The following is a 144,179-nucleotide window of genomic DNA, read 5'->3' on the forward strand; positions in this document are numbered from 1 at the left end:
TTAACCTGATATAAGTATGGTACACATAAGATATAAAATGACACGTACACTCAAAATATAATTAGCGAGATTATCCATCAGCAATTAATGATAAACAATGAATGCAGAACAATACACTTAGCTAACATAAGTAAATGTAACACACATGTTTATGCCTGAATCTGATATTTAATTGGAAAATGTATAAAAATCTAAAAAAGTCAATATTGTGAATCCCGTGCTGGCCATAGAGTGTATTTAATATATGTTTTCAGCATTATTCTATAATATCTGAGCATGTGTCTATATTTACTCTGGACTAGTTTGTTATAATGCTGCTATATTCAGTTTTCTGTCCAGTGATCTGCTGCTCCGGCTGTGTTAATGTGGGTCAGTAGAGTAGTAAATGTAAATAACAGTAGTAAATACAGTGACATCAGACCCAATCTGAGAAGAGTCAGAACAGGAAAATTATACATATATCACACATATAAATTCTATGGCTTTTACTGCTGAAAAAAGCTTTTTGACGACACAAATCTCCAAATCTGACTTCTTTCTTTACACCATGTGTTGTTCTGATAGAAGCAGCAGAAGATATTTTCCTATAACTCACTGTTCAGTGAAAGCATGTGTGGTGCATGTGTGTTACCTGCAGTGTATCACAAATATAACTAAATCTCTAAAGGTAGAAACAAATCTGCTATAACTGTTATTGTAGAAGCCATGCAGAATTAAATGGAGATCAAATTAAGAATACAGTAGGAGTTCATTTTCCTTATCCAGACACACTTACAGAAGTGCTGCTGCTTCTACAGGTTTCAGTTAATCTATCTCAGAATGTGTTGTTTCTTTGTGTGTGTGTGTGTGTGTGTGTGTGTGTGTGTGTGTGTGTGTGTGTGTGTATGTGTAGTACCTTCACATCTTCATGCAAAAAACTGTGTAATAAAATACATCCAAAAATGTTAATAAATGTAATAATGCAGATGTTTTTTTCACTGCTGATGAAAAGTTTTGGCACCTAACGGAGGCTGCTGTGTGTTTGCTGTTTATCTTGTTCCGGTGTTGTTGAGGATGATGCAGGTGGAGAGTTTGTTGTTTTACTCTGAGGCGGTTCTGATGAAGGTGTTGTGTCTGTTTTCCTCGAGTGTGTTGAAGTTTCTCTTCTTCCTACTGAAAAGACAAAACTTATTAAAACTAATTACTTTTTTTTGGATCAAAGGTTTATTCAAGACTGCAAACAGTGTTAATGTACAAAGATACAATGTTATAAAATAAAAATAAAAAGATAAAATAAAAATTGTGAGCTTATGATATGAATTGTGACTTACCAATTTTAAGTTCATTCCCACACAAGGCGATCATGTAATCTCCCCCTTTCCCCCTCCCTCTCCCCTTACAACACGTTAAGGTGAAGTTATTGACAATATATAAAATAAAATAAAATCACAACCCTTCAAAAAGATGGCAATTTGAGGGGAAACAAAAAAAATGTTTAAAAAACAAGTACACCCCATGGAAGCCCCATTTGAAACAATGTCTATTAATACAGTTGATATACTTGAACAAAACCACAAGGAATATGAGCGTTTTCATTTATTCAACAGAAATATCAAAATATGTGATTCTTCTGTGGGAAAAGTAAGTACCTCCTTGACATCAGCTTGCTGAAATTTGTGACCACTCTTCCATGCATTATTCTTTCAGTTGCAAGATGTTTGAGGGTTTTCTTGCATGTACTACTCATATCAAATCCCCCACAATATTTCAATGAGATTCAAATCCAGAATGACTAGGTCATTCCATAACCCTCCATTTCCTCTTTTTGAGCCATTCTTTGGTGGAATTTATAGTGTACTTAGGCTCATTATCCTGTTGAATGGTCCACTTTCGGTTTTACTTCAACTTTCAGAGAGATGGCCTCACATTATCTTCAGGCACCCTTTGATATGATGAGGAATTCATAGGTTAATCAATGAATGGAAGCTGTCCAGTTCCTGAAGCAATAATGCAACCCCAAACCATAACATTTCCACCACCATGCTTCACAGTCTTTATGAGGTGCTTCTACTGAAAAGCTGTCTTTGGTCTGCTGTTACTGTAGCCAAACAACTCTATCTTTGATTCGTTTGTCCAGAGCACATTATTCCAAAAGGCCTGGTCTGTGCCTAGATGCTCCGTGGTAAACTGTAGTCTTGCAAAGGCTTTTTCCTGGCACACCTCCCATGCAGGTGTCAGGAATCGTGACGGAGCAGAGATAGGACGGATGCAAGTGCAGTATGAACAGTTGTTTATTTAAAAGAGAAACAGGCAGACAAATCCAAAACGTGATCCAAAACGTAATCCACAAACATGCAAGAGGTCAGGCGATTGGCAAACAGGCATACACGGGGCAAGGCTGGAATCTAGGTCGTGGTCACGGAAAACAGGGTCGATAAACAAAACGAGAAACGAACTATGACGAGGGACTGGAAGCGGATAATCCAGCGCGAACTAACTCTAAACATGGAACGTGACTATGACTTCTATACGAACTAAACTAATTCTAAACATGGAACGTGACTATGACTACTATACGAACTAAACTAACTCTAAACATGGAACGTGACTATGACTACTATACGAACTAAACTAATTCTAAACATGGAACGTGACTATGACTACTATACGAACTAAACTAATTCTAAACATGGACCGTGACTATGACTACTATATGAACTAAACTAACTCTATGATAATCTTCCGCGTTGTGTGCTGGGAGGCGCGCGGTATATATGCGGACATGATCAGCGTCTAAACCGCTAGCAGCTGAGAGCAATACAGACCCACGTGAAATCCCAGCCAATGACAGAACAGGGAGGAGACATGACAGAAACATAAACAAAACACACGTGTCCAGATGTCACTACGGTCAACAACGGAAAAGCAGGTGCTCGCGCATTCGCGCTTAGATCACGCTGCTTCAAGGGGGAATCATGACAGCAGGTCAAATTTGTGGAATCTCTTTCAGATTGTAAAAGCATGTACTTTGGCAACAACTGTTGTGACACTTAGTAGCAGACCCTGTGATTAAATTTTGGGGTTCTTGGAGACTTCTTTTTGCATCAGATGGTCTGCTCTTGGGCTGAATTTGCTGGGACGTCCAGTCCTGGACAAATGGGCAGTGGTTTCAAATCTGCGCCATTTGTAGATTATTTTCCTTACACTGGAATGATGTATTTCCATTCCAAACAGATGACTAATCTGTTTTTTGTTCATTTAAATTCTGAAAATTACTACAAAATGTCAGTTTCATGTGTTATTTGATAGAGTGTATCACCTTTATTAATAGGCACTGTTTCAAAGAGGATCAAATGTTTGCTTGTCCAAACAATTTCCATGGGGTGTACTTATTTTTTCACATGACTGTATGCTTTTATGAATGACACTCTACCATCCTCACAGCTATACCTTTACAAGATGTTAAAAGAAAGCCTTTGTTTCCATTCGACAATTGAACCCCGAGATTTATTGTCTAATGAGGTTGATGCAACAACATAATAAAATTTATTAGAGAAGCTCTGGACGTCTGATTTCCTCAAGTGCAACTCTTGATTAAGTACCACGTCAACGTGCTGTCTATGCAAATAATAAATGAGCATGTGTTACATTATTGCGTGACTAATAACTAAAGTAACGAATTACACTACATTTGTATTTAAAGCAGCGCATCAGTTACATATGCAATAAAAAGTGCTGTTTTCTCACGTCACCTGCCTCAGCACACGCGCGTTCTCTCTATCTCTCTGTCTCTGTTACACACGCACACACACACATAAATACACACACATACACGTACTCAGGTCCTTACCGTGGAGATATAAACAAACCGTCGTCACATTTCTTACTGAAATACTTCATATTTGTTTGAATGCAAACAAACATTTTTTTCTAGCAGAAAACTATGCTATAAATATAGCCTGTTATATGTTATTTATCTTAAGATATCTTATATTCTTGTTGAAACATGTCAGTAATAAATATAACGGGAGAGTAAGAACTGAACTGTCACTTCATTTATCAAAGTTCTTCCACCACAAAATAAAATGGGCTGGTTTTGGGAATTAAACTCCCAAGCTGAAAATGGGTCCCACTCCGGCCCTGCCCATGGTGGAGGTAGTGTTAGTGAGCTGTGACCATCGCAGGTTGCCATCATACCAGCGGGTCTGACCACAAAGCAGATTACTCTCGCTGTGTTCAAGCTGGCATCCTGCGCCAAGTACAGTGCAGTGGGGGAAACTTTCGGGGTCAGTAAAAACGACCGTCCATGGATGTGTATATGGTGTATGCACAGCTATTAAAGAATAATGAATGCGGTGTTATATCAGACTGCTGAATGTAGCAGAGGACAATGAAACTGCATATCGTAATCCCTTGCCGCATCTTGTGTCACAGGTTTGCAGTGCACTGGATGTCACACACATCCCTTATTCTTCCCCCGACTGATGGATAAATTCTGTCATGTGACACTTTTGTTTTGCGCAAATGCCATTTTTCTCTACAAAAACTGTTTCCAGACTATTTTTTCGCAACATTTAAAGTATCGATATAGAGTTTATGTGCTAAAGTTAAATGAACAACGATTATGTTGACACTTGTTAAATTTTATCAATAATTTGCATTTCCAACAGCTATATCAGTAAACATTTTAATGCACTAAGGCTTTCATAAATGTTTATGTAGGCTTATGTCAGTTGTAATGAAGGAATTATACAGGTGTAATGTAGCTCTATATACATTACAGTGCTACCAAAATAAATCATAGATTAGACTGAGAAATATGTCAAATCCAAACTGATACCAGTCCAAAGTTTCAGGCCAGTCTGATATCCATAATCAGTATTTACTGTCATTTATAACTTGATATTAATGTGTCACAAAATGACTCGTAGTGTAAAACCCTCAGTTATGGTAAATGGAGAAGACATTTTGTTACATATGTAACTATAATTCATTTGAACACTGATCAAGTCTGTTTTCACTGAATATCAATTTTTATTGTGTATTTAAATACTTTACCTTTAACATAAAGCCTGATGTCTCTGTGTTCCTTCTCAGTGCTGCACCAGTAGTCTGTCGCATCCTCTTCTCTCAGGTCAGATATGAGCAGAGACAGATTAGCAGGAGAACTGTGATTAAACAGCTGAAGTCTGCCACGGTACTGTTCATCATTTAACACTTTTGTCGCAGGTCCTGTTCTGTAAGTCCACCAGGTGAATTTCTGAGGTTTGTTGTGCAGGTCAGAGCAGGAGCAGGGGAACAGCACTGAACCACCTTTGTGTCCTGTGATATCTACCTGTTTATCACCAGAGAGAGCACAGCCTACAGAAAAAAACATACGAAAACTCCCAATCTACTGAATACAATATGAAGTACAACATTTCAAAATTACATTTTATGAAAACACTTATACTTCAGTACATTTAATCCCTAATCTCTAGTTTCTCAGCCCAGTATCCTAACTACTGTGTGTGTTACACTATCTTGTGGTCATGTGTGTATTTTATCTTTTAAGTCCCAGAGAGCTACTTGTAGTTAAACAGCTGTGGTTAGACACCATGTTACAACTACATCTGAAAATAAAGACCACTAGGAGATAGTAATACTACACAATGTACAGATTTCTTTAAACTGATCAGTTTCCAGTTTTTACAATTACTTACACACATTTCTCAATACTATGTTCACTTTATCAAAACTCTTCACACAGTTGGCTTTACCAGCGTGCAGCTCAGTACAGCAGATAACCTCACATCCATAATGTACTATAACTATCGCAACACTTCATACACACCTCAAAACCACAAGAACACAAGCAAAGTCTCTCTGAACAAGAACGCTTTATCACTCACAACACAATGACTTTTAGCAGGGAGAAAATCCAAAGTACAGAAAAATTTAACCGTAGAAATTCCAAGAAAATAACAAAAAAATATAAATTTGCCACACACACACACACACACACACACACACACACACAAACACACACACACACACACACGTCAGATATCACATATCTCCAGGTTCTAAAAATATCATTTTTATATATAAAACAATTTTAAAAATCATGCACTGAGTCGATTCAGACGAGTTCATCATTCAGACATGAACAGGAAATGCACAGTGGTAGTGATAGCTCAGTGGTTAAGGCACATTGGGCTATCTGGAGAATATCCTGGAAACACTGGGTGTGAGGCGGAAATACACCCTGGCTTGTATGCTAGTCAATTGCAGGAAACCACACACACACACACACACACACACACACACACACACACAGACACACACACAATCATAAGCTGGTTATCTTAGGCACCTACCGCCATGTTTTAGGATTTAGCAATCTAATTCATTTGTTAATCTAATCTAATTAGTTAAAAAATATATTTTTAAAAGTAACACTTTGTTTCTTTAATGTTTGGTTAAAATGAAATTCCTTAGTTTTGAAAACAGTATGTAGATGTGAAAAATAGATACACAGTTTTATTGGAGTTGGAGTTTGAGTGAGAAAAGAATTCATGAATTTTGAAAGCTGAAGTTATTCAATCCTTTTTGTGTCAAAGTAATGAAAAGTGATACACAGTTCAGTCACATAGACCGCTGATGTGAGTTTCAAAATTGTGAACACAGGATTGATAAATACATGTTACTAAATATCGTGTAATGCAGGAAGTGAAGATGGTCACTGACAGAGGGACAGCAGAAAAAGGTGTGAAATTCACACGCATCGATTTACAGCTAAGACCAGAATGAAGAAGTGACAGTTACAAGTTACAGGAAAAGAACTTTTCTATTACACTTTATATGAGTTATTATAGATACATTCACTAAGACAGAGATTGTGAGAGATGTAATTCAGTAAATGTGTAAAAACATACACTGTAAGTATTATAGGGATGTAAAATAATCTCACTGTAGATTCCTCCTTATTCATTCGCCCACCTCTCTTCATCAGTACATTTTAGACTGAAGTTAATCAGGAAGAAAAAATCCACATGATCAAAGCTGAACAGGTCTAAATAAGGAGATTATAACACAAGGCATGACGTGTATGTTTACCTTGTGTATAAAGATTACTGCTGTCTTTGGACAATTTGGTTGTTCAGGAACAGGGCTGAACTACGGCCTACTGTAAACCCAGTCTGGACAGAAACCTCATGAACTAAACACAAAGCAGCTGAACTAAGAACTGGCTAATATTCTCTCTCCTTTCTGTAATAGAAAATAGAAAATAACTTCACTCACCTGCAGCGACGTGAAACACAGCAGACAAAAGATACAAGCACTTCATTACTGATTCTTCTGCACACACACCAGTCCCTCAAAGTGAAACACACACACACACACACACTGTCACACTGCCTGAGTGTCTCTCTGTTATATAGTGTGATTATCAGGAAACCACAACCACCGCTGTCTCATTTCTCATTTTTTCAAAATCTCTTTCATCACTCTTTCCATGACTCAATTTACATTTTATATGCAGTATTAATATTTATTTATATTTTATCTCTTGTGGTGGTTTTATCTTACTTTATAGTATCATCACAACCCCCCCCCCCCCCCCCAAAAAAAAAAAAAAAGCTGGACATGAACATTAATTTAATAAACATTAACTTCACTAAATTCAACACATGACTTCTAGTGTTTAGTACAAAGCTGTAATGTTAATTAGTATATTCACCAGCAAGTGTGTTTAACTAGACTTACAGGAAGTAATAAAGACACATTTACCATGTGTGAGCTGAGTAGCACTTAGAGGCTGGTCATGAGTGATGATCATGAAAAGTAATAATAATCATGAGAGTATAATTGTAATCAATAACAATTTATTAGAGTTTAAATAGCTTAAAATAGTTTATTTAATTTTTTAGTTTAATTATTTATTTATTCTTCCTAGGTCTTTGATTATAGAGCTACGGCTAAGCGACTAAGTAGCGACATCTTGTGCCATAAAGCTGCTACTACAGCTGGTCTACAGATAATTGCTCATTAGAGATCTAAATCTACATCCAGATTTCTGCCTAGCGACAAATCTAGCGACTTTTTTTGGACAAATCTTAGCGACTTTCCAAATGTCACCAGTTCTGTCCTGTAAGCGCGAGGTGTTACTTTCCCGCTGCACTCTCACCTCTCTCTGCGTCTGCTCTGTTCAGTGAGAGTCTGAGAGCCGGAGATTTAACAATGTCTTGGATAACGAGACGCGCCCTTCATCCCAATTTATAGGCCTATAATTCATATGTGAATGTTTTTAGAATGCAAGATGAAAGTAATGCAACATATTTTACATGTGAAATAGTCCACGTTACTACAGCTTAGTTCTCTTGTTCAAAGTAGTTATAGTGTTCAGAAACATTTTATATCATTCATGTTCCATACCAAACTAATTTAAAAAGTAAAAAAACAAAAAAAAATCTATACATCTATCAAAACAGATGATAGATTAGGTGTATATATTGATATATTTTATATAGAATAAATAATCATTATACATGTTCTCCTCCAATATGGAGGGCGTGCCACATGATGGGGGAGGCTGGGGCTCTAGTTACAAATGGTTGAGAACCTCTGCTGTAAAGCAAAGATGCCTTCAAAAATAATTAAATTAAATGTTTCTCCATTTAGAAAAAATACTATGAAGAGCGATACACAGTAATAAATGACACAAAGGCAATATTTGGTGTGATGACCCTTTGCTTTAAAAAACAAAACAAAAGTAGTCTCAGATAGAACCAGTGCAGTTTTATAAGGAAATGAGCTGTAAGTGTTATTGAGCATCTTGCAGAACCAGACACGGTTCTTCTGGAGACTTTGACGGTCACACTTGCTTCTTATTTTTGCAGCAAAATCCAGCAGCCATCATTATGGTTTTTTGTCTGAAAAGTGTCTCTTACTGCTTAATATGCTGTTGTTTTTACTGACATACAAACATTTTTTTCTGTAACATTTAATTTTGTGCTGGAAAACTAGTGTTTGGGAATCTGAAATGTTTTTATACTGACTCGATAATGTACAAGTCTATTAATTAATGTAGAGTTTGTACTTATAGAGATATACATAGAGATATGTAAAGTTTGTACTTAAAAAAATAGGGTGCATAAGACATGACATTTTGTACAGTACTGTGTGTGTATATATACATATATGTGTGTGTGTGTGTGTGTGTGTATGTATTCTGTTTAGTTTTTGCGTAACATCTAGCCTATAGACAATTCTATTCCAGGACACCCGACTTCTAATCGTCTTCTTAGTTTGTGTGTTAGCTATCTGTTTGTTTGCTATAAAGTGCAAAGCTTTACAGTTTGCACCATCAAGTTCTACAGTTTTTTGAGCCGTTGATTCTGGATATCGCATATCTTAATGTCTAGCAGCCATTTTAAAAGTGTGGTGGGGTGTGTTGGTGGTGAGACCCTCACACACCCTGAGGAGACACACCTCTCTAACATCCTACAAATCTCAAACAATCCATAACTCAATTCCTTACATGTGAGAACATACAGGTACAAAACTAAACCCTAACACTGATTTTACTTGACTTCTCTCCTTTGAACATCCTGAATTGTCAATTACTTTATCTTTTTCTGCTAGTGCTGCCACTGCTGTCCTCTCCTACACCAGAACAACAGATCAACAACAAAGCAGGAAAGTACAAAAAGACTTAGCCTACAAAAGACACAAGAAAGTAATTATTTATTGCTTATAAGTGAAGCTAGGTTTGTGTGACGTTTCTATACTAGTAGGAAAACCAGAAACTATACAGAAAATAAAATTAGTTTCTAAATTATTAATTTTTTTGTATTCGTTATTACTATTCTTGAATATATTTCATCTATTCTGCAATTTTACACTGTGACCAGCAGATACCGGATGAGTGCACTGATTAGTGATATTAGGCCTATTACTGTATTTAGCAGCAGACAGATGACTTTTTCAGCCGTGGATCACAAGCCTTACAAACAGATTGTTATTAGCCAAAACAAATTGAATAAATCCACTAATAGATCTCCATTTACTTTGCATGTTTGTGTGGCAATATTCAATGTGAAGGGAGACGTTTATCCTGCCAACTACACCAGAAATGTGGCATTCCCAAGTGGAGGGAAAACGTTTATCCCAAATGCAGTAAATCCAACTACACCACCCTGGGGGAGAACCAGGGAATTACTAACAAACAAAAGGCACACAAGTTTCACCAATCGGGGCAAGGAACATGAGAGTGAGACATGAGTACGAATATAAAAATTTGTATTTTATTATGACACTTAAGCATCATTTAAAACTTGACATGGAAATAAATCACTTTCGCCTGAAGCACAATAAATATTTTAAAAACAAAGAACTTCTCCAGGCCCAGGCTTGGCAGGGACAAGGCAGGCCAGCTACAGCTCGGGAGGTCATCCAAACCCACTGCAAGTCACACCAAAATCACACACTACCTACACCATAAGGAAGTTGTTGTGTTGACACACTGAGCACACTGTGAAACACACCACTGAATAAATGCAGCTAGCCTCCCCTGTCCCACCAAGACTCACTGGCTCCTGGAGAGAAAGAAGACACCAGTTAACCCAAAGTTACACAAACACTAAACAACAAGACACAGAAAGACAAATATTACGGACACTGTGGTATGGTAGCTATAACACCCAGGCCCACTGACACCACCACAAGAAATGGAGGCAGTGGACAGCACCCAAGCAGAACCAGAATTATGGTTTAAAAAAAAGAAGAAGAAAAAAAGGGACAAAGGACAATTATGGCCACTATAGCATGGAGACAGCAAGGCTTAACATACACCCTCTCAGTAGTAAAGTGGTTATGTAGATCAACAAACCTGAAACAGATCTGAGGCTAGGAAACACTAATTTTACCACTCTCAGACTGCTCACTCTCTTACTATATGTGCTTGCAAAACGAACCAGACATACATCCAAAACTAAAGTAAAACAAAATACATAAAACCATGAAGCAAAACAGTACATAAAGCAAAACAGTACATAAAGCAAAACAATTGTTGATGCACGAAAGCAAAACAATTGTTGATGCACGAAAGCAAAACAATTGTTGATGCACTAAAGCAAAACAGCAGCGTCACATGTAGCGTCTTCGGCTAGGGGTTTGTCTTAGAGAAGACAGCTCAACTCCCCACTCTCACCATTAGATTGAACAAAACACCAGACGCGAAGTTGTATGATTAATCACAGGTACCGCGGCTCGACACACATATCACATCACATCACATCACATCACATCACATCACATCACATCACATCACATCACATCACATCACATCACATCACATCACATCACTCAGCCACTGGCTAAATGTTGCGATCACTTTACGTGATCTCCGGCGCCAATTCGCCTCAATGCACGCGCCACCAGCGCCGCTCTAACACTATAAAAACAACAAATTAGCCTTGAGGTGTTCACCTCATTACGCCGTGACAAAGCCTGAACGTACCGAATGGAAGTGGAAACCGGAAATGCCTTCTTCTTCTTCTTCTTCTTGTTTTTAATGGCGGTTATCAAACCACTAAAGGTGCATTACCGCCACCTACTGGACTGGAGTGTGGGCAGTAGCTTGGAAGGAAAAAATAAATAAATAAAATTAATAGTAAATAATAATAATAATAATAATAATAATAATAATAATTAGTGATAATAATAATAATACTAAAATTAAATAGAAAAGAAAAGACTAATAATAATAATACCAAAACGATACTGCATACATAAAAGAAAATAAAGAGATAAATAGCTATATACTAGTTATTCGTACTATAGATTACTAAATTAACTCACTTATACCAGTACTTTTTAAATAGTTCATTAAGGGGCGGTGCATTTCCCCAGATGTTTTCCCCAGCAAGTTCTCTAGTGTCATGTTTTGTTTTCCAATCTGCATCTCTAGCTCAGCTCTTTCCTCCTCATACCTTTTGCAGTCTAACAGAATGTGTTTCACTGTCTCTTGTGTACTGCAGTGTGTGCAGAGTCCAGTGGGGTGTTTTCCTATTCTGTTTAATGCTAGATTTAAGCCAGCATGATCTATTCTAAGATGCGTAATTATAAATGCTCTAGTACAGATCCGAAGTGCTTGTGCCTGTTCCACATCAAGCTTTTTAAGATTTGATTGTGATGCCGACATATATGCTAGGCAGCCATAATCAAAGGCAGCCCTCATAAGAGCCTGATATATATTTATGAGCGATGCCCTACTTGCTCCCCAGTCTCGCCCTGACAGACATCTCAGAACATTACTAATCTTTTTACATTTGTTTTTAATTTTATCAATATGCAGACCCCAGGTCAGCTTCTCATCAAACAACATTCCTAAAAATCTCACAGCCTTCACCTGTTCAAGATCTAGCCCATATAATTTAAATGGTACTGTTTTATGACGTTTAGAGAAACCTATACCTTGTGATTTTGAAATTGATAGTTAAATCCCCATTCATTAGTCCACTGTTCTACTTTCCCTATTGCATATTGCATTTTCTTTCTTAAATATTCTATATTCCGACCCCTAACCCAGAGTGCCCCATCATCCACATAAAGTGACTTTCCTATATTTCCTCCGACCTGATCAAATATGTCATTAATCATAATATTAAACAGTATTGGGCTACATACACTGCCTTGTGGGGTAGCATTTTCCACTGCATACCTATTTGAGTACTCTGCACCTACTCTAACTTCTATTGCTCTTCTGTTCAGGAAGTCTAATACCCAATTATACATCTTACCATTTATTCCTAATTTGTCAAGTTTAATTAGAAGTCCATCCTTCCAAAGCATATCATACGCTTTTTCAACATCGTAAAATACAGCAATTACACTTTCTTTGTTAGTCTGAGCTTTCCTAATTTCTGACTCTAGGCATAATATAGAATCCATTGTCCCCGTCCCTTTACGAAATCCTGACTGATACGGTGAAAGAAGCCCTTTACTTTCTATATAGTGATCTAGTCTATCTGTTACCATCCTCTCCATAGTTTTGCCTAACTGTGACGTTAATGCTATGGGTCTATAGCTTGCTGGATCTGACGGGTCTTTTCCAGGTTTGAGTATTGGAAGTATAACTGCCTGTTTCCATGATAGTGGGATTTTTCCTGTATTCCATACCATATTGAACAGTTTTAATACTATATCAAGTGTGGTGTCTCTCATGTGATCTAACATGCTATAGCATATACCATCTTTCCCTGGTGTCGTTTGCCGTGCATTTGATATGGCCCTTTTTAAATCAAATAGAGTAAATGGTAAGTCCAACTCTCCCCCTGATGTAATCCTTCTTTCCACTATCCCTGGATTTTGGGCAAGTGTCTGATCTCTACACTGCTTAGCTGTTGAGGATAGGTTTTCAGTACTGTGGATCTTCACAAAAGTTTTTACCAAAAGTTCTGCTTTTTCTGCATTGCTAATCGCATTTATATTATTGCTACTTAACACTGGTATTTCTACACTGTTTCTTATTCCGCTCATTTTCCTAATTGTTTTCCATATGTCTGATAGATGGGTTTCACTTCCAATTTTATTGCAGAATTGTCTCCAATACCCACGTTTGGCTGATCTATTTGTTTTCCTAACTACTGCTTGTGCCCTTTTATAGTTAATCAAAGTTACCAGTGTATGGTGAGCTTTGAGTTGCCTAAAAGCTGTATTTCTCTTTTTAATTACTATACCACTGCTCTCAGTCCACCATGGCATGTTCTTTCTTCGTTCACATCTTGTCTTTTTAGGAATTGTTTCTTCAGCTGTTTGTATAATTGCCGTAGTCACTTTCCTGTTCATTTCTTCTACATCTGTAATATCCTTATTCATTAATTCCATACATTTTATTTCAGTCAGCTTTATCTAACCTCCACCTTGGTATTCTAACTTCGCTATCCTGGTGTATCTCTACTCCTATCCTGGTTATTATTGGATAGTGATCACTACCTACTGTCGACTGGTCTAAAACCTCCCATGTGCTGATTCCTGCCATTTCAGTTGACATTATAGTCAGATCAGTAGCACTTTCTGTGTTATGTAAGCTACTATACCGTGTGCCCTTCCCATCATTAACACATACCAGGTTTTTATCATCTATAAATTCCTCTATTACTGACCCATTTACATCTGTGTTCTTACTCCCCCATATTGTGCTGTGTGCATTAAAATCCCCACACCATACTATTTTCCCTTGTGTCAACCCACATACTGCATTCAGTATATCAGTGCTCAGTCTATTACAGGGATTATAAAAAAAGTTGACTATCCTTATACTGTCTTTTCCTGTCCATATTCTGACTACCACAGATTCCTGTTCTTTCCCTTTATTGACTAGGTTATATTTCACATCATTTCTTACAAAAGTTGCTACCCCTCCACCTTTACCCGTTTCCCTATCGTTTCTGATTGTAGTATATCCATAAATCACAAAGTCTAACTGTGGTTTTAATCACGTCTCTTACACACATATTACCTGAGGTTTATCTAACAGATCAGTCACAAACTTTTTGAATTCTTGTCCATTAGCTATAAGACTCTTGGCATTCCACTGCAATATAACTAGGATCATGAAGAGCCACCAGCCCATGACTGAGAGTTAGAGATTCCTGCAGTTAACATTTCCTCCACTCCTTCACTGCCGAGTCCTTTAATATCAAGGTATTTTTCAGCTGATTTAATTATTATTTTTATCTTTTCAGACTTTCTCTCGGTCTGTGCTGAGCAATTTATAACCTCAACCATAAACAACACAAATTCTTTCTTGCTCATAATTAGCATATCTTTCCTTACTGCAATCTTTTCACAGCCCCTGCAAGGTCTATCTTTATTTTCTGGTTTATAGTCCTTCCTTTCACCAGACACTTTATTTACTGCTTCCACTTACGTTATTCCTTGCAATGTCTTCACTCATTGCACCTCCACTGCCTTCTTGCTGGCTTCACAGCCCCAGTAAGCTGAGCTGTGCTCTCCTCCACAGTTGCAGCATTTGAGCTTTACACCTTCTCCACACTTCCCGTACTCATGTTCACCTACCACATCTCTGTTTGCCCTTACATATTGATGCTACATGGCCATATTTTTGGCATTTAAAGCACATCACATCACCAACTTCTTCAAACCCCATCTCACTTCCTGATTCGTCACTTCCTTCTGCCATCTCCTGCCAACGAGGGACTCGGAATCACCAAGACACCTATCTGCTTACCAAAATAAGGGTCCTTAAATAATCGGGTAGCTCTCATCCTATTGGTCTGCCGAAACCATATCCCAAGCAGAACCAATAGGACAGCCAAATCACTTACCCTGCCACATTTGGAAGAAAGAGGTAATCATGTTTGTTGTTTGTCGTTGCTGCCATCTACACCTGTAGGTTCATTATCATCCTTCACTAACACTAGTTGTTTTTTTTTTTTGGTTGGAGTTTCATAAGGTGGTTAAATTAGTAACACTAACTAGTAACACTAACTAGTGCAGTTAGTTGTATTCTACACTGAACACTTCCATAAGTAATGTAATTTTTATAACATAATTGAAATGTTCATACCTTCTTATCAAGTTCAATCTGCACAGTAATTGTTTTTAATTGTGTTTGCTCAGTGTTTTTTGGTATCTGAGCTAGAACTTTTTAACCCTGATTTTGTATAAATAATCCTCATGTATATGGAGTCCTATAACCTTCCTGAGAGCCCATTGTTACATATTGAACCAATATTCAGCAGTTTTGTAAATATCAAGTAAACATGAAGAAAAAGTGCTGTAGATGTACTGAGTTTTGCTGGAGGTCGAGTTTGAGAGAAAACAGAATTCATGAAGTTTGAATAAAGCTATTTATATTATATACTGTATATTCATATCATTATATTCAGTGCCACAAGTTTGTGTAAGTGTAATGAAAACTGATCCACGGCTACATCCACTCAGACTGCTAACTGTGTGAGTCCTGAAAAAGTGAATTCAGTAATGATAAATGCATGTAACAAATTGTAAGGAGTGTTAGGAAACATTCACAAAAGCTAGGTTAGAAATACACATTCATTCCAGTCGGATTCATCGATTCTCATTTTTTTATTTTTACCCGAACTCAGCAAACTATAAAAGTCACAAACAAGAACAGATATAGGAGTCTTCTTACACAAAACAGGATGATGATAAAAGCCTTCTACATTCATTTCTTATTCTGATATAAGAATGATACACATAAGATATAAGATGATGCGTACGCTCTGAATAATTCTGCAAGATTATCCATCAGCAATTTTTAATGATTAACACACAAAGTAAATGAGGAACAATACCCTTAGCTAAAATAAGTAAATGTAATGCAATACTCTGGAAACCCCGCCCCCTTTCCCCCATACATGCATATATCTGAATCTGCTATTTACATGAAAAAACATGAAAAACAACAATTTGGGGAAAAACATGCTTACCATGGTGTGTATTTAATAAATGTTTTCATTATTATTATTATATAATATCTGAGAGTGTATCTATGTATATTTACTGTGGATTAGTTTGTTATAATGCTGGCATATTCAGTTTTGTCTCCAGCGTTGATCTGGACCCGTGCTGCTCCGGCTGTGTTCACGTGGCTTACAGTAGAGTAAGTAACATCAGGTTCAGTCTGTGGAAAGACAGAACAAGAAAATTATACATATAACACACACGCACACCAATTTCTAGTGCTTTTACTGTTGACTCCGAGAAGCAAGTAAAATCATGTAAAGAAACAAATCTCCAAATCTGACTTCTTTCTTTACACCATGTGTTGTTCTGATAGAAGCAGCAGAAGATATTTTCCTATAACTCACTGTTCAATGAAAGCATATGTGTTTCATGTGTGTTACCTGCAGTGTATCACAAATACAACTAAACCTCTAACGGTAGAAACAAATCTGCTATAACTGTTACTGTAGAAGCCATGTAGAATTGACTGGAGATAAAATTAGAAAAACAATTCAGCTGAGCTCAGGCCTGCATGTACACTAACCTGATCCTTCTGCTGTACTTCACAGTCCGGACGTCCTTCAGTAATCACGTTCTCTCCACATCTTCCCCCTAAAGAGAAAAGACCTCAGAAATCACACCTCTAGTGGAAACTACACAATTTCACTATTTGAAGTAATCAGGTAAAGTGTGGAGGAATCTGTTCTGCTTCAACTCACATACATTAACACTGAGTGATGGAAAGAACCACATTTGAAACTTTATGTTGCAGTGAAAGTATCTTACTGAAGTACTGACTAACTTGCCTTGATCTGACTCCCAAAAGGAAATATGTGGAAATTGTACTGGGGGAAAAAACCTCCACAAAATCACAAATCAGTTATTAGTTAATCAATCTGTGTGTGTGTGTGTGTGTGTGTGTGTGTGTGTGTGTGTGTGTGTGTGTGTGTGTGTGTGTGTTTTGGTGTGTTTTGTACCTTTACGTCTCCAACAAATTAATGCCACTACACCGAGTATCACCAACAATAAAACGGCCAGAATGCCGAAAACTGTGTAATAAAACACACCAAAATATTAATAAATGTAATAATACAGATTTGTATTTTTATTGCTGATAAAAAGTTTTGGCACCTAGAGGGAGGCTGCTGTGTGGAGATGCAGGTGGAGAATTTGTTGTTTTACTCTGAGGCGGTTCTGATGAAGTTTCTCTTCTTCCTACTGAAAAGACAAAACTTATTGAAACTAATGACTGTTTTTATCACTGTTAGTAATATGGCACATGACACTGGAGTAAAGCATGCTCACAGTCATTAATGAAAACATGTACCTTTAACAGATAATCTGACATCTCTGCTATCGGCCTGTACAGAACATCTGTAGACTCCCAGGTCCTCTTCAGTCAGGTCTGATATGAGTAGAGAGAGGTTTCCTGGAGCGTTGTTACTGACCAGTTTGACTCTGTTTCTGTGACGTCCAGTCTGTTCAGGGTAAATTTCCTGAAAGTGACTGATTCCAGTTGCTGGTATTGAAAACTGCCATTTTACAGACTTTGGTTTGTCCTGTAGGTCAGTGCAGATGCAGGGCAGAACTACAGACTCTCCTGTGAACACAGTCACACGCTCTACCCCTGTCTTCACCAGCTCACAGCCTGTAAACATAACATTTACAGTTAATAATAGAAGTACTGCAATTATTAATATTCCCTGCTTGTAAATCACAATATTTTCTGCTGCAAACCAAAAGAAATTTTTAAAGGATGAGCCAATCACCTGTTTAAATTCTCTACATGAATCCAATATCAGGACTCTGATACCCAACACTGAACCTATACTGGCTTATTTTTACTTTAATTACTGATAAATCTTTAATAATCTTTAATGATTTCATTTCAGATAATGATGCTCTTTTAATTGGAAATAATAATCCCAATTAAGATATATACCTTACATAAAAACAAAAAATAGTTATTAACATGCATGTTTATGGCATGTGGCATGTACCTTATCTTATAAATAAAGTTAAGACATTACTTAAGAGACATCTTCATAGGGCTACATGACACCTACATAAATCCTTCATAACAACTGACATGAACCTAAATAAATATTTATAAAGACATGTATTTAAAAGACTTCCTAAAGCGTCAGCTGATGTACAGACTGTGTTTATCAATGTTAATGTTAAGTTGATATAACACCTAGTCTAGTGACAGATTTCTGTAGACATTAAATGGTGTTATGACGTTTTCCAGGTTGACTTTCTTTACATTATTATGTAAAGTGTGTTATGTAGAATTTCTCTGACTGTAAATTACAGTGAGTTTGTTTTTAATGATTTATGTCATATTAACATTAATTCTGATGTATCAGATATTAACCTAACATAAAAACTGAAAAAACAAGGTGACTTTGATACTTACTGAAGCCTTATGTCAGTTGTAATACACATACAATAATACACATCTTGTAATACACATACAATAATACACAAGTTGTAATACACATCTTTGCTCATATTTACCAATATTAGTGGAGGGTACTGTATGCAACTATTATTCATTTGAAGACTTCTGAATTCTTCCAACTTTTATTGTGTATTTAAATACTTTACCTTTAACATTAAGCCTGATGTCTCTGTATTCTTTCTCAGTGCTGCACCTGTAGACTCCATGATCCTCTTCTCTCAGGTCAGATATGAACAGAGACAGATTAGCAGGAGAACTGTGATTAAACAGCTGAAGTCTGCCACGGTAGTGTTCATCATTTAACACTTCTGTCAGAAGTCCTGTTCTGTCGCTCATCCAGGTGAATTTCTGAGGTTTGGTGTGCAGGTCAGAGCAGGAGCAGGGGAACAGCACTGAACCACCTGTGTGTCGTGTGATTTCTGTCGGATTATCAGCAGAGAGAGAACAGCCTACAGAAACAAACATACAAAAACTCACAATCTACTGAATACAATATGAATTCGAAATGAAATTTAATGAAAATACTTCAGTACATTTAATTCCAAAATCATGAAATGTGTCTGTTTTATTACTACTGACTGTAAAAATTATTGGAAAATATAGTTTGGAATAATTTGAGAATTGGTACATGCAGCAAGCAGATCATTATGTTTGTTTGTTTATATTTAGTTTAGTTAGGATTGTACCATATTTTAGTGTTGGTTTGATTAGGAAAGGTTCACGTCTGTTAATATAAAGCTCACAGCTGATGTTAAGAGAAAAAAACAAGTCATGAGGTTGAAGGAATTGTCCAGTTTGTCATTAAGAGTTTTATTTAAACACACAGGGTCAGTAGTGGAACATCATCAGCTGGACTCAAACTGTGTGTGTTACACTATCTTGTGCTCATGTGTGTATTTTATCTTTTAAATCCCAGAGAGCCACTTGTAGTTAGACAGCTGTGATTAGACACCATGTTACAACTACATCTGAAAATAAAGACCACTTGGAGAGAGTAACACTACACAATGTACAGATTTCTTTAAACTGACCAGTTTCCAGTTTTTACAATTACTTACACACATTTCTCAATACTATGTTCACTTTATCAAAACTCTTCACACAGTTGGCTTTACCAGCGTGCAGCTCAGTACAGCAGATAACTTCACATCCATAATGTACTATAACTATCGCAACACTTCATACACGCCACAAAACCACAAGAACACAAGCAAAGTCTCTCTGAACAAGAACGCTTTATCACTCACAACACAATGACTTTTAGCAGGGAGAAAATCCAAAGTACAGAAAAATTTAACTGTAGAAATTCCAAGAAAATAACAAAAAAATATAAATTTGCCACACACACACACACACACACACACGTCAGATATCACATATCTCCAGGTTCTAAAAATATAATTTTTATATATAAAACAATTTTAAAAATCATGCACTGAGTCGATTCAGACGAGTTCATCATTCAGACATGAACAGGAAATGCACAGTGGTAGTGGTAGCTCAGTGGTTAAGGCACATTGGGCTATCGGGAGAATATCCTGGAAACACTGGGTGTGAGGCGGAAATGCAACCTGGCTTGTATGCTAGTCAATTGCAGGAAACCACACACACACACACACACACACACACACACACAATCAGCAGGTTATCTTAGGCAGTCCACCTACTGGCATGTTTTTAGGATTTAGCAATCTAATTAATTAGTTAATCTAATCTAATTAGTTTAAAAAATATATTTTTAAAAGTAACTCTTTGTTTCTTTAATGTTTGGTTAAAATGAAATTCCTTAGTTTTGAAAACAGTATGTAAACGTGAAAAATAGATACACAGAGTTTTGTTGGAGTTTGAGTTAGAAAAGAATTCATGAATTTTGAAAGCTGAAGTTATTCAATCCTTTTTGTGTCAAAGTAATGAAAAGTGATACACAGTTCAGTCACATAGACGCTGATGTGAGTTTCAAAAATGTGAACACAGGATTGATAAATACATGTTACTAAATAAGGTGTAATGCAGGAAGTGAAGATGGTCACTGAGGAGAGAGACAGCAGAAACAGTTGTGAAATTCATACGCATCTATTTACAGCTAAGACCAGAATGAAGAAGTGACAGTTACAAGTTACAGGAAAAGAACTTTTCTTTTACACTTTATATGAGTTATTACAGATACATTCACTAAGACAGAGATTGTGAGAGATGTAATTCAGTAAATGTGTAAAAACATACACTGTAAGCATTATAGGGATGTAAAATAATCTCACTGTAGATTCCTCCTTATTCATTCACCCACCTCTCTTCATCAGTACATTTTAGACTGAAGTTAATCAGGAAGAAAAAATCCACATGATCAAAGCTGAACAGGTCTAAATAAGGAGATTATAACACAAGGCATGACGTGTATGTTTACCTTGTGTATAAAGATTACTGCTGTCTTTGGACAATTTGGTTGTTCATGAACAGGGCTGAACTACAGCCTACTGTAAACCCAGTCTGGACAGAAGAGTCTGACCACATGAACTAAACACAAAGCAGCTGAACTACGAACTGGATAATATTCTCTCTCCTTTCTGTAATAGAAAATAGAAAATAACTTCACTCACCTGCAGCGACGTGAAACACAGCAGACAAAAGATACAAGCATTTCATCATTACTGATTCTTCTGCACACACACACACCTGTCCCTCAAAATGAAACACACACACACACACACACACACACACACACACACTGTCACACTACCTGAGTGTCTATCTTTTATATACTCTGGTTTTCAGGAAACCACAACAACTGCTGTGTCATTTCTCTTTTTTGAAAATCTCTTTCATCACTCTTTCCATGACTCAATTTACATTTAATTGCAGTATTAATATTTATTCATATATTTTTTTCATTTTTTCATCATATTCATAGTATCATTATCTGTCTTAGGTGCCACTTCCTCAGATGCTCAAGTGAAGTTTGTTAGATGACCCCTAGGAATCCTGAGGGACCGAGTCAACACAACAGAAGACTTCAGGAGCCAAACTTGTTCTGAAGTATTACAACGTGACAAAACTTCCTTTTCAATTCAATTTAAAAAATGAGAGACAACACTTTTATGAATCTACTACTACTACTATTACTACTACTATTATTATCACACCTCTGCAAAAACAGATACTTTTATCTTGTTAGAAGTCTTTTGCTTGTGAGTTATACACAGAAATAAAGTGTTTTATTCCTTTTATGTCACAGCAATTTGTAGTAGTATTTTTTTTTGTCTCTTGAAATTAAGATGTAAAAAATCCAGCTGGTCATGTTACAGAGAAACCACAAAGTCATCCAACCTTAAGACTTCCTGTGTCAGAAATTTCAGTTTAAAATGAAGTATTTATTTGACCTCTGATTGTTATAAAGCCCTGACACTGGAGACTCCTTAAAAAACAAAAACAAAAAAAAAACTAAAACTGAATAAACGTTTCCTCACAGTAAACTTATACCCACACCATAACAACAACTCCACAACTCCATGGATGTAGAACATCTGCAATATAAGTCTAGGTGTAAAGTTGTTACTATAGAAACAATAACATTAAAAAATGAGCACGTTGATAAAAAAAAAAAAAAAACACCTTGCAACCAAATTTACTATCAGCTGCTGTTATAGAAAATTAATCAATATTTTCAGAACAATTGATTTGAGAATTCAACAGAGCTGTGGTTTATATCTGGCACAGTATATTTAAGATTGTGACCCTGAATCAGCTGAAGGTGGGTTTGGGTAAGAGAGACATGAAACCGGTTTTGAAATTCACATGAAATTTCACCCAGACCAGGAAAGAAAACAGAAGTAGGCCAGAAATAATCAGAATCAGAAATGGTGTAAATTCTGCAAATAGACAGAGAAACATCTGACCTTCTAATGATCCAGATCCACACAGCAACAGAGATCATGTGACTTTAGTGAGTATGTTAAGATGCAACATTAAGTTCACTGCTTTCAACACACATGAACTGTAGTGTTTCAAGCTGTAATGTCCATCATTATATTCACCAACAAGTGTGTTTCCCTAAACTTACAGGATTTAATAAAGACACATTTACCATGTGTGAGCTGAGGAACACTAGTTGGTATTTAAAAACATAAATAATAGCAAATACATTAATTATTATTACAATCGTTATTGTAAATATAAAAATTTTAGTTTATTTAATTATTTATTTATTCTTTGTAGGCCTTTGATTATAGAGCCATAGCAAAGCGGCTAAATGGCGACATCAGCTGCCATAAAGCTGCTACGACAGCTGGTGTCAAAGTGTTTTATTCCTCTTGTACCTCATCAACAACTAGAATTTCTATTTGTGATGGGATGACACAGTGTACTTTTATCAGTTTATAGTTGCATTTAATGTTGTGGAATGTCCGGGAAACAAGTTAGTTCCTCTATCTCTTGAGATTAACACAGTTTATCATGTCAATCGTGACAAAGGAGGCTCCATCCCAAAACACTAACATCTCCTCACTGAAAATTTATCAATCCTATTAACAATCACACATGTTTTAAATCCAGTCTTGAAGAGCATTCGCCATACAAGTCCCCGTGGAAGTTGCTACTATAGAAACAATAACATATCAAAACAAGGCATTGACATAAACCTGTGATTTTATTTACAGCTGGTTATTTACAGCTTCCTCTGTGTCAGAACATTAGCAGGCCCTGGCGTTCCACAGGGCCTGACGATCCTTCAGTCTCTGCACGCATCTCTGCTTGCCTGTCAGACATCTCGGTCTGGATGAGGGAACACCACCTTAAGCTCAACCTGGCAAAATCTGAGCTTCTCGTCATCCCAGCCTGTCCCTCAATCAACCACAACCTCACCATACAGCTCGGCTCAACCACACTCAAGCCAACCAGGACGGCCAGGAACCTTGGGGTGATTCTTGATGACAGCTTGACCTTTACAGACCACATCTCAACAACTGCACGGTCCTGTAGGTTCATCCTGTACAACATCAAGAAAATCAGATCTTACCTCACCAAACAGGCTACACAGATACTAGTCCAGGCTCTTGTTATCTCAAAACTGGACTACTGCAACGCACTACTCTCAGGCCTCCCAGCCAGCTCCATCAAACCCCTTCAGATGACTCAGAATGCAGCAGCATGACTCATATTCAACCAGCCCAAGAGAACCCATGTCACACCCCTCTTCATCTCCCTCCACTGGCTTCCTGTAGCCGCCCGCATCAAATTCAAGACCTTGTCTGGAACAGCACCCTCCTACCTCAACTCTCTCCTGAAGGCTTACGTTCGCTCACGCAATCTGCGAGCGATTAGCGACCGACGCTGAGTAGGTACTACTAAGGTCCCTTTCAAGAACATTCAAACTAACTGTTCCTCAGTGGTGGAATGAACTTCCAACCTAAATCCAGACAGCAGTATCTGTCACCATCTTCAAAAAACAGCTAAAGACCCACCTCTTCCGTGAACACCTAACCAACCCATAAAAAAATAAACAAATAAATACATTTAAAAAAGGAAATTTTTTTTTGCACTTTCACCTCTACTCTGCGCACTTTGCTTCTTCTGGAACTCAATTACTGATCTTGTATGGAAGCACTACTTGTATTGTTCTCTGCTTGATATATCACTTTGCTTTTGTTTCTCATTTGTAAGTCGCTTTGGATAAAAGCGTTTGCTAAATTAATAAATGTAAATGTAAATGTGGTAGACTTATAGAAAACAAAAATGTTCTGACCAGAGAATTTAACACATAACAGTAACAACACAAAAAAAAATTATGTATTCAACATTTTACTGATTATAACTAAATTTGGTCTATGTAAAAACTTCACGTTCAAGCGTGACCACTAGGTCCCGCCATAACGCCTCTAATGATAATGTGCCTCACTAACAAGCGTTTTCTGGTCCTTTGCACTCTGGTTAATTCTGTAATGGATAATAGATAAAATAGTTCACGATATTAAAGTCTTATTACTAATTGTTTTACTGACAAAATGTATATTTGCATAGGATGCTTCAAAGTCACAATTTAAGATGGAATAATTACTCACTTATTAGTCAGCTAAATTTAAAAACAGAGTAATAATAGTTATCATAACACTTGGTCAATTATCAGTTAAGCATTAATGTTTAATCTACAATAATACTTTATATATATATATATATATATATATAAATCTTTAGTAATGAAACCTTGTTTGTGCAGCCCTTTAGTTCAGATCTCATGTACATGTGAGACTGCAGATGTTTCCTCATTCTCACTTGTATTCTGCCTCTGTGTCAGAACATTAAGTCTTAATTTTCCCTCTACACTTCTACAAGCTAAAGACACCAGCTGTTCCACTGTCCATCCCACTTCCACCCAAGCATCCACACACACTTGTCTTACTGTCCTTGTAAGGACCTTGCATTAACATGGATGCTAAATACATCTCACCCTAACCTTAACTTCAGTAACCAAAAAATATATATAATCTTTAATGGTTGTTTTTGTTTGTTTGTTTTTTTACAGAATGTCTCCACATGTTCAAATCTATCAGACTTTCTTTCCCTTGTAGGATCATTTGTGTTCCCTTCAGGAGGTGGAATGCTGCTCAACTGTGTTATGGTCTGGTGATTGACTTGAGCAGTCTAAAACCTTCCACTTTCCCCCTGATAAAGTCCTTTGTTGAGTTGGCAGAGTGATTTGGATCATTGTCTTGCTGCATGATAAAGTTCCTCCAGATTAATTTCTCTGTAAATTGGCAGACAAAATGTTTCTGTAAAACTTCTGAATTCATACTGCTGCTACCATCATGAGTTCTATCATCAATAAAGATGATGCAAGTTGGGCTTCTCCTCACACTTTTGTCTGATTCTATAGGTTGGATGTTACAGAGCTATCACTGTCTTATCCATCCTGAGCGTGTTTAAAAAAAATAAATAAATAAAAAGCAACAACAACAACAAAAAAAAACACAACTCTCGCAGACAAGGTGTTTACCCCCCACAAATGTTCCTGCTTTATTCATGGAATAGTTGAGGTTATTGTGTTTGTTCCATACATCACTAAGTTGGTTGGCATGCCTGCTTCAGACCGCATATCTCCAATATGGGAGTTGTCTATATTCCATAAGGAGATACCGAATAAACTTTTGAAAGAGACATCTTTACACACAGCACGAAATCGATGAGTTTTCCTGCTCTCATGTGATTGACAGAATATGATCGGTCCTGATCATCGGATGTTTTTAAACAATCGGCCGATAGTCGATAACGGGAAAAATAGCCTTTGTGTGTTATTGGTGCTTCCAGGACCGGTCACGCCCACGGTGATTCCCATAGAGAGATACTAAACGAACATTTGAAAGAGAACATTTGTCAGTCATATATTTCAATAATTTGCTCGCCTACAAACTGGGTGCTCTGATACACATCTACATATAAATACCAGGAAACAAAAGCTGAAATTTGAAACTCTCTTCTCATATTTATCTTTTGATCTCAAGCCCAAATGTTTTCAGTCTACAGCAAAAACAAATTAATTGGTCTTTCCGTTCCAATAGTTTCGGAGGGGACTGTAGATATAAAACACATACAGTGCAACCGGAAAGTATTCACGGCGCTTCACTTTTTCCACATTTTGTTATGTTACAGCCTTATTCCAAAATGGATTAAATTCATTATCGTCCTCAAAAGTCTCCAGACAATACCCCATAATGACAACATGAAAGAAGTCTGTTTGAAATCTTTGCAAATTTATTAAAAATAAAAAACAAAAACAAAAAACCCCCACATGTACATAAGTATTCACAGCCTCTACCACGACACTCAAAATTGAGCTCAGGTGCATCCTGTTTCCTCTGATCAGCCTTGAGATGTTTCTACAACTTGATTGGAGTCCACCTGTGGTAAATTCAGTTGATTGGACATGACTTGGAAAGGCACACACCTGTCTATATAAGGTCCCACAGTTAACAATGCATGTCAGAGCACAAACCAAGCCATGATGTCCATGTCCAAGGAACTGTCTGTAGACCTCCGAGACAGGATTGTATCGAGGCACAGATCTGGGGAAGGATACAGAAACATTTCTGCAGCATTGAAGGTCCCAATGAGCACAGTGGCCTCAATCATCTGTAAATGGAAGAAGTTTGGAACCACCAGGACTCTTCCTAGAGCTGGCCGCCCGGCCAAACTGAGCGATGGGTAGAAGGGCCTTAATCAGGGAGGTGACTAAAAACCCAATGGTCACTCTGACAGATCTCCAGTGTGTCTCTGTGGAGAGAGGAGAACAACCATCTCTGCAGCACTCCATCAATCAGGCCTGAATGGTAGAGTGGCCAGACGGAAGCCACTCCTCAGTAAAAGGCACATGACAGCCCGCCTGGAGTTTGCCAAAAGGCACCTGAAGGATTCTCAGATCATGAGAAACCAAAGACTGAACTCTTTGGCCTGAATGGCAAGTGTCATATCTGGAGAAAACCAGGCACCAGTCATCACCTGGCCAATACCATCCGTACAGTGAAGCATGATGGTGGCATCATCATGCTGTGGGGCTGTTTTTCAGTGGCAGGAACTGGGAGACTAGTCAGGATCGAGGGAAAGATGAATGCAGCAATGTACAGAGACATCCTTGATGAAAACCTGCTCCAGAGCGCTGTGGACCTCAGACTGGGGCAAAGGTTCATCTTCCAACAGGACAACAACCCTAAGCACACAGCCAAGATAACAAAGGAGTGGCTACAGAACAACTCTGTGAATGTCCTTGAGTGGCCCAGCCAGAGCCCAGACTTGAACCCGATTGAACATCTCTGGAGAGATCTGAAAATGGCTGTGCACCGATGCTCCCCATCCAACCTGATGGAGCCTGAGAGGTCCTGCAAAGAAGAATGGGGGAAACTGCCCAAAAATAGGCATGCCAAGGTGTAGCATCATTCTCAAAAAGACTTGAGGCTGTAATTGGTGCCCAAGGTGCTTCAACAAAGTATTGAGCAAAGGATGTGAATACTTATGTACATGTGCTTTTTTATTTTTAATACATTTGCAAAGATTTCAAACAAACTTCTTACATGTTGTCATTATGGGATATTGTTTGCAGAATTTTGAGGAAAATAATGAATTTAATCCATTTTGGAATAAAGCTGTAACATAATAAAATGTGGGAAAAGTGAAGCGCTGTGAATTCTTTCCGGATGCACCGTACATGTAGAAAATGGAGGCTGTCTCATATACAGTATATTTAGATGAGCTACAGAACTTTCAGCAGGGTGTAGTGAAGCATGCGTTGGTAAAGTCCAGCCCAGGATAAACAAATTTATGTACAATAGTAACACATGTTCATAACACTATGTACCACTCAGTGCAGGTTATATATTTCCTAATCTTCATAAACCTTAACTTCTGGTGTAAATGAGTAACAAGAGAAATCAGCAGAGTACAGGATCATTTGGAAATCAAAATCTTTTATTACAGTTAAGCACATTACAAAAATGACTATTTCGTCCAATGATTTAGTACTGAATATGAGGAGATCAACTTCACCACTAGCAGACATACGTACAGTCGAGCATGTACTAAACCCAGGAACAAAAAAATAATGCAAAGACAGTAGGTGTTCAAGTCAGGTTTAGTACTGTGTCTCTATAACAAGGCATGAAAATCATTTGGTCTAGCACAATGAGGAAATGGCTAGACAGCTATATAGATTTAAAAAAAAAACAAAAGAAAAGAACAAAAGGGTGTATGAATGAAGAAATCAAGATGATATGGAGTGAACTAGTGTGTCAGCTTCTGCCTGAATCTCAGTTGTTTTCTTTTTGCCTTGATTTTGTGCAAAATATGGACAGGATGATCTCGGGTGAACTCGACAACACAGAACAGGCACTTGAGCTTCCTGTAAGAGTGTACCCAAAATAAAAATATTTTTTTTTAAAACAGACACTATACACCAGCTAGTTAGCTAATTGAGGTCCTCCTACACCAGCACACACTTGTAAACAGTGTTTTTCAATCACTGTAACTTCTAACCAGAATCAATAAGATCTACAGTTCTCAATCCAACACTGGATCAGGTAGAAATGTGTCCAGAAACTAGGGAAGGGACAAATTCTAACTGCATATGGGTTTGGTCACGAGAATAAGACGTCTTGATTTGGATCATGACATGAATGTTAAAAAAAAAAAAGACAAACAGTAAATGTCAATGAGTCATCTGGAAAAAGAACATCATCAGCTAATTCTGGGGTTCAAGTGAGTCTTTAAGTACATCAGTCATTATTTATTATAGAAGGTTCACGTGCAGAAGGGTATGTTTAGAGGGAAAAAAACCAAGACAAGTCATGCTTGTGCATGCCAGGGATGACAAAAGACACAGCTTAGAACCTGTAATAACAGTAATAAGCCATGGATTTGTGGTATAATCTTTGTGTTTCGTAACGTCCTCACGATCAGTCAATCAAACACCTCACGCGAGTTACACAACAGCTCTAAGATTACACCACAAACTTATGGAGGCGTTTAAAATGACCTGCTTGACTGAAATGGTCATTAGAGACGAAACTGTGAGGCAAACACGACCAAAATGAAGAACACTGAAGTGACCTCACTGGGACGCTGGACTCGAGGCCTCTGAGCCATCAAGCAGCGCTCATTTGATGCAACCTTGATCAAAAAGGTCAATCCGTCCTCTGTTGGGCGTAGTGCAATAGACTAAAATTAGCTGTAAATCGGGAATACACACACACACGTACAACACAAGACAACACAAGAGTAAAAGTATAAGTGGGCTTCAGTGATCCATCACTCAGCTGTCAGTCGTACTCTCATATAAAAAAATAAAAATAAAAAAAAACACAAAGGGAGCCAGCAGCTATCATACTTTAATACATAGAAATATAATTAGTACAATTTGAGTTAAACGTCTACGCCACCACCGTTCAGATGCTTTCTATGGAGTGTATTTTCTTTTTTTTTTAAATATCAAAAAAAGTTATATCAGAAGCATTAACCGTACTACGTCTAAACCCCGTTACTGAATAAAATCTACAGCAGATTCACTACATCCCCACTCCTTACTCAATACTGGGTCATGTTCACTACGATTCATTGTGCATGAGCCATCGCAACGTCGACGCTTGCAAATCCATTCAAACACCTGGGTTTTTGCTCATGAATTCACGAACCCATCCATACATGTAATCTCAATTCCTTTGTGTGTGTTTATATGCACTGGATTGAATTTGAATATTGTTTTTTTTTTTTTTTTTTAATCAGTAGTAAATTAAAGGTCAACTCTATCTTCAGGATGATCAACAGTAGTTTAACTGGGCAGTGACCAACATCCATTCTGTTGAAGCAATGCGTAATCTACGACTCCATCTATCGGTGACCAAGCGACGCAAATCAGCAACACATCAGGGGCAGCCAATCATAGTTCACATTAAATCATCCATCATTACCCTACAACCAAAACTACCATTTTTTTTTGTTTGTTTTAAATGAGTATAATAAAATTAATATTTTCCAGCTTTGCTCAGTTCATTCATAGATAAGCTCTGTTTGCTTATATACAATAAAGTGATGCCGTACAAGGCACGCATTTAAAATCGTTCGGAAATATAGGAACATAAATTAACGGATTATCACATGACGAGCTCCGAGTCAAGTGAGCGTTCTCTCATGCTGTCTGTTTTATACATGTGCTTGAGATATGTGCGCTTTTTTTTTTTTTTTTGTAAAACTGCAAGTGTGTGTTCTGCTCCAAGAGACTGTGACAGCCTCATGGCATCCAGGATGTGTTTAAAAAAAAAAAATTGGGTTTATTTGTGCTTAGATCCACCCTCGTGTATACACTGCTGATCCTCACTCGTTCCGTCAGTCATTGCCAGGAGCTTTCCAGGCAACTGCAGCTGCTAACCTCATCACAGCTTGGCGTAATTTTTCTTGATAGCAAGCATGTGTTTGAGTCAGATGCTGTCGACGAAGCTGCCGGGAAAGAGGCCCGTTCGGCCGTTCCTCTGGAGCGTGCCTTTGAACCAGCCGTCCTCGCGCTTCTTGTGCACAAACACGATGTCGCCTTCCTTCAGCTCCAGCTCAGCCTCGCTCTGTGGAGGGTAAGACACCACCACGCGGTACCTGCACAGGAACAGCATGCGGGTTAATCACCGCGTGGAACAGGGTTAAGGCATTTGGGTGACCGTAAGCAGTGCACACTCAGAGACTCTGTGAATGGAGGAACAGGAGTGTGGTGCCTAATAAACTGACTTTCAGTGTAAGTGACTGCATAAGTCATATGTTTCCCTTAAAAAAAAATCCACTTATAAAAATAAAAAAAGCCACAAAAAGTGAGCGGCAGGGTGCGACCAGAAGTCACCTGCAATGTTCTAAAAATCATGTGGTTCTGCACGCATATGGCAAAATATAATATAATCGTATATGAAACGATAATATAATCATATAATCGAGATCAAACAATATAAAGCCTTTTGAGTTTTATCATTCATTATGTTTATCATAAGTGTACTTCAAGGCGCCATCTACAGGTACGAGAATGTAACTACAAGGTAGAATCATCCATCCATTTTCCATACCACTTTAAACCGGAGTACCCGGAGGAAACCCCTAAATCACGGGGAGAACATGCAAACGTGCTAACCACTAAGACACCGTGCCCCCTTTAAGGTATTGTACTACAAGTCATTAGAGTTTCTGTCTTGAAAAGCTGTTTCTGTTGCATCTAAACACACGAGTGGAGTTCATCAGCGTGAAAGAAACATGCAGGTCCGTATGCAACAATTACATCGTACCCTGACCTCCAAGTGTATGCGTTCCAGAGTAGTACAGATAAGTATTTAATTAAATTAATGAAATTAATAATTAAGCATTAAATTTACTTCAATGAAAAATAAGTAGTTTGGGAAGGAAATGGAAGGAAAATTGTAGTAAAATGTAATGGAGATCAAGTCGTTCCTTTGATTTTTCCGACATGGCAAAGTCTTAAATATGGAGAGGTCTGAGCTTCGCACCGTCAGTAACATGGTGAGAGAACGACTGTGTAACTGTTACAATGTTAAAGAATAACAGGAACTGACGGTTCAAAATCGAACATGACTATAAACGGATAAGGGTTATGACGCATCGTTCTTTAACAAAGCAAACATTGCTGAGGTATAAGAGGAATAAAACATGTTATGATAGGAAAATCAACTTCTGGGTAGCTATCAAACTACTCCGCCATTGATTGTTGTCTTAAAACAGCATGTTGAATTTGATCAAACTCAAACAGAACCGCTAAAGTAAAGGCCTTTTTAACCGAACGTACTGTTGTTCAGTTGTTTTTAACCGTATAAACTTGCACTGGATCAGCATTGTGACCTCCTGTGTGCAGAATAAACATTGAGAGGGAAAAAAAGAAGAAGAAGAAAAAGAAAAAAGGTGACAGACCTAAAAATGCGACTACAGATTCAATACTCTCTTCTATTTCCTGCCCTGCATTTCAAATGTTCTTTAAACAAACGAAATGTGATTACAATTTCACTGCCAGATCTCCCCATTTGCCTGAGCTGCAACGCTCAGTAATCTATTATAATCACTTTTTTTTGGCTTTCATCTAAAAAAAAAAAAAAAAAAAAAAAAATTCACGATGTTTCTGTACCTCTCGCACACTATTGGCCGTCCATCATGCTGCATGGACAGGAGAGAGGAGCACGGTTGCCGTGGTGGCGGTGCAATGGGGGCGGAGTTTTCCTGACAGCCACTCCTGCGTGCAGCATCAACATTTGATGATGATGATGATGATGATGATGAAGGTGCAGGTGTCTCAGCTTCCAAAGGACAAGCCCCGGTCCGACAGTGGTTTCCACTGGCCACCGCTGTTGGGTTGGGCACGGGCATTTCAGGTGCCATGGCTCCTTGCGGCATGTCTGCCGTGGCAACGGCTTGCTCCGCCTCCAGAGTCGGGGAAGATGGGGGAGAAAGGCGGAGTTTCTTTTTATTTGACAACAGCTTCAACAGGCCTTTCTTCTCTCTCTAAAGTAACAAGAGAGTACAGGAATTTAACATAAACACACAGAACAAGGCTGATAGGAAGCTGAAATGCTCTCATACAGGTTTTTAGGGGGGGGAATCACCACATTCTCTCGCATGCTTTTATCATTGTTTCAGGATCCACATATTTCTCTTTGTGTCTTTTAAACCAAGGTCACCTTTACTCATCAGCGAATTTAAATTAGCATCGGAAGCCAAGAATGGGGCAGTTCTCTGATTGGCTGTTCAGCCAAGTGAGCTACTTGAGTTAAACCGGGACATCACATTGCTATAGGTCAATGTCTGAAGTTATTTTTAGCTGCATTGTTCGTTACGCTGGAATTTCTGATTCAAACATGTCAAAAATCCTATTATACTGTACATGCTCACTAACAAGACTGATTTCTCTACTGGCGTGTTATCCTCCATTTTCTTTTCTCACTGAGTTGCAATCCAACTGGTCAGTAGATGAAAAAGCTGAAAAAAGCTGGAGCTTTTTTTTTTTTTAAAATTTTGAACTTTTTTTTTTATTTATTTAAAAAAAAACTTTTGGAGGCAAAACTGACGACCATTATGACGATTTAAAAAAAAAAAAAAAAAAAAAAAACCAACCATTTACCACAGGAGTTAACACGTGCACTGGAGTTTGAGGGAAAAAACAGCAAGTGGGATCCTAAGAAAGTATCTTGATCTGCTGCAGATACATTTGTGCAGCTAAAAGGCACAAAAATGTACAGTCCCCTGTCGCAGACTCACAATGTTTCAGGCATAAACTGATGTTTTCCTTGGCCGACCTGCTCCATCTCCGATTGCTAGTACACCAGTAGTTTATTTCTTTTTCAAGACAGTCCAAATTGTTGTATTGGCTATGCCCAATGCTTGTGCAATGGCTCGGACTGATATTCCCTCTTTTCTCAGGCTTGCCTTTCTCCCACACACAGCTATTTGGTCTTCCTGTTGGTTTATCTGTTTTAACAACAAACACAATCTTCATGCAAAACTTAGGGCTCAAACCAACAGTAGACATTCAGAGCTATTAACTGTTTAAGCAATCAACCTAACAAGGCACACCTGTCAGTCGCATGTTCCAATATTTTTGATCACTTGAAAAATGGGTGGGTTCAAATGAAAGGTGCCATGTTCCAAGTTGTTTAACATATCAGATCATAGATTTGAATATCTGGAAATGAAACCTGAAATTCTGATCCATCATCTCATGGGTCTCATAGTATTCATCTTTTGATCTCAAACCCAAATATCTTCAGTGTATAGCAAAAAACCAAATGTATTGGCCTTGCCGTTCCAATACTTTCCGAGAGGACTGCAAGCCTGGCTAATTACCTGGACACGTCCCAAAACTACTCACCAGCACGCTACACAGTAATTACTACTGATACTGTTCCTATACGTAATGTGATGCGTATGCAACGTGGAATGTTTTCTGCGATACCATATCTTTCAACATTCCCCTTTTCATTACTGATACATAAAACAGCTACTATTTAATTTCTCACACAGTGAGACTGGAATCCTTGAGGTGTCCTCGAGTGCAGCTTTTCATAGAACAGCCGCCACTCAGACAGTCTCAGTTCTTCAAAACCACCTTGAAGTGTCACGGCTTTAAGGGTATCAACTTGCGTTTCTTGTGAGGTAGAGGCTGATGAAAAATGTGAGCTGTGCCAACATCCCTGATCCCAGCAAAAATAAAAAGGGCAACATCTATCTGAATTAGACTGATGATATGAGAGGTACCAGTCCGGGAAATCACGTACGTGGAGGAGGCTCCTGGCTGAAGGAGACAAAACCTTCGAGCAGTGAGTGTGAAGTATTTAATATTTATACCACGGCAAGGTTGAATTCTGAACAGATTGGCCAGAAGGTGTTGATTCACTTTCTATAACTGAAGCTCTGACTGTTCCGGCTACAGGTCAAATCCCAGGTTTATATAAATGCGCTCGTTCTAATACATGATCATTTCTATAGTAAGAGTAGTAACCTAGACAGGAACTTGTATGCACACGAACATCTCCTTTTCAGAAAGCTTCACCATGTCTGTTCATTCAGCATTTAAGAAAGGAGTCATTAGGCTGCCATTAGCTGGTGTTCTTCCACTGCACTGCACAACATCTCTCTCCGATTCAAGCTATTAAAGACTACTTAATTAGCTAATTAGAGGAAGTAAGCGAGCACATGCATACAAAATTCCCCCAAGTGTGATTATACGATTCTCAACTTTTCCTCAGCTATCATTCTCATCAGCAAATTGAACCTCTCGGATGGAACTGCAGTGCCTCACCTTGCAGTCCTTGTCTAGTTTACAAGCAGGAGCCTGATTCGCTGCGGTTGCACCGAGAGGCTTGGCGTTACCAGGAGCGACCGGGAGCGACACCATGGCGACGGGTCTCATGCCATCGACCTCCAAAGAAGCAGCACTGATGTTGGGTGGGGTAAGTGAGGCGGCGGCGCAGCCCATAGACACTCCCATTCTGCTTGACGTAGGGTTCGAGGAGGAGACGCTGCCAGGTGATGGCTGCGGACAGACAGCCAGGTGAGGCAGGAAAGCCATGGCATTCTGGGATTGGATGGGCGTTACGGCTGCAGTGGGGCGGTCCTGATTGTGGCACACCGCTAAACATCGTGCCAAAAGAAAAGGACGGACTGCGTTAGTCGGTGAACAAAAATGTCATCTCTTTACAGTATTTCCTGCAACACGAGAAAAACTAGTGGAACTTCAGACTTCCATATGGAAATTAGATTGGATTAAATTGGAGGTGTGTATTAAGAAACTGCCTTTAAATAACGCATTAGCGTGAGAGAGATATAGTGATATCTTACCGGTCCTCACAGCGTTACGTGCCTGGTTCACCATCATCTGTGACGTCACATGCATGAGCACTTTGGGATGTTGACCAGGAGGCATGTGAGCTGCTGTCACTACAGCTGCCGGAATGGGGCTTGAAGGGGCTGGACCTGTGCAAATAGGAAGGGGCTTGTTGGGGTCAACGCCACCCAGGGCAGCTCCGATCGGAGAGGACGAGGAGCTAACTATGGTGACGCCGCGTCCAGCCTGCGAGCACATTCCTAACGGCACTTTGGGCTGACTGTTACTCGCCACCGTTCTGAAAAACAACAACAACAAAAATATATATATTTTGAATAACATCTAAACATATGAATACGGTTTATTAATGAAGGAAATTCCGACTAACATTGAAAACATGTTTTGTAAAAGATGGTAAGTAGAAAGCAAATAAAAATGCAATTAATACATGAAAACTGCTGGACTAGTCGGCTTTCAATATCAACCAATGACCAGTGTGTGTATGTATGCATGTATGTATGTATACGTATTTATATATGGTACCTGCTGACAGGACTCATGTAGTTGCCGGGAAAAACTCCGATCTTGCCAGTGTGCATGGACGTTCCTTTAAACCAGCCGTCCTGACAGCGCTCCAGCACCAGGAACATCTCGCCCTTTCTCAGCTCCAGCTCATCCTCCTTACGCGGTGTATATGGGAACATCGCAACGTACCTGAGAGTCAACACACACAAATCATTTAATTACCACTCGCACTGCAAGTATATAATCTAATGCATGAGCTCAAGCTAAAACACCGCCACAATTCACTCAAAGACATAGTTCACAGTGTGAGGTCACAAAAAAGTGCACAATTATTTAATCAATTAATTATTCTTTTTTTGTAAATACACTCAGCGACATACAGATTAGTCACGCATGATTCATGGAAGTGAGAGTGATGCTGATGCAAGAGGTGAAAAGTCAGGAGACAAACTCAGAGTCAGACCCTGGAATGATACCCAAGAGACTGTGATTGCAACGCTACCCCCCCCACCACCCCATGCAGTGCTGACCTCTGAACTCTCACCTGCGCTCGGGCACGCTCAGCTGCCATTCAAGTAAGAGCAGCGAGGTCAACCGGAGGCAAAAATCTCACGTGCGTAGAAAATGAAAAACACGCACGGCCGTATATTTTCTGCAAGCGTGCGTGTTGTTTTAACACTTACACAGTCGGTCTCTGGCGTCCGCTCTGGTCGCTTGCAGTCGGGGACGGCCTCTGCCCTGCGGCCAACGATGACGCAGCGCCCATAGAAGAAGATTGTGGGGGAGGAGGTGGAGGAGGAGGCAACGTGTCCTGAAATAAACAAGCAAACAACACCGATAAATTCTCACGCATCATCATGTTACGCTCTTAAGTATCAATTTCTTGGGGAAAAAAAAAAATGCACATAGTAACACAACAGAGCGTGAAAACATCATAAAGATACACTATGATTCCGACACCACGCTTTATTCATAGCACGGCAGAACGCGATCACAACGCTGTGTGGAAATGTCAAGAGGAGGAACTACCCCATGTAACACATGATGAAACATCTCGAACCTAAAACCTGTAATTTGGGCTTTCTTTGCTGAAGGCTCCATTGTGAGCAAGGTTTACAAAACGGATTACATGCTGGAAACGAACCGAATTTTAACCCAATCTTGCGCTGAAAGAGAATTACTCACAGTCTACGGATTTTTCCGTACGCGTCCATTTCCAAAGCCAAACACGAAGCACATCTACTCTCGGATTCGTTATCTTTAGCGGTAACCGCTTGTTTCTCGGTGTGTTGGCTAGAAAACTCCGAAGCTATTAAAGCGAGGGGTCTAAAACAAATTACTCTAAGCCATGTCGTGTAGTTTCCCCAACAACTCAACGCACTGAAAATGAAGAGATATGGACAGCAGAGGACACACAGAAGACACACTCACACAGGCATTCGCAGGCACATCAATCACTCACAGACATGAGTGTGTGGTCTAAGGCCAAGAGAGCACCGGGGTGTCTTAGTATCAGATGGCACACTGTTCTTGTCCTCCTTTCCAATTTCAGCTGGTGTATGTGTGTGTGTGTGTGTGTGTGTGTGTGTGTGTGTGAGAGAGACAGTTCAGTTGGGTTTACAGCTGATGCTTGAACCGAGACTATTAGTTCAAGCATCTGTACTCACACGCGCACTCGCTCACACTCTCACACCCCCCAATATTCATTAAGCATGGAAGATTAAAACCAAAACAATGCATTATCCAGGTTTTGGTAAGTCCAACGCTCGATCAGTGATCTTGCTCGGAGCAGCACAGACAGGCAGTGTTTCTGATGCACGTGTTTGAAATATAAATTACACACCAGCTTTTTTTTTTTTTTTTTAACTACAAATTTGTATTTTGTACAGTTTACATGCTTCAAAATAAAGTAAATAGGCATCGTGTGGCTTCATCTTGTAAAGTTAGTCATGTGACTGGTGCTGTAGAGAATTATGAGGACCTGCACCAAAGACTTCTCAAACACCGGTTATCTTCGCAACACCTGACTGACAGCAATGTACTGAATCTCTGAACCTCTTTCAGATCCACAGCAGGGGAAAGTGAATACAAAGAGTGCTGGAACTGACCACTGGGATGGAGGCATAGCTGGTCTCCGGAGGAAAAGTGAAGACCGTCGCCGTTGTTACAGGACTGCTCGGAGGTGGAGTGACGATGAGGCCGGTTGTGCAAATGTGAACCTATGTGAAAAAGGGACGCAAAGACAGGCGTGTTAACTGGCCAGCATCAACCTGCAGAAATATGGAGACTAAAGACACAAACATTCTCTTAAAGAGAAAGAAAAAAAAAAAGGCAGGGGAATGTCTCAGATCCTCATAAATCAGACAGGACAAGCCTGAGCGTGATGGCTGTTAAAAAAAAAAAAAAAAAAGCAGCTCAATCCTGAAGAGACGCATCTGTCTTCACGTTTTTCCTTTTCCTCTGCCTATAAGCCTGGCTAGGCAAACACGACTTGCTCTCATGAAGAACACGCCACCTCAACTTAACCCAGCCTACAGAGCTGACCTGAAACTGTCAGAACCAATGAGAACATATCTTTGGCAGTAGGAGAAGCGTATGACACGGCAGCCCCTCTGGAGTTGTTCGAGAGATCTAGCGGAGCTAATTACTGTCTAGAGGAGGCTATGCAAAAGGTGAGCCCCGTGTGAAGCAACTCGAGGTATAAAAGAGCGAGAACAGGACATCAGATTAGACATGAAATCCTGACCTCGGCACACAGATGTTAACAAACGCTTCCAGATGTTCTCAGTACAGACAAATACAGGCGTTGGCAAATCATACATTCATTAGCAAGCCCAGTGGGCAAGAGAAAACACCAAATTTCCATGATTTAGATGTCCAGAAGTCGGATGAATTAGGCTCTAAATTGGCAAGTAATATAATTAAGCACTAATACAGATTATGCAGTACCTGAAGCTACACTATATATGACACTACATAGCCATAGACTTTATCCTCTGCTGATGTTTGTCTCAAGAAAAAGGCAGAAAAGCTTTGGCTATGAGCTGTGGCGTTCTCTCAGTACGCAAAAGGACGGAATTTATTTGAGCTTGCATCTTCACTTTCTCTTAACGAAGCATTTAAATGCAAGGCGGAAAAGTGTTGCGCTACCGTTAGAGTTATATAACTTAGGTTTTCTTTTTCTTTTTTTTTTGTGCTGCACTTCACTCTAGTCACTTTTGTCCTTTCATATTCTGGAAATATTGTCCATTAGTGCGGAAGGTGTCGGGATTTCTGAGAAGCGTAATGTGCGGCAGAGCATCAAGGAGAAATTCATGAACCGTGCTACATTTAAATAAACATATCAAACGAAAAGCTTTCTTCTTTGAAAGTCTAAAGAAAGGAAAGTTTTTCTTTCTCCGGTTGTTGGATGTGTGAAGTAAAATAAACCGCTGGTGACCGTTATATCAACAGCGTTCTGAACCTGCTGGTCCGCCAGGCCACTGTGCCTGAAAACTCAAAGTCTGGATACGTAATTTGCTTATCCTGGGCTAGACATTTGGTTATGAAGTTATTATGGTGACTACTAGGCCGGCGTGCTAGCACATGCTCCAACAATAGCGTTCAGCTGTGTCTCCTTTTGTTCTTCCTTAACCGTCCGGCAAATTATGCATTTAACAGCTCTGTGCTTGGATTGGATAACGACTCGCTTGTGAGATGTTTTACATTCTAAAATGATTCAAAAGTTCAAAATGTATAAAATGTTAATGTGTGGCATTACATCAGCTCATTCTGACCAATGAGGCAATGAGGACCAATAAGTCCCCCCTGCCACCCCCCCAAAATGTATTAAAGCCATTACCATCATAGACGACGACTTCTCTGCACATTATTCCCTTGTTCGAACCCTTATTCTTAAATGCTGCCCTCCGTTTAATATTAAATGCTTAAATTACCTCTCTTAACATCTGCAGTTTGTGTCCCCCCCCCACACTCATTCACACAGACGCTGGTGTCTACCGAAGTTGAAATGAATACATCAACGAACGCTCTGACCATCGTCACTGAGAAAACAACATCCTTAAAGGATAGTTAAAGCTTCATGCATTTTTGAATAGTTCTTAAAGAGCTCCTCAAGTCCCCATTCATCAGCAGAGTTGCATAACAAGCGCTTTCTTATTTAACTTCTACATCTAGTGAAAGTAAATGGTATAAGACGTACGTGACGAGTAGGACGCGTCACATTTTGGGTATAAATGAATTAGATTGTCCAGGACACATTTATAAACACCCAAAATTATTTTCCCTATAACCACCCAAAGTGTTTAATCACTCTTATATCAGAGCAATTTAGCAAACAATTAGCATTTGTTTTTTTTATTTATTAAGGAAGGTACCTTTTTAATCAACTGAAAGTTACATTTAGTGTTTATTATTTGTTCAGCCTCAAAGTCAAGAAAGAAGAACCACAAAACGGGGGGGGGGGGGGGGGGGGTAAGTCTCCTTATAGAACTTCTTTTAATCTGTCCACCCTACAAGTCTGTAAATGAGCTGTTACTATAGAAACTATAAAAATATCTCAACAAGTGCTTTAATATTCCTTTAGTATAGCTGTGATTTGCTTTGCAGTCAGAATACGACTGACACTACATTACAAGGTTAATCCGAAACCAAATGGAGAATGGCAGTTTCACCAGGGGGGGGGGGATTGGATGGGGGGTTGGGTATTGGTTTGTCCCATTCTTTTCAGTTGAGTTGTTTAAGCTTTCCTAATAAAAAAAAAAAAAAAAAAAAAAAAAGAAAGGTCCTCTGTCAAGGCCTGTCCTTACAGCAACACGGCTTTTTATGTCAACATCATAAATCCATGTCTTCATCAAAAGAGGGATGAACAGTATCCATAAAAAAAAATTCCTCCTCATCTATTCAGTGTATTTCTAAATCCCCCTTTTGAACCTTCTTTATTTCTTTTCAGTAAGTGCTTCCCTTATGCGCATTAAGCAGGTAAAAATCAGCTCCTTGCTATTGAACCACAAGAGAATAAGAATGTTTCTCGAACGTGTTATACGTGACCGACATCTCATGGCCAATTAAAAACAGAACAATTAGCCATATAAAAACACAACACTGGTAACCAATGGCACTAAACAAAGCTTACAAAAATAGCAACAGTAAACAAAACAAAAAACGATCAAAATAAAACCTTTGGTACCTGCATCATCGAGTTACGTACGCATCAAGCTGAAAAGTGGACGAGAAATTCCACACCAGTTACAGGCAGTAACACAAACAAAATGGCTCAAAGTGAGAGTGCTGAAAATCTGAGGTGGCCTGAAGAGAACAGTAAAGGAAAGGAAGCTCCAGTAAGTCTCACTTGGAACGTAAAGCAAGTTTCAATGCAGATTCACACTAGGGCCAAAAATAGGAGTCAACAGGGACACGAGTGAAGTAATAATTCTACAGCAAGGATATCATCCTACAGTCCCTTTTAAATCTGATTCAATTTCCTGCTCTCGCTCTCACGGTGCACAGGAAGTCTTTCTGCAATGATTCTGCATATTGTATAGCTGCCTAGAGGACACATCAATCATGGACACCTTTATCTTTTTTTTTTATTATTATTATTATTATTTCTTCACTCCCTTGGTTCAGAATTATCCCCAGCCTGCCAACTGCATGACCTGAAAGTACCTCTTTCTTGCTTGTATGTTCCAGAACACGAAGCGCTGAAAGTTATCACGTATAATGAATTGTGCGCGACCATGATGAGGCCAAGTTAAAGCCTCCAGATCAGTCGTTAACCCGCAGTTCCGTGTGCGTGTCCTGATTTTAAAATCAGCCTGCTGAGATTTGTGTTTTTATACTTCTTTCTGCACATGCTCCCGGCACTACGGCGCGCCTGGAAGGTGGCTAAGCACAGTAGGAAATTCACTCTCTGAAACCAAAGCATCCAAACTGCCCACTCACTTCCTCTGTGACTGAACAGTAGAGAAATAAAGGAATACACGAGTGGGCGGAAAATGGTAGGAGCTTTGTACATTTTCTCCTAATGTTTTAGTCATTGCTATTTCCCAACCAATAGTTCGTTCTCCACTATTAACCAGGGAGGGTGAAAGATAACTCATGCTTCCTAACCGATATGTGAAGCAAACCATTGCAACTTTTCAAACTGCTGATCTGAGCAGCATAACACGGTCTGAGCAAAGCGCTATCTGCCCTCTTCCACATACATGCACTCACAGATGTCCACGATTGGCTAGTGTCAATGTGATTGACAGGGGAGAGAGAGTTACATCATTTCTTTTCCTCCCACCCAGAGCAGGCCAATTACATTCTCTTGGACTCCCAGAGATAAAGCGTATGTTGCATAACTTATGTATAGATACAATTCAATACAATAGTAGTTGAACTATTTCTCTTCCTCAAGCTGGTTGGCTGGAGAAGCACTCAATCAACTGAGCAATTTTGACAAAATGGAATCAGTGTTTGTAGATCAAGCTCTAACGACAATTTAAATTAGCTTGCACACTCAAGTGTAAATCATAATATTGCACAAGTATAAGCTTATATGCTGTCATATGATAGGAGTAGGAAGGCTCCATAGAACATGTAACAGAAATGAGCTTACTTGCTGTCCAGTCTGGCCTGCATAGTTAGAGAGTTAATCGATGGCTAAATTTAAGCTACAGTTAAATTTTTCACTCCACTAAACGTAATGATAAATAATAATCTCCCCACAAAAATATGATCAGATGATGGATTTTAAAGCAGTAAAGGTTGTCTGCACATGCACGTGTTTGTGAATGTGAAGCAAAGAACTGGTCGTACTTCAACTCGAGGAAGAGGCCAAACGGTTGGCTTCGAATCACACTTCATCTGCCAAAAAGCAATTCCTAGAGGAGTTAAAATTCAGACCAATGCATATTAGAAATATCAGATGTGCTGTTAGAGTCACTCCTCCTCTTTCACTCCCTCATCTTCTCATAACCCTGGGTCTCTCCTTCCCTCAGACGCAGCCTCTTCTCTCCTTTAACTACCCTTCCGAGTCCCATTTCCTCATATCTTTTCACACAGGGTGTGATTTCTGCTCCTTAAAGCCATTCTTTAAAAAGTAAAAGAGAAAGGAGTAAGAACACGGAGAAAACCCGGACCGATCGACGGGTCACGTTCGGTGGGCCGCGTGATGTAATTCCATAACTTGGGGAAACCTGGAAAGCATAACGCGGTCTCGTGAAGTATTAGAAGTGCGACGTGGGTCTCGTGTTACAAGCATGAACGCATTTTTGTGGTATTTGGATCATGTAGTTAATTATTAGCATCGAAACAACCAGACATGGAATGCTTAAAAAGACTTGATTATAGCCCTTTAAAATGAAAGGGAGTGTGACGGAGAGAAGGATTGCGTGACTGAAGGCTTCTACTGCTTTATGACTTCTTCATTCAGGAATAAAAAGGAGACGCGCAGCATTGCAGAGACCGTTTGCTGATTTCAGGGTGTATCACGACTGGCACCAGCTGTCTGTAAGACGACGTAAAGCAGCAGCACGGACTAAATTGAATTGATTACAGCGAAGCCCAGGGAACGAGTCAGCTGTCAGTAAAGGATAAAGAAAGATGCATACACGGGGGAAGGAAAAATACATTAGATAGCAGGATGTGAAACAGATAGAGTGGGGAGGGGGCAAAAGAGAGAAATGGAAGTATAAAATCAAAGAGAGCGGGAGAGAGAGAGAGGAAGGGAGGGAGATCAGAGCAGAGGGCTTCAGGCTAGTGAGTCGTGCTGAATGTGTTTACTGCGGGATCATGAACAGACAAACAACAAAACACCACTGGTATAAATAAAAAAAAAAGGAGTCTAATTATAGACACAAAACACAAAGGAAATGGAGCTAGCGTGTCATCGGGCTCTTCAAACCGGGCGGAGTTTATATGAAACACGTTGTAAAAAGCTACATGTCTATAAAGCAGCAGTTTAAAGCACAGACGCACGATCACGAATTTAAATGGAGTGTAACCATACACAAAAATACTAATTATAGCAGAGAATAAGTATTGCCTTCATGCGCGTTACCGTTACCAGCCTGAACTTATTAATTTCTAATAACGGCACATCTCGAAGCATTCTACTCATCCGATACAACAGCAACGCGCCAACAATCACAATTCTTTAAAACCGATTAAACAAGTCGAACTCGACATCGACGGCGTTGACAGGGAAGCCTCCAGGACCAACAAACTGACCCTTTCTTCTTACTAATTTGTACGGCAGAAATATCCTTAATATATACACAGTTGTGCTCATAAATTTACAGACCCCTTGCAGAATCTGGAATTAAAAAGAAAGAAAAAAAGAAAGAAAGAAATAAGCAGGATTATTAAAATTTCATTTTGTTTGTTTTTTTATTTAGTAATGCCCTGAACAAGCCGTTTCACATATTTACATATAGTCCACAAGACACAATAATAACTGAATTTACACAAATGTTATATATTTATTTATTGTAAACCACCACATCATTCCTGCCTACACCTAACATAATCCTAACCTTGCTAAGGAAACTTAAAGAAAGTCTACAACATAATTACAGGATTGCTTAAATGTCCCCACGGCATCAGATTTCCCAGGTCTCCCATAAACGTGGACACACTTAGTCTCTACAAATGAAGCAAAAAAAGAGTACACAAGACACTTCCGCATTCCACTGCCACGGACGGCATTCAGAGAGCTGAATAAGGATCAGTGTTCTCTCAGCTCCGTCTCGGCCTTTCCTACCGCCAACAGCTTTCAGATCAGACAGAAACCTGAGAGACTCCAAATCCGTCTTAGTAGAGGTGACCTACTGTATCGGTTCTTCTCAGAGCTTAGGAAAGCCAAAAGGAAATCACACACGACAGACTGCGATCTTATCTTATCGTTCCTCTTTAACACATCCTGAAGTGTTTAATTCCTATTATACCACAGTGATTTGCCAAGGATGACCAGTTTTCATTTATTGATGAATGATGGAGAGCAAAAACCTACATCCTGAGGACTTTCATGTGGTGGAAAACCCACTGACTGACAATGGAAACTCCTATAAACTACTATAAATAACAAATAAATATATATAATTTTGTATTATTTGTAGGGCATCTCCCATTCAATGAAAGAATAACATTTTATACAAAAATCATCTATGTTGCAGACGGAACCACAGTCAGAGCTGTGCCGTTACAGAAAATTAATCAGCACCTTCTGATATCAGAACTGTTGTTGCAATCTATCTAGAAGCTTCCTGAAGCGAGGTTACGTGAGGTCACCACGCCTGTCTCTCAGATATCAGCGGGAATGTGGAGGCTGACTGTCATTCTGTCATTACTCCTGTAACCTCGCAAACTGATTTATTATTTTTTTTTCCAGGCACTGAGGTTGACAGCCGTCATCCATCCATGATTTCCGGAGACTCGAAAAGTGACATAGTGCAGACAGAAGGTGCGGTTAGACACATCTGAACTGGGGATTGAGCTGTTTGCATTATATTCCTTCTCTTTCACTCATGATCCTCTGAGGCTACGCAGACACACACACACCCCTTCCAACTTTATAGAGGGATTTCTATACTGCACAGAAATGCATTTCAAATCAAATATCATGTGCTGTATCCATCATGAGGTAGCATCCATGATGACCACACTGGGATCGTAACCTTCGAATTTATGGTTTTGTCTGCTGTACAGTTTATACGACTAATATCAGCACTGACCTGCTACTCCTCCTGACATGCGCATGAATACTATTCTGTATCACACACAGTCACATACTACCCAAATAATACAACAGAATAAAAACGAGAAGAGGGCAATCTGGAAATCGTATTATTTATGGTATACAGCATTTATTTATTTATTTATTTATTTTTAATACAGTCTATAGACAGTAAAAAGTTCCTTACTCAGAAAATCATGTCTATTTTAAAACACACTGCTGTAGGGAGTCATGAATATTTATATTCAATAGTCATGAATATTCATAAGAAGACTCCCCAAATACCCTTTAAAATTACAGCTGTGGCAAGATCATGAACCTTTATGAGGTAAAGTCGAAGAGCTAATTTTATCAGCATCATACTCAAGTACAGGACCTCAGGGTAAAGAGATCATACTCCACCTTAATGTTATCTTGATCCAGTTTGTGAACCGTTTAGAGTTTTCTATATATCTATCTGCATCAATATGACCTAAAACATCATCAATGTCGATCATAGTGACACTAGAAAATTGTTGCTGTCTGTGAGCTCGTGTATGAGGAAGAGGACAGATAGCACATGTGAAGTGTGTTACACTGGCCTACGAGCAGCGGTTTGAAAAGATTCAGCTGGCTTGTGACTTGGAGGAAGAACACGACAGGCTTCACCCTCCCCAGATGATATAGCACATATGATAGAACAGAGCTGGCTGATGGGTGTGAACTGGTAGGTGAAATATGGCAACAGTTCATTTATCTACAATTTTTTGATAGGCAATAATACAAAACTACAATTTTCATATGTAACTTTAAAAGGGGGCTTTAACTTTGACATAACCAGGAAGTGCTGTTTGCACTTCCTTTTCTGCAGTCACATGGCATGGTGAAGGTCATCTTCGGAGGGCTCCAAAATATGATACTTTTTTCAATATTTAGAAGAAAAATGTAAACAGTATTTGAGATAAGTTAACATTTATTTTTTGTCATTTAAACACGTTTATATATTTTGAGTACTCTGTTAAATGGTAAAATGTAATTGTCGTCATATGGCAACTAAATGCAATAACTGAACTGCGGTATGTACGATCAGGATTTGAAAATTTTACACCAAAAGTAAGAAAAACGGTTGTAATTTTTAAACATTTTGCATTTGCAACTTATTTTCTAAATTTGATGTTTTATGTACGAGAAAGAATTAAGAATTCAAGAGAAAGAATTAAAACATGTTTGGATCTAATTCTCAGAGTAACACTATGCTCCAGCGTTTGTGAACTCTTTCAGTGTCATTGTACGTGCTCTTCTTACATGAGGACACCATGCAAGTCATCCATCTCTGTCTTTGTCTTTCTCTCACCTGGGAGGGGGCGCTGGAGGACAAACCCCCGCTGAGCTCTCCGATGCGTGCGGCCGCTGTAGGGTTCGAGGAGCTGATGAGCACGGGCCCGCTGATCTCCATGGAGTGGCGCTGCGGCGGCGGGGCTAGGCACGGTTTATGGGACATGGTCAGTGAGGTGAACGAGTGGCGCTTCTTGCTGTTCTTTTTCTCCCCTGTCGCTTTTTGTGAGCCGTTGGCTTGGGGGCCTGAGGAGGAGGAGGAAGAGGAAGAGGAGGAGGAAGTACCCTCGGCAGAGTCGTCTGGCACCTTGTCGAGCTCGATGAGCTGCCGTGCAGCCGAGTTAAACTGGGTGACAGAGCAAAGACAGATATTCAGAAAGTTAGAGAGCAATTTACACAAGTATTACTTTGTGTGAAGCCTATTGTCGTGATGAAGATGATAGCAGATAAAAAGGACGACAGGATCAGAAGACGAAGAAAAAGCAGGGGAGTGGGTGGAAAAAGAGACTCAGCCACATATTACTGTCACTCAGGAGCGGCTCCGCTCGACGCACACGAAGAGATGAGATCGTAGGCAGCATGGGAAAAGGGAATCAAAGGAAAGCATAAAAAAGCCTTAGCTTGTGACAGAACCTTGTTACTACCGCTCACACACACAAAAAAACCCAACACTGGAGTGGCAAACTCGACACCGCCGCATAAAAGCAGCCAATCAGAAGTGGAACTGTGCACCTATATTGAGTTCACCTGCATGTCCTGGAGCACATACATACTCATTACGCTAACTGAGTCAAGCTTATACATGTACAGACACTACAAGTCAAAGTTGACGTTTGCCACAGACTATTTTCTCCTCACCAAATACCCATGTATAACCCTGTAATATAATATAAGTTTAAAGGGTGGAAATCAGCCAAGGCCTATTGATATACAAAAGTGGATTAGAAATTGGTTATATTAGATAGAATTTTCTATACATCTGCATAAATATGGCCTAAAACATAATTAGATTTTCACAGAAGTCCTAAAAGATGATAAAGAGAACCCAGTTAAAACAAATGCAACAAAAATTTTATACTTGGTCATGTATTTATTGATGAAAATAACCCAATATTAAATATCTGTGAGTGGCAAAAGTATGTGAACCTCTAGGATTAGCAGTTAGTTTGAAGGTGTAATTAGAGACAGGTGATTTCAATCAATGGGATGACAATCAGGTGTGAGGTACCCCGTTTTCTTAAAGGAACAGGGATTTATCAGAGTCTGATCTTCACAACGCATATTTGAGAGAGTGTATCGTGGCAAATTCAAGACCATTGTTACCGTCCCCAGGAGTGATCAACCAACAAAAATCACTCCAAGAGCAAGACATGTAATAGTCCACAAGGTCACAAAGGAGCCAGGGTAACATCTAAGCAACTAAAGGCCTCTGTCACATTGGCTAATGTTAATGTTAATGAGAAGAACACTGAACAACAATGGTGTTCTCCAAAAAGAACATTGCTGCCCATCTGAAGTTTACTAAAAGATCATGTGGACAAGTCAGAAGGCTGTTGGAAAAATGTTTTGTGGATAGATGAGACCAAAATAGAATTTTTGGGTTAAATGAGAAGCGTTATGTTTGGAGAAAGGAAAACACTGCATTCCAGCATAAGAACCTTTTCCCATCTGTGAAACATGGTGGTGGTAGTATCATGGTTTGGGGCTGTTTTGCTGCATCTTGAGCAGGACGACTTCATCATTGATGGAACAATGAATTCTAAATTATACCAGCGAATTCTACAGGTAAATATCAGGACATCTGCCTGTGACCAGAATCTCAAGAGAAAGTGGGTCATGCAGCAAGAAAACGGCCCTAAACACACAAGTCATTCTACCAAAGAATGGTTAAAGAAGAATAAAGTTAATGTTTTGGAATGGCCAAGTCAATGTCCTGACTTAATCCAATAGAGATGTTGTGGAAGAACCTGAAGCAAGCAGTTCATGTGAGGAAACCCACCAACATCCCAGAGTTGAAGCTGTTCTGTACTGAGGAACGGGCTAAAATTCCTCCAAGCCGATGTGCAGGACTGATCAACAGTTACTGCAAACGTTTATCTGCAGTTATTGATGCACAAGGGGGTCACACCACATACTGAAAGCAAAGGTTCACATACTGTTGCCACTCACAGATATGTAATATTGGATCATTTTCCTCAATAAATAAACGACCAAGTATAATATTTTTATCTCATTTGTTTAATTGGGTTCTCTTCATCTACGTTTAGGACTACGTGTGAAAATCTGATGTTTTAGGTCATATTTATGCAGATTATATAGAAAATTCTAAAGGGTTCACAAACTTTCAAGCACCACTGCACAACCCCTGGCAAAAATAATGGAATCACTACACTCGGGGGATGCTCACCCAGCTTTTTTTTTTTTTTTTTTAACTTCGTAGAAAATACACAAAATTACAGATATGACAAACAATATTTGTGTAATAGCTGAATATTCTGGCTTTCTGAAACATACCTCAAACAAATTAAATTAAATTGTTTTAATTAAGGACATATTTTTTTTTCCAGAATATGGAAAAATATGGTATCACTCAATGTTGAGGAAACAATTATGGAATAAATCAACAAAAAACCAACAACAATTAGTACTTTGTTGTTCCTCCTCTGGCTTTTATGACGGCCTGGATCCTTTGATTCTTCTTGTTTTTCATCACTAATGACAAACAATATTCTCCATCAAGCCGGTTCCAACGTTCTCGAAAACAGCTGACAGATCAGCGTTGCAGGATCGTGCCTCGTCATGGACCAATTTTTTTAATTTCCACCATAAATTTTCAGTCAGATTGAGATCCAGACTGTTTGCTGGCCAGGTCATTGAGTAAATATGCCTTTCTTGAAGAAAAGCTTTAACACTCTCTGCTCTGTGGAAAGATGCATTATCAACCTGAAAAATGACCTCATCACCATCAAACCTATATTCTATCAATGAAATGAGAAGTGTCCAAAACGTAAGTGTACACCTGTGTAATGATTGTTGAGGTCCCCCCTAGTCCTTTAACTGACATGAAACCCCAGATCATAAATGAGTGGGGAAATGTGATAGTTTTCTTCAGGCAGTCGTCTATATGTTTCATTAGAACAGCACCGGACCGGACAAAAGTTCCAGCATCATCATTGTGGCCAATGCAGATTTGTGATTCATCACTGAATATCACTTTCATCCACACTCCATGATTGCTTCTCTTCAGCCCACTGTAACCTTGTTTTCTTCTGTTTAGGTGTTTGTGCTGGTTTTCATTTGGGTCTTCTGTATGTAAATCCAATTTCATTCAGCCGATGTCTTCCAGTTCTGTCACAAACACTGACTCCTGTTTCCACACTTTTGTTTTTCCATTTGTTTTGTTGTGCGTCTTCTATTTTCAAGGCGTACCGCTTTGACATCTTCCTTGGTCGACCCGTATGTTTTCCTTTTTATAACTTTCCCATTTTGTTTATACTAAATTTTAGACACAGCTGACTAGGAACAACCGACATCTTTTGCCTTTCCATTGTTTCAATTGAGTACTCTCTTGTTAGGCTTATATTTCCTTTCAAAAAGTCCAAGGTTAAGGTCTGTAAGCACTCTCTTTTAACTGCAGACTAATTTGCATTTTTAGATTTGTGCTGGTATTTGTTTTAGAAATGCAAATTACAAAATGATTCCATATTTTTTTCCTCTACTTGATGTGGAAAAAAATATGCCATTAATTAAAATCATTTCATTTAATTTTGTTTGAAGTACGTTTCACGAGGCCAGAATGTGCAGCAATTAAACAAAAATTGTTTTGTGTCAGATCTATTTGTTTATTTGTTACGAAATAAAAAGAAAGCCAGTGAAACGAGTGTGGTGATTTCATAATTTATAAAGATATAGAGAACAGATAATTGTAGCGGACCACAGGAACAGCACGAGTGCCAGGAACAGCATGAGTGCCAACCCCCACCCCCGCCCCTTTTGTCACTCTCTTTCATACAGCTGTGTGCGTGTCTCTTCTCTCGTCAGCCGAGTCTGATATTACACGCACAAAGGCGCTCACTTGTTTTTGGAAACAAGCCGGCATAGTGAAAATAGCTACGGCTTTTGTAATCCTTGTCCCCCCGCCCCCTCTCTTCCCCCACTCCCTTTATTTCTCCATTTGCATGCGAGTGGCACTGCTGAAGACCTGCGTGTGTGACAGCAGCTATTTTGGACTGTTTTGAAGCTTATTTTAGGGCCCAGGTTAGTGACGGAGACACACACACTAGACAGAATGAAGTTGTGAGTGTTGGGAGAAGAGAGTAACTACGCTGTTGAAAGAGTGAGTGAACAAGTGAGTGAATGAAGGACTGGTCAAGTGGTTGAATGAGTGCACAAGTGACTGAGGGACTGCTTGAGTAACTGACTGCCCGACTAACTAAACACCTGACAGTGAGTGTGAGTGAATTAATGGGTGAGTAACTGACTGCCTGGGTAACTGACTGCCTTACTGAGCGAGTAACTGACTGAATGCCTAACTGCCTGTCTGAATGACTGAGTGCTTGAGTGAGAGTGTAACTGACTGCCCAAGTGAGTGAGTGAGCAACTAAGTGACTGCCTGAGTGACTGATGCATTGACTGAGTGCTTGGCTGAGTCACTGACTGCGTGACTGACTGAGCACAATCTTCCATGCACGGAAGGATAACTGGTAAGACGGAAGGGCAACTGGTAAGATGTACATATCAGAACATCAAGCAATGATGTTTTGAGGGTAGGAGCGTAGCGTGTGTAGGATGTGAATGTGTGTGAAGAACAGAGTGACGATATGAAAGACTGTCTGCGCACGTGAGGAATGGGGAGCGGTGAGGTTACGCCTCGACTCCCCCAACAGCCTCACCAGCTGTTCTGTTCAAACCCATGAGGCTACATCGTGTCAGTTATTAGCAAAGTGACTGCTGTTTTGCCACAGAAGGTTGTCACGCAACTCTATTCAATTTAGAGCTGTGCCATTCAGGAGCTTCACTGACAGCATGTCAGACAGTTTAAAAAAAAAAAAAAGAGCGCTGAGTAATTGAGCATGCTGGCTGTTATTGAAGCTGATGGAGATGTGCTTCTCAATGCTTGGTGGTTTTTCAATGAGTCAGCTATACCGTCATGGATGTGTCTACTGAAACCGCAAATGAAAGATGATTATAGCAGCATGTCCAAGAAACAAGTGCTCAATTTTCTTGTACATTTTTTATTACAAGTCAATACCAAACCACACTAGTTTCCCCAATCACGTATGCTACTGTATGTTAGGTCATAGGTTGGGGGTCGCACAAGACCCCATTTACCATCCATTTCTTGCAGTTCTATTCAGATAAACCTTATTTATGGATTATTTTTAAATAATAATGAAAACCAAACAAAAGGGAAACCCTCTACTGTAAGGGTGCCTCAAAAGGGACACGTCTACGATGTGAACATGACGTGTATAAATTGACAAATCTGGCAATGCTTTCTTAACTGAAACATGGCAATCCACCAGAATGTACCTTACCTCAACGTAGGATATGGGGAAGATGCCGATTTTATCTCCCAGCATTCCCTCAGCCCAGTTCTGGTCCACTCGTCGAATAACTGTCAGAATGTCGTCCTGCAAAGCAGATAAATGAGACACATTACACACAGAAACCATCAGTTATACCACTAGTGCCAGCAAAAAACAGCACTTAACTCTCAAAGAGTGTATTAATTCAAGTTAATTTAAATAGGTTAACTGTATTGGCCATCACACAAACCAATCAGTGTTTACTCTTGACCAGTGGTCACCAACCCTGATCCTGGAGATCTACCTTCCTGCAGGTTTCATCTCCAACCCAAATCTCAGTCAGACACCCATTTTAGTTGATCAAGAACTTGTTAAGGCAATCGTTAGAGGGTCAGGTGGGCACGAATATGGTTGCAGCTAAAGTATTCAGGAAGGTAGATCTCCAGGAACAGGGTTGGTGACCACTGCTCTAGACTCTATGTAATTTGTCGGATTCCTGTCATTTAGTGAGAAAAGCTAAGATAGCCAACATAAACGCAACTAATTCTTTGCAGACTAAAGACCACATACCTGCAGACCACCTACAGCAGACATAGATTAGGACTGACCAATATCAGCTGCCATGTGAACGTCGACACCGCATGTTCTGTACGTGTAATGGTTGTATAGCAATGCTGTAGTCAAGTTGGTCAGTAATGTTATGCTAGAACGTTTTCCTGTATTGTAGGACATAAAATCTAGCATCATCAAGAGTATGCTAAAAGAGAAAGTATGTAAGGATCCACGTAAAACTTTAGTTTAACTGAACTTCATCCAATTTAATGAGCTTATGATTACTGTCTGATGTATGCAAACTATTGAAGGATGTGTACTTGTTAGCTAGTTCTTTAAATCTTACTGTAAAAGTTTTCTTTCAAGAGTTTCAAGTGAATGTAAGAAGGCATGGTATTGGCATGTGCTGCCTGGGAAGAAATTTAAAATCAGCATCGTATCACCCATTGGTCCGATTTGCTCAAGCCACTGAAAAACCCATATCAGTCCATACAGGATTTCGCTGGGGATTTTTGTGATCTTTGCAGCCAAAAATGCTCGATTTTGTTGCGGCTTTTTTCAGAATGTGCAATGAATCGGCAAAAATGCGACTGCACGGTCTTTCATAGTGATGTTTGTTGGTAAATGAGACCTTTAAGCTGTTCTCATGTTCGACGCACGTGAATCGAAGAGGGCTTTGGCTGAATGCACATTGTGATGACGTCACATGATGTGTCTTGACCCAAATCTGTAGAAAATCTGCAGTTTTTGTTTTGTTTTTTTTTTTAATCGTAAGCTCCTCCAAATATTGCAGAGTTTGCTCAATTCTGCGATCGCAAACTTGCGAAATCCTGGAGGGACTGCCATACCGGTCGACCACAAATCAAACTTCCACTTCCTCCATACTGACAAATATCACATCATTACGAGAAAACAATTCACTTCTGAATTTATGAATATCAAAAAAAAATTTTAAAATTGTAAAAAAGACCGTTTATGTTAAATCTTTGCAAAACCTGTGTAACTACGATGTAGCGCAAGTTCCTCACCTTTGAGAAGGGAAGGCAGTCCTTGTCAGCCTCCTTGTCCTTCAGCTCAAAGTCGTACAGGGCCTTGCACTGTGGCGGCGGCTGTGGGAGTGGCTTGATCACCTGCACGAAGCTGGCCGGGAAGAAGCCGTGCACGCCGCCCACTTCGCCGTGGTACCAGTTCTCGTCCACCTGCCGGCGCAGGATGATGATGTCGCCCTTGCTGAACTTGAGGTCGCCGGGTTCCTTGCCATCGTAGTTGTACAAGGCCTTGGCACAGGGAAGCTGGGGGACTCCCTGCAACGGGAAGGAGTCTGGATTTAGTCCAATTTGTCCAGAATTTTAAACAGTACTCAAAGGCGCATTTATTCCTAAAATGTGCTGAATGGGGAAAAACAGGGAGGAGATGTAGGAGTGCGTCTGTGTAAAACACTGACGGCTTCTATGCTCCTATTATACACTCTTTACTGAAGGTTTCTTAAACGCTAACAAAGGACCATTAACTGCAATCTATACAGGCAATGACTCTCAGGATTCACGCAAATAGCAGTGGGATAAATCTCTGCCTTGCTCCAAAAGACACACACACACACACACACGATGCCAGTGCTGATTTGTCTGACTGACTGCTTGCATTGCCTTGCATTTCAGCCCCATCTGTGTTGCTTCACTCACTGACAAGCCCCTTGTCCAACAGTCCCAGAATGCTCCGGGGTTCGCCCAAGGATCCACAATACCGCGAGCCGAGCCCCATTTATCAGTGTGTGAAGAGCTTTGTGGTGCTGGCCCAGTCATCTGGAACCAGTCAAAGCTCCATTCAGTAGTGACAATGATCCACAGGCAGGGGGAAGGGAGCTCGAGTGCTTCCCCCACCACAAACTTCCTCTACTCGGCTTCAAACACGGGGCAGAATCCTAAACAACACAGCACACAGTCTCTATGCTTAAAAAAAAATAAAGTGAGTGGGGGTTGGCACGACTGTACTGTTTACAACTAATGACCCCCAGAAGTGCACACGGGAGAATCAGCACACCCTCGCTGCCATTAACGTTGTACACAACAGAGAAAAAGGACAAGCATTCACTCGAATGTTCTGCAAATTTTAAACAGATTTCCCTGAATGTTGGCAAACGCAAAATGTTTCACGATCATCCCAGCAGTCTGATCTCAAACTAGCCAGGGAGAAACAGATGATGTGTCCGGGCTGTCAATTTTTTTTTCCATTTTTTCCCCCATTTAGTATCGCCTTGAGTGCAAGACTCAGCTGCTGATATGCCAATCATTAGCATTTTCCCTCATATCCATCAAACCGGTGGGGGGGGGTTAATATAATTTATAACCCATATAAATTATATTAATGCCAGTCTGTATTAATCAACTCCTTATACATTCGGGTTCAGTTACACGAGTTACAATTCTGAGCTATTTAACAATCTTAGCTATGTTGACTTATGCGTGGTATTAAATACAGGGTTTCCAGACATCCAAAACTTATGACTGGATGTGCACACTGGAGCATTCACTTGCCTGCTGAGCCAGCTAATAAATATAAATAGATTTTGAAAACCATGTCTGTCCAGGATTTATCAAGCATTGGAGTCAGCTCATGTACGAGGAAGAGGATGTACATCACTTGCCTCCGCGTGTGTTCCATAGCCCTGTGATGCAGCATGAGCAGCAGTTTGAGAGGATGTACTTGGCTGGCTTCACGTGTTTCAGAGGAAGATATTAACTTTTTTTTCAATTTTATTTTACATTGATGGCACTTGGCAGATCCCCTTTTCCAAAGCAGCTTACATTTATCTTATTTATACAACTGAGCAGTTGAGGGTTAAGGGCCTTGCTTCAGGTTAATAAATATACCCAATATCCACCTGAGATTTAATACACATTCCAATTGTGTGCGCACAGCATTGTTGTTTTTTTGGGGGAATTTACAGCCACAGTGGTACAAGATCTTTGATAACAAACCCAAAGCTCACGGTCCAGTGATCATGTTAACTCCCTCTGTACTTCTGGTCCCCCCCCCCTCCCCCTCTATGTTCCTCGTTCTTTTCCTTCCCCACTATGGGCCTCTCACAGAACCAGCTGTCAGCACATTTACAGACCAAGCCACTTCTGCCAGGAAGAAGGAAGACGGGGAACCATCTAATGAAAGAATGAAGCCGGGGTGGTCTTTCTGTGCATGGGTTGTTTTTTTTTGTTTTTTTTGGTTTGAGTGTCAGGTGTACCATAGTAGGGGAATACTAGCACAGGAAGAGCATAAAAGGATACCTTTCTGTGAGCACACGTTTCTTGAATCCTTTAATTCCAGCGTCAGAAATCACGCGTGATTCTTATGCGTTTCTGATCTTTACGTACCGTATGAACTCGAGATGCGTTCCGTATACTCCGGTTATGAACTCAACCAACTCACTGACCCATACTCAGTCACTTAACCATAATGGACACTGTGTGTTATTGTAAGCAAATCCTGCCTTGCATCATGCATTTTAAAAAAAAATAAAATAAAATTTGAAAAAATGTAAATAAAAAGGCGATGCGCAACTCCATTTTCTGCTCCCAAAACACGAACAGTTCTGTCTGAGCTCGGGCGTTTCTGTCTGCTCTCCGTCTTTCAGCACCTGTCCTTGTCTGGGCTGTGGCTGTAAAATACAAAAAAGTAAAAAAAAAAAAACAAACACGAGAGAACAGATAAGGCGCTCGAACTGGCACGGACTTTTGTCTTACTAACCGCACATTAATCCTGATCTCTGCTGAATTCTCGAATCTGATTGGTCAGGTGTTGGTTCATTTTCTATTACAGCACTGCTGTGGAATAAAACACTTCTGGACATGTGATTACAGGAAAATAATCAACTTGAGGTCTGATTCTCATCACCTGCGCTCAGTGTTGAGTACTTTCCTACAACAGCACTACTTCTTTGTAGTCTCATTCTTTGCGAAACAAGAGCCTGTATTAGGCTGCAGATCACGGCATCAAGTTCCTCGCTCGTCCTACGTCAAGTTGTGCGTTCCATCGCGGTCCTGAGAGACTCTGGTGCCATTTTGCGGTCGCCTCGGGCCACTACATACTCGCAGGGTGCTGGCTAATCCGTCAGCTCGAATCTGTCTTGATGGCTAATGCAATTAGTGCTTGGAGCTGTCTAAGGTGTGGCAGGAAGCACAGAGCATAACACGTGTCAACATGATGTCAACAGCCAGCGAGAGAGAGCAGACAGACTCACTCACTCACTCAGACACTGAGGACTACTAAATCCTGAGAAGCTCATTCGCAATTTCTATTTCAGCTCACAGCACCAGCCGAAAATAAACTCCGCATATTAACTGACGACGTTCGGACAGTTGATTTGTTACAGCTTGTCCAACGTACATCTGGCGCAGATCTTTCTTCTGCACGTATACTTCCGCTTAGTCTGAGCTGATGATAGTTATCATATGTTATTCCGAATATGGAGCGGAAACCGTTTATTCCAGAGGCAGTACAAATCCGTTCTGTGACATGTTTGTCTATAATGATACGTTTCCCAGACCGACGCCTGGAACTCGTTATAATCCCATCAAGTTCTTCCAACAGGTATATAATCTCCAGCTTTTGTAACACGAACGCAGCTGAGCACCTTCTGGACTTGTTGCATCACCAGACTTGTAATGGGATTTATCTTCACAGCAAATGTCAAGCTTTGTTTTTTGTTTTCTAAAAATGTTCTCCACAGGATGCACTTCTGCTTCTACTTCTTTTCTCACAAGCACATGCCTAAAACACACATCCACACGTCACACTGCGCTCGGTCGGCACGAGAGTCTGAACTGCTGAAGGGTGCAAGTCATGTGACCATGATGAGTAGGCGTGAGCATTACTGATTTATTCCCCTGCTGATGATTTTCCAATTCAAAAGATACAAATAAAATCAATAATCGTGACACGATAGCATAACTACCACTTCAGTTAAAAAAAAAAAACCCCAAACATTTCATTTCTAACCATCATAACCATTAATATTAATTGCAAAGTGTTAGATTTTGCCTGTTTAATCTTTATTTAACCATTAAAACCATTACCGGTCCTTAATGATATCCACTAGACATAACAGAAGGCAACAAATTACCAGGAGAGACCTACAGGTACTGTTACAATTCCCATTACAAATTCTAGAAGGGTTTCTATTGGGGTTTCCAACGAAAGCAATGACGCTCGTTCTTCTCATTAACTAGTCTGTATTAATCCATTTAACAAACGGCTGATCCTATATTATTATATTACGTTAGGTACCACTTTTCAGCATCTTCAATTAGTTTCTGGATAAAAAGAAACCATGGGACTGGACTAATCCAGCTAATACGTTCGTGATGTGTCCACCCGAGCATCTAACTTTTGACCATCTTCAATCACGTTATTACACCTCAAAAGAAGTACAACGTGACGATTCATCACGTGAATGATCGAGCCATCATCTAGATCACTATATTCCCAGGTCCTAATAAAAGGTCACGTGATCACGGAACGTTTTGTCAGCAGGTAAATGCTGCACACTGGGGTTTGTTTTCACAGGCAGTAAAGAGTAGCAGTGTTTTCACAGGCAACCCTTTGTTCGAAATCTCTGCAGTCCATCGGTGTTTATTAGGTGCCGTTATTGAGGGTGTGGAGAGGAAACTAGACAGGGGATTGTCTTAATCCTTCACTCTTCCAGCCCTCAAGGGTTTCCAGTCAGAGATTACCACTGTGCATGCACACACACACACACACACACACACACACACACACAGCGAAGAACTGTGTGTGGAGGAGGCAATTCTCCCAAACACATTTCACAAACACACGACGTTTTGTTTACTGATCCCTGCCCCAAGCTGGGGGGTTGCCTGCTCATGACACAGCACTATGTTGAGCAGGAGGTTCGAGGGTGGCCATCTTGTTCTGATTACGACCCTATTAGCTGAAATGGGCTCCTAATGGGCTTGCTTGCAGCTGGTGGGGAGTACAGCCGTCCCATATCTCACACCTCAGTCCCATCTGGTCATGCACCACCTCCTCCACACTGCCACCTTTTCCCCCGGAGCAATTAGTCTGAAATGGGCCCCTCTACACATGCGCTGCCTTGCTTTATCGGTTCCCATAAGCACTCTTGTGAGATGCAGTTGACTAACCGGTATGAAATATAGGCTATTAGACAGGCTGGTCGTAAAGTCGAGAGCTGGCCGCGTCCTCGGTGATGCAGCAAGGTCACAAAGTAGGTGGCTGAACAGAAGTCCGTGTAGAAGCGGATATATATCTCGGCTAAACAATGCGCCTCCTGGCCTTTCAGCCTGTTGATTCAAGCAGAACTCCTATCCTGATCCCTCACCCCTGGGGCTTTTACATCGTGTCCACCTTTTGTAACCAGACAAGCCTACCTCTTGATGGATCTTCATAAAAATAAACCTTCTGCCTTCTGGTTTTTTTGCTAGTACGTTCAATACAAAATACATACGTCTCAATTATTATTACTCCAGGTAGCAAAAAGGTCATTCATTAAAATGACCAAAGTGATATTAGCTCAAAGATTGGCATCTCCTCATAGCTTACAGTGGTGCTCGAAAGTTTGTGAACCCTTTAAAATTTTCTACACATCTGCATAAATACGACCTAAAACATCATCAGATTTTCCCACGAGTCCGAAAAGTAGATAAAGAGAACCCAATTAAACAAATGAGACAAAAAATTATACACTGGGTCATTTATTTATTGAGTAGCAAAAGGATGTGAACCTCTAGGATTAGCAGTTAATCTGAAGGTGTTTTCAATCACTAGGATGACAATCAGATGTGAGGGAGCGTCTTGTTTTATTTCTAGAACAGGGATCTATCAGAGTCTGATCTTGCTTGTGGAAGTGCATCATGGCATGAACAAAGGACATTTCTCAGAAAAAATGAGTTGATGCTCATCAGGCTTGAAAAGGTTCACATACTTTTGCCACTCAGAGATATGTAATATTTGAACATTTTCCTCAATAAATAAATGACCAAGTATAATATTTTTGTCTCATTTGTTTAATTGGGTTCTCTTTGTCTACTTTTAGGACTTGTGTGAAAATCTGATGAGGTTTTAAGTCATATTTATGTTGCAACGTAGAAAATTCTAAAGGGTTCACAAACTTTCAAGCACCCCTGTATGTAGAGAATAAAGCACAATACGGTGTGCTGTTACAGGAAAACAACAAGAAGTTGATTTCAGTGCGTTAGTGATAGTGTCCTGAAGTGTTTTGTTCCTCTTTCTGTTCATTAACTAAGGCAGACACGAAAAACTTTTTATCCATTTATAGTTGCATTATGTTTTATGGCGCATGTGCAAAAACAAACAGAAATTTCTGCTGACTTAAGCTATAGCGACTTTCAGGCAGCTAAAAAAAAAAAAAAATGGCAAAGTCTTCCATCATGAAGACTTTCCTCTGGAGGAAAACCGTACTGAGGGTTATAAAATGCTGACACTGGAGACTCCTTCCATAAATGTTAAACATCTCCTACATACTTCACCAAATCAGAGCCAGAGTCAAAGTCAGAAAGTGAGCAAAACAAAATCCAAGGAAAGGGAGACGGAGTAAAATAAGAACAAGAAAACACACACACACACACACACACACACACACACACACACACACACACCGGGCCAGTTTGTCTGGACAACAGATGTGAGTCTGGACCGAGATCACACACCAACCCGATCCTTCCAGTTCACTTGACTTCTACCTCTCCTTTCCCTCAAACCTCCACCCCCCAGTCACAGTTCTAGTCAACCTCTATAATGCAAATCAGTTATAGATGATGTTAAACACACACACACAACTATGGTATTTATTAATACAGCACCCACCCTCTGCACAGTCCTCATTACGACACACCTGCTCCACAGTCGTCGGCCACTGACCTCCATAAATTCCCTTCTCTCCATGTGCTCAGCCTTTGCGCATTAAGCTGTAATTTTGGGACTCGTGGGAATCGTAGCCATTTAGCCTGATCGAGACAAGCTGCCTGGCAGCGGCCCGCGTGGGGCTCGTGGGAGCCGGAGTCCTTGCGTGTGATCAAAGCTGCCCAGGCCTGAAAGTGCGGACAGATGAACCATGAGGCAGCCATGTGTAGACCTCGGAAAAGTCGAGGACGAGACTGAAGTTCAGGCTTGACGGAGAGGGCAGCTCTTCACCGAGCGAAACGTTAACCACGTGGAAGTGTAAAGGCAGGGGCGTTCTGTAAGCTACATATTAGTCATCAAAAAGTGTGTTTTAGCAAGGAGGGGGTCTGGAGTTTACGGGAGAATTATGGAATGGAGCAAGGAAGCATGTGGTATTCATAAAAGAGACTCTGAAATGTGTGTGTGGTTTGTTTTGAGCACAGTATCTGGAAAGGCTGAGAATAGAGAGAAGAAAAAAAAATATTGCACCCAGCCTTAGAAATGTAAAGTGAATGTGCCTCAGGAGCTGGGGTGTGTGTGTGTGTGTGTGTGTGTGTGTGTGTGTGTGTGTGTGTGTGTGTGTACGTACACGTGTGTTTCACTCACTATTTCTCTCTCTCCCTCTCGGTGTATCTCCCTGTCTTTCTCTCAGTCAGTCTCTGTTTCTCTTTCTACTGGTTTCTTTGTGCATGTCTTTTGCACTGGGTCTCTCTCTCTCTCTCTCTCTCTCTCTCTCTCTCTCTCTCTGTGTGTGTGTGTGTGTGTGAGACTACTCATCTTTTTTTCCTCAGTGCGAGTGTCTCTTTCTTTCTCCCGGTCTCTGTGAGAGTCTCTCTCTCAATCACTGGCTGTTTCTCTGTGCATGCCTCTCTCTCGCTCACTCTCTCACGTGCGTGCTCTCTCACTCACTCTCTCACGTGCGTACTCACTCACTCACTCACTCACTCGCACTCTCTCTCTCTCTCACGGTTTCTCTGTGCATGTCTCTCTGTCTCTGTGGCTTGGGTTCTCTCAGCTGGTCTCTCTCTGCCTCTCGCGCTCTCTCTCTCTCACTCACTTGCTCACTCACTCACGCTCTCTCTCTCTCTCTCTCACTCACTCGCTCGCGCTCTCTCTCTCGCTCTCACTCACACTCTCTCTCTCTCACGGTTTCTCTGTGCATGTCTCTCTGTCTCTGTGGCTTGGGTTCTCTCAGCTGGTCTCTCTCTCTCTCTCTCGCAAACTAGCTTTATTAGCATGTATTTGCCAAAAGCATTGGCCATGAAACAAGCAAATAAATAAATGCACATAAATAAACAAATAGACAAAATCAAGAATTGAGTTTTATGAATGTAAACAACAAGGATCGTGTTAAGATGAGTTTAAACATTTGTACACCCACTCAAACGCTTCCACAGTGTAAAAATGTGACCGACTGATCTCTCTCTCTCTCTCTCTCTCTCTCTCTCTCTCTCTCTCTCGCCTGGTCTCTGTGTGCATGCTCTCTCTTTCTGTCGGTGTCTCACGAACACCCTGCCCCACCCAAATCATGAACAAATCATGTCCACGTGTGTTCGAAAAGCAAAAAGACAAATGAACAGCAAAGAAGGATCCCTCTTTAGGATTTTAAAGCTGTATGATTAAAACATTTCTCCGCCTGCTTTCTCCTTCGAAGACATGACTCATCAGCAGCTGCATCCACAGCAGGCTCTAATTTCATTTCTGCGTCCCAGCTTCTCCCGTCTCTCTGCGTCTCCAGGCCTCTTTATCCATTCTCTCTACTTCCACTCTCCTGTTTTTAAAACTTCATACATGTCATTTTCCTCTGCCTTATCACCCCATCCTTCATACACAGAACCTCGCAGAGAGAGAGAGAGAGAGAGAGAGAGAGAGAGAGAGAGAGAGATCGGTGCAATCACACTGATTAAAACATTTGGGCATACTAGCTAAGTGTATCTGAGCTGATCAGTACTGCATTTTAAATTAGGAAGAAAAAGAAAAAAACATGTTTGTGATTAAACAAAACGCGTCCACGAAAATGGAAGCATGCATGAAACAATTTCATTCATAACGAAGCAAAGAAAAACTACCGCTGGTCAAAAATATTACGAACTTTATCCAGGATAGAAAAAGAATCGAATCATTCGAGATGACTCTCGAATCCCACCCCCCCACCCCATTTGAGATGATTCACCAAAAGAGTCGTAAAAGTGAAGTTCATGGACATTACAACACAACTAACGATCACTAGACAAGCTGAGCTAAATCCGCAACAGACACAACGGCATTTATTTTGCAGTCTAACTGAGCTTATATTCCGCAAGTATTATAATATCATCTCCGTAATATATCTCTCATAACACGTTTTAACAACAAGCACAAACTAATTAGAATAAACGAACTGATTACATTTATTGTTGTATTGTTAGCCAGAAGATAAATATATATCAGAAATGAGTTCAAAACAATATTAGACACATTTCAAAACCATAATAGGTGCGCTTTGTAAGAGTGTTCTTTGAAATGGAGCTGTTCTTCAAACTAGTAGTGGGCAATATGACAAATTTATAGTGTATCACGGTATTTAGAGGTCTCATACGATAGATTTACATGCATCCGAGGTCAAGAAACACTTTAACATGCTCATAATTTAAACTGCAGCAATGCCTTTTTTCCCCCCCAGCGTCACAAACGACTCGTTCAATGATCCGTTCTAAAGGATTCAATCTAAACTCCTCCTTTCAGAGAGCATACTCTGCTCTGATTGGTCAGATGTCCCAATCTGTTGTGATTGGTCTACCGGTATCAGCGAGCAGCCGATGAAGACCAGAGGCAGGGCTTTTTGTTACAAACCTACGTAGGTTTGTACAGGAAGTAAAGTCTGGAATTACGAACGACTCGTTTCAGCTGTTCAGAATCGCTTCCTTCTTTCGGGAGTCAATAAATCCGTTTGTCACGGGCTTTGATTTTTTTTAAACTTTGCAGACTTTTTACATTCACAAACAGCTAAATATATATAACACACTACATGAATGGTAACATCTGAAAAACCATAATAGGTGCACTTTAAATCATATGCTAAAAAGTGTGAAAGAAAAGCCTGTTTACTGTTTACCTGAAGTGCCCAAGTGCAATTATTCAGTTCCCAGGTTTCAATGTTGAAAGAAAATAACTAATTGTGGAGCCCTGAGATAAATTTGTACTCTTTCAGGCTGACGTCTGGCTTGAACCGGTGTGTAAGGCTAATGTATAAGGTGCTATTTCTAGACCAACCTGGGATTAAATGCTGCTTTGGCAGGAGTACAGGCTGTACTTCCTGCCTCTACACTAGAGTAGAGACACAAAATCGGAACGGCCATGCGGACGGACGAGCGCCTGCATTTCTCGGGGTGCGCAGGAATACGTTTCGCAGCTGATGCTTAGGGAACGAGACCGAGTGAAATCTCACACCTAGTCGTCGAGACTTCCAGTCTCCAGCTGGTCATCGAGTACACACAAGACCCAGAATGCACTGCTTCTGTTCTCGTGGAGCAAATGGGGAAAATTAATAATAAACTGCATTCGACTTAGCACAAAGCATAAAAATACACACAACAAATGCATTTATAGCATTCTACATGTACATTCTAATACCTTATTGTTTCTATAGTAACAACTTACATGGGGACTTCTGAGGGTATCGAGGACAATCCATATAAACGGTGTGTAACTGTTGATATGGTGACGTTTGCTGTAGTTTATTTCACTTTATGAAAGGAGTCTCCAGTGTCAGCTGTTTCACAACTTGAAACGGCGGGGGGATAAATCAATCAATCAATCAATCAATCAATCAATCACTGATAAACTGCTATCGGAGCTGCGGTTATAGAAAACTCAATCAACGCCTACGGCGGGAAAAATCAGAGCGCGTCAGCGACGACTGCCGTTTCTGGACGTGCTTCAGCTTGTTGGTATCTTTAGACTCGGCATAAGGATGTTTTCCAAGCAGACATTGCCTCTTACGTTTCTGTCAGAGTGTCTGCCAAATGCTGTAAATGTCAACGAGAACACCATGTGTGACCAAGATGATTCACTGTGGAGAACCTAACTGCACGATTTACTCGAATTTCAAATGCAATGAGAGACAATATGGTGGCGTCTCGATACGACACATTTTCAATACAGCAAAACAAACGCTGCCTGAATATGCGTCGTCTTATAAAAATACAATAACTGAAGTGCAATAATTACACAATCAGTACGTTTACCTCGACAACATTAATCCGATATTAACCCGATACTCTGATTAAGAAACTAGCATGTAAACAGCGATTATTGATGACCTTAATCCGACTAAAGTCGTACTCGAAGTAAACACAAATGGAATTAAGACGTGTGGAGTGTTCCTGTTTTAGTCGCATTATCGACGTGTATTACAGACGTGTACACACCTTAATCACACTATTAACGTCGTGTGGGAGTTTTGCCCCTTCAGGAAGCCACTTCTGCAGGCTTGGTTCAGTTTCATTATCATGAGGGATGAGCGATTTATCCTTAAAACTATATCATGTTTCATGGTATTTTTTTTTGTAGTAACGATATAAATGATGCAGTGGTGGCTCAGTGGTTAAAGGCTCTGGGTTACTGATCAGAAGGTCAGGAGTTCATATCCCAGCCCTGCCAAGCTACCACTGTTTACCCTTGACCCTCAATTGCTCAGTTGTATAAAGGAGATAAATGTAAGTCGCTCTGGATAAGGGCGTCTGCCAAAATGCAGTAAATGTCATGTAAAACGGCGAGATGAAAATAGTAAACATTCAACACTATCTTCTGGCTTGTCTCATTTTCTGGTCGGTGTTTTTTGTTTTTGTTTTTTATTGCTTGAACTGGTGGAACAAATCTGATGCGTTTCCACCGTTTGTGGATCGCAGACGTTTGCTTCACATCTGAACTTCTGTATCTGAACCACTTCCTTATTACGGAGGAAGCTCCTTTTCGGGGGATTAATTCTTCTTCCTCATCTGTACGCCTCTGCTGTTGCTCATTAACTTACTATTTCCCTAGCCTTATTACTCATTGACACTGGTCAAATATGAAAGCTGAACCGGTATCAGGGTTTTAAAACGATACACTCTAGCAACATGCTTCCACTTAAGCAGGCTCGGTCGACCCTCTCAGTACACGCTCGGCCCACGCTACCGATAGCCTGAAGTGCTCATTCGAATACGGCGCGCTAATTATTAATAGAAACTTGCACAAAAGACTAATAAAAAACACGTAGCTAAATGCAATGCAGCTCATCAGTGGTAATTAATTACTGAGGCAGAAATCACAGCGTTCAGATAAATAGCACACCATAACATTCCCTGATCCTAAATTAGGTGTTGGCGTCAGTGCTCAGCTCTCCAAAACAACCCCTTTCAAGGTTTCTACGGCAACAGGTAGTCAGCAGTGATGTTATTATGGGGTGGAGAGCAAGGAAAGCCGTGTTTGGTTGCAGGGTGGAGACGGGCGATGACGGCCTAATGAGGTTAAAAAGGTTAGCTGTACAAACTTTATCAGAAAGCACACACACACACACACACACACACACGTGTGCACACGCGCACACACACACACTTATTGTTTTGAAATGTTAGAGCAGGCCGTTATCTCTCTGTGGATCGATTAGAGGCCGTGTATTTGTTTTTATGCCACTCTAATCTGTCACGGGAAGTCTGCTGAAAAGGACACATCAAGAGGCAGTGACCCCCCCCCCCCCCCCCAAAACACACACACAGTTGATTAGTGGTGTTTCAGCACTGACTGCTGAAGTCCTAGGCCACACACAGTGCTGGATCACTGACAGTTCAGAACATTTCAGTTACACAGCATAATAATGCATAATCACGCGAGAGAGAGAGAGAGAAAGAGAGAGAGACAGAAGGAAATGAACTGATTTTGCAAGCGAGACCAACAAAGAAAGAAGGAGCAAGACAGATAGAAAGCAAGTGGGAGACGGGGGGGGGGGGGGTCGGGCAGAGACACAAAAGGGAGAACATCAGAAAAGAGAGAGACAAATGGCCAGAACGACAGAGGGTGAACGTCAGAAAACAAAAAATGAAATGCATGAGAGTGAGAGAGAGAGAGAGAGAGCGCACGCGAGACAGACTGAAAGAAATTAATTGAATTCAAAGAGAGAGAGACAGAAAAATAAAGGCAAAATGAAATACGAGAGAGAGAGAGAGAGAGAGAGAATTGAATGGAAGCACAGTGAGTGTATTGAGTGAGACGTGTTAAATCCTGCTCAGTGTTTAGAAGTTACTGATGCACTGCTGTGTCACTTCTAATGTGAAAACGACTTTCTGATATGTGTAAGTTACACTGCTGCGAGTCAGGAGTTTCCCACTCTGCTGATAGCAGTTTAACACACACACACACACACACACGTTTGTGTGTGTGTGTGTGTGTGAAAAATGTAATATGAACTTTAATTATTCTGTTTCCCTATCTCTTATGTTCAGACACACACACCCACCCCATCCCCGGGGCACAATATTATGAAATAAAGAACTGGTAGTCATGGCTACAGTGGTATCACCTCATTGATGTCTCCCCTCTTGTGAAATGTAACCACTGGGTAAAGATGCATGCATGCAAACACACACACACGGGATGTAAATTTTTCTAAGAGTACAGTCAGTGTTTTATCTGCACACTTAACTCGTTTTGTGTAGCATTAAATAAAACCCTAGTGCTGCTGTTTTCCTGTCACTTTACAAGCAAGACTCCATATTGTGATGTCGAATATCCCGGAAGTGTCTTCTGGCACGGATAATTTTACAATCTCACCCGCCGCTGATAGAAACTTCAAAAGGCATTTAAGGAAAGGACAAACTGAGGGTGTTGGAAGATCAATTATCCTAAGAAAAAAAAAAAAAAAAAAAAAAAAAAAAAAACTTCATACGGTGAGTAATGGGGCTGACCCGCACATCCTCACTCACACACACATCTTTGGGAAATCATCCTTTTTGTTCCGCATGACTTCCTGTGAGCAGCTGAAAGGGGGGTGGGGGGTGGGGGGGGAAATGATGAAAGACTGAGCACAATGAAGTGAAAAGAAAAAAACCCCCAATAAAACAAGTGCTGCAAGGACAAAGGTGATTAAAAATAAGAAGTCAAAAATGAGTGGATGACTGTGTCAGAAACAGCAAGAAGGTCCAAGAGCGAGGAACAGCTTGATCCTATGTTTGTGTGTGTGTGTGCGTGTGTGTGTGTGTGTGTTAAGTGTAGGCTTGCTTGCAGGGCTTTGGCCTTAACAAGGGGCTGCCATGACACAGGCTCGGGTCAGCCAGGGGTTCTTGCGGCATGAATGATGTCATCACAAAGGGCCAGTGTGAGTCAACGCGGCTTGGCCGGTCACGGGAGCCAGCGTGGGAGGCGTTTATACACACTGGGGCACAATAAACAGCGGCCTGACTGAGTGTATTAAAAGCCTGACCAGCTAACGCCACAGAAGTGCGCGCGCGCGCACACACACACGCACACTAATATATATATATATATATATATATATATATATATATATATATATATATATATATATATACACACATACATACATTATATATATATATATATTATATATATACACATACATATACATATATATATATATATATATATATATATATATATATATATATATATATATATATATATATACATACACACACACACACACACACACACACACACACACACACACACACTTCCAACCAGACTCCGGAAAGAGGAGTCAGAATCAGAGAAGAAAGACTTCACACATCAAAGAGAGGAACTGCAGGATTTAGCCGAGAGCTCCTGGAGAAGCTCGTCTCCTGACACTGAACAAAACACAGCCACCGATGGACATTTCAGGAATCTTTCTAGCTCTGTCTCTGTGTGTGTGTGTGTGTGTGTGTGTGTGTGTGTGTGTGAGAGAGAGAGAGAGAGAGTGAGAAAGGTTATAAGAGTATGCGTGCTGGGGTGGAGGAGCAGGACAGCGGGAATGAGTGACAAAAGCAGAAATAAAAATCTGAACAAATAAATATATTACATACACGTTATATATATATATATATATATATATATATATATATATATATATATATATATATAAAACGTGTATGTAATATATTTATTTGTTCAGAGATATATATATATAATGTGTGTGTGTGTGTGTGTGTGTGTGTGCACAAATGGATTTAACTATTAACTCCCCAGTTTCAGATGTCCTCAATATACCTTTAACTTACAGTATGGTAACTCCGCCTTCTTTTCAGTCAGACACCTTAAACCAATCACAGTGACTGTGTGAGCATCGAAAAAAAAAACATCCTATTTACTAAACAGTGAGTTGGTTAAGAATTGTACTCTCTCACGACTGGCTTCAAGCCTGTTATATCACAATGCTACTGAATTCTTGATTCTGATTGGTTAGAAGGTGCTGTAGTAGAAGTAGTACTGCTGTATAATCACAGGTTTATATTTATCCTATTATGCGATCTTTCTATAGTAATGGCTCATTTCACAAAATGTACACTTTTCTGGTCACCAGCTTCAGAATCTTGATGGCTGGAATCTGATTGCCAGTCCACCTTTATATGTGCAGATTTCCATCAGAATGTATAATAAATAAATAAATAAATAAATAAAATTAAACCCTTTGTACAGTTAACTTTGTTTGAGAAAGAAACAACTGTTAATAGTTGCTACAACTTAAATGACCTGGAACTAACTTCTTTCTTTAATTAATAAAATTGATTAAAATTTTTTTTTAAAAAGACACTTTGGCAAATTACTGTCGTATAAGAAGGATTAGAAGTCTTCGGGACATACTGTTACAGTAAAATGGTCTTTAGGGTGCGGATGGCATTACACCGCTCCTAAACACCCCATATTACTTTTTTTGTTTGTTTGTTTATACTCTTATTCATAATCTAAACTTTTAATATGGTAAAAAAAAAATTCCTCGTTGAATAAAATGGTGTAGCAGATGTTGAGTTAGTAGGCTGTGATTATGGATACACAGGACGTGCGCATCCGCATTTGCAATACTGGTATCAGTGCTGCTAGAATCTTCAACCATCGCCAAGTTCAAAAAGGGAAAATCAAAAAAAGTAAAAAAAAAAAAAAAAAAAAAAAAAAAAAAAAAAGGGGGGGGGGGGTTATCAATTCCTATTGATATTTAAATTATTTTGTACACCTTGGTGACTAGGAACAGGAAATTCTTCAACCATGCCTTCCTGTTTCACAGGGGTATAAATATGAGGTTACACACAGGTAAAATTCCCTTAGTCATTCATAACAATGGGTAAGCCCAAGGAATATAGCTGTGACGTGCAGCAAAAGGTTGTTGAGCTTCACAAAATGGGAAGTGGCTATATAAAGATAAAAGAAAATAGCACAAGCATTGAAAATGCCCGTTTCCACCATAAGGGCAATAATTAAGAAGTTCCAATCAACTGGAAATGTTATGAATCAACCTGGAAGAGGACATGTGTCTATATCGTCTCAACGCACTGTGAAAAGAGGATGGTTCGAGTGGCCCAAAAATCTCCGGGGGGGTGTCAAAGAGTAGATTTCTCTCTCCCACACATGACTCCTGACCCCACACACTTATGACCTTTCACCCGACTTTTGACCCCCAGCTGCGATTTCTTTGTGGGGTTCATCTGGGGCGCCTCGGCTGAGAGGGTCCAAAATGTCTTGTTTTAGCAATCAATAAGAAGATTACAGCAGATTATATCATCAGCATTTAACAAACGCACTTCGTTATACTTTACGCCTATCCACATGTGACAACAGTTAGATTCTTCAGATTAGACTGAAAGATTTGCAGTTAGAGAAATATTCCAGTGTTTTTTTTTTCCAACCTCATCTTTGTATGTAGTGTGATCGGTTATAAAGGATGTACTGTATAAGGGAAGTCACTGCATGCAATAAGTGTTTAAAATGCACAATTATATAGTCAGCTTCGGAATTTATCTTACTCTAGAGCTGTCTACCGGATCTCCCTGAACAAGACGAAAATGCATGCGTTGTTACTCTACACCTATGCGTATGTAGATGTGTACTTTTCTGGCCACAAGCTTCAGAATCTTGAAGGCTGCATTTTGATTGGCTCTCCGTTCTCCACTTCCATGTGAAAGCAGGTTCACAGAGGTTTGTTTGAAGCGGTCAGTAGTGATTAATCAGTCCGTACAGGATTTCGGCCAAAAATTCAGCCAGAAAAAGCATTTTGTTATACTCCACACCGAGGCGTTTTGTACACTTTTCTAGCCACAAGCTTCAGAATCTTGGAGGTTGTGATTTGATTGGCTCTTCTGCACTTTGCATGCAGGGAAACCAAAAGAGCCAGGATAGTTGCTGGACTGAAGTTTCCTAGAATCCTGTTTTAAATGTTAAAAAGACTACACGAGAATTGTTTGCTGACAGGCTACAGTCAGTCAGTATCAGTCAGCTCGTGGCCATGAGGAAACGTACCAGACTCTTTAGTGAAGCTCAATAGGGATAAATTCACACACTTAAAATCTGTATCCTGCGTTTATAGGTTTCTGTAAAGCTGCTTTGAGACAATGTCCATTGTTACATACAGTGCTATACAAATAAAACTGAATTGAAGGCTAGAAGTCTGGGTAATGCAGAACTAAAACGATCTGAATTTCCAATAATTGGATTAAATGCCTATGGATTGCGTGTGAGGGGAACAGTCTGTTAAAGTAAAACCAGCAGTTCGGTTTTGTCTCACACTAACAAAAGGTGACCCTTGAGCATGTTTGGTCAGTAAATAAGTCTTTCACACGTACACGCACTTCCTTTTGGTTCTGTGAGCGCAATATACTGTTGGTTTTTCTAACTGCAGTACACTGAGCCATGGTGTCGGGGTGACATTTGGTCCTCGGGCCATTTCATTCCATCTCTCTCTCCAGCACTGCTTCCAATTCCCTTCATGTCTCCAGCCCCCTCCCCATCCCTTTATGGACTTGACAGCTGGGTATGTCAGTGGAGCGTCACACCATGTGTGGCGGGAGCCTCGTTAGTGAGAGCTCCGTCTATCCGTCACGTTAAATGAGACACAAAGAGATTGACAAGGATGGAGGTTGGGAGCAAACGAAAACGCGGAGAGATCAAACAATACGAGCCACATCAGTGCGCTGTAATCTCGCTCAGCTGGTCCACTGCAGCAGAGAGACCAAGAGCTTCTTAACTTGTAACAGGTGTCTCCTAATGCGTTAGCCTTCATATACATAGACATTTCCAATAGCGGACGACCGATTTTACTGATAACTAAGTTCTAACCGATTAATCAACCGACAGTTTTAAAAATGGATACTGAACGAAACAGAACACTCAAAGTAAAATACTGCTGAACTTTATTGCAGAAATAAACAGTACTGACTGTACCATGAAAATGTACAGTACTTTTTTTAATGAAATAAATACATCAAATATTAATAAATATTAAAGTAAATAAGAAGATATACATCCAAACTGAAAACCAAAACGTAACACCAAATAACAAATAAAAAGAGAGACATCCAAAATGAAACAAAAAACACTTCAAATAACGCAACAAAATTTGTCAGCGATACGTTTTTATTTCACCTCTAGAGGCCGCTCTCGTACTGCATAATGACAGCGGACCTTTCTCGGCCACTCCCACGACGCATGCGACTATCGGTGTGGATTTTTGCAGATAACCGATAGTCGCAGCAATCCGTTATCGGCAAAACCGATCAATCGGTCGACCTCTAGTATACAGCAACCAGACTAATATATATAGCATCTCACTCTACACATAAACTGAGAAGACATTTCCACCGTTTACACTTGCTCATGCGTCTTACGCATCACGATTAGACCTGGAGATGAAAAGAATCGCAGTTAAACGCACCAAAGCATATCAAAATCCGACCGCTTAACCTAACTACAGGAGGTCTGAGATGTATTAGTTTGATGTTATAAAAAGGTGTGTACGTACGTTCGTTTAAACCACATGACAGCCGTCGCCTCACCAATACATTATGCGTTAGGTGATAATGCGGGTACATCAACGAAGCACATCAAACCACCGGAAACGAGAACGACCCGAAGTCGTTCATAACGAGCCGATTTGCACGATCGGTGCAATGCGGTGATCGGATGCTCATCCGAATCTCACTTGTCTGCAGGTGTAAAAGCAGGAAGCTATCCAGATACGAAACAGAGGAAGAAACAGAGTCCAAGTACGAACGTGCGTGTGTGTGCATCCTAAACACAACAGCAAAGAGCTCCATGAAAGGAGCCCATGCGCATACCTGAGGCCCACAGCTTCCCTAAAGACACAAAGCATTTTGCTGCATCGCCGCTAGCTCACACTCACACACACATCCAAGGGAAACATGAAGAGATTAAACTCTAAAGCTGCCAGTTCAACACAGTGCATTCAGAGCGATTTGTGCTTCTGTTGAAATAAAAGCACATTTTATCGATATTGAAAGCAGGTAACACTGAAAAGTGCCTTATCCTGGCACACACTCAGCTCATTTCAATTGCGACGGAGCCAAAAGTTGGTTGTCGCCATGTTCCTGCAGTCAACAGATAAGTAACCACACTAATCTCTCTCTCTCTCTCTCTCTGTGAGTGTGTGTGTGACCCTGCTGCATTTCCTCACAGCTTCTGTAGGGTGGAGGGCCAGAATTAGAAGTTCCCTGGCCGTTCAAAGCGGCAATATCAAGCACCGACGCAGGAAGCAGGTATTGTCCGGTAACCTGGTCAGTAAATCCATAAGGGCCGAAAAGGCCGTAACCCGACACCCGATAGATGGCTTGAGGAGAAAAGGCTACAAAAAGCCGTCAAACTGAATCTGACCGGAACAAAAGTGCCGATGACTAAGACGGTAACGCGAGCAGGAAAACGAGGCTTGATTATAGGGACATCTGTGTTTTGGTCACAGTTCAGACCAAAAGTAAGACCGATGAAAAGACAAAACAAAAAAACAAAACAACCTGCTGTCATGACGACCATGTAGGTTCATCACAACATGAGCGAGAACACCTCGCCGCAAACTTATAATAGAAGCACACACACACACACACATACACACACACACACACACACACACACACACACACACACCATTATGTGCACCCATAACAACGAGTATGCTTTTTCCCTTTGTCTCTGATTTCTGCATGTGCCTGCAAGCACACGTACGATAAGATCCAGTTAATACTGTTTCACTTGCCATGAAAGAGCACTGAAGAACTGTAACATGATGCAATCAGGGCTCTCTCTCTCTCACACACACACACACACGTGTCATTTGGATATGGCAAGTCGCGGCAGAAAGATTAAGGTGAAAATGACCTTTTTTTAAGTGACCTTTTTTTTTTTTTTTTAATCATAGCATTAAAGTAAACCGTTAACATGAAACGTTATTCCATCAACCTCCTGTTCTAAAATTTCCTGTTTAACATCCTGACATGGCCACGTGGAGGTGTTTATTTAGCATTTATGGAGTAAAGGACTCTCCAGTCTCACCACGAGAGTCAGAACGTTCTACACATTGAGAAAGACTTCGGGACTGACGAGTCTGCGCTTTCCGGGTTCCTGCTAACAGGACAAGCTGTGGTTTCGAGGCTCATGAGGAAACGACCGTTTATCGCTCAGCCCGTTGTCGGGCGTTTTCCTGTAACAGCGCGACCTGTTAAAGTACATTGAAACGTGCAGCGTTATTCAATGTGTTGATGTAATTTCCGCTGAAACGAGAAGTCAGGGCGGGATGTATCGAGTGGCTCCTTCCCTTTTTTTAAAATAGCCAATAGGGGAGCCAATTCAGTTGACCTCAGCCCGGGCTAAGCCGTACTCAACATTAATTACCATGATTTTTTTTTTTTTTTAATCATGTTGGGGGTGGGACACTTCAGATTCTAGAGAGCATTTGATTGGACAGAAAATCTGATGAGAAATTCTGCTGAAGTGCAGAATGATGTCATCAAGATTGTTGATCCGTATTTGGGGAACAGAAAGACTGTATATTTTGAATACATGTATCTAGATTATAAATAACCTCAAGGCGAACATGTTCATACTAAAAAGACATTTCATTGGGACTTCTTAATAAAAAAGATATATATTTTTTTTAAAGCTGGGTTGCTACAGTCCAACAATCAGCGGTGTGTTTTGAAGTTGTTTTTGTTTACATCTCAACAAGTCATTTAGTCGTGTTCCATCATAACTGTAGTAACTGTAATTAGCTGTCTCAGAGCTACCGATGCTGGTTGTGGCTTTAGTGTAAAGGCATTTAACTGCTACTGATGTTTTACTAAGTTCTGGTTACTGTCTTTGCTTTTGAGCTCACACATAAACTGGGAACTCAGCCTGGTGCGATATTTGTTCAGATATTAAAACTTCTAGCACTCTGAGTTTTATTTTTAGTCACCTGTACACACAGTATGTTTAAAGACTTTGGTGAGGTCATTTCATAGAAAGCCACCAATTTCTGTAGAGACAGCAAATGGCCTCTCTTGTAGGCCAAACACACAGGAATTCCCAGTCGGGTGGAAGCCAACCACCTGCCTGACTCACCGATTCCAATACAATTCAAACAGCAACCAGCTTGAACCCTGTGGAGAGCGCTTCTATAGATGGTGAATGCAGCTGGATTGAGGAGAAAAAACAAAAAAACAAACAAACAAAAAAAAAACTCAACTCACCCTGACCGCAGTGCTTTTGGTCTGAGCTCTTTGGGGCTGCGCTCCTGGGTTTGCATGCTCTCTAACCCCCCCGCCAGCCAAGCCATTGGTACAACCCGTGCCTGCTCGCCAGGGTCGTTGCTTGATGCCGTCGAGCAAGCGCACGAGGAGGATGTTGCTGGGCAACTCGTCCACGCCGCTCTCCACGAGCGTGCGACATTCAGGGCATCGCAGCTCGCCACGCGATCCCACGATGCCGAGCAGGCAGCGGCGGCAGAACGTATGCTGGCACGGCAGGACCTTGGCGGTGGCGTCCAGCCGTTCTAGGCACACCGGGCACTCAAGCAGATCCAGCAGGGCCGATTCGTCCATTGTTCACTCCAACTGGCCTCTCGGATGAGACAGACACATTTTTTGGTGCGAGAGTGTCGAGGTTCACCTCAGCTCTCATGTCACTCCCATACCACGACCATTGTTGCGTTATTACCAGGCACTGCAAGGAGACAGGAATAAAGTGGCAATGTTACAGGAACAAAGATACACAGACTTGGATGCAGTAAAGATACATTTAGTCCATTAATTACAGAGACGAACAGCGATGCAGTGAGAAGTGTTGCTGCGTCACAGCTCCAGGATCCCTGATTGCACCACGGATACTGTCTGTGTGGCGTTTCTACATATGAACCCCCTGTTGGGTTCTTCTGGGTTCTTCTGGGTTCTCCGGTTTTGCCAGATGGGCAGGTGGATTGACTATACTAAATACGTGTACATGTAAATGCGATAGACTGACATCCTGGAATTCAGGATGTATCCCCACCTTATACCCAGTATTCCCGGGATAGACTCTGGATCCACTGTTACTCTGACCAGGATGAAGCTGAACGAATGAATGAACGAATGAATAGATTAACCCGAATAAAGAAATTTAGTCCGCATTAACAGGTCACAATCCAGTAAATATCCCTCCTCCACCGCCATACGAACTTCAACTGTTTGTGCTTCTAACGAGGTACGATATCGGATACTCTGTGGAATGTAGTGTGTTTAGGGAAAACTCCATCATCAAAACAAAAATAATCGCTTGAACACCTCAGCGAGAGTCAGATTTCAGCCGGCGAGAGAAAACAACCTTCCAGACCTGCGAAACCCATTCTATTAGCATTAAAAGACCTCCTCAAACAAAGGACCTTATAGCATGTTACAAAAATCACCGGTACCCAGCCAACAGGCAGACAAAAGGCTAACACACACACACACACACACAAGTGTGTGAGCTGGCAGCTGGTGAGACGAGTACACGACCAGCATCAAATCAATTCTTACCTAAACCACATAGATTACTATGAACACATTGAAAAAGTGTGTGCGAATATAATGGCACCTCATGTAGTGTACTAGTTTTAAATACATTATAGGACAGGATGTTGTTTATGAAGTCTTAAAAAAAACAACACATTCATTCATTCATTCATTCATTCACCTTAATCTGTGACTCAGCACTATTAAAAAAAATATCAAATTAAAAACTGAGAAAACTTTTACATCTTTTCCTGCCTCAAAGATGAACACAATGTCCCTTTAAACTGCTCAGCTTGGTAAAACATTCCTTCTCCCTCTGCATTTCACAAGCACCAATACACACACACACACACACACACACACTACACTACAGTTAGAAATTAAATAGAGAAGTATATACTATAAAGCTTTATTGAAAGCTCTACTTTGGCCATTCATGTTTCAAAAAATCTTTGTAGGAAGCTTCCTGGAGGCGCTTTTTAAAGGCTCCGGCGAGGAGACGAACCGAAATCCGAAAAAAGCCGAATATTCACGAGGGCTTTCTTTTACACACGCGAAGTAAACATAAACGGATAATAAGTAACCGAGGCTGTAATATGTAGTTAGCGTTAGAAAAAACACACAACAGTCTTGTTCCCAGGCTATCATTAACCAACCTTGTTTCCGTGCAACGTTACGAATGTAACCAGAAACAAAACTTCATCTAGAGTAAACAAACATAAACAAAAACAAACAAAACAAACAAACAATAAGGACAGATCTAAAATACAAGGGCAATTTTAAACTTTGCCGCAATATCACATGCTTTTTCTCTTAATACAGCTGAAGTGTCTCTCTCACTCTCTCTCTCTCTCACACACACACACACACACTTACTACATGACTTTGATATCCCAAATCCCTAAGTACTAATTCAGTTCCATGAGTATAACTTCTAGAACATTCTTTTTTTTTTTTTTTTTTTTACCTTAAACACGGCCTCTCCTTCTGTCCTTCTTCTCCTTCCCTCCTCCTCTTCTTCCTCTTCCAGGAACAGTCGCTTTCCGAGTTAAAACTGGGAAACTTGGGAAAAGGAAAAGGAAAAACGAGCCTGAAATCTCGATCCTGGAGTCGAACCAGACGTTTACATGTTCACATCCGGGGTCCTGAGGTCAGAAATAAGTGGGTCTACTTCACTGCTGTATTTGTTGATCCGAGTCGGAGAGCTTGTGTTTGGAATAGTTTAAGGAAAACAAGGGAAAAGCCAGAGCACCGAGACCCCGCCGCGTCCAAGCGCCATGATCAACTGAGTTGATGTTGTGGGACACGCAGACATGTGAGAAGGTCTGTCAGGCGGGAGGGAGGATTTAAAAAAAAACAAAAAGAAACAACAATAATTTATTTATTTATTTTTAAAGCAGGCCAGTCTTGTTTTCAACGCGACACGAAATGTTTATATGAAAAACAAACTCGTTAGTTTCGGAAATGTTTACATTTTTCTAAGTATACTGAAGTAGCTGACGTTGTACAAGGGAAAAGAAACTGCTGTGTTGTCCAGATTACATTCTGGAAATATTTAGTTTGTAGTCTCCGCCCACTTCGATTGAGACACTGCTTCAGGTTGTGACGCAAATGCAGACGCAAAGGCTGCGTCTTAAATCGCATACTATAACAGTACCTACTGCGTTCAATTCAGGACCTGCTTCATTAAATTCAGGACCTACTGCGTTCAATTCAGGACCTACTGCTTTCAATGCAGTACCTGCTGCGTTCAATTCAGGACCTGCTGCATTCAATTCAGTACCTTCTGCATTAAATTCAGTACCTACTGCATTCAATTCAGTACCTACTGCATTCAATTCAGTACCTATTGTGTTCAATTCAGTACATACTGCATTCAATTCAGGACCTGCTGCATTCAATTCAGTACCTACTGCTCGGCCGTTGATACATTGCGTACTAATCAGTATAAGTGGTAAGCATGAATACAATCCGTACGTACTATGGGGCACACAATCTGATGGCTCTTCCGCGCCAGTCCCATGAATAGAATCCCTCACAACAGCACAAATATGCAAAACAAGTGTTGTCTCAAGCACACCTGATGCAAGTAATCAAGTGCTTCATTAGTTGCACCAGGTGTGCTTGAGCTGGAACACATGAAATACCTGAACTTCCAGGGACAGAAAATGTATGAAATACCTGGACAGGGCAGAAAAAGGAAGCTATCAATGGCTGCAAGCAGATTTCTGAAGACCTGTAGCAAGACTTGGTGGCAACAGGCACTGAGGTTTCAGTGAGCACAGTAAGGCAGGTACTAAACGCAGAAGGTTTCCATGCCAGAACTCCAAGACGTACACCACTTCTGACCCAAAAGCATAAGAAAAGTCGCTCAAAATCATATAAATAAGCCACAGAAGTTTTGGGATTCTGTTCTGTGGAGCGATGAAACAAAACTGGAACTTTTCAGCACGATGGATCAGCGGTATGTCTGGAGGAAGAAGAATGAAGAAAGAACACTCTGTCCGCAGTCAAGCATGGTGGTGGCTCGGTGATGCTCTGGGGCTGCTTTGCATCCTCTTGCACTGGAAACATGCACCGTGTGGAAGGTGAGATGGATTCATTGAAGTATCAGGAAATCCTAGGAGAAAACATCATGCTGTCTGTGAGGAAGCTGAAGCTTGGGCGTCATTGGACATTCCAACAGGACGATGATCCCAAGCATACCTCAAATTCCACCAAGGCTTGGTTGCAGAAGAAGTCCTGGAAGATTCTACAGTCCCATCACAGTCACCTGACTTGAACCCCATAGAAAATCTCTGGTGGGATTTGAAGAAGGCGGTTGCAGCACGCAAACCCAAGAATATTAATGAACTGGAGGCAATTGCTCATGAGGAATGGGATAAGATTCCTCAGGAACGCTGCCAGAAGCTATGCATCTCATTTGCAGCAGGTCATAACAGCAAAAGGGTGCTCTATTAAGTACTAGAGATGCTTGCCATGAAGGGGTTGAATAATTTTGAAATTGGAGAAGTCATTATAAGTTGCATTTTCAGTTGAATTTAGGGAAACCACTTGAAGCGTTCATTGTGTTGAACTATTTCAATTGCTTTTGTTTGATTTGTTCATTGCAAACAGCTGAAAGTCTGTACATTTTGACAATAAACCTGATTTGCAATGGGGGTTGAATCATTTTGATTGCAACTGTACATTTTGAGTGGGTAGCAAAAGAGTATGCAAGTACTGGGACATACTAACCAGTCCCTCCAGGATGTCATGATTTTGCGATCGCAGAAATTAACATAAAATTATGCAAACTCCGCAATATTCGGAGGAGCCTGCAATTTTTCAAAATTAATGCAGATTTTCCGCAGATTTGGGCCAAGACGTGTCATGTGACATCATCACAATGCACACTCAGCCAAAGCCCTCTTTGATTCATGTGCATCAAACATGAGTACATCTAAAAGGTCTCGTTTACCAACAAGCATCACTGTGAAAGACAAGTTCTTACAATTGCAATTTCCTGCAATTACAATTTTGCCGAGTCAAGTAGTTTTCTGCAAAAAAAAAAAAAAAAAAGAAGCACAAAACACTCTGCAAATTGCATCACAAATTTTGCAAAAAAGGTGCAGCAAAATCAAGCATTCAATCACAAAAAAACGAACATGTCTTGTAACAGAAGAGAACGTTGTTGCCTAGTTACGCACACTGTCACTGTAAATGAACTCCTTATTGCATTTCAGCTTTTCATCATTCATTATTCCTTACATAATTTATACTATATAATTAATATAAAAATTTTGGGTAGTGCTTAACATTTAAGTTTTACGCTTAAATACTGAAGACACATCACTGACTTTACACTCGACCGCCATGTTTGCAGGTTGAATTCGGCAAAGCAAACAGTCACAAAACTCTTCCTGCCTCCCTTGCACAAGGAGTTGTGGGCAATATTAGCTGAAAAAGTGTCCATGGATCCACACTTTGAAAATCTACCAGAAATACTAGACCATCCGGGTACTTTTGGGATACTCATTTCAACATACTACGATTTGGGACACACTAATTCTAAATTTCAGATACTATCCAGGGCAGATACTAGGCAAATTGGGACGCAGCAATATGTTCATTTGTGTGTAAAGGAGTGGATCCCACCTGGTGGCAGTGCAGTAAAAGTAGTCATCAAAAAAAATTACTCAAATAAGAATAAATAAGTCGCCTGGTGAAAAATGACTTGATTAACTACTCTACAAATGACTTTTTAATCTGCCTACAAACGACACAACATTATCAACAGTACAGATACACGATACATAATTTGTATGCATAATTAGCTGGCTAGCTAAATTAATGAAATCAGTAGCTTGCTAGGTTTGCGAGCTCATGTTAATTTATACATGTTTTTAGCTCCGTTGTTAGCTATCGACCAAAGATGGCTGTAAAATCACTACCAAACCTGTAGCTATATATTTCCGCATGTTGGATGTTGAACTGTGAAATGCTGATATCTCCATGGGTTTTGGCTCACTTAATTTAAAGATCATTATCATCATTATCACGTAGTTTCCTTTGAAGTATTTAAAACAGAATATATTTAATAAATTGGAGCAGGGATGCTCATCTGACTCAACTGACATTACTGCTGCTAACTAAAGAATCTGGTGCCTAAATTGTAGGATTTTGTCAGGAAATGGCTTTATTATGTTAATTGGGTCTCAAAAGTGAATCATTGAAAATGTACACATAGCTAGCAAACTTCCTAGCCCTAAAAAAAAAAAAAAATCCTAGCAATAATGTTAACTGAGATACTAGCTAGCTAACGTAGCTAATTACTTTAACTTGTTTTCCAGCAAAATGATAGCTAGTTAGTTCGTAGCCTACATTTTATAGTTCGTAGCATTCCTCAGCAAAAGCTACTAGAATTTGATTGGAAATGTTAACATAAAATATTCATGCATAAATAATATTCCTTTTTATTTAATTCACTAACAGTCCTGGATTTTTGCCTTGCTAATCTTCTGCTTTTGAACATGACATACCAGCAAATTACATCACAGAAAGTACATTTCATTAAGGACATGTTTATCAGTGTTCACGCTAGCTAGCAAATTGCCTAGTCAAACACTTGTAACACTTCTAATGTTAAATAATACGTTAGCTAGCTAGTTAAATGAGCTACTTAACATGTTTACTAGCCTTGTAGCTATTTTGTAGCCTTTGATTTAAAGGTAACATTTCTCCCAGTTAACAGTGCATAAGCAGTGCAGTTCAAGACTAGCTAAATAAAAGAATCAAATCTATGGTGACTTACTGTAAGTTCGGATTTACTGCTGAAATACTGTTCAACACAACGACATAACAGATCCGACCACAGTAAGGAGTGAGGTAAAAGATTGACATGGTTTCAGACCACAACATGGGAGGTGCTGAATCATGTCTGACTACAATAACACCGGTAAATATGAAAATTCATACAGAAATTCCCAATGTAATTACAGTCATGATAGATATGTACCTAACTGGTGCTAAGTGCATTCAGACACGCGGTGTAGTAATGAAGGCGGCATTGCAGCTCCATTTATCAAAGCTTTTCAACAGGTATTCCACCTGGCTGCTCAAAGGTCAGATTTCCAGCTGCTTGCCAGACTGCCACACACACACACACACATGCTAGTTAACGTGTGTGTTACATCACATCTTCATTGCTGTTTGAAGATTGCCAGATCATTATGATACTTCAGTCTCAACTTGAACACAAAGACATAAATAGAATCTCCAGGATTTATATTACACTAATCAGTGAGTTATAGCAGAAAACACCAAGTCCCTGAAGCCCTTATGTCTAAATTTCCCCCTGTTCTCTCGAAACAAAGGCAGGTTTCATCCTTGTAACTGAAGCCCTGGCCCTTCATCAAAAACGTTCTAGGACTTAAGGCAAGACCCGGTGATTTCCAGAATAACAATGGCATGCAGTAGGACTAAAACAGCTATCTGTAATATATACACATCAAAGATCAAGAACACAGTCTCTCAGCTTAAACCCACTCGTCAGGTCACATTCAAGTCAGAGATCACAAAACATCAGAAGGTCACATCACCAGTGAATAGCCACAGATTTATTAGCTCTTTGGTGTGTATCTCTACTATCTCATCTTATAAGACTTTATCTCACACACTAGGGTAAGGGACCTGTTCAAAATGAAAGCCAAGCAGAGTGTGTTCACAATAATTAGAGACCATTAAACATGCCCTCGTTGACTTCCCCTTATGACTTATGAACGTGTCATAGTCGCAAGTGGCCAGTTGCAGCACAAGGACAAGAGGACTTAATAGTTTTAATATATTTTTTTCATATTACACTTGATAGTAAGCACAGTGTACTCTCTTTAATAAAAGGTTATGCCTAACATCATCAAGAGTTTACTGGTTTTCTTGCTCTGACAAAACCCGGCTACACAACCCACAAGTACCTGGCAACAGAAGGGCTTCGCTTTCACAAATCATTCTAAGGGGTAAAATCCTTTAGATTATTAATCTACAATACATAGACAGAGTAACTGGCTACCTAAAACCATCCATGCATTTTCCATACCACTTATCCTACACAACACTGGACAGGGTACAAACCCATCACAGGACACAATCTCACACACACACACACACAAGAGACAATTTGGAAACGCCAATCAGCCTAAACCACATATCTTTGGACTGGGGGAGGAAACCAGAGTACCCCGAGGAAACCCCCGAAGCATGGGGGTTGCATGCAAGCTCCATGCACACAGGGCGGAGGTGGGAATCGAACCCCCAACTCTGGAGGTGCAAGGCAAACATGGTAACCACTAATCCACCGTGCCCCCCTACCTAAAACCAAACACCTGAAATTTGAAACTAATTAGATATTAGGGCAGCATGGTGGGGCAATGGGTAGTGGTGCTGCCCCAAAGCTCCTGATCCTGGGTCCGATCCTGAGCTCAGGATACTGATTAACTAGAGTTTTGCAAGTTCTTCCTATATTGGTGTGGATTTCCTCCCACTGTCCAAAAGAATGCAGGTAGGCAGATTGGCTATGCTTGACAAGGAAATTGCATCAAATCTCAAAGCCTTCTAGGCAAGTCCAGTTATTATGACTCAATATGTTGGTAGTCTAAGCGGTTGTCTAACAATATTTTAAATGAATAAATTATACAGAAGACCTTTTTGAATGGCTATGGAGAAATTGACAAAGGTATGTTGAAAATATTATTGGGATACAGGACAAATGTGCAGCATAACCAGTTTAATGTGGGCACCACAAGAGCACCACAGGGCTTTCATTCTCCTAGACCATCCATCCATCCATCCATCTTCTATACTGCTTATCCTTCCTTCAGGGTCACGGGGAAACCTGGAGCCTATCCCAGGGAGCATCGGGCACAAGGCGGGGTACACCCTGGACAGGGTTTCTCCTAGACCATTTAAAAAAAAATAATTCACTAGGATCTCATGTTTTTATCATCTTCTCAACTCGAGATCAACATGTCATGTCTGCTACAAGCTACAAATGTGACAATCAGTGGGAGTCATTATTGAGTGGACGTAGGGATTGCATGCGTGTTTGCACAAAGAGATTTGTAATGTTAAATGAAAAGTGTATGAAGATACTTCACTGTGACAATATCACAACTCTGCCTATTTTGGGGATGCCCCTGTTCAGTATTGAAGTTATTGTTCATGTCACACTCCATAGTAGTACTCCTGATGGTTCAGTTAAAAGTAAATGGAGATGGAGAAAGAATGAAGTGTGGGTGCATGTGAAGATTCCTTAATGCGTCTTCTCGATGCACGTGTGTCTACATATTAGAACCTCTCTTTTCATTGTAATGGATTTCCTTTTTTTTCAGTCTATTCTGCCCACACCACTGGCCCATTATAGAGCACTGCAGTAAAGCAGAAGGATTGCGGTGTGAAGAGTGCAAGGGCAGAGGGAGAGAACAATAAAAACCGAGTGATTTACGCTGATCTCCATGAGTTTGAGGACACTGCATTCTAGGAGGGTGAACTGGGGAGAAAGAGAGGCGTTGTGAGTGTGTGGGGATACAGGTAATAAAATGAGGCTGATTTATGATATCTTGGCCCTTGGCTGGCATCTGCGATCTCATTGGCCCTGGCAGTAACCTTCAAGTTATATGTCACTGTTGCTTGGAGACATTTACCACACGCCCTGAGGGAAGGGTGACGCCCTGGATGACCCCCAAAACGATGTGCTCCTTTGATAAATCGCCAAGCTAATTATAGCTGAAGTAGGGATTATTTTTTAGAACTACACAAGAGCACAAGTGATTTGCAATACACACACACACACACACACACACACACACACACGTAAGAAACTTAATACTGTATCTTCAGTATTGTGTAAGGATTTAGTAAGCAGATCTCAAAGCTGATTGGTCAGAATTTGTCAGCTCTGACAGTAGTGCTGCCAATACGCCATTGTTTCTATAGCAACAACTCATTCACAGGAACTTGTATGGTCGACAGAACATAATCCAAGTCTAATAATAAACATTTTGTGTCATTTAACAAATTTGTATACATTTCCGAGGAAATGCTTATTTAACATTTTTGGAAGGAGTCCCCAGTGTCAGTAAATTTTTCTGTCTTTGGGACAGAGGACTTTGCACTTTTCAGTTTCTCAGTCACACAGTAAGTGGGGTTTTTTTTTTTGTCTTTGTAAAGAGATTTTATAAAACTTTGTAAAACACTTCAGGGCATTCTGTTATAGGTAAATAATCTAGGTGGCATCACACCGCTCAATCATTGATCATTTTTAACAGTACACCTGGTCATGTTTTATTCCTTATTTATCACATTTGTGCTGGATTCTCAAAGCATTACTTAACGAAACAAAGCAAATAATGCATGTAGTTCAAAATTCACATAAAAGACGGGTCAGTTGTTGGATTCCACACATAACCATTTATCTGAATCATGTACGAGTGAAACATGGATTTACATCCCCTCCAAAACTATTGCAACGGCATGGCCAAGTCATTTATATTTGCTGTATTCTGAAGACGTTTGAGATTAATATGAGAAGAAAGATTAGAATTTCAACTTTTATTTCCTGGTATTTATATGTCGATATATCTGTTCCTATACTTTTGCTCAACTATAAATTGGGTGGTCCAAAATAAAATTGTTCTGTTTTATGTTGTTTAACACATCTAGATGTAAATACAAGGAAATAACAGTGGAAATCCTAAACTGTCATCTCATATCCATCTTTTCATCTCAAACACAAATGTCTTCAGTCTACAGCAAAAACAAATGAATTGGCCATGCCGTTCCAATAGTTTTGGAGGAGACTGTATTTATGAATTAAGGCTATTAAGGCTATATGTAAAATACAATCCAATTCTTTATAATTAATTCTTTCAAAGATAGGGCTGCTTTTTTTTTTTTTTTTAAGAGGATATGAATGTATATATGGTTATGTATCTCCAACAATGTAGTTTGGCCACAAAACCTTAAGGAACATGTAAATAACTGTAATTATTGCTCCAGAGCTGGATAAAACAGCATAGGAACCGCCCTATTTTTACTTGGATTTGCATTATATAGAATATTTCTAACCTTTATTGACATGAACAGCCTTTGGACTTTCTAATTAAGATTCAAGCAAACCAACCTTCTGATCTTTTCTCTCTATACTTGACTGTGGTATTTATACCTTCGCTACAGATGTGCTGAATAAAAATGCTGAAGAACTCCTTTAATTAGAATTCAGATGTTGACTGTTGTAATATTGTTGGACAGGAGATGATAACAGCAATTATATGAAGATTATAAATATAAATTTTGCATGTTTGCACCCCAGCACAAATGAAAATGGAGCTGCTTTTCCTCCTAGTGTGCAGAAGACTCACTCATTATTTATATGACAGCTGTGTTATTGCCTATAAAAAAGACAGTGAGATGACAAATGAGTGAACCCTGACAGGCGGAATACCGGATTAAGTGATTCCTTGCAGCTTGAACACCTCCGTTCCATGTGGCCATGACAACTGATCCATCCATAAAAATGGAATTACAGATTCGGGCTTTAAATTGTGCTCATATATAGGAGGAAGCCAGAGCTGGACTGGGTTTAATGGCCTGCTGTATCAGTGTATCAGAGCTGGACTGAGTTTAATAGCCTGCTGTAATCAGATCAGAATCAGGCATTAAAAACATGTAGCACGAATGTGAACAAAGAAAGAATAAAAATAGGACGCATAAAGAAAAGAGTATGTCAAATATGGGTGGAGAGATTTTCTGTTGCCAGAAAAATGCAACCAGACAGTTATAATAAAGACAAACATACATTCTCTAAAAAAAATCAGTTTGAACTGAATTGCTTATGCTGTTATGTCCATAATTAATTCTATGCTAATTAGGGGGCCAAGGTGCATAGACACCCTTTTGTTATTCTACCCTTTCTTCTTCTTCTTCTGCCTAGGTTGTCTATGGCTGCCCATAGAACCGGCTGGTAAATAGTTGTGAAATGTGGCACACTGATTGGGGAGGGTCTAAGGAACAGTCGAACCAAATTTGGGCCAAGTGCTGCCCATGCTCTAGTACCACCAGTGGGTCAAATTTTGGCCTAATTTGGAAGTACATTTATGGGCATACCTTTTGAACTGTGTGTCCAGAATTTAAAAGCCATGGCTGGATTCCCTGGGTCGAGACAAGTTCAATGCACCCTATGACGTCAATATCTGGCTAATTAGATTTTCCACCATCTTGGATTTAGTAAAAAACTGCTTTTCCACTACTCCTACAAATTGTGTCCAATCAACATCACATTTTGCAAACATCATACTCAGAGCAACCTCGTCAAATGTTATGAAAGGAATGCTGATATTCCAAATGGTTTGCCTGTAATATGGCAACAAATCTGATGGCGAAGCCACCAAACAGGAAGTGAGGCAATGACCTTGCACACTGACACTAATCTTGGTAGATATTTTCTAGGCCATGCACTGAGGCTATGCAACAAATTTCGTGACAGCACTACTTACTGGTTAATAGTAACAATAACATGCTAAAAATTCTTCCATCTAAGTGCCTTTTTTTGCTACTCCTCCTCCAAATTTTGTCCAATCTACGTTGTATCGTAAAGTGAGTGCAGATGGATGCAAATGCAGTAAAAGGCTTTATTAAAAGGGCAGGCAGACGAATCCAAATCGAACAGCAATATCAAAGTCCAAAACCAGGTGAGGCGATCAACTAACGGGCAAAACTAGGCAAAGGATCCAAAAACGAGATCAAAAACCATGAAACAAGAACAATGGACAAAGGCTCAGTACGGTACAAAGGCTCAGTACAGCTCAGTGCAGCAACACACAGAAACTCAATACTTCATGCCAGACAAAGACACATGAGGGGTTTAAATACACAAACTGTCATGCTTCGTGAGGGGATAGCCGTGACAGAACACGATCCCATACCCAATGGCTCTTTTCCTGAAGCGCCTACCAAAGCTCCGCCTCCCGGTGGGTTTTGTCCATATAATAGATATAATAGGCTGGGGCAGGCTCGCCGAGGTCATGAGGGAGGAACAAGGCTTGAGAGGCTGTTAGGCATGAGCTGGTTGTGCGAGGCCTCGTCGCTGGCCTCAGGAAGGGACATGGCATGGGCGTCTTATCGACCTCTGATGTGAACAGGACTTGGCAGACCATCTCGTCGACCTCTGGCTTGAGCAGGTCGTTGGAGGCCGTATCTTTGGCCTCAGGCGTGAGCAGAGCTTGGTAGGTTGTCCCGTCAACCTCTGGCTTGAGCATGTCATGGAAAACTGTGACGTTAATCTCTGGCATGAGCATGGCTTGGGAAGTTGCACTGTCGGCCTTAGACTGGAGCAAGATGTGTGAAGCCGTCTTGTCGGCCTTAGGCAGGAGCAGAACTTGGTAGGCAGTTCCATCGGCCTCTGGCAGGAACATGGCTTGGGAGGCCGCTCCATCAGGCCTCTGGCAGGACCAGAACTTGGTAGGCCATGCCATCGACCTCTAACTGGAGCAGAACTTGGGAGGCTATGCTGTCAGACTCCAGCAGGAGCAGGACCAACTCGCCTCGAGGACCTCTGGCTGAAGCTTGGCAGGAGAGACCACCTCGCTGGTCTCAGGTTGGAGCTCTGGAGATGATGTTGCCACGTTGACCTCTGGTTGGAGTTCAGCAGGAGAGGCCGCCCTGTTGGCCTTTGGTTCGAGCTGTACAGGGAAGGAGACTGCCTTATAAACCTCTGGCTCCCTCTCATAGGATGTGGGGAATGGCCACGTGGGTTCAGCCGTCAGGCTGGCCCTACCTAAAAAATTCTCAAGGTTAAATTTAACGTCTCCTTCCTCGTAGATCACTCTCATTAAACAGATGAACTCAGCTATGCTCCCTAGGCCCATGGTTCCCGTGGTGATTAGAAGCTCCACCCACCGTCGGGCCCCACCGGTGAACCGGGATGGCAAGAATATAAGCCACTGTTTCTCTTCGGGCTTGGGGTTCAAGATGCTCTCAAAATAAAACTGGCACCGAAGCAGAAATCCATTCAGGTGGCTGTCAATACCATCAAATGGAGCCAGAGTGTCAATGTCCAGCCACTGGAGAAATCTCATGGAAATGAATGGCGGCATTTTCATCCCAGCATAACACCCCTTTCGCCTTTCTGCTGTATCCATGATGACGGTGAGTTGTTCTGCCAGATAAAGGGGACCAGACAGATGCAAGTACAGTTAAAGCTTTATTTAAAGAGTGAGGCAGGCAGACAAATCCAAAATCTGATGCAAAGTCAAAATGCAAAAACCGGCAGAGGTCAGGTGATCAGCAAACGGCAGTTAACAGGTATAATCCACAATGTGAAAAATGAGAGAACAGTACAAGTTCAATCACAAAACACAGGAACAAGACGCTCGGACGTGAAATAGGCAGCAAAAACTGAAAAACACTTTGCGACATAAAATAGAAACACGAGGGTATAAATAAACAAATGTATCAGAAGCGGTAACACAGAACAGCTGATGACAATAATGACACACAAGGGAAACAGCCAATCACAAGACAAGGGTGGAGACAGAACATAAACCAAAATAATCTTGAATCCCTTTGCCTATAGTTATGGCTCAGCTTTCCTGTGATAGCTTATGCAACAACTGTAGTGTGTCTGTAAATGTGCTGCTCACTGAGTCTAAGTGCTTGGCCCCCGAAAATGCAGCTACAGCTTTAATTTTAATTGTGTTTGTTTACTGAATACTCAATTGTGGACAATATCTAAACATTGTAGTCATGTTGGATACCAATCATCTCCTATTCTACTTGTAATACATCGAGCATCCATTATCAGGTGATACTATGTGACCCGGTGTATGTTATCATGCTAATAAACAATAATAGACGACAAAAAATGACAGTGATCTGGACGTATATCATGATCGATGACAGCAATCAAAGCAAAGCAGACTGCATACTGTGCTCTCTGAAAACATCAAGCGCAGGAACTACAACATCTTCCTCCAACACAAGGAAATCACATACTAGGCTCTGCCAAAGCTGAACGAATTAGCCAGAGTAAGATAAGACGCAGAGCTGCTGATTCATTTCTCTCTATATAAGAGCATGGGCACAAGCTTGGCAAAGACAGTGTGTAGGACAAAGCTTTCCTTCATTGTCTTAACACACTGCCTCAGGGGGGGAATCCAAAGGCGAAGTCAATTAGTTCCGTGCTCCTGGGAACTGATGAATGAGGTGGATTTGTGGGACGATTGTGCAGCAGAGAGCGGGAGGACAATGATAACGATAACGGCTTGAAAAGACGATCCATCCTGCTGTCCTGCTACGATTACAAATAAATCAGAATGATAAAATGGCAAATGACGTCAATTGCTGTTTTACTTTGGGAGCAATCAGGTCACAAGTTGAGTGCGTGATTAGTTTCCCTTTAAAGGGGAAACGTAATTACTTTTTATTGCATTGTTCCAGTGTTGCAAAGAACATCTTTGTTAAGACTTTCTCTCAAGTCTGTCTCATTTAATAAGACGTTTACGGTTAGAGCATAATGGTTATAGTTTAGAATTTTCGTTCTATAGTTACTATACAGAAAACAAAAAGCATTTTGCTTTTTTGGGGGATAACCAGGTTGGTCAGTTGTAAAATGCAGGGTAAACTGTGCTGTGTGTTAAATATCAGTTCTACCCACACATATATTGTATATTCTTAGCATCACGCCAATGCTAGGGTTTTTGAGGTCAAATTTCTTGCTAGCAATGTTGGCAGCTCTGCATGTCCCAAAAAATGAACTATACATATTCACAAATACCTCTGTGAGTGTGTAGAATTCAGGAAATCCCATATAACTAGCCTTGGACTTTCATTACAAGCTGGTTCTAAATAAGTAAACTAATATGATCATATTTCTTTGTATAGGGAACTTGTTGACATTTTCCGCCTGTGCTCATCCAGATGCACTACATAAAGTATGAGTTTGAATTTAAAAGAGAATAAAAGAAGCATAAAAAATAATCCTAGTCTGTTAAACTCTCCACAAATGGCTTCCTTGTAGCATTGGACTCTTCAGACTGGCAGGTCCTCTGAAATTGCATACTGAAGCCAGGTCATCAAGGAAGCAGAACTAATTGGTGGAAATGGCTAGAACACACCAAGCGACAGGCTTCTGCCGAGCACAACGAAATGAATGGAGAACTGAAATCAAAGACAAATTGCTGTGAATTGTTGCTACATGATCATTTTGGTGGGTATGTATGAACAAAAGGGAGGGGAGGGGGGGACTGTTTGTGCTTTCGGTTTTTTGAAGCTCTCGAATAAGAAAGTCTTAAAAACAAGTATGATAACAGTATTCATTAAAATTCTAATAAACCCTCAATTTGAGTGTGTAATGTTCTGCCAAAAGCATGTTAGAGAAGTATGAAGGGATTTCTGAGGGGAAGGATAGTCCAATATCAAAAGTGGCTCGAGTTAAGAGATTGAATGTGAGTGTCGATTATAAAGAATTCAGTTCATATGCATGCTACAGCTGCAAACACTACAGGATGTGAAATGCGTTGTTTTTTTTAGATCCCAGTTTATATTCTGGGGAAACGGAAAAGCACAACCGTGCATGAAATGGAATATGTTTTGACAACTGCACACCTGTTTACTGCCAAATCGGACACAGGACCAATCATGTCTCAGATGTGGGGGAAAAAACAAAGGACCACCAACTTTGAATGCTGAACCATCTGACTCTGCTGGTGAACAACATTCATGTTGGACTGATGGTCCAAACATGCTGTTACTGTGTCACTATAGCTAAATAATGAGTGCACCAACACTTAACCATAACCTCTGTAACCCATCCATCCATCCATCCATCCATTTTTCATACCACTTATCCTACACAGGGTTACGGGGAGCCTGGAGTCTATACCAGGGAACTCGGGGCACAAGGCGGTGGACATCCTGGACAGGGTGCCAACTCATCGCAGAGCACAATCGCACACCCATTCACACACTACGGACAATTTGGAAATGCCAATCAGCCTACAACGCATGTCTTTGGACTGGGGGAGGAAACCGGAGTACCCGGAGGAAACCCTCGAAGCACGGGGAGAACATACAAACTCCCCGCACACAGGATTTCCATTGCCTTGAGTATTCATGCTGTGTTTATACACTTAGGCTACTCGACTCATCCTTTATACGGTTAGAGAGTCGATTTGAAATGAAGTGCATTAACTAGCGCCATAATGTATGGCCAAAAATATGTGGACACCTGGCCAACACACCCATACGTATGTCCGTGTTCAAAATCCCATTCCAGATTTAGTCCCCCTTTGCTTTTGCCCATTCAGCCACAAGAGCACTCGTGAGATCAGGCACTGATGTCGGGCGAGGAGGTGTTCAGTGGGGTTGAGGTCAGATCTCTGTGCAGGACACTCCATTTCTTCCACTCCAATCTTGGCAAACCATGTCTTCAAGGAGCTTGCTTTGTGTACAGGGACATTGTCATGCTGGAACATGTTTGGACCTCTTAGATCCAGTGAAAGGAAACTGTAAAGCTATAGCATACAAAGACATCCTAGACAATCATGTGCCTCCAACTTTGTGACAAATGTTTGGGGAAGAACCACATATGAGGTCATAGGCAGGCCTATAGTGTATGTTGGATTTAATAAGGTTGTTCCGCTTTGGAAAAGCACTTCTGCACAGCTGTAAGTAAAGAATGGTTTTGTTTTTATTGCATTGGAATCCCTTGTTGTCGGGTCAATGGCCGATATTGGCTTATCATGAAGAACAACATAATGCTCTTCTTGATATTTTCAGTGTACACTTTGCTGTCTGCTATGCTTTAATTGCCATGATTAATAGTGAAATAAGTCCAGGTCACTGCCATTTCATGTTGTTTGTTCATTAGAATGACAACATATATGACAACTGCATGCTAGGTTTACACAATATAGTATCACCTTGCATCACATGTCAGTATTTGACTATTTTTACTAGTAAACTAGCACAGTATCAAGACTGCAATCCAGCAACAGTATTGATATTGATATTCTGTGATGTCCTGGAATGAATAATACAAATATTCATTTAACACTAATTTGGCTGATCGATATCAATCGATCAAAAACCTAATCTCTAATCTCTAATGAAATCATATTTTCTTTGCAGACCTGTGTGTTTGTTGAAGAACCACACACACTCACGCAAAGACATTAAGTGTATTAAAACAGACGTAATTATTAAAATTAGGTAATGGGTAAGCATACTTGTAACCCGAACTTACTTTTTTTCATCCTCTGCATTGTCTCTTCGACTTTCTGCTGCTCTACCGGTGTTTCACTGCCCTCTTCTGGTCTGTGTAGTGTAGTAGAAAAAAACAAAAGAACAATCATATTTAATTTGTATATATAGGTGCATCTCAAAATATTAGTATAACGAATTTATAATGAGAAGAGTTCTAATCAGCTAATTCACTCAAAAGACCTGCAAAGGTTTCCTGAGTCTTTACTCTCTCAGTCTGGTTCAGTACATGCAACCACAATCATGGGAAAGATGAAAGTAAATGTTGCGTTTCATTTGGAAATCAAGGTCCCAGAGTCTGGAGGAAGAGTGGAGAGGAACAGAATCCAAGCTGCTTGAAGTCCAGTGTGAAGTTTCCACAGTCAGTGATGATTTGGGGTGCCATGTCATCTGCTGGTGTTGGTCCACTGTGTTTTCTCAAGTCGAGAGTCGATACAGCATCTACCAGGAGATTTTAGCGTACTTCATGCTTCCATCTGCTGACAAGCTTTATGGAGATGCTGATTTCCTTTTCCAGCAGGACTCTGCACCTGTCCACAGTGCCAAAACTACTAGTAACTGGTTTGCTGAGCATGGTATTACTGTGCTTGATTGGCCAGCCGACTCACCTGACCCCATAGAGAATCTACGAGAGACACCAGACCCAACAATACAGACGAGCTGAAGGCCGCTATCAAAGCAACCTGGGCTTCCAGAACACCTCAGCAGTGCCACAGGCTGATCGCCTCCATGCCACGCCGCACTGATGCAGTAATTCATGCAAAAGGATTAAAACCCCGACCAAGTATCGAGTGCATAAATGAACATACTTTTCAGAAGGTCGACATTTCTGTATTATAACTTCTTTATTGTAACACTTTGAGATACTGGATTATTTTATTTCCATGAGCTGTAAACCGTAATCATCAAGATTAAAACAAAAAAAGGCTTGAAATATTTCACTTTATGTGTAATGAATCTAGAATATATGAAAGTTCCACTTTTTCAATTAAATTACAGGAAAAAATGAACTTTTCCATGATATTAAAATTTTTTGAGATGCACCTGTACACTCCATATGGCCAAAAATATGTAAACACTTGACCAACACACCCATATGTTGTTCTTCCCCATACTGTTGCGGCACAGTTGGAAGCACACAATTGTCTAGAATGTTTTTATATGCTATAGCATTACAATTTTCCTTCACTGGAAATAAGAAGCTTAAACCTGTTCCAGCATGACGACACCCCTGTGCATACAGTGAGATCCATGAAGACATGGCTTGCCAAGGTTGGAGTGGAAGAACTCGAGTGTCCTGCACAGAACACCTCTGGGATGAACTGGAACATCGACTGCACCCCAAACCTCTTCGTGCATCATCAGTGCCTGACCTCACTAATGCTCTTATGGGTCAATGAGGACACATCCCCACTGCAATGCTCCAAAATCTAGTGGAAAACCTTCCAAGAAGAGTGGGAGGTTATTTTAACAGCAATGGGTGACAAAATTTGGAATAGGATGTTCAAACACCACACGAGTGTTACGGTCAGGTTTCCACATACAACTGGCCGTATAGCGTACAAGTTCCCCCAAAATAGAGGGCTGAAGTTCGAGACGTTTTCCGTGTTGACTCGGACTTATTACTGGCATTTGTACTCTCGGACTCTGGCATTGATCTTGACCAACGACTGTAAATATGAATCGAAAACATGGCACCGTTCACTCCTATTGTGTGTTTTTGAAGCCTTTTTGGATCAAAATAATATTTGTGCCTGTGCTCATTGCACACAACAATGCAGAAGCAGCACAAAGTTTTAACTGAACGCCAGAATATCAGTTTGAGAGCGAACAAAGAAATCAGTCTATTAAAATCTCCATTAGTGGCTGCATTGTACCATTTGACTCCTCAGACTAGCGAGTAGCATTTTATATAATGGCATCACCATAATCATCATCATCATCACCATTATTTTGAGCAGGTCCTGCGAAATTGCATACTGCAGCAACAAGGAAGGAGAACCGATTGGTGGAAACGGCTAGAACACATCAGGCGACAAGCTTTCGCTGAGCACAAAGACATGAAGGAAGAAACGAAAATCAGACGATTTGTTGTGTACGTTTGTGGTTTGGATTTCCAAGTGCTTACATAAGAAACACTCAGACACAAGGACGAGCAACAATGGTGACGTTTGAGACAGAGACACACAAAACCAGAGACAGACAGACAGTCACACACACAAACAGAAAACAAAGCTTAAAAATTAAGCATTTATTTATGAATACAAAGACAAACATTGTGTCAGACAACTGTACTTAATGTACACTTAATGTAAATGACTTACAATGCATTTTCTCTCTTTCACCTCTTCGAAGTCTTTAGACTTCACATAAATTTACTGTACAACCTTTCTGGACCACTTCTGCACAGAAATTTCCTACAATGACATCAGTCTTTTACATCACAGAAGAAGTGCAACAGCATAAGGCGTGTATAATGCATGCACATGTGAACACTTAACGTCAATTAGTCAATACACGTGGCTGCTTGTTGTGTGAAACGTGAACAGTGTAACCAGATTGCTGAACTGTAACTGTGCAACGTCAAGAAACATGGAAAGAACTGTTTATGCAGGTGTTCTGTAAAAGGATTTCCTTACTCCAAAAAAAGTAGAAAAAGAGGATGTTTAGTGTGCATGTGTGTGTTTGTACAATGTGAGACTGGATTGTAAGAGAGTACCTGGATGCAAGAAGGATACCATGGTCCCATGACCTGTGACTGCTTATAAATACTGTGTGGTGAGAAATTCTCACATGACCCGTCTCTCTCTCTCCCCCTCTCTTTGGTTAAACAGTATTCATTCAGATTTTATTTACACTCGGGCTTTTGATGTTGGATATGGCAGTAAAACTCCAGTCATGTGTGAGTGACTGAGTCCCTTCCTTCCTTCACACGCACTCTGTCCACTTCAGGCACAGCATTATGGGAAGACTTCAGAGCCAGCAGATTGTCCTGAGCAGCCGGCAGTGTGACTATGAGTACCATCTCATTCGTCATTATCTACAGAGAGACAAAGAGATGATCAAGAGAAGAGCTGTGATTTAAGATTTAAGATATGAAGGTTCTGGTCTGGAGGATGATTACATCACATTGCATTGAGGGTATTCACATGAAATTTTTCACCAGACATCGGTATTAACTCAAGAAATCCACAAATATAAAGAACTCACAATATTAAAGTACATAAATAAAGTTATGTGTAAAAAAACGTATAGGATACACAAAGAAAAAACAGTTTCCAAGGCAAGGTAAGGCAAGGAACCAGCTGAAATCTGTAAGTAATTATACCCCCATCTGTGCAAATTAATATCAGCTGCGTTAGTAAATTGATGGTCTGTAAAAAGGCTTTTCGTTACCAAGGTGTCACACAAGAAACATCCCATGATGGGCAAAAGCAAAGAGCTCTCCCAAGACCTTCGCGACCTTATAGTTGCAAACATATTGATGGAATCGGATACAGACGTATTTCAAAACTTCTGAATCCTCCAGTAAGCACCGTTGGGGCCATTATCCACAAGTGGAAGCAACATCACTCTGTCTTCAACTGGCCACGCACAGGAGATCCTCACAAGATTTCAGACCAGGGAGTCAGAAGAATAGTCAGAAGAGTAGACCAAGAGCCAAGGACCACTTGGAAAGAGCTCCAGAAGCACTTGGAGGCAGCAGGTACCAGTCACAGAGAAAACAATAGGCAATACACTCCACTGCCCACGCAAGACTCCATTACTAAAGAAAAGGCATGTCAAAGCTCGTTTAAAGTTTGCTACAACTCATTTAGACAAGCCTATGAAATACTGGGAGAGTGTAGTCTGGTCAGACGAGAGCAAAATTGAACTTTTTGGCTGTTATACTACACACCATGTTTGGAGAAGAAATGGCACTGCACATCACCATAAAAACACTACACCAACAGTGAAGCTTGGAGGTGGAAGCATCATGGTATGAGGCTGTTTATCCATGACATGGTACTGGCAGACTTCATATAATTGAAGGAACGATGAATGGAGCCCTTTACGGGGAGATTCTTGAGAAGAATCTGCTGCCATCCACCAGGAGGATGAAGAGACATGGGTGGAGCTTCCAGCAGGACAACGATCCAAAACATACAGCAAACGAAACTCTCAATTGGTTTCAGAGAAAAAAAAAAAAATCAAGGTGTTAGAATGGCCCAGTCAATCACCTGACTTAAATCCAATTGAACAAGATTTAAAGACAATAGGTTTAGAAGAACGGGCCAAAAATCACACCTGAATACTGCGGCCCATTAATTTCTTCATACAGGAAGTGTCTTGAAGCTGTCATTACAAACAAAGGCTTCTCCACTAAGTATTAAATCCATTTCAGTGAGCGTGTTCAATACTTTTTTCCTGTGTCATTCCACTTTATTACACACAACTTCATTTATGGACTTTAATGTTGTGAAGTCTTGAGTTAATACTGCTGTCTGTTGAAAATTTCATGTGAATAGCCTCATAGGAAATATATTTACTGAAAAAACAATGTTGATGTGTCAAATACTTATTTCCCCTACTGTATAGTATATACTTATTTACTAAGGCTGCGATTTACAACACCATTTTTTTCCAGACCAAGTATGAGTAGCTTTTTGGTCCTTATCAGTACTGACACTGATACTGAAATGATTCACTTACTGGATATTAAAATCACTCAAATGTTTGAAGTCTATTAAATGAAGCCTATTAGTTAGCTACATTAGTTACGTTGGATTGAGCAGTCGAGAAGAGCCGGCTTTGTTCCCCTACATTAGGATTACGTGCTGCTGACTCTCTCGAACTGTGAAATCATTATTACAGAAAATATTATACTCAAAAGCTCTCACTGACTGTTTTGTGTGAAAATGAAATACTCGAACCAGCCTGCTTAGCACTAACAACCACGCCACATTTAGAGTCACCGAGATCACATTTTTTCCTCAGTCTGATGTTTGTCGTGAACGTTAACTGAAGCTCTTGACCTGTTTCTGCATGATTTTATGCACTGCACTACTTAGCATTGGATAACTGCATGAATGAGCAAGGGTATGGTGTTCCTATTAAAGTGGCTGGTGAATGTATGTATATCCACCTTCCTCATATGCTCCATCTGCCATTACTAAGTGGAGGATTTTGGGATACAGGTGCTGGTGCTCAGGTCCCAGAATGCTTTGCACCATGTCAGAACCCACAGCGATGCTCTTGTCTTCGTCTTCAATTTGTTCCTACAGGAACAAAACATGCACTTTTTATACACGTTACACACACACACACACACACACACACACACACACACACACACACACACACACACACACACACACACAGGGCAAACTTATGAATGTGATTTGCACTTTGGCCATTTTAACAGTTGTTTTGTCCCAGCTGCAGTTGTGACAGATAAGCAAGCCAATTAATTTATGGTAATAGAGGAATCTGAATTTTTTATGAATTTTCACTATAAGAAGTGCACTAGAAGGGTTTCAAACAGGCTGGTTCAGTTCACATGCAGATGGGCACTGATTAAAGAAATTTCCACGTACTCAAATACCAAACTGTAAACGGACACCAGATTCAAAATAAATAGGAAAGCTGGACTCTACACAATCCTGACTCTTACATTGATGCAATTTAGGATCATGAGCAATGTTTAGAACTGGACCTCATAAGCCTAGCTGATTTAAAACCAGTTACAGTCTTGGCTGGTCTGTAAATTCACACCTTGATCTTGTTGTAGGCTTGGATGAAGTGCTCAAAGCCCATGGCCTGCTCCAAATGAAAACGCAGCACTTCCAGACGGCTGAATATACTGTCCTGCTGCTCCAAATCACTCATCCCCTCTTCCTCACCGTCATCTGTCCACATCAATAATAATATAAGAAAATATGTGAGTACTGAACCAACAGTAGCTTTCAGTGTGGCTGGATTTATAGCCTCAACATGTGATAGGTGTTGGTACTAAAGCACAAATACTGTATCTCGGGCTGATTAGCTTCGTGTTGTGTTTTCAACATCTATGCAGCAGAAACACGTAGAACTTTCAAATGCTAAAATGTCAGCGAGTTTAAACAAACACATGATTTTTAAAATGTTCATATGATGCATTGTTAATGCCATAGGAAATGCCTGCCTTCCAAAATGCACTGTGAACATACACCGATCAGCCATAACATTAAAACCACGTGCCTAATATTGTACAGGTCCCCCTTGTGCCACGAAAACAGCCCTGACCCGTCGAGGCATGGACTCCACAAGACCTCTGGAGGTGTGCTGTGGTATCTGGCACCAAGACGTTAGCAGCAGATCCTTTAAGTCCTTGTTTGTCCAGCACATCCCACAGATGCACGATCAGATTGAGATCTGGGGAATTTGGAGTCCGAGTCATCACCAACAAACGCTATTTCGTGTTCCTCAAACCATTCCAGAACAATTTTTTACAGTATGGCAGGACACATAATCCTGCTTAGAGGCCACTGACATTAGGGAATACCGTTGCCATGAAAGGGTGTTCTTGGTCTGCAACAAATGTTTAGGTGGGTAGTACGTGTCTCATGAATGCCAGGACTCAAAGTTTCCCAGCAGAACACTGGTTCCGCCGGCTTGCCTTCTTCCCATAGTGCATTCTGGTGCCATCTCTTTCCCAGGAAAGAGACGCACTCACACCTGCCCATCTGCATGATGTAAAAGAAACCGTGATTCATCAGACCAGGCCACCTTCATCCATTGCTCCATGGTTCAATTCTGGTGCTCATGTGCCCATTGTAGGTGGTTTCGCCAGTGGACAGGGGTCAGCATAGGCACATCAATAATCCATGGGTTCTCATGACCCTGTCGGTGGTTCACCAATTGTCCTTCCTTGGACCACTTTTGGTAGGTACTAACCACTGCATACCGGGAACACCCCACAAGACCTGCTGGTTTGGAAATGCTCTGACCCAGTTGTCTAGCAATCACAATTTGGCGCTCAGATCCTTATGCCTGCCCATTTTTCCTTCTTCCAACACATCAACTTCAAGAACCGACTGTTCACTTGCTGCCTAATAAATATATCCCACCCCTTCACAGGTACCACTGTAACGAGATAATCAATGTTATTCCCTTCACCTCTCAGTGGTTTTAATGTTATGCCTGATCGGTGCATATGTTTGGTCGTGAAACGTTTTTTTTTAATAACTTTTAAGGTAAATTTATCTTCTAACAATCTGGATCAGCACTTTAGGATCCACGTCATGTGCATCATCCTACCTGACTGCCACTCCTCGTTGAGCTTCCCCTCGCTGTTCTGTTCTTCATCCTCCTCTGCATCATGCCCGTTGCTGGCCTCTTCTTCAGGACTGCTGTCAGGATCGTCATCATCCTCCTCCAGAGCTGCTGCACTCTTCAAGGTACCCTCCACTGAACTGCTCTTGCTCTGACCATTCAATCCGGCATGCTCGTCTTCATCAAGAGGACTGCCATCAGACATACCAGTCTCTTCATCATCATCATCATCACTTTGTTGCTGTTGAAGCAGCCTCTCCATCGAGGCTCTGAGCTCTCGCAGATCTTCATCCTCATATGCACTGAGATGGAAAGAAATACAAATCAAACTCATGTTAGCATCTACTCACCATGTATGTGACCTGTGAATACACAACGTGTACATATTTCCTACTCTGTATCAGACTGCTCATCCTCTTTGTCCTCCAGGTCCTCGATCTCCAGATTGTTATCCTGCGCAGAGGCACCATCAGGTTCTGTAGAGCCACTGAAGATTTTACGGAGATCTGGTAGAGAGCATGTCCTCAGCATCTAACAGCAGCACACACACACACACACACACACACTCCATTCAAGTATCAGCTGAAGCACTGAAACCCCTCATGCACATCATACAGTAAGATCTTAAGAGACCGTGTCAAAGGGGACACATCTTATTATCATGTCTGTGATGTGTTTAAATGAATCTGAACATATGTGCACCAGCTCCTCAACATAGCTCGCTGGGACAAACTCGAGAAATGCCTCTGAGTGTAGCAAAAAATATTAGCTGCACTCTAACCCTGGTTTTAACGGTGTCTGAAGACGCTGGACAAGAATTCAAAGTGACCTGGAGTCAGTTAAGTATTACTGTTGTTTAGCCCCAAGTGTGTTGCGCACTACTAATCTAAGTTAGTGCACTGTGCTTCTAACACTTTGGGTGTGATGGTAGCAGCAGGTTGGCATGCCGGAGGCTTGCTGAGGAAGTTCACCCTAGCTGTGACTGTGTAGTCAGTTCGTGTGGTGATCAGGCTTCTGGTATGCTGACGCATCAGGGATGCGGAAGAATCAGATTAATAATGCTTCACGTAACTACACAGCAGAACTTCTGGCACACACCCAGTGCCTAAAACACACATCACGCATCAAAGGATCTTATGAATGCGCATTACTACCCTATACACATTCTCACTTTTTACACAAGCATGGCACTTTTTTGATAGACACAAACAAGGTTTCTGAAACAAACTACCTTAGGGTTGTTGGCGTCAAAAAGGCCGGTGGAGAGGCCGATCAAAAGTGCGTCGTCATGGCGGCGTAGTGGTGACACGGAGCGTGAGCGGGAAGTGACGGAGGACGACCTGTCTTCCACCGAGGACTGGGTGGACATGGTGGACAGCGCCACTGCGCGCCTGTGTGCTGGACTACAGCTCAACCTCACAAATGCAGCGTCACCAGGCACTGACACGGAGAAAGAAGTGGCTGACTTTATAGATATTATGTAGGTATGCATTAACACCTGGAGGAAATGTTGTTTATAAGAATATTGTCCATCAGGCAGCAGGTAAGCATACCTGCATCCCCCATTTGCTTTTCATCCTCCACACCTAGAGTCTTTTCGTCATTCTGCTTCTCTGCTGGTGTTGCAGTGCCCTCTTGTGGCCTAAAACAGTAGAGAGAAAAACCACCCGAATTTGATTTGTACACTGTATATACTTAGAACCCATTTTATTAGGTATCCCTATATTCTCTTCACATACACCTTCCCACCAACTGTTTCACTGACTGGCAGCTGGGCATGAGGTTCAGACTCTTTAAGAGGTCTTTCATCATATGTGCTATGAAGTGCATCTATATGGAAGGTACGTGATAAAATTGTTATAATTAGCATTCCAGAGAATTCAGGTCTCACCCGGGTTGGACAGCCTTCTCTCCCCACGCTTTTACCACTTCAGCCGGAGGTCTGGATATCTGCGGAAGGTCGTCCTCCAGAACCAAACTCTCTACTTCATCTGTTTCTAAAAGCAAAAACACAGATGTGCTTAGAAACACTCTAGTCATATATCTTTAGATACATTTATTTTAAAATGGCTTCAAATGCTCTTTGTATCTAAACTAGACTGGTTTTTAGAACCAATGCAAAATGAATTTAATCCCAAAACCCTAAATCAGCAGCAGATTCAAATGTATTATTCAGCGCACTCAGAAATAGTCCTTCCAAATAACCAGTCTATGAATACTCATTCTACATCGGTCTACAAAATATGGATTTCCGTTGAATTGAGCGACAGAGTTCCTCACCCTCAGTCCCTTTTTCATCAGGGAGACTCTTCTCTGGTGAGTCTGGTTTTAGTTTGTGACTGCTGATCACTACTGCGCCTGACAGAGCCTTTGGACACTCTGATACTTGCTCATGGTCCTGGTCATTCTGAGTGTGCTGATCTTGGTCCTGGGGAATGGTAACTTCTTGTTCCTGATCTGGGGCAATGTCAACTTGCTGATCTTGGACCTGCACAATGACAGCTTGATGTTCCTGATCTGGGCAAATAGCAGGTTGCTGATCCTGGACCTTGCTGATCGTGGCTTGCTCTTCCTGGTCTTGGTCAATGACGGCTTGGCTTGGCTGAAGGTAAGGCCCCAACGTAACTCCTTCAGGATCATCTGAAGTCCCCAATGTAGGGTTAAGGCTTTCTGCAGAAAACATGACCGTTACAATTCTAAAATGACTAGATTTCAACTAGTTTACATCGACAGGTTCAGTATTATACAAATCAAATACTCACCGGTGTGTGTATCGTCACAAATGCTGCTGTTATCCAGGCACTGGGTGAGTGGCTGAAGTTCAGCCTGCTCGAGAATTTTCAAAACTTCTGAAACTGGGGTCTGCCCCCATACTTTCCTTAGCCCCTCCCCTTGCCAGGCCTCCATAGGAATGACCTCACCTGTTGTCTGTTCTGCAGCACAAAAAAAAAAAAAACCATAAATCGCACAGAAATGTTACATCATTACATCAGAAGTATAGACGAACACTACAATTGCAGAATACAGCGATACAGATATGTTTTGCTTCAGAAACCCGGTTGCTACACAGTAGCCTTGGAGACCAAACACAGCTTTCAGCTTTGTAACACTGCATGTACACTTCATGGATACACAATACACAAACATAAAACCAGTTGTAAAACCAGTCAAAAGATCAAGTCAAAATCAGTGAACAAGAGTTTTATATACATGTTTACATATAAATGACGGATTTAAAATGCTGCTGTAATCATATAGACTGTCCTGTGTTCATCCCAGGACACTTATTCACAATATACTCATACGGAACATGACAACACCTTTACTACTGTTTGCCTTTACTCTTCTACACCTGTATATTATAATGATGTATAATCCCACTTAAGTGAATGTGTTACCAAGAAGAGGATGGGTTCCCTTTCAAGTCTGGTTCAAGTCACTCCAGGTTTCTTGCTTATGTTGCATCAAGCAGTTTTCCCCTTGCCACTGGCTCATTCATGAGGGATAAAACTCTACATCTGGATTTATACTTGCCACATAAATGTTGTCTCAGAAATATGTTAAAATTTATGACAAATGCTGGCAGCAAAGAGGTTTCCTTTTGGGTTAAAATGGCACCCAATGAGAAGATACCTTCCAATCGACTTCCGGGAGTCACCCATAAATATTATTTCAAATGAGTAACTATGTTATATCGAATCAGAATGGTTAATTCCAGCTGTGGTGCTTTGCTGCTGCTTCTCCTTCAGCCAATGTACCTACAAATAAACTATAGTCTCCCATTCAGCAGCCTCCAGACTGGAGTCATTTTGCACACATAATACAGTGGATCTAAAAATTCAACACACCCCTGTTAAAAATGGTAGGTTTTTGTGAAGTAAAACAAATGAAGCTAAGCTTAATCATGTCAACTTTTTCCACCCTCAATGTGAAAGGACAACATATTAAAATTAAGTGAAAAAACAATCAAACATTTAAGGGAAAAATAAGGGGGAAAAAAGTTACAATAACCTGGTTGCATAAGTGTGCACACCCTGCTATAACTGGGCATGTGGCTGTGTTCAGAATGAACTGATCGCATTCCATCTCATGTTCAAAAGTATTTATCATACAGCTGTCAGCAATAAAGTTCTTCTGATTAACCCCAAATGAAGATCAGCTGTTTCTGTAGGATTTCCAACTGCTGGAGCCATGGTCTGTAAAGAGCTTACAAAGCATGTATGGTATCTCACTTGTTGAAAGGTATCAATCAGGAGAGGGGTACAAACGAATTTCCAAAACGTTAGATGTACCGTGGAACACAGTGAAGGCCATCATTAATAAGTGGGGAAAAAAATAGGGCGCCACAGAGACATCACCAAGAACAGAACATCCCTCGAAAATTCACAAAAAGGACGAGACTAAAACTCAGCACGGAGGCTGCCAAGAAACCAACGGCAACATTAAAGGAGCTGCAGGAATATCTGACAAGTCAGATATATAAGATTACTCTCGTATTCTTCACATGTCTGGGCTACGCTGTAGGGTGGCTAGACAGAAGCCCTTTCTTACAAAAAAATAATAAAAAAATCCAAGCTCAACTAAAATCACCCCAGACCATGGTCTAATGAGAACAATTCCAAAAAGGTATGCTTGGTGCAAAAACGTACATCACTAAAAGATCCTCATGCCCACGGTGAAGCATGGTGGTGGCAGCGTCATGTTTTAGGGCTGCTTTTCTTTAGCCAGAACTGGGGCTTTTATCGAGGTGGAGGGAATCATGAATAGCTACAAATACCAGTCAATTTTAGTGCAAAACATTCAGGACAGTGACCCAAAGCATACATCCTAATCAACAAAGGAACGGCTTAACCAAAAGATCAAGGTTTTTGAATGACCTAGCCAGAGCCCAGACCTAAATCCAACTAAAAATCTGTGGGGTGACCTGAAGCGGGCTGTGCACAGGAGATTCCCTTACAACTTGAAGGCTCTAGAATGTTTTTGCAAGAAAGAGTGGGAAAATATGTCAAGATTGAGAGGCCAAAAAGACTGAGTGGTGTAATCAAATCAAAAGGTGCTTTTAGGGCTGTGCGTACTTATGCAACTAGGTTATTGTACGGTTTTTTTTTTTTATTTTTCCCTAAAATGTTACTGATTGTTTTTCAAATTGAGGATGAAAAAGTTCTGAGATGATTAATCTTGGTTTAACTTTTTTTCTTTACTTCATAAAAACCTTCCATTTTAACAGGGGCGTGTAGACTTTTTATATCCATTGTATACTGTCTCAAAGTAAGACTATACCAAGGTAAAACATCTCCACAATTGGTACTAGTCTGAGAAAATAGAACCGATGTATAAAAGGAGGGCCGCCCTGTGCACGGTTAAGTGCACGTACAGGTAGAAACTCACCTGCTGTAGTGATACTGGTGTCCTCCAGAGTCTGATGAGCCACAGCAAGCGGAACATCACCAGGCTGCCACTTCTTCCTGTCACCACCAGAGACGGGACTCGCCTCTGAAGACGCTGTCTGAGAGCCTGGTACAAGAGAAAGAAAAGAATGAAGGAACGAAAGACACAGATTTGAAAACTGTGCTGTAGATTTTCACTTCAAATGTTGGGCTTCTTGCGTAGATTAGTACCTGCCATAGTGCTACACGTGTCCTCCAGAGTGCACTGTGCTACTGAGAGTACAGGAGGAGCTCCAGTCTCCCATCTACGTCTGTCACCCCCAGATTGTGGTCTCTCATCTGTGACTGGCTGGCAGGGCTGAGGGGCGGGGCCTGGCTCACTGAGAGGTGTCATCTCTTGCTCGCCCTCTTCTTTAGAAGGGTAAGCCCTTAAATTATGATTCAGTCTGCGCAGAATCTCCTTCCTGTCACTCTGAGAACAGTACAGTACACCAATGCATTTTAGACCAAGCTTATTTAAACAGGAATGGACATTGCAGAGGCAAGTAATGGAACAAAGCGGCAGATAAAACGGGATCTCATCGGTAAAGGAAGATGCAGGTTACCTACCTGAACATCTGATGTCTCGGGTTTTGAGTGATCTTCCTTCATTGGGGAACTCTGCCCAGATGCAGTCTATAGTCAGGAGAACACAACGTGTTATGGAAAAGGAAAATTGCCCTTGAGATTCCAGTCTCTTGGTCTCAACATCTGGGTGAACCAAGATAGTTTTTAAAACTACAGAGTCTACTACAACATTGAGCCCAAAATATATGCCTAGGTACAATGCCAGAATGATAGGGCACGAGGTAGATCTTTCTGAATAGACAGGCAACATGACTGACAGGCAAGTAGACACGCATCCTTATCCTGACTGGATGGATGTTGGTGCGACAGAGACCAGAATTAGTCTGTTAACTGGATTGGGCTACCAGATCTGTCGATGGTGATATCAGCATTAGCTACAGACTGTATATACAGTTTATGATCAGCTATAGACTGTACTTCTGTGTTCATGATTTTTTTTCATCCTCATTACGACTTCCCATTGCAATAAACGGCAGCTATACTGCGAAAACGAGGCCTGAAAACGTTCACATTTTTACAGTGCAATTCAATTCAAATGGAAAAGAGATAAGAAAGCGATATTTGGCAAGTTGTTGGTTTGATTGTGTGTGGATTCAGAACACATTTTAAGAATTCCCATAAAAAACATTCCCCATCGATTCAGCTCTCCGAGATCGGATTATGATAGAAAGATTTGGATGCACTTTAAATTTCATAAATTCAAATGAATTCTAATAAAGTTTCCTTTTATCCATTTCGCACGTTTGCTTTACCGCCGAGTCCAAAACATGTAAATGAATGAACTAAATGGTTAACAGTGTGAGGACTGACCACGCCCACATCCTTCAGCGCTGCAGTCATAGAGATGGCTGGAGTGTTGGGTCTAGAAGAGGGTGTGGCTTTAGTGATGGCATCCTGAGGGGTGTGGTCAGGCCAAGGTGGCGCAGCTCCTTTCGGGGGTCCGATGTCAACCTTTACTCCTCGAGCGGCGAGCTGTGTAAAGTGGATTAAATATGAGGGAAGTTTAAAATGTAATGTTTTCAAAAATAATCGCTGAAAGCTATTTAAAAAGAGTATACAGTGACGCAGCTGGAAGTTAGGCAGATATCTCAGTTGTGAGCAAGGAGGAGGGAAAGAATAAGACAGAAATGAAAGCGCAGAATGATTTAGAGAGCGCCGTCTTAACACACATGCTCTTTCCATGCTTTCTTTTCTTTCTCGTAAGCCTCTCTCCGTTTCTTCTCTAGCTGCTCTTTCAGGACAGCTGCACGGGCCTTCGACTGCACCTGCCACGAATAAAAAACACACACACGGACAGACAATTACTACCAAGAAACTGTCCCGACCGCAGACGTATAATGAATAAAAAGTCAAACGAAATCTACATTCATTGAAAACAGCGAAAAATTCTGAAAAATCCCTGACCTTCAGAGCTTCAATCTTTTTCCTCCTGAGCTCCAACTCCTCGCAAGACTCCTGACTGTCTGAACACTCACTGTCATGCTGGAAAATAAATTGATAAATAAATAAATAAATAAATATCACTGCAAAGATGTTAAAGATAAACACACCGACAATGTCCATGTGCACACCTTCTCTCCTCTGAGGCGAGCTTTAATCTGCAGGCGCTCGTTAAAGTTCTGCAGTCTGATCTGCCTCAACCGTGCCAAGTACTCCTGCAAAATACAGACCATATGAGCGCAAAATAATACCTTGTCATATCATGCACCGTGTCCCCGCACACATATGATTTGGCTTACATAAAACAAACATTTCATGACATTATGGAAAACATGATAATAAAAAAAGGAATTATCAGGACAAGGTGAACAAAATATTGTAAGAAAACTAACAAAGAAACCAACATGCATATGCTCATGAGGTATTCCAAGAGCCGAGATGTTGTTAAAAATAGGACGAACACTTAGAAATGTTTTAGGGTTTGAACAGTGAATATGTTAGGACGAACTCAAATTAGCACCACAAGACCAATCCTTAGTCCTGAAAACAAACAAACAAAACACAAAAGACAATCCACAGTGGGTGCAAAAACAGAATTACACAAACACAGTAATGCAGCAACCAATAAATAAGGGTTGTATTACACAAGTAGCTTATCTGTGGTGCGATTTAAGCATTGACACTAGGGACGCACCAATCACGTGTCCGTTTTTGATGGCGCTTTCACATATGCAAGGTTTAGTCCGTTTCAATGGAACCCGTTGGTGCTGTACACAACAATCAAGTAACCGACAATCAGCCTGAAGGATGCGTTTTTGGACACCAGCGAGGTTTGATTGCAACGAGAAAGCGATTCATCCCTGAATCAATCCGACTACCCGAAGTGAATCAAACAAAAAGAGAAAAACACTGGGTGTAAAACTAAGCTAGTTATTTATCTAGTAATTCACTGAGCGCAGGCTCCATGTTCTCTACGCTTGGATGATTTGAATAAAATCTGCGTATTGTGACTATATTTCTAGTCCTACACGCAGTTTCTTTCTTCTTCTTGGCTTGTGTGAAACTCAAAAATCTTAAAAATCTCAAAAACATTTGAATTTTGCTCCACTTCGGACTCGTTAGGTGTGAAAGCATCCAGTCACGCTGATAGTAGTGGATCAGTGCATACCTAGTTAACACCATTGTGCAAGGGGAGGAAGTGATCATCCTGCAGGCGTAGGTGAGTACTTACAGCCCAAATTGTACAAAGGGGAAAATGAATGGGGGTTGAGAAAGGTGGATGAGTCAAATAAAATGGGGTAAGGAGGCGCTTTTGGTTATATCCACCCTCCTACCTCCTCCTCTTTGTTGACCCTGGGTCTCCTGCCTCGGGAAGAGTTTGTCCGACTCGCAAAGATGGTGGCCAGGTTTTGCCGGGCCCCCTGTTCGCCATTCAAGTCAACAGAAGCTATACGGTCACTACAAGGCACTAATATCTAAGCCTCAATATAACAGCTGGGAAAAAATAAAGAGTTCTTACCAACTGGCCTTCGGCACGGACTTTATTGTGCAGGGCTTCTTGTTTGCGCTGCAGGAACTCCTTCACCTGATTGGCCCTCTCTGCCGCAACCTGAGCTCGCAGCCTAGACACCCATTAGACAATTATATTTAAAAACAAAACAAAACAAAAAAAAAAACCCCACACAAAGTGCTAACATGCCAAAGCCAATTAGTTTCCAATTTAAAAGCAACCAGACCTGTTAGCATAGTCATTTTTAGTTACGGTCTCGTTTTGGAGACTTGTCCTCCGTGCCTGGCTCTTGACAGAGTAATGATCTGAGATGCAGGCATGCCCATTAGGCATTCCAGGGTCTAGGGCAGGCCTTTATTAAAATGATAGGCCATTATTAATATTTAAAAGCATTTTCAGAAGTCTCTTTTCATGCATGCATCTACTTATATAATGCACTTCCTTCTTCACTTAACGTACTTTGCTGGGATGCAGTCCCCTGAAGCTTTGGAGCCCGGAAGTGAAGGTGGGACATGGGCAGGTCCAGGAAGAGAGGGGATTGGTACTGGAGTAGGAGAGACTCCCATACCTCCACCCCCAAAAAACTAAACATCAAAGGAAAATTAAAGGGAAGAAATGTGTAGCACAGATATTTCAGCATTGTTAGTCTAAAAAGAATTCCCCGAGTAAGTGATTTGAGCAAGCACTGATCAAGAACAAGAGAAGGCATATGGTACCTTCCTCTCCGGGCTACTTCCTCCACTGGAGCTTAAAACGTTCTTCCAGCCTTGCTCTCGTGCACGGTTGATCCTATTAAGCTGATGTGGAAAGAGATTAAGGCTTAATGTTCAAATTCATCGTAACTCAGGTGTAATGCAGGAACTACAATGAAGTTAGATACGCATCATCACCTTCTCCCTCTCAAATCTTTTCATCTGAGCAGCCTTCAGGATAAACATCTACAATAAAATGAGTCAAGATATTCTGACTTTACATTTTATCCACTCATATAAAAACAGACCGATACAAAATTCTGCAAAAACAGTAGGCAGAATCTGAGCAGAGCGACTCGAGAAATAAAGACTAACCTGCTCTCGCTGTTTCCTCTCTCTCTCCATCAGCTCCACTCGTTTTTTCTTCGCTCCATCCTGTCACCAGAACACATGTTCAAGAATAAGATTACCACCATATTCCGTATTCCTAAATCGCCCAATTATGAACTGACCCAGGTTCTGACTACCTACAGCATTAGTAAGATAATCTTGGGGATTTTTTTTGCGCCCTCAAGATGACCAGTCAATTTGTAGTTATTATTTATAATACTGTTACTTTTATAACACTGTTACTTGACAGGGAACTGACCGTGTCAACGAAGAGGGAAAAGGAACGACTTTAAAATGCAGTGAAGCAGGAAACACACAGCAAAGAGAGTTGGAACCTTATGGGGGGGTGGGAAACACAAAATAGTGACACTAAATATAAGAGAGAGATGAGAGGAAACAGGTTTCCTCTGCCTCACTGCACCAAGGCCAAACCATGGATATTAAAAAAAAAAAAAAAAAAAAAAAAAAATTCTAATTAACTAATAAATCAGTATTCAGCAGAACAGTACACAATCTATTCATTGATTTAAAAAAAAACCAAAAACAACATTGAGGGTTGGCGAGAAACTGCTTGAATGTCGCACCAATGTCTTGCTCTTTCATCTGTGAATATGCAGCAAGAGATTAACCCTCATCATGCACATAAACCGATCCACTAGACCAGTGGTTCTCAAAATAGGGTCCGAGGCCCCCTGGGGGGGGTTTGTATTATTTACTATGTAGTTTTTAAATGTATTAATCAGTGTGAATCGAATAGGTTCAAACCAAATCTCAATAACTCAAAAATATAAATAAATGTCATATATATTGGAACGGCAAGGCCAATTCATTTGTTGATGCTGTAGACTCAAGACATTTGGGTTTGAAATCAAAAGATGAAATATAATGCATATATAAAAAGGGAGTTTAGAATTTCAGCTTTTATTTCCTGATGTTTATATGTAGAGGTGTTGAACGAAATACATCATAGCATATTTTCTATCAGACAATCCAATTTGTATGTGAGCAAAAATATTACTAAAATGTGACTTGTTTCGTGTTACCCAGGTGTGTCCTGTTGGATTGATTGTTTAAATGATAAAAAGCTCTGAACATCTACTTGTGGTTTTGGCCTTCGGTTTCAGCTGTGAAGACATTTTTTTGTTAAAAAAAAAAAAAAGAAAAAAAGATAAGCCAACATGAAGATCAGAGAGCTGTCTATGGGAGAAAAGCAAGTCATTTTGAAGCTGAGAAAAGAGGGAAAAATCAAATCAGAGGCATTGTACAAGCACTGGGCATAGCCAGTCCTGAAAAAGAAAGCAACCACTGGTACACTGGGCAACAGACATGGAATTGGTCAGGCAAGGAAAACATCATCATCTGATGACAAAACTTGTGAGTGCTGTGAAGAAAAATACAAAAACAACAGCCAGCAACATCACCAACAACCTCCACCGGGCAGGTGATGTCAGTGAGTTGCAGGCTTCATGCAGTTATTGCAAGTAAGGGTTACGCAACCAAATATGAAATGTTATTCACTTCCATTTATGTAGAGACTTATCTGTTCCAATACTTTTGCTCACGTAAATAAATGGGTGGTCTGATACAAAAGGTTCTGTTTTATGCCGTTTAAAAGCTGAAATCCTAAACTCCTGTCTCATATCCATCTTTTGATCCCAAACCCAAATGTTTTAGATGTAGAGCTCTAACGAATGAATTTGGCCTTGCTGTTCCAATGGTTTCAGAGGGGACTGTTTAGGTCAATAAATAATGTTAACTTGGACCTGATGGCAATTTAAAAAAAAAATATATATATATATATATATATATATATATATACACACATATATACATATACACACACACACACACACACACACACACACACACACACTCGGTCAGTGTAAAGGTCAATAAAAGTTCCAATTAAAATAAAAGAAATGGTTGTACACATCTCAATAATGAGACTTTGGTCAGAAAAATCAATCTGTACTGAGGGGGTCTTTGGAATTTATTTTGCAGTTAAAGGAGTCAAAACATTTGAGAACTACTGCTCTAGTCTGTTCAGCATGTCTAAAAACAATAGAGCGGAGAGACGATGATCAGAGAGGTGCATCAGAATATTTTTCATCCCATCCCCCCATACTAATTCCGTTTAGCATGAATTAATAACCAACTTGGCTCAGAAACATGCTGAACTAAGCTTACACTTCTGTGTACTCATTTAAGATAGAAGATGCTCTTCTACAGAACAGCTTTTATAAAAAATAAACAACTAACTAAATAAAAAATAAATAAATAAGGGGGGGGGCTTGAATATGTGGTTCAGGAGAGGGCGGTTACTGAGTGAGTTTAAAAGGAGTAAGGAGAGGAAGTTGTGTGTGTTAGTACAGGGGGCTGGAAATAAGGGGCTTTTCTCTGGGGTACCTCATGCCTCCTCCTCTCCTCCTCCAGTCGACTCATTCTCCTCTGAACTGCTTCTGGAGGAAGAGCCTGGACAACACACGACACCGGTGTGGATCAGACATCTCTCTCTGACTCACACATGCACACTCACTCACTATCTACTCCTCCTAAATATGAACTCGCTTATACTTATAAACACCTGCACAGGATCGCTGCTTAATAAGCTTGCTCTCACGTGATTTTTGCACTGCTAAAAGGGGCGGTAGAGTTTGCTCTGTGTATCGATATGCATTATTTAATACAGGTAAACCCACACCTGTCTGAATTTGACCCCGAGCTTCCTCTCTGCCGGTTTCCTGGCTGCATCAGCTGGTTTCCGGACGGTGTCGGCAGGTCTCTTCGCTATTAAAGGCACTCCGTATTTGGCGGCTGGTTTAGTGATTTTCTGAGCAGGGGTAATGGATGCTGGACCAGGGATTGGGTGCTTGGCTGGGGATTAAAAGAGAGAATGAAATAAATAGTACGGATTTGCTTGTTAATTATGTACTATCTGTTATGTGTATACAACTGCTATAAAAAGGTCATATCTATCACTGTGTAAGGAATAAACCATGCTGTTATAGGAAGTGGAAAATAACCAACGAAAGGGTAGTTGTGACGTGGCCTGATGTGAAGAAGTGAAGTTGACTTGTACTACATCTTTACCAACACTAAAAATGGATCATTTAATGTCAGGAAGGTCATGCAGACATTTGAATGCCGTGCACGTGAGTGAAAGGTAGCGCGTGTTTACCTGGTACTCCCTGGGCCACATTTATTTTGGATTGTTTGCTGAATTCCTGAGCGATGAGCTGAAACACACAAACAACACTTTCCTCGAGGCCATACCTTAGGCTAAAGATATTTTCCTTAAAAAAAAAAAAGAGCAGAGTACACACCAAAACAGACTACTGACACACAATCTGCCTGTCGTAAAACATTTAAGCACGGTAGTATTTTACCAGTATTCGCAACTGCAGCCCAACCTTTTATTCCGTTTTATAACTGAGAACAATTCTACTAAGAGATAGAAATCCTACCCAATGCACCCTTATACAGTTTGTATGCCTCATTAAATACAACATTTGCAGTGATATTCCAAAAAAAAAGAAAAAGATAATAATCAAAAAAATAAAAAAAAGTGATGTTAAATATATGTATTTATTAAATTTATTTTTTATTTATTCGTACGCTTGACAGCTTAAATTTATTGAAACAATTTTTTTTAAAACCGAGAATAAATCAACTAGACAGAAATCCTACTCCCCTAGAACAGCTTGACTGCTTATATTTGACCCTCAGACAGCTTTGTTTATATGCTCAGATAAAAAAAAAAAATTTTTTTTTTAAAAAACCCAAAACCTGTGTGTCTAACCTGCGGAGAGAGAAACTTCTGGATTCTGCGGGCGAGAAACGGCTTGTTCAGTATGGCACCGACTGAGGGTCTCTCCCGCGGGTTGCGTTTGAAAAGCAGGCCCAAGAGAGCACGCAGATCCTGAGAGTAATGCACCGACACTGGGGGGTATGAACCTCGGATGATGTTCAGCACCAAATTCTTCATGTTCCCGGCCTCGAACTTGAAGGGGGGGTGTGAGAAAAGTACCAAATCAAAAAAAATATATATATATACACAGAATAAATTACCATGGACATTTGATTTGAACTTCACAGGCACCGAAGGATCAAACAAGCCTGAGATGACTGCAATATCAAAGAAAATCTTTTTCAGCTAAAACAGCAGTGAATTCAAAGCGCTTCCCTAGAGCTCTGAACTCTTATCGCTAGATCTTTAATTACTGAAGACTAGGAAGCCAGTCACACACTGTGTTTGAAGCAAGACTGTTCCCTTAGACAGGCTAATCTGTTGAAAGACAAAGAAACAATATACATCCTGGTAATAAGAGCCAACAATTAAGGGGTTGCCAGAACACAGACAATTTACCACACAGATCTTCAGCAGTAATGCACAAAGCTAAGGACTAATCTGCAGGGACTATTTTATACTTACAGCATGCTTAAGTGTGCACATTTCATACAGAACACATCCCAAGGCCCAAATATCACTAGCAAACACAGGGACAGAAGAGAAAGAGAGGGGGGAAGAAACAAAAACAGGCACATTCACATAGATATACACACACGTAAAAGCACAGTACATCACTGTGGCACTTAGACTTGGTAAAGCTGACATTGCTGTTAATCAGTGTATGATTGGATGATCAAAAAAAGAAAAAAAAAAACCCAACCACTTTTTTTTTTTTTTTTTTTTTAAATTGAACAGTTTTCTTCCTCAGGTGGTTCTCATCCCTGCAGAAAAAGCTAATCAGCTGCAAAAATTTCACAACCACAAGTATTCTGGGTTTTACTTTCTTGTATAGCTTTAAAACATGGCTTGCGGAAGCTTGTGGAGAGGGTTGCCAGGTTTCAGCTGAATTCACACCCATGAAAAAGATGCACAAAAAAAAGACCTGAAACTAACCCACAATGTTCAGGCATAAAGTCAAGTTAAGATAAGACATCTTTTCCCCTCAGTCTTTCCAAGGGAACAAAGACCATGTTCATGAACACGATACTAATAAGAGATAAGTACTTCTATAAGTACTATTTGATTTTTCTTTGTGAGTGGTTTGCTCCAGTAACCGGATCGAAACGCTGCCTTACTGAGCTCCAAAATAAAACCATATTTCTGTACAAACAAAAGAAATACATTTTCATAAATATGAAATATGGCATGCTTTTCACTGGAGTCATTTTAATTCATTTTAATGAACTTGCATGTTCATTGTTCCCATTGTTACTAAAATAAAATCTTTTAAAATAATAATAACAATAATAATAATAATAATAAATAATAGACTATATAATAAAATGCTACATAAAGGACCTCAGTTGGACTCGCAGAACCACTGCGTGTGTATCCCAGCTTCATAGTAGATTCTAACATGACCCGTGAACTTTTCTGGAATGTGACACACTCAAAAACTGAAGTACAGTGCCCTCCACTAGTATTGGCACCCTTGGTAAATATGAGCAAAGGCTGTGAAAAATGGTCTTTTATGTTTTATTGTAATACACAAAAATACTCTGCCCTCATGGATATCAAACAATTCTAAACAGGTTTATCCAAAAAAAACAAAAAACAAAAAAAAACAAACAAAAAAAAACACACCTTTGTTAAATATAGGTGTGCAATTATTGGCACCCCTATGAATTCATGAGAAAAAATATATTATATATAATTTATAATGAATATAAGTATATTCCCATTGATATTTAAATAAATAAATAAAAATAATTTAAATAATAAAAAAAAACCTAATTGTACACTTGGGTGACTAGGAACAGGAAATTGTTCCATCATGACTTCCTGTTTCACAGGGGTATAAATATGAGGTAACGCATAGGCAAGATTCTCTTAATCATTCATTTTTTATTTCTCACTCATTCTTTGCTCATATTTACCAAGGATGCCAATATTGGTTTTTAAACAAGCTTTTCGATGTAGACCAAGCCCGTTTCCGATTTAAACCCAAATATGAAAAAGATAAGGATATTTTGAGCATGAAACAGATACAAATATAGACACTGCACCCCTATTATACAAGGATTTCGAAACATAAATTAAAATTTCATCATAAAATTTTCCTTTCATTTTTCACCACCTGCTTGTGTATTTTTAGACTAGACTAAAGGGCAGTACTCAGTGAAAAAAATCTTTAAACAAAATAATTTACACCAATCATCCTGTTCAAAAGTTTACACCCCCCTGGCTCTTCATGTATCGTGTTGCCTTCTTGACGCTCAGTGAACGTTTGCACCTTTTGTAATAGTCGTGTACGAGTCCCTCAGTCATCCTCAGTGTGAAAAGATGGATATTAAAATCATATCGTCGCTGTTGGAAAGGGCTCAAATATGCAGAAGATGCTGGAAATGTAAAGAATGTGCAGGACCTGGAGGATTTTTCTGAAGAACAGTGGGCAGTTTAACTGCTCAGGACAAACAAGAGACTCATTAACAACTCTCACAAAACATAAACACAGTTGTTGATCATCCAGGTAACAACACACAGTGTTAATAATCAAGCGTACGTAAACTTTTGAACTGGTTCTTTTGTGTAAATTCAGTTATTATTGTGTCTTGTGGCTATAAATAGCTTATTCAGGGCAGCACTAAAAAAACGAAATGCAATTTTAATGATCCCTCTTACTTTTTTTTTTTTTTTTTTTTAATTAACATTTTGCAGATTCTGCAAGGCGTCTGTAAACTTATGCCCTCAACTGTACATAATGTATCCTGTACATCAAGCAGACCTCTCACATACGTTTCAAGACACACTACCTTTTATTGTTGTATGGTTTATTTTCACAAATCTCAGGGGAAAGATAGTAAGGTGTGCCGATGCAGGTCCTGGCCAACTCCACGGTACTGCACACAAAACATAATCATAATGATATTAAATCTCATATTCAGTAGGCCTTTTTATGCAAACGACATATAACGCAATCTTACCTGCTTAAAACTCTGGCGATCCCAAAGTCCCCTAGCTGTACTGTACCATCCTTAGTAAGGAAAATATTCTGGAGGGGTGTAAAAAAGTGGATTCATTTATATGCAAAAATAAATAAACAAACAAACAAACAAATAAATAAATAAAAGATTTGACTGGATTATCACTCATTAGCACGGCCGCTGCTTCTGTATGAGGTTCTAAACAGTACCTGTGACTTGATATCCCTGTGAAGGATCTTACGATCGTGTACGTGTTTGAGAGCCAGGCATATCTGCACAAACCAGTCAAGTATCTGCAGGAGGAAAAAGATCGTAATGAGTGAAGGAGTATACGCATTATTGCCTGAAATGTGTGACAAAGAGCATATCAGAAGAACAACGGAAATACCTTTTCAAATGAATGAGTGTATTAGAAACCTTGCAGGCTGTAAAATGTGATCCCTCGCTCATACCCATTTGTAGCTTATTTATAGATATTTAATCTGTAAATATTGATGGATATGGGCAATTTGTGTCACATGATACCGCACATTTATGGGGCTAGCGACAGAGTGACAAAGCAGCAGCAGCACTGGTTAAGTGCATTGCTTTAAAACTCACACATAAGGCTTGTAGCTTTTAAGCTGCAGAACAAATGTGTTGTGTGCTGGTGAGAAGAAGAAGAGGCACACACACTCTTTAGCACTCTATTAACCTGTTCTTCAGGGAAAAGAAGTCCTTTCTGGTTGTTGATCTTCTTAAACAGGTCGCCTCCCTCGCAGTAGTCCATCACGATATACAAGCAACCTTTCTCTGCGCAGAAGCAAACAGAAGAGAGTTAACATTGTTGATACGCTGCCACGTCACAACCCCCAACAGCAGCTCGCTGCGTTCCCTCTTAGGCCATTAGCTCATACAGATACTCTCTGTAATTCAATTCCAAGACTTGTAGCTTCCTCAATCACTCGAACGTCGGCTTTCTGTCAAACACAGCGTGCCGAAATGACGCCATTAAGCTTCGCTGGCAAGACTGCTTTATCTTAATTCTTATTTCCTGTGGCATTTTTATGACCTGTACATCGATACGAGAGATGAAAACCTGAGAATCGGTGAGGAAGAATGAAGTCCTTTGTTCCTGTACAAAGCAAATGCTTTCCTCTAGTCAAAATCAAGCTTGACTATAAGAAATTACACAACGCATCTCTTCCTGAGTTCGCAGCATCGTTACCTCAGAGCTGTGTGGGCCGGTTACTCAGCATTGTATAAATACACACAGACCCGCCAGTTCAAAAGTTAACCCTTGCAGTGAAAAATGAATTAATCAGCGACATGAACTTAGCTCGGAAGTAAAGAATTTTACCTTCAAATGACTCCTTGTACTGCACAATATTGGGGTGACTCATGTTCGCCAACACGGCCACTTCTTTCCGCGACTCTTGTCTCTCTTTATTAGACATCTGTAAAACGTGACTGAGAGTTAATCGGCACGTGTATGTGCACGTAAACTTTTAGAATCAAACAATAAATGTGAGCGGCTCACCCTGGAGATGCCGATCTCCTTGATGACGTACTGGTGACCATCCTCCTTGGACTTTACCAGAATGGCTTTCCCGAAAGAGCCCTCCCCGATCTTCTTCACCTTCTCATATTTATCCATGTCTGGCTCGATCCGTCATGCTGTAGCCACCGAGACAACGGAATCAAAAGACAAGAAATCACACGTTTTCTCTGTCAGAGCACGGTATATTTAATCTCGTCTTCAGGCTCCGGATCCGCTATGGCCCTGACCAGCATAAAGCCCTCACTTTCAATCTCATCAGGAAGTGAAAATGCATCCAAGCCACATTTGACAACAGAAACCATTCCCAATACATTACAGGTAAAGTTGGAACATTTTAAAGAAGTATATGCTGGAGGTCGACCGATAGTGGTTTTTCCCGATAACTATGTCGAGCAGTACCTGCTGATAACCGATTAATCAACCAAGATAACTTGAGATACTGGATTTTTGATTTCCATGAGCTGTAATTATCAAGATTAAAACAAAAATGGCTTGAAATATTTCACTTTGTGTGTAATGAATCAAGAATATATGAAAGTTCCACTTTTTAAATTAAATTGTGGGGGGGGGGGGGGACTTTTCCACGATATTCTCTTCTTTTATTTGTTGAGATGCACCAGTATTTCCGGTGTACTACAGTAATTCCGACACCGTTCACCCGATTTGGATGACCAGCCCTCTGTATTTTAATCTAGCCCCCTGCGAGAACAAGTTTTGGCACCCCTGATTTAGTATATATAATAATTCAGACTATCATTATTTATTAGTAAACAGTGAAGCCCAAAAGAGCCTATATATTCTGGAAGGTTCCTGGACAAATATTAAAGCTATTTTTGAGTCCAAGCCAGGTCTGCAGTTTATGTGAACTTTTTATTTTATTTTATTTTTTATTTTTAAATAATAAAAATAGAAAGTGTGTTTTTCAGTTTGCTGAATGAAAATAAAATGTCAAACAGAATTTCTCTGAGAAAGGATAATGAGAAATGCAGTAAATATCGGTCTGTGTGTCTGTTGCTAACAGCTTTAGTGCAAAAACATGTATACAGTAGCTCGACATTTATTTAACTTTAGGACAATAACATATAACCCAATGTTTCTGGGCATTGACAGGAGCAACAATGTGGCTATCATGACACAACTAAGATTATATACACAGATATAATACACAAGCTTTCGACTCAACGCTTAGCCGCTGTTCAAGATGTTATTACGTTATTTCTATTTACACATATAATAAATACATCATCAGGAGCTTCCACTGAGCTGCATTAGCATGCACTCATTATCATCTAACTAGCTAGCCAGCTGCACTGTTTCGCAAAAAAATACTTAAAAAATCAAAACAGTCAAAGTAAGTACACCTCAGACGTCTGCTACTCTAGTACAGTTAAATGTTACAAAACAATATTTTATCATTTTATGTTACATTACCTCCTTTAGCCTGGACAAACTCCCGCTGCATCAAACGCCTTACACTTACAACGTCCTACCGAGACGCGTCACAAAACGCTGATATTTCATTGGTCGAGAGCTCTAATCCTGCTCTGTGATTGGTTCATCAACGTGTCTGTCCAACGTACAACGCGATGAAGTTCGTGTGCTCAGTGTTTGGTACGAAGTGTCTCCTAGCAACAGTCACTGGTTATGAGACGCTGCAGGAGTAAATAATCGATACAGAATTGAAAGTTATAGAATTATAGCTATATAATGTTAATGAAACGTAATGGAATTTCTTACTTATATAAATAATCTGTAAGATAGTAGAAAATAAAAGCGTTAAGCCGCTGAGAAAACCCATTTGGAAAACTCACTTCCGGCCTGAAATGCTTGTGTGTGTTTGGATGCGCTTCCTGTCAGTCATTTTGTAGGCTGTACTCTATTGGCTACCGTGGATCCTGGGGGCGGGGCTTCGTGAACATCATTTTAAATGATGAACCTATCTTAACTGTTACTGACCTAATCTTGCCTAATGCACCTTTAACCAATATTAAAGGTCAATATTATATCAAATGCAAGATTTTTCTATTACAATTTCTAAAAACAATTTAAAAAAAAAATGCTAATCAGGCATCTATCGTTAAAGGCATGTGTTATTTATTTGTTTTATTGTGATAACACAATCAAATGAGCAGACTTTCACATATATTAAATATTACATAAAACAACTTATTTATTTAGAATAAATTAATCATAAAAGCCAATACAGTCTGCAACACTGGAACATGTTCTTTATTTTTCTTTTTCTTGCATATTTCTTTTCCCAAAAGCATCACAATAAAACTGACTTTAGAAAACAGAATATAGATCTTACCATCAAGTGTCAACTGTTTCCTTCTGTTTTACCTAGTAATAGTAAATTATTTCATAATTGAAGTATCGTGTGAAATATATTTATATAAAAAAAAATCAATTGTTAAAGAAAAACAGTCAACAAACTTTCTATACTAGAAATAAAGGCATTCCCGAACGCTATTTAATAAAATAAAAAGTGTGCATGCAAACAAGCGTATAATACATGTGAACTAAAACAGATGACCAGCAGCCTTTTTCCCCGACCATACATGCATGCAGACCAATTTTGACCACGGCTGACTAAAGGACTAAAGCGCTGCTGCATCGCATTCTTTAGATAGAGATAAAGCAATGGCTAAATCAAACAGTTATCGTTTCTATAGTAACAGCTAATTCACAGGGTCTTGTATGGCTCCATATAATTTAAGTGTAATAAAACATTGCTTTAAAATGAGTTGTTATCGACTAGGTTTGTAAATCTTATTGTTAATGCTGCCCTTTCTTTCCTGGCTTGTTTATTTATTTATTTATTTATTTATTTATTTTTATTATTGCTGCTCATGCTGCATCACAGGACACTATAACACACTCAGAGGAAAGTAATATCTGCCCTTTTCCACATACATGAGCTAACAGGTGCCTGGTTGTTGGCCAGTGTCACTTGACTGACAGATGAGAGAGAGTAGTCCAGCCCTCTCACTTAGGAACCATGGGCAGTTTTGCTCTCTACGCTCCTGGGCGTGGATGACGTCTGTGGCGTTGTCGGTATTCGAAATTGTGATCTCCCGAGGTCAAATGCTTTATACCTCGTAACCAATCAGGTCACAAGTTGGTGAAGGTGAAACATTCATGCCAGGGAGTTAATATTAGGAGCGTAATGACCAGTGTTCCCTTTAATTTAATTTTGCTCTTGCTGAGCTGAACCTATTCCGATTCAGCAGACCTTTCTGCACTCAGTATATTATTTGAATAAATTTACTAAACTGATTTGCACAAGAGTCTCTTCATTCTTTGGCTCACACAGCTTTCATTTTCAGACTTGCGACTGTGCCATTTAATTTAATGAGCCCTCTGTAAACATGTTCAGATCAAATTTCATCACGTCAAATACTAGATACCATGATGTGTTTTTTTGGTTTTTTTTACGGAATACAAAGCACATTGGTAAGTCACTCCGGATAAGGGCTTCTGCTAAATATAAACGTAAAAAAAAAAAAAATGCTGTTGTAAATGTAAATTTAGATTGCCAAGAACCACTTGTAATACATACTAATAAGTAAGAAATAAAACCGGATGAGGCATGCTTTGATAGAAAAATAATCAAAGCAGCTTGTTAGAGAGAATGTGCAAACTCCTTCCAGTTTCCCGTAGCAGGAAACGTAAAGGAACAGCTTTACCTCTGACTGGAGACTCCTTCCAAAAATGTTAAATGAAGGTTTTCTTACTGAAAGCTTCACCATATCAACAATTACACACACATTTAAATTTTTAATCCATGCTTTATTATGCATAGATTATGTGTTGTGTCTGCTATACAAGTCACACTGACGCTGTTTCTATAGAAACGTTAACGTATTAGAACAAGCGCGTTAATATAAACAAGTGATTTAGGTAGCAGCCGGCACTATTGCTTTATTGCCGGGGAGCCTGGAGACTACTATCCCAGGGAACCCGGGGCACAAAGCAGGGGATACCCTCGATCACAGGGGAATGTGTGTGCAGGGGACAATTGCACACACATTCACATAGGAAATGCCAGTCAGCCTACAACGCATGACTTTCTTTGGGGGGAGGAAACCGGAGTATCCGGAGGAAACCCCCAGAGCTCAGGGAGAACATGCAAACTCCACGCACAGAGGGCGGAGATGGGATTCGAAACCCCATCCCGGAAGTGTGAGGCAAATATACTAACCAATAAACCAACAACTATTGGCAACAAGACCCAAAATCTATATCTCTGAAAGCTTTGTGACTCTTCAAACACTGTGGCATAAAAATCTACTAAAAAGACAACAATGTTTATCACCAGCACGACCCTGATGTATGTTCAGAAGCAGCCTGTGTGTGGAAAAGACTAAACTGAATAGAAATAAATGCAATACAATTAAACCCATCAGCAGGTGGCGCACAAGTAATATGGGTACATGTTAAACAAATCACTGTACCAGACATAAGTGATTATTTACACAACCAGGAGTTTGGAAGATGGTCTTTTTAAAGAAGTTTTTAATACTGTCTCGATTTTGAAACACACGTCTGTAACACGTGATCGGAAAGGAGCTGGCCACTGATACATTTGCTGTGTGTCTGCACTCAATGGACTGACATTAAGATCCTTCAAAGCCAGTTTCTTTTATACCTAGCGACCTGAGGATATTTGGGCTTCCTCTGAGCTCTTTGAGACTACCGGGCAAAAGACTTAACACTGTTCAATACTGTAACTAAAGTGGACATAAAAAGTCTAAACACCCCCTGTTCAAATAGCAGGTTTTTGTGATGTACAAAAAGGAACCCAAGATCGATCATGTCAGATCTTTAACCTGGCTGCGCAAGTGTGCACACCCACTTATAATGGGTCATGTGACTTTGCTCAGAATGAACCAATCACATTTGAGCTCATGGAGTGATTGATAAAGATCAGCAGTTTCTGGAGGATGTTCTTGACATCTTCTCAGTTTCATCTGACTGCTGGAGCCATGGTCCACAAAGAGCTTACAAAGCATGTACAGGATCTCATCATCAAAATGTATCAATCAGGAGAGGGGTATAAAAGAATTTCCAAAACATTAGATGAACCATGAAACACTGTGCAACCCATCATCAACAAATAGAGAAAATGGAGCACCAACAAGTAACGTCACCAATAACAGGACGTCCCTCCAAAATGGATGAAAGGACAAGAAGAAAACTTATCAGGGAGGCTGCTGAGAGACCTACAGCAACTTTAAATAAAGGAGCTGCAGTTATATCTAGCAAGTACTGCTCCTTCAAGTGACAACAATCCCTCGTATTCTTCACATGTCTGGGCTACAGTGCTGTAAAACCGGATAAGTTCATTTAACTCAAAAAATTTGAGTAAACTAATTACCTAAAATTTTTTAAGTTGATAAATCAATTTCTTTAAGCTAAATACACTTAAATATAATAAGTTTGAGTTAAATTTTTTTTTGTTACATTTAAGTGTATTTGGCTTAAAGAAATTGATTTATCAACTTAAAAATTTTGAGGTAAGTAGTTTCCTCAAGTTTTTTGAGTTAAACGAGCTTATCCGGTTTTACAATGAAGGTAGGATGGCTAGACAGAAGCCTTTTCTGACAAAATAAATATAAAAAAAATTAGAATAAAATCCCAAAACTCCTAAATGTGGTAAAATGTGTTATGGTCTAAAGAGACCACGATGGAACTTTTTTTTAGGTATAATTCGAAAAGACATTTTGATGCAAAAACAAGACAGCTTATCACCCAAAGAACACCACACCCATGTTGAAGCATGGTGGTGGCAGCATCATGCTCTAGGGCTGCTTCTCTTCGGCTGGAGTCAAGATAGCGAGAGCCACGGATAGCATTATTTTTGGCAGAAAACCTTTCAGACAGCTGAAGATAAATATCACCTTCCATCACGATAACGACATAAAAGAGAACTCCAAATCTGGATTTCGAAGGAGAAGATCATGGTTTTTGGAACGGCCCAGTCAGAGCCCAGATCTAAATCCTATTGAAAGCCTGTGGAATGACTTGAAGAGGGCTGTGCACAGGAAATCCCCTCACGATTTGATAGATTTGGGGCATTTTTGCAACGAAGAGTGGAATAAAATTGGCAAATTAAGATGTACCAAGTTCTTACCCCAAAAGACTGAGTGCTGTTTTACAAGCAAAAGGTGCTTTAACAAAGTATTACTAAAGGGCTGTGCCCACTTATGCAATTAGGTTATTGTAGGATTTTTTTAAACATCATTTTGGTTTGATACAACCCAATCATTTTGGTTGGTATATTAGTGAATTTAGGTAAGAATTATTAGCAATGACTTTCACTTCTACCTCTAAGTGTATTATTGTACTTCACTTGTCATTTCAGCTCTGTGAGCTTTGACTTTCAAGGAGTTTTGAAGTCACCAAATGCAAATCAGCTGTGCCATGCACGCACCTAATTTACGGGTGACTGGCATTCATCAGCACACATCAAGGTTGCAGTGGATCCTCTCCCAGGAACGCTGGACGTGATGCAGGACCACATCCTGGATGGGACTCCGGTTTATCACCTTCCTTGTGTACATTTGCATCTAGGGGCAAATTTAGAGCAGCTAATCTACCTACCTGCATATTTTATGTGGGAGGAATCCAGAGAATGAAAGGGAACCAACATAGTCACAGTGAGAAATTCCGCTCGGAGAGTAAACCAAGCTCAGGGGACCTTGAAATGAATTATGAATTTGTAAAATATATACATATATATAAATATATTTTTAGTGTCATTTTTACCTTGGAGAAGGTGTTTATGTTTCTTTTTCTCCACAGGGACATAAACAAAAATACGGAAGGTAAATGTCACTTTATTTCTCACAATTACGACGTTATATCTCACAATTCAGACTTTTTTCCTCGCAAGTTAGACATCCACTTGATGTAGTACCCAATATGTGACTAAGTTCAGGTAATAAGTGTGCTCTAGCATCTGGTTTTCCTTGTCTTGACTACTGATGAGTGTTGTTTTTTATATAGCCTATTTATAAAGACTGGTTAATGCTTTGTCGGTGCATTCTTAGTAACTCACTAAATGTTGAGTGGATGTCTAAACTGCGAGACAAAAACTCGTAACTGTGAGAAATAAAGTCCGAATTTCGATACGGAAACTCGTAATTGCAAGAAATAAAGTCAGAATTGGGAGATTTAAACTCAGAGTTGTGAGAAAAGAGTCAGAATTGCGAGATTTAAACTCAAAATTGCAAGAAAAAAATTCAGAATTGCGAGATGATAACTCAAAATAACGAGAAAAGTCAGAATTGCAAGATTTAAACTCAAAATAGGGAGAAAAGTCAGAATTGCAAGATTTAAACTCAAAATAGAGAGAAAAGTCAGAATTGCAAGATTTAAACTCAAAATAGGGAGAAAAGTCAGAATTGCAAGATTTAAACTCAAAATTGGGAGAAAAAAGTCAGAATTGCGAGATTTAAACTCAAAACTGTGGGAAATAAAGTCAGAATTCTGAGATATTAAACTCGCAATTACATTTTCCCCCCATGAAACGAGTTTCTAAATAAATAAACATCTCATGATCGTGGAAAGGAAAACTGTGAATTGCAGTTGTTCTTCAAAATGAGCTCTGGAGTGACCACCTCGGGTCAGAGATTAGGTCCACCTCTGAGTCCATCCTTGGTATAGGTTATGATTTGTCCACTCTCTCTCTCTCTCTCTCTCTCCCTCTTCCCCCTCTCTCTTTCCTCTCTCCCTCTCCTCTCTCTCTCCCTCCTCTCTATCGCTCTCCCCCTCTCTCTCCCTCTAATCTCTCTCTCTCCTCTCTCTCGTTCTCCTCTCTCCCTCTCCTCTCTCTCTCCTCTCTCTCTGTCTCCCCCTCCCTCTAATCTCTCTCTCACTCTCTCTCTCCCCCCTCTCTCTTTCTCCTCTCTCCCTCCCTCCTCTCTATCTCTCTCCCCCTCTCTCTCCCTCTAATCTCTCTCTCTCTCTCTCTCTCTCTCCCCCCCTCTCTCTCTCCTCTCTCCCTTTCCTCTCTCTCTCTCCCTCCTCTCTATCCCCCCCCCCCCCCCCCCAGTGACTCAGGGAGAGGGAGCGCTCAGGGCCGTATAGTACTGGCGGAATGCTGTGAGAGCTGAATTGTGCGCTGTTTAATCACTGGCCGGGGTGAGAAGGTGGAAGAGAAGGTGGAAATGGCTTCTAAAGACCTCGCTGCTCCGTGTTTCCCCAGCGTATCCCGAGAGCTTACAGGTGAGGAAACTAAAAACTAACAATAGATCAGAGCATCCTCGCGTCACATTAGCTTCTTCTGCACGAGCGCCTAGCATCACGGCTTCATGTTGCTCATCAGTACGGTGAGATCAGACGCAGTGGCGTTAACAGGAATGGGGGGGAAGCCGTATTCACGGTTTAATAACGCACGCGCGTGGAAATAACGCACGCGCCGATTTGAACTGGATTTGGGATTTAATTCAGCATGCATGGTTCATGGATGTGCATATAAGATTTAATGCACGGTTTCAATCGGAGAGCCTCTGTGTGTGTGTGTGTGTGTGTGTGTGCGCGCGCGCGCGCGCGTGTTGGATGCAGGACCACTTACTCCGTTTATTTATCCAGAAGTGCAAAGCAAGGGCTACGATAATAAGGCGCGGCCGGGCTTCCCTGTGTTTCTCTCTCTCTCTCTCTCTCTCTCTCTCTCTCTCTGTGTGTGTGTGTGTGTGTGTAGGGGAGGCTCGTTGCGCGTTAATAAACCGTTGTGGCAATTTCACACGTGCGCTTTCCTTCACTATCTCATATGAGCGTACGCGCGTGCTGTTACACTGTTTTTAATTACTCCTAATAGCTGTCATAATTAACACTGGGACTTCCCCTACACCTCACTCTTTTCACATCAGTAGCCCTACAGTATTTTCCCTCTTTCTATATAATTGCACATAACTTGATTTTAAACTCATTGTGTGCTGTTTTTAAAACACGTGAGATGTCAACGTGTACGTCGGACACGTTTTCCCCCACTGATATTGCACGCCGTCACTAAGAGGATGTCAGTGCCAGATGGGTATCCAGACCTCTCCAGCAGATGGTATAAACGAGACGCGAGCCTGCGGCTGATTTCTTTCTAGCCCAGACCGTACTGTACATTCATGCAGCCTATGAGTGATAAGCTGTTATTCTTCACGTCTCGGACGTGTCATCAGCATGACGTGATTGAGAAAGCGTATATGTGAAATGCGGTCACCGGTTGGAATGAATGAGAACATGAATGTGAAGATTTTCTCCTTGGCTAATTCACACCCATAAGTTAGGTCTCCTCTATCATAAGTCAGCTAGACCAGTGGTTTTCAAAGTGGGGGCCACAAGGGGGCGCCCGGGGGGCCTCAACAATTTGGTGTGAGAAATAAATAATTGTATGTTTTCTCTTTCTCACTCTCAGACAACCACACACACACACACACACACACACACACACACACACACACACACACACACACACACAATCAATTCCTAATGTAATGTAAAGATGTAAGATGTCATTATTAATAATAAAAAAGGGGGATATATTCAGAATCTGTATTTTTAATAGAGAAAGAGACATCTTGCAAAAGGGGGGCCTCGGTCAAATTTTAACGCCGTTTGGGGGGCCTTGCCCTGGAAAAGTTTGGGAACCTCTGAGCTATACTGAAGGATATCACGTGCTTTCTCTGAGACACATGAAGCTGCCAAATGCATCTTTTCAAACTGCTGCTCTTGCAGTGTAACACAATCTGAGGAAAGCAACCCCTATCCCCCCCTCTTGCTTTCATGAGCTCACAGACACCCATGATTGACTGATTGCATCTCTATTAGCCAATCATGGGTAATAGTACAAATTAGACTGAACTGTAAGTTTTGTGTGTGTTTTTTATTATTATTATTATTAAACAAACATTAGAACTTGATATCTAGTAGTGTTGACAATCCATGTTTGCTTTGCTTTCTCTCAGTGTCGATATTTCGTGGAGAAATTGATGTGCTGACATCAGACCCAGGCATGAAAAGTTCTACGTCTGTGGATTGCTGATGCATATCTACTCGATGTGCTTGGTTGCCTCTGTCTATTCATGTTGGTCTGATTACCAGATGGAGGGAGCACACAGTAATGTTTTGCTTTGTTTTGTTTTGGTTTTTTTTCCCTTTTTTTTTTTTTAACAGACAGCATCAGGAAGTTTGTCGACAAGTCTACGATCAAGTTCGCTCGTGGTGTCAAGCTTGAAACCAAAAATGGCAAATCCGAAGACAGGATTCTGGTGAGTGCCTGAAAAAAAAAGAACATTTTACTCCTACACATTCTATTTCTCATGCAGTATTTAGTCTGCCTGAATCGAACCTTGGTGTGTTGGGTTTGGGCAGGTGTAAATATAGCAATTGTACTGGAGGTCAGAACAAAACAACTGCACTCTAGACTGCCTGTGCAACCAACACAGTTCAAGTGAAAAACAAATAGTAGGGTGAAAAAAAAAAGAAAAACTCACAATAACCTGGTTGCATAAATGTGCACACCACTTAAATCTCTTCAAGTCATTCCACAGGTTATTGATAGGATTTAGTTCTGGGCTCCAAAATGGTGATCCTCTTCTTCTAAATCCAGATTTTGATCTCTCTTTTATGTCGTTATTGTGCTGGAAGGTGAAATTTATCTTTATCTTCTGCTGTCTGACAGAAGCCTGCAGGTTTTGTGCCAAAATAAAGCTATCCGTGATTCCCTCTAGCTTCACTAAAGCTCCAGTCCTGGCTGACGAGGAGCCTGGCCAGTACTTGGATGGGAGACCTCCTGGGGAAAACTAAGGTTGCTGCGGGAAGTGGTATTAATGAGGCCAGCAAGGGGCGCTCACCCTATGGTCTGTGTGGGGTTTAATACCCCAGTATAGTGACGGGGACAGTATACTGTAAAAACAGCACTGTCTTTCGGATGAAACGTTAAACGGAGGTCCTGACTCTCTGTGGTCATTAAAAATCCCGGGATACTTATCATAAAAGAGTAGGGGTATAACCCTGGTGTCCTGGCGGACTTCCACACATTGGCCCTTCTCTATCATGGCCCACGAATAATCCTCATCTCTGAATTGGCTACATCGTTGTCTCCTCTCCATTAACAGCTGGTGTGTGGTGGGTGTTCTGGAGCAACATGTCCGCCATCGCATCATCCAGGTCGATGCTACACAGTAGTGGTAGAGGAAGGAACCCCCCCCCCCCACCACCCAAATACTATGTAAAGTGCGTTGAGTGTCTAGAAAAGTGCTATATAAATGTAACTGTAACTAACTCCTTACTTTAATGTTGCTGTAGGTCTCCCAGCAGCCTCCCTGATAAGAGTCCTTCTTGTCTTTTTGTCAATATTGAAAGGCCGCCCTGTTCTTGGTGTTCTCCGGTGCCCCATTTTCTCCACTTGTCGATGATGGCTTCACAGTGTTCCATGTAATGTTGAGGAAATTCTTGTGTACTCCTCTCCTGATGGATCATTTTCAACAGAGAGTTCTCGTACATGCTTTTTTGTATCATTCTAGCGCAATTACTGTGCGATAATAACATGCGTTGCACAGTAATCATGCTAGGGTGATGTTCATAAAAGGTAAACAGTCATTAATATGGCAGGTTCACAGTAGATTGTGATATAGATGATTCAATAACAAATTCATGCTCTCACAGCATGTACTGCTGTCTGATTTTCACCCAAACTGCATGTGTGCATCGCACTTCTCAATCGAATTATATAGGTAGCGTGATGATTTTACCTGAAATGAATTCCTGGCTGTGAGACATGGTCTGGTCTGGTGGCTCTTAGTCCGGTCATCAAGGAAAATCCACCATATTGATATTCGATCTTTAATGGCATCCAAGATTTATTTTGAAATGAAATTCTGAGTTGTTGGTCCTACATTACTAACAATTCAGTCTGACCAACTGCTTATAGTGGCGCCAATAGTGTTTAGCTTCATTTCTACCTAAAGAGAACGATGCAGCAGTACTTTAGTAGAACTTTCTCACCTTCTCATGTGTACTCTCTGCTCAAGTAGATCAGCTTCCAAAGCTTCTTCCAGAACTTTCATATTAATACTGCGATTAATGTCGTCGCCATTTCATACGTCGCTAACTAGCTGAGCCGAGCGTCTGCCGTAACTCGCTGTAGCAGTGTCGTATAGTTGCATTGCATTATGGAAATCTCACTATGGTTCAGTGTTTGCTAGACTGTGTGTCTCATTAATATGACATTGAACTTGATAAAAATTCTTGCTAACAGTAAAACCAGACCATCATCGCTTTATGTTTCCTTCCTCCAGGTTTCGGACACACTGAGTGAAAGTTCCCAACCAGATTTATTCCTTCATTAGAAATGTAGATGCCGTTCTTTTGTTTTTTAGCCATGAAACATGGCGCCATGTGAGGTGGTGTGAAATTACTCTGATAATTAGATCTCTCTCTCTCTCTCTCAATTTCTCAACACATACTCACTTACTCGCAGTTTCCTACCCTAGCTGGGTGCATAGTGTATGTGTGTGTGTTTGTGTGTGTTGGGTTTCTCCCAGCCTGGTAAATGATTCATGGCAATGCAAGAGAGAGAGTGTGTGTGTGTGTGTGAGTGAGTGTGTGAGTGTGTGTAAGTGTGTGTGTATCCATCTGCCATTTGTTCTTTGATATGTAGGGCCTTTCATGACTCTTTCAGTCTTCTCACTCTCAGCTCAGACGAATATGTGAAATTCAGCCATGTGTGTGTGTGTGTGTGTGTGTGTGTTAGAGGAAGAGGAAACAAGAGATATTAAGGTAACCAAGTAAAATTAATCCAAGATGTAGGTGTGTGTGTGTGTGTGTGTGTGTGTGTGTGTGTGTGTGCATGTGTGTAAGCACATGTGGGATGTGTATGCTTTTAGACCCAATTCCCCTGTTACCCACTGCAGTGCTATGTTGCCTAATTTTTGGCAGTGACATCAATTTCTCCCCTCATACCCCCCTCCTCTCCTCGGCCTGCATGCCTCCTCCCCTCTTTTCTCTGCACCCCAATCCCAGAAGTCACTGCAGATTCAGTGACACACATACAGCTGTGGCACGTGCTGATAATATGCACTCTAGTGTAAAACATACAATATTGGTAACATACACGCTTAAAAATACTGTTACTACTCTTGACATAAAAAAAATAAAAAATAAATCAGAACTCTAAATGCAAATCTCAAAAATGCAAATGTAAAAAAAAAATACAGATTTTTATTTAAAGTTAAGACAAATGCGAAGCATCTGGGCTTCCCAGGGGAAAGTAAACACTTTTTGCTCAGTCTGGGAAACATGTAAATATCTTATGTAGCTTCTGAAGGGTAGTACTAAATGGGGGAAAAAACAAGATTTTTAAACAAAAATAATAACAATTTACAGAGATCATCCTGTTCAAAAGTTTACACCCCCCCCCCCGGCAATTAATGTTTCCTGTTGCTTTCTTGCGCATCGGTGAATGTGTGCACCTTCTGTAATAGTTGTGTATGAGTCCCTCATTTGTCCTCAGTGTGTCCCTCAATGTGCCGGACCTGGAGGATTTTTCTGAAGAACAGTGGGCAGTTTAACTGCTCAGGACAAACAAGGGACTCATGAACAACAATCACAAAATATGAAAACAGTCCTTGATCATCCAGGTAACGACACACAGTATTAAAGGGGTGATATGATGATTTTAAAAGTTCATTATTTTGTTTCTTGGGTGTAATTGAATAAGTTAACATGATTTAATGTTCAACATTTTGAAATGAAATATGAACACTCCAACCCAGACTCGGGTGCACACCAAACAACCAACCCCAGACAGTTCAACAACAATTGAAATGGGTCTAAAATCGCTCCATATGTGCATTATATATGCACTAAATTACAGGTATTGGCATATTATACATGAATCTAAAGTATAAATACAGTATTAACTGGTACTATATTATTTGATCTTTTCTGTAATATCACTGCACCTAAATGACCTGTAGAGGAACAACAACCCTCCTTTTTTAAGACCAATAAGATCAAATCAAAGCACACAGTACAATTCAGATTCAGAGCAAACCATACAAATGTATCCATGCTAGGTGATTATGAATGTCTGCTTTCCTTGGTATCGTTGATACTCAGAGTTGTGCATAATGCACAGCTGCATTCCAGGTTCTGATCTCCTCGAAGAGAGGAAAACCTCCCCAGCTAGTCCTCGGTTCCTTCTATGATTTCCGCATTTCAAAAGACAGAGTGGATGATTTATTTTAAATCTCAAAGAACTTCAAAATCAAAGCTGCCCCAAAATTCATTATTAATGTCACAGAGGAGAAAAAATCCTTCTGGAATGTTCTGGGCGTGATATGTTTGGTAGTCTGTTTGTTTTCTCTCACCCTTTCCTACAGACACAATATTGCAGTGTACATAAAATAGGCATGGAAGACAAACTTGATATTCTAAAAGCAGGGTTTTGCACTTTACTGGTATTTTTTTAACTGGATTGTTATCTTCAATAAAGACAAAACGTATGGCGTTCGACGATCACAATTTCAATCCCGATGACGCCACAGCCATCTGTGACCGGGAGCCAAGGGAATAAAATGCTCTCTGGGTGAGAGGGATGGCATTCCCTTTCTCCCCTGTCAATCACAATGACACTAATTAATCATGGGTGTGTGTGAGCTCGTGTATGCGTGTTACGCTGCCTTGTGAGGAAAATACGGCTGGCATTATGTGTCACAGAGGAAGCACATGAAAGCCATACATAGCTGTTGTGCGATAGAAAAGAGCTAGTTGGTGGATGGAAATTGGCAGGTGACATGGGAAATTTGGGAGAAAATGGGGGAAATTACAAAAAAATAAAATTATAATAAAATAAAGAGCTAGTTCACTTGCAGTCAGGATCAGCTTCGTGTTTTAGATTGACAGGTGGACGTAAATGTGACAATAATAAAAAAAAAATGTGAATTGCGCCAAAACGTTCATGCTGTGCCAAAGAACAGTACACTGACCATCCATCCATCCATTTTCCATACCGCTTATCCTAACCAGAGTGGCGGGGGAGCCTGGAGCTTTTCCCAAGGAACGCAGGGCACCCTGGGCACAATCACACACACACACACACACATTCACACACTACGGACAATTTAGAAATGCCAATTAGCCTACAACATGTCTTTGGATTGGGGGAGGAAACTGGAGACACCAACAAAGCACAGAGAGAACATACACGCAGAGCAGAGGCGGGATTTGAACTCCCAATCCCGGAGTTACGAGAGTTCTGGGGTAATTAATCATACTGGTACACGTTTACATCAGGATTAGCACTGCAATTCAAAGACGTGCCTAAATTCTACTGTTAGTCTGAGATATGCTGTATTCTTGTTATTTTTCAGTTGGGGTAATTAAAAAAAAGGCAGGTGAATCATCCAGTGTCTCATACTACTCTGAGGAATTGTGTTTGTTGTTAAGATTGAGTATTCTAGGCTTGCTGTTTATATAATCCTGAGATATTTGATACTCGACCAAGAAAAAAACGGGAAAAAAACAACAAAAACAGATGGCCCTGAAAAAGCATGCTTGCAAGCTGTAAATATTTTTAATTTGTTGCAGTGCTTCAAATGCATATGTTTTACCAGGCCCCATGACCAATGAGGTCATCGAATTATTCAATTCAGTATTTATTTGTATAGAGATTTTTAACAATAGATAGATATTGCTAATTAGTATTCTTAGCCCATCCTATCCTAGCCTATCCTATCCCACTGCATATCCTCTAAAATCACTGCAGTAGAAGAATCTGTATGGGTTTTACAGTTCATTGATTTATCCCTGGGTAAGAAATGTCTCCCCAATTTTTTGACCAGACAAAAAAAAGTCAACAAAAACACACTTTGTTTGTTAATAGCGGGAGTTAAAAGAGCCAATATTAGCAGATTAACTAAAATGACTCATCTAATATGATTCACATCTGATTCATTAGTAGAAAAAACAGCCAGCAGGGCCAGAATGTTAGTGCTGTTTTGTTGTTTTCCCTATACTATTCGCTGATACTGTATGTCTCAATGTATGAAAGAGCTCCAGGATCAAGATCGGAGAGACGATGCTGCTTTTTACACAAAGTGCCAGGGATAATTAAATAAACTAAAGGATTGTAGAGCCTGTCTTTCTAATCATTCAAATTAGTACAGACAGGTTTCCTGTTGTGCGGCGCTCGTGAAGCTGTTGCCAGTGTCTGCTAGGGGCACTTGCCTTGCAGCCTTCGCTTCTGCATGTTGAAGGCTTTGATAAGTTCTTCTTGTTAGTACACCCACAAAGAAACATCCAACAAGGAATACAGCTTCTAAATAAGCAAAACAGAATCCTGTGTCCATTTTGTGTGTTTGCCTCAACGAATACAGTTTTCTGAAACTATTGGAACGGCAAGGCCAATTCATTTGTTTGTGCTATACACCAAAGATGTTTGGGTTTGAGATCAAAAGGTGGATTTGAGACGAGAGTTTAGGATTTCCGCTTTTATTTCCTTGCGTTTAAATCCAGATGTGTTAAACAACATAAAACAGAACGTTTTTTATCAGACCACCCAATTTTTAGGCAAGCAAAAGTATATGAACAGATCAGTCTTGAAGTACATTGAAGTAAATGACACTTAATATTTGGTTGCATATCCCTTGCTTGCAATAACTGTATCAAGTCTGTGACTCATTGACATCACAAAACTGTTGGTTTCTTCTTTTGTGATGCTTTATCCAGCCTTTTTCCTGGGGGGGGGGGGGGGGGTCCTTTGTTGAGTTGGAAGTGTGTTTTGGATTATTATCTTGCTGCATGATAAAGTTCCTCCCGATTAATTTGGATGCATTTCTCTGTAAATTGGCAAACACAATGTTCCTGTAGACTTCTGAATTCATTCTGCTGCTACCATCATGAGTTCCATCATCAGTAAAGATTAGTGAGAATGTTCCAGAAGCAGCCTTGACACTACCTCCACCATGTTTCACAGATGAGCTTGTATGTTTTGGATCATGAGACGATCCTTTCTTTCTCCACACTTTGGCCTTTCCATCACTTTGGTAGAGTTTAATCTTTGTTCCAGAACTTTCGTGGCATTCGGTGTCTGTTGCCCAGTGCACCAGTGGTTTCTTTCTTTTTCAGGACATTCCAAATTGTTGTATTGGCTATGCCCAGTGTTTGTGCGATGCCTCTGATTGATTTTCCTTCATTTCTCGGCTTCAAAATGACTACTTTTCTCCCACAGACAGCTCTCTGATCATCATGTTGGCTTAACCTTTTTAACAAAAGCATTCTTGACAGGCGAAACTGAAGGCTAAAAGCAAGAGTAGATCAGAGATATTTATTGTTTAAACAAGAAGCACCTGTCAGTCCCAGGCTCCAATATTTTTGCTGACCTACAAATTGGGTGGTCTGATACAAAATGTGCTATGTTCTATGTCATTCATAGTATAGTAGTTTCAGAATGGACTGTATACTTTCTAAGTTAGGGCTTTTCTTCCGTAGGGTTCACAATAGAGGATATGCAAATGGTTTAATTTAGCAAGAATTAGCAAGGTGTGATTTACTGAACATGAAAGTCACTTCAAGAGCAAATAATATGACAAAAGGGCAGGTATTAAATTTGTTTTGATACTCTGAAACTCTGAAAAGTTTCTTGAGTGGCTTAATATCTCCAAGTAATGACATTTCTTGCAATTACAGAAGTGTATAACTGTGGTCAAATGGATTTCAGATTAGATATTCTCCACATTATTGCACTTCCTATGGCATTAGTGTTAAAAGAGCACACTAAACACTTTAATATGAAAATAGAAAATCATAATTCTTATTTATCTTATTATTTTTGATTTAATAAATGGTTTCATTTTTCCTTCAAGGATTTGTCCGAGTTATTAAGAACAGTTAGCATCTACAGAAACTAGAAATGGTATTATTATTCTTTGAATAAAATGCAATTAACACAGTTGTCCACGTAAAACGTTCAGTGTATAAGCTTGGCCTCACAAATTCATTCATTTTATTTGGAATCTTAGTAAATATTAAGTTTGTGCAATAGCAGTAATGTGCCACAGCTTTCTTAAGAGGACCTGGAAGAACTGAATATGGAAATTCTGACATGGAGAATGCAGAAAGGCAGGAAGAAGATCTTTCCATTTTAGAGTCACTGGGCAATATTATATGACAGATGATGCTGTTGAGCAACAGAGCAGAACGACAGCACGCTGCACACTCTGATTGTCAGACTGCGACAAACCTAGCGGACACAACTGCAGTTTAAAGCTCAAGAAGCAGAGTTTATTGGAACAAGAGCAGACAGTCCAAAATGTCAGGGAAAAAAGGTAGTCGTAAATGGAGGGAAAAAAAGGTCAAAGACATACAATCAATAAAGAGGACAATAGTGTCAGGAGAATCAACCAGAACAAATAAAAGCAAACGGGAAAAAAAAAAAAGCAAAATCGACAGGCAGATGACAAAGTCTTGGAAATTTAGGCATGAGACACAAGCAAGACTTAGCAAAGATTTTGACTAAAATTAGTAAATATACTGCATACAGAAGCTAATTAGCTATACTGTAGGTGAGTGTGGTTAGTAAGTTGATAAACTTTACCAGGGGTGACTGGTGGAGATCGGCGAGTGGGTGTGGCTGGAAGCTGGAGGTTCATGAGCAATGGAGTACTTTATTGTATTATAGAGTTAATTATAAATGGAATTTTTATTAAATAATGAGTCTTTATTAGTCACATATACATTACAGCACAATGAAATTCTTTTTTTTTTGTATATCCCAGCATGCTAGGAGGTTGGGGTCAGAGCACAGGGTCAGCAATGATACAGCACAGAGGGTTAAGGACCTCGCTCAAGGGCCCAACAGTGGCACCTTGGCAGCGCTGGGGCTTAAACCCCTGACCTTCCGATCAGTAACCCAGAGCCTGGCAGTGCTGTGGCTTGAACCCCAACCTTACGATCAGTAACCCAGAGCCTGGCAGTGCTGGGGCTTGAACCCCTGACTTTACGATCAGTAACCCAAAGCCTGGCAGTGCTGGGGCTTGAATCCCTGACCTTACGATCAGTAATCCAGAGCCTGGCAGTGCTGGGGCTTGAATCCCTGACCTTACGATCAGTAAGCCAGAGCCTGGCAGTGCTGGGGCTTGAATCCCTGACCTTACGATCAGTACTCCAGAGCCTGGCAGTGTTGGGGCTTGAATCCTTGACCTTACGATCAGTAACCCAGAGCCTGGCAGTGCTGGGGCTTGAATCTCTGACCTTACGATCAGTAACCCAGAGCCTGGCAGTGCTGGGGCTTGAATCTCTGACCTTACGATCAGTAACCCAGAGCCTGGCAGTGCTGGGGCTTGAACCCCTGACCTTACGATCAGTAACCCAGAGCCTGGCAGTGCTGGGGCTTGAATCCTTGACCTTACGATCAGTAACCCAGAGCCTGGCAGTGCTGGGGCTTGAATCCCTGACCTTACGATCAGTAACCCAGAGCCTGGCAGTGCTGGGGCTTGAATCCCTGACCTTACGATCAGTAACCCAGAGCCTGGCAGTGCTGGGGCTTGAATCCCTGACCTTACGATCAGTAACCCAGAGCCTGGCAGTGCTGGGGCTTGAATCCCTTACCTTACGATCAGTAACCCAGAGCCTGGCAGTGCTGGGGCTTGAATCCCTGACCTTACGATCAGTAATCCAGAGCCTGGCAATGCTGGGGCTTGAATCCCTGACCTTACGATCAGTAACCCAGAGCCTGGCAGTGCTGGGGCTTGAATCTCTGACCTTACGATCAGTAATCCAGAGCCTGGCAGTGCTGGGGCTTGAATCCCTGACCTTACGATCAGTACTCCAGAGCCTGGCAATGCTGGGGCTTGAATCCCTGACCTTACGATCAGTAACCCATAGCCTTAACCGTCAAGCCACTACTGCCCCAGCCACCACTGCTTTTTTAGGCACTAATCTACACACAATATCCCATAATGACAAAGTGCAAACAAGGTTTTAGAAATGTTAGCAAATTAAAAAAAAAATCACCAACAGAAATCTCTTAATTGGAAAGTATTCAGGTCCCTGGCTTAGGCACTCAAAATCTAGTTCAGGTACATGCTGTTTCCTTTGACTTTCTTGAGGTGTCAACTGGACTTGAGTTTACCTGTGGCAACTGATTGTACATGATTTAGTACGGCCTTATACACACCAGAATTCACAGTGCTTGTCATGCTGGCATGAAGCTCAAGACCTCCACAGACCTCTGTTTAAAATTCTAAAGCTTTGAATGTTCCCAGAAGCACGGTCAGCTCCATCATTGTGAAATGGTAGAAGTTTAGAACCATGAGGACTCTTCTTAGAACTGGCCGTCTGGCCAAACTCAGTAACTGGACTAGAAGCGCCTTGGTCAAGGAGGTGTGCAAGAGCCCAGTGGTCACTCTGGGAAAGATGGGAAAGCCTGCTGGAAGGACAACCATCTTAGAAATACTCCACCATTTGGGCTTTAATGGTAGAGTGGCTAAATGGAAGCCACTCTGGAGTAAAGGGCATATGGCAGGCAAAGGACTCTAAGGGCAGCCATCCATCCATCCATCCATTTTCTGTACCGGTTATCCTACACAGGGTCATGGGGAACCTGGAGCCTATCCCAGGGGACTTTGGACACAAGGCAGGGACAACCTGGACGGGTGCCAACCCATTGCAGGGCACATTCGCATACACACTCACATATCTATTCACACACTATGGATAATTTATTGTTGCCAATCAGCCTACAGTGCATGTCTTTGGACTGGGGGAGGAAACTGGAGTCCCCTGAGGAAACCCTGGAAGCATGGTGAGTTTGCAAACATGCATGAGGAAAACATTTCTATGGTCTGATGAGATAAAAATTGAACTCTTTGGGCTGAATCTGAATCTGAAGATGGCAATTCACAGACGCTCGCCATGAAGCTTGAAGAAGATCAGCCAAGAAGCATTGGGGAAACTGCTCAAATCCAATTGTGAAAAGCTTGTAAAAAATTATCCAAGAAAACTTGGAGGTAATTGTTGCCAAAGGTGCTTCTACAAAGTGCTGAATAAAGGGTCTGAATGATTATCTAAATGAGAGGGTTTGTCAATATGGGTTATTTTGTGTAAAGTCAATTTAATCCATTTTAATTTACGCTATTTCTGTGGGTGTAAATGCCGTATCAATGAGAGAGCTCAGTGGAGAATGGCTAGACTTGTTTGAGCTCACAAAGAAGCAACAATAAGTAAAAAAAAACAACAACACTCTTTACAACCATAGTAAGCAGAAAAATATTTCAGAATGCACAGAACATGAGGCGGACAGTCCAGAACTGCTGAAGACCACATCCTGTTTCTGGTCCACTTCTGTTTCTCCATTGTATTTCTTGTATCTGGATGAGTTTATTCAATGGTCTACAGCACAACTGGCAGTTTTTATTATTGCATAAATATACAGGTGTTCCTAATAAAGTGGGCCAGGTTCCTGGAAAGGATGAAACAAGCTGCAACATATGAAGTGTCATCTGTACTATTTTGCAATGAATTAAAGATGCCCCTAGGCTACAAAACACCAATTGAAGAAGTCTTATAAGATCCAGTAGACAGTTGTACCACCGAAGCGTATTGTAATTTCTTTCTAATCAGCAGGGAATCATTCTAACCGCGTCCTAAAGGCTGCTTTGAGAAGAAGTCAGGGTGATATTTATGTTCATTTGAGCAGTGCATGAGCTTTTTGTAAGAACTTGTGCATTCCCCAGATCCTAAATGGTTTTTTTTTTTAGTCATTTCTGTGATGTGTATTCTTCTTGTTGGGAAGAGCGTTTTCTCAATGCACTTGGCATGAAACTCAGATGCCATTTCTTAAAGGCAGATTCGTTACTCCTTAGGCTATGCACTACTGGGATGATGGTTAATATCTGCCAAACAGCCACAACATTAAAACCACTGACAGGTGAAGTGAATAAGATTGATGATCTCGTTACAGTGGTACGTGTCAAGGGGTGGGATATATTAGGCAGGAAGTGAACAGCCAGGTGTCAAAGTTAATGTGTTGGAAGCAGGAAAAATGGGAAAGCATAAGGATCTGAGCGACTTTGACAAGGGCCAAATTGTAATGGCTAGACGACTGGGTCAGAGCATCTCTAAAGCGGGGTGTTGAGTGTAAATTATTATTTTGTTTAAAGATCCTATTGTTTTCATTTAGTACGGTTTCCCAAAAGACAAAATAATAATAATTTACACCTGTTCAAAAGTTTACACCCCCTGGCTCTTAATGTATCATGTTGCCATCTTGAGCATCAGTGAACGTTTGCAACTTTTGTAATAGTCGTGTACGAGTCCCTCAGTTGTCTTCAGTGTGAAAAGACAGATCTGAACATCATATAGTGAACTGTTGGAAAGGGCTCAAATATGCAGAAGATGCTGGAAAAACAAAGAATGTGCAGGACCTGGAGGATTTTTCTGAAGAACAGTGGGCAGTTTAACTGCTCAGGACAGACAAGGGACTCGTTAACAACTATCCACAACACAAAAAAAGTCTCGTGGACTATATGTAAACATCAGTTATGTGATATAGCATATTCAGGGAAGTACTAAATGAAAAAGAAAATGCAATGTTTATAACTTTTTTTTTATTATTTAATTATTAACATTTTGCAGATTCTGCAAGGCGTATGTAAACTTATGACCTCAACTGTATTTCTGCAAACTAAAATCCAATAATAAAGTTTCCTAAATGATTTATGGGACAATTTTCTTCCCCCCTCTTAGCCAGTTACTAGTCACATTTACAGCGCATGTACAGTATACATTTCAACTATGTTTAATATAAATGCAAGTGCATGGAACAGAAATATACAGTATAACGACACAAGAAGAAGTGTCATATATCGTTACTCAGTTTTGTTTTTGTTTTTTTTACCACAGCACTGTTGAATTCTCGAGCCTGATTGGTCATAAGGTGATCATTAAAAAAAAAGTTATATTAATATGCTAGTTGTACTATATTTTCATTTCTATAGGAACAGCCCGTTCACAGGGACTTGTATGGCTAATTGCACAAGTATAAAATATTTTGAAAGGCAAATTGAACTATTTCTCATTATTAGAAAGTTTTTAAACAAATATAAGATTATTAAACCTTTACCTAGATATTTAATAATAAAGCAGAAAAAGGATGATGCCATACTTTTAAAAAAGCATTCACAAGATTATATGTATATTATACAATTATTATTATTTTTGCATTTTTTTTCTGTAAGGATAATCTTTTTACTTCTCATTGGTAACATATTTGTAGCATAAGTATATTTTTGTCCATTTTTTTGCAGGATTTTTTTTTGTTTATTTGTTTGGGTGTAGTCCTTTTGATTTGCAGTTTGACAGATTTAATTAATAATAAATAAGCTTCTTTTTTTCCCCTGCAGAAAAATGTATAGCTTCATATGTCATTGTTGTTTTTGGGTATGTTTGTTTTTTAATTAATGAAGCATTATCACTGCTTCATAGAGAACATTCTTCTGTACATGAAAAGCTTAGTGCATGATTTATTCACAACCATTCGTTGAATTCCAATTAGCAGGTTCTTGAGCAGTTGGTTGCCTGCTATTCTGTTATGGTGACAGAAGTATTGGACAGCACGAGAGCACACACAGCGGCCAAGGAGAAAGCTCCGCCATCTTATAACCGACACAAGCCTCTGTTCTCAATACCATGCCTTTAATCTCGAAGGTCTAAGAATATTCTGTGCACGATGATCTGTGCAAATGATGCTGACAGAAAACAGGCCGTCTCGGCTTTAGTGCCTATTTTTTCGCCAAATCAAAATGGATGCGCAGAGCGAATCATGCCCAATGCCAACATAAATATTACGGAAACACTGACAGGCCATTTCGTATATTTTCACTGTGCCAAATTTATTCACAAAGATGACCAGATTTGAACGGATAAAGCCAAGGCTTTTGGATGATTCTAGCTCAGCAGAGGCCTGAATAATTGTGGCACTCAGCACAGATGAAAAAATAAAAAAGGATCCAAAATCAATATAGAGAAAAACCAGTGAGAATCACTAATGGTTTCTAGGGCAACCTGGAAATACATTGTGTGTGTGTTTGAATGTTTTAGTGTGTGTGTGTGTGTGTGTGTGTGTGTGTGTGTGTGTGTGGGCATCATATGGCTGTATGCATTGTATCTATACACGAATATAGGTAAGAACTAAACCACAAGTTAAATGAATAACACATTGTACTTTTTATCCGTTAACAGTTACAATAAACCTTCTGGGACGTCCAGAAAAGACAAGTTAGTTCCTGTTCTCACT

At 40.4% G+C, this 144,179-nt stretch overlaps 3 protein-coding genes and 1 long non-coding RNA gene across 11 annotated transcripts in view; 1 reads left to right on the forward strand and 3 right to left on the reverse strand.

The window, feature by feature from the left end:
- Positions 1-17,594: 17,594 nt before the first annotated feature.
- LOC128617070 (uncharacterized) lies at positions 17,595-19,177 on the reverse strand. Its single transcript, XR_008387504.1, has 3 exons — positions 19,069-19,177; positions 17,786-18,106; positions 17,595-17,676 (listed from the first exon to the last, which is right to left on the reverse strand). It is a non-coding gene; the product is annotated as an uncharacterized LOC128617070 (long non-coding RNA).
- A 9,174-nt stretch (positions 19,178-28,351) lies between these two features.
- Positions 28,352-79,465, reverse strand: sh3rf1 (SH3 domain containing ring finger 1). Its single transcript, XM_053645391.1, has 12 exons — positions 78,246-79,465; positions 76,001-76,472; positions 54,419-54,694; positions 52,848-52,943; positions 47,330-47,656; positions 38,384-38,494; positions 36,959-37,086; positions 36,294-36,464; positions 35,765-36,048; positions 35,226-35,557; positions 32,559-32,932; positions 28,352-31,039 (listed from the first exon to the last, which is right to left on the reverse strand). Exons 2-12 carry the CDS (start codon positions 76,349-76,351, stop codon positions 30,871-30,873), a joined length of 2,619 nt encoding a protein of 872 aa, XP_053501366.1. The 5' UTR covers positions 76,352-76,472; positions 78,246-79,465; the 3' UTR covers positions 28,352-30,870.
- A 16,834-nt stretch (positions 79,466-96,299) lies between these two features.
- Positions 96,300-121,468, reverse strand: nek1 (NIMA-related kinase 1). 8 transcript variants are annotated; one of them, XM_053645467.1, is made up of 36 exons: positions 121,313-121,468; positions 119,861-119,997; positions 119,681-119,777; positions 119,036-119,133; positions 118,551-118,634; positions 118,342-118,409; positions 118,171-118,257; positions 115,841-115,895; positions 115,208-115,408; positions 114,587-114,644; positions 114,110-114,282; positions 113,815-113,880; positions 111,394-111,453; positions 111,217-111,264; positions 111,043-111,123; positions 110,786-110,910; positions 110,553-110,678; positions 110,336-110,438; positions 110,151-110,237; positions 108,948-109,031; positions 108,781-108,858; positions 108,546-108,641; positions 108,187-108,348; positions 107,359-107,424; positions 106,981-107,221; positions 106,751-106,876; positions 104,125-104,295; positions 103,643-104,032; positions 103,254-103,359; positions 102,916-103,004; positions 102,594-102,802; positions 101,757-101,893; positions 101,348-101,664; positions 99,824-99,957; positions 99,195-99,327; positions 96,300-97,109 (listed from the first exon to the last, which is right to left on the reverse strand). In XM_053645467.1, exons 2-36 carry the CDS (start codon positions 119,975-119,977, stop codon positions 97,096-97,098), a joined length of 4,287 nt encoding a protein of 1,428 aa, XP_053501442.1. In that variant the 5' UTR covers positions 119,978-119,997; positions 121,313-121,468; the 3' UTR covers positions 96,300-97,095. The 8 variants fall into 8 exon arrangements, with proteins under 8 accessions (XP_053501442.1, XP_053501380.1, XP_053501388.1 ...); XM_053645405.1 differs by lacking the exon at positions 110,151-110,237; XM_053645413.1 differs by lacking the exon at positions 110,151-110,237 and having other exon boundaries at positions 99,195-99,347.
- Positions 121,469-127,957: 6,489 nt separating this feature from the next.
- LOC128616686 (capping protein, Arp2/3 and myosin-I linker protein 3-like) overlaps positions 127,958-144,179 on the forward strand; it is a 59,715-nt gene continuing 43,493 nt past the window's right edge. The window contains exons 1-2 of the mRNA XM_053639403.1: positions 127,958-128,113; positions 130,055-130,149. Of these exons, the coding sequence (XP_053495378.1) occupies positions 128,056-128,113; positions 130,055-130,149 (153 nt within the window). The 5' untranslated portion in view covers positions 127,958-128,055. The remainder of the gene's footprint in view (positions 128,114-130,054; positions 130,150-144,179) is intronic.

This window comes from Ictalurus furcatus, chromosome 2 (genome assembly GCF_023375685.1).
Source record: "Ictalurus furcatus strain D&B chromosome 2, Billie_1.0, whole genome shotgun sequence".
Taxonomy (NCBI): Eukaryota; Metazoa; Chordata; class Actinopteri; order Siluriformes; family Ictaluridae; genus Ictalurus; species Ictalurus furcatus.

What these genes read in the sequence shown, in the direction of transcription:
- nek1 (XM_053645467.1), bottom strand. Translation starts at nt 119,977, where the DNA reads ATGGATAAATATGAGAAGGTGAAGAAGATCGGGGAGGGCTCTTTCGGG. An exon ending in AGGAGATCGGCATCTCCAGG is followed by an intron (nt 119,778 to 119,860) that starts GTGAGCCGCTCA and finishes CACGTTTTACAG; the next exon opens with ATGTCTAATAAAGAGAGACA. An exon ending in CCGAGACATCAGATGTTCAG is followed by an intron (nt 107,222 to 107,358) that starts GTAGGTAACCTG and finishes TACTGTTCTCAG; the next exon opens with AGTGACAGGAAGGAGATTCT.
- sh3rf1 (XM_053645391.1), bottom strand. Translation starts at nt 76,351, where the DNA reads ATGGACGAATCGGCCCTGCTGGATCTGCTTGAGTGCCCGGTGTGCCTA. An exon ending in AACTAGACAAGGACTGCAAG is followed by an intron (nt 32,933 to 35,225) that starts GTGAGGCACTGC and finishes TTGTTACTTTAG; the next exon opens with AGAGAGAAGAAAGGCCTGTT. An exon ending in CGGCCAATAGTGTGCGAGAG is followed by an intron (nt 31,040 to 32,558) that starts GTACAGAAACAT and finishes GTTCCTGTGCAG; the next exon opens with GTACCGCGTGGTGGTGTCTT.